This window comes from Mytilus californianus, unplaced genomic scaffold, assembly GCF_021869535.1.
Source record: "Mytilus californianus isolate M0D057914Y unplaced genomic scaffold, xbMytCali1.0.p SCAF_8, whole genome shotgun sequence".
In the NCBI taxonomy this organism is placed as follows: Eukaryota; Metazoa; Mollusca; class Bivalvia; order Mytilida; family Mytilidae; genus Mytilus; species Mytilus californianus.
Genome location: NW_026262734.1, coordinates 24,458,364 through 24,580,259, shown reverse-complemented (window position 1 = coordinate 24,580,259; position 121,896 = coordinate 24,458,364). Strand labels below are relative to the sequence as shown.

Here is a 121,896-nt window from a genome sequence, read left to right as displayed (position 1 = left end):
CGCGATCTTTACCTAAACCATATTCTCCTTTCTTAAACCATCTTTTGCTAAAATATTCGTCAAAGGTCTCTTCCGAACAATTTTTGTAAATAGTTTGGCATCTCCTTAGCGTTTCAATATTTTTTTTAGTTGTAAAAGATATGTGGTAGGATGTGATGGTGCTGGGTACGTAATCAGTCTTGCTTTGGTTTTTTGGATTGAATTGTTTGACATTTTGTCATGTCAGGACCGTTTATAGTTACTATATGGTATTGGTTATTATATTTGTTGAAGGTCATGTTGAAGGTCAATCGGTGAACTATAGCTGCTTACATCCACGTCATTTTTATCCGGTTGCTAACTGCATCATTGTCAATCATGTCACATCTTATTTATACATTGTCATAATTTGGTAGTTTTTCGTTTAATCTAGAGGAATCGGTTTCCATGGTTAAGTAAGGTCCCCGAAATTGAATCAAATCAACATTCTTCATCTCATAATATTGACAGCAGAACTCCATTCTGCAATGAAAATTTGTTACATAACTATATGTTATATCATAAGGATTTTGGTATTCCCCAAGTGAAAGCGATATAATTGAATCTGTTATCCTAGCCGCTGTATGTGTATTTTCAATAACGCGATAGATTTAACATACTAGTAAGTGGAATAATTTTATCACGTTGCGAGTCAACCTTTTCACTAATTATACATTCCATATGCATGATATACATGTATGAATTCACAATTGAACCATGTTGAACATGAACTTAACCATGACACTGATTTTTTTCAAATATTAAATAATTCGCAAAACTAGCGATTTTTTTTCGGGACATTTAATAGCAGTTGTGTACGTTATACCAAATAAAGATTTGCTACTGGGGCTTTTGTAGCTTACTTTATCATGTGGGACAATATTAAAACTTTCAATTTTTAAAATGGATAGATGTGGAAACAGATTTATTCCCTAATCAAAGAAATTTAAGACTACTATGTGTTATAGTAGTCTCAAAATAAATTGATAACACTGAAGTCAATTTGAACAAAAATTAGTTGAACCATATTGTTAATAATATGTGTATGAATACGAATGCGAATACTTTATCAAACCAATTATCGGCCCATAAAGGGCATGTTACATATATGGTTACAAATAGACATAAGAAAAAACTTTCAAAATAATGATAATGCTTATGATAATATGGATTTAACTATTGCAGTTGGTTTCTTATTGTAAAACATTTATAACACATTAAAGACACAGTGTTGCATATTTCTTCATGTTCACAAGAAAGAAGCCAACTTGATAAATCTGTATTTAGATTTTTAAAATTATTACATATTTTTATAGCAGAATTCAAAAATTACTTGTCGTTGCTGTTTGAATGCTTGACATTACATCAGAAAATGAATTTCTTCTTCAATTGAATTTAAAGAACAACATTTACAAATTCTTTTATCCTTGGTCAATCTTTCTATAATGACCCTGCACAATAGCTAATTTATGAGCACTAATTCTCATTCGTGTGAGGTACTTTCCAGTTTCAAAATTCTTTAAAAACATTTAGATAAGTCTTTCTTTTGAAAAAAAAGTTGAATTTGAAATAAGTTCGGAATTTACTCTTTACTACTGTCTGAGCATTCTGTAAAGATTATATTTCCAACATTGCACATGTCTTTTAATTGAAAAATCTTTAATATCATTAACATTGAGAGAAAAAAGTAAAATAACAAAAATACCGAACTCCAAGGAAAACGAAAAACGGAAAGTCCCTTAAAGTGGCAAAATTAAAAGCTCAAACACATCAAAAGAATGGAAAACAACAGTCATATTCCTGACTTGGTACAGGCATTTCCTTACGTAGAAAATGTTGGATTAAACCTGGTTTAATAGCTAGCTAAACCTCTCACTTGTATGACAGTCGCATAAAATTCCATTATATTGACAACACTGTGTGAGAAAAACAAGCAGTCAACATTGTGTTATAATCTTAATCACTATAAAAACAAACAACTATGTCAACAAAGAAAAACAAATTGGCATGTAGACATTCTATAGACAAAGCACATAAGCAAAAAGGAAAGACAAGAATACAAAAAAATGACCATACAAAATAACACAATTGCGGGATGTATAAGTACAGAGCCACGCCAAAAGGATATTACCAACAATGGACTAAACAGTAACGGTTAAAAATATACAAAGACAAATAAAAAGAACACTATACTGTGCATGTACTGAATTTGTGTCATGGATGGATACCCCATATATCCTTTGTTTTTCTATTGTTATAACACGTAACTAAGATGATAAACAACGTCAGTATCGTGTATTATTTGTGAAGTTGATACGGAATATTTATCAACAAGTTCTGGATGTCTTCCGATGATTTTTTTTAGAAAAAGGACGAGACGTTCTTTGACATAACCCTGGTTCATCAACTTTCTGCTCAGACATTGGTGACGTTTCACAAAGTATGAGTAGCAGCTGCAAACTCTTGAATATCGTATGAGTTGGGAAATGTATATCCCATATGTAGGTGAATTTGATACATTGCAGCTAAGGTGGGGAAAATTTATAAATTCAAAATTAAAATCGTCTCGTTTTCATAGATTCTGGTACTGAGATGACCGCTTATGTCAAATTCGAGGTATAAGTCTAAAATGAGGCGGAGGAAGCTGTGTCTGTTGTTTCTTTAATTTCTAGTTCTGGATGATATATTTAAGGAACCCAATCAGAAAAGTTATGGATTGTTAATGGAAAGAACATCATCAGTATATCTGAATGTGAAATTAAATGATCTGGCTTCTTTGATCTTCTTGTTTTTGACAAGTGTCTGAAGGAAAACCGACTCACAAGAAAATAAGAAAAGGTCGGCAAGGAGAGGCGCACAGTCAGTTCTCATAGGAATGCCTATAATTTGTTGAAAAAATTGATTAGTATTAATATCTACATTCAGCTGGTTTGCAATAAAATAATAGAAGAATATCATGTTTGTTTACCATTCTAGTGCATATAAATGCTATCTGTACGAATTTGACTTAACAAATGACACTCATTCATGTCTTTGAGTCTACAAACAAATTTAATTTGATAACTGAATAAATAATATCAATATGTCGTGTTCTACGACCAAGTTTTCCGTATACTACTGAATTTGTTGATTAACTATTAACTCCATGTGTGGTTTATTTTTGAAATCGGCCAGGGTAACATTTGGGGTTACTGAACTGAACTAGCGGTTTGAAGAAGACTGAAAGCAAGCCCGGTTTTAAAGTGGATATGGAATGTTTTGAAACAATCCAATTAAATTATAGATCTCTGATTTCGTTATCCTCATATGAAAAGGTTTTTGTTATGGGGAAATAAATGTTGTTACAGTAGATTTAAAAATTTGAACCAAAAGAAATTAATATGGAGTTATTATGTAATACTGATATCACTATTGATAAAATACAATTAAACAAATTGAAAATGATATTTTTTGTAGATATAGAGAGAGAGAGATGGTTCTCTGACTTAATGTGTAATGAACGTAGTAAACAACGAACATATACTAGATTATTTAAACAAGAATATCACAGAGGAAAATATTTATGTATAAATATGCCTGGTAAATATAAGAGTGCATATGCAATGTGTAGGTGTGGTGTTGCGCCTCTGAGAATAGAAACTGGTCGCTATGACGGTATTGTGATTGAAAATGTAAAGTGTTTTCATGATCATGAAAATAATATTAGTGAAGATGAGAAACATGTTCCACTGAACTGCCCAGTATATGCAGATTTACGTGCTATTTTATTTAGCCATGCTAACTCTTTTAATTTTAATTTTGTGAATATTTCCGATGATGATAAATTCAGGTTTTTATTCACTGATGAAAGTGTATGTTATTTTTTAGCCAAAATCTGATATGATGTGATATCAAAAAGAAAAAAGTATTTAATATAATTGTAGATAATTGTGTGTTTTGTAGAAATGGTTTTATAGTCTCATAACACCTTTTAGAGTGGCTCTCGTTGTTTTAAATGTTATTGTGACTTTATCAATATGTGTATGAATGTATGTCAATATTGAAGTGAGACTTTAATAAAACATTCGTTTTGTCTTGTCTTGTCTTTATATCTATGAGCACGCGCGTTAAGAAAGACTGAATTTTATTCGATTGGTTTTGACAGTGATTGTAAATTTGATCGAAAAAGTTGTCGCAAACTCAAAAGAAAAATTAAAATCAATAAATCAGACCAAAACCGCCAAATTATGAAATGTTCGGAGAAACACTGCATAAACATACTAGCTTCAGATAAAGTAATAAATGCACAAAAAAAGAAAATGACAAATAAAAAAAAAAAAAAAAACGATTTGACGGAGATCCGTAAACTCAAAAGAGTATTGGAAATTGAAGAACAGCAGAAAAAAAGAGCCCAACCCGACTGAAAATTTAAAAACGAGAATTTCTCAAGAAGAAATTGATAAACAGACAAAACTAGCACATACTTTATTAATCTGTGCTATCAAATGAATTTTTCATGGTTAAACAGAATAAAGACTATTCTAAATGAAAATGGCATAACTTTGTTAAGTGACAAAGAAATAGCACCGAGGAAAAAAGGTTGATTGTTTTTCCCCCACAATTCAACATTGTGCAGCTGATAAATCGACTTTATTTTGCAGTTAACTAGACCTGTACACCTACAGCAACAATCGCGGAAAACCTAAGAAAGAACAGATTGACTCGTTTTTGTTTTTTTTAGCCTTGTGCAAATATATATTATGACATTGTGTATGTGAGATTGATTAGAGTATTCAAAAGTAATATTTTCAAATCAGTGATTGCATTTGAATTTCCAAGAATGAAGTAAATGTAGAGCAAAATCTAAACACAATAATTATGATTGTCATTTGTAAATAAATAGTGTGCAAGGAGGTTGGCAATTTTAATAATTGAAAAACTATTACATTTAGATTGAATCAAATAGAGAATACCGCGATGATGTGCAGTCCAGTACATTATTTTTTGGAAAACATTTTAAACAATGACCTTCTTTTCCGTCAGGGCCATAAAGCTCTTTGATTATATATTATTCCTAGTCAATTACACATAATAAAAAAACCTTTCAAAATTCATAGTTCATATTCTTGACCAAATAACAAGTATTAAAATCGGGGCGAAACTACTCGGATATGCATCATCTTGGGACGAGTTGGTAACATTAGTGTTGCGAGTCGGCCCTGGTATTACAGGTAATTGTCCGTAAGTAGAAAATTCATTTAACAGTCAATATTTACCAAAATACTGTATTTACTAAATAAATGAAACTCTAAGTTAGTCCGCTGTTTTAATAATTATGATTAACAACTCATTTCTGTACTTATTTTTGCAATTGTTAGATCGGTTAGAATGAGTATAAATACACCATTGTGATTCAGAGATATTGATTAGTGTTTGATATCTCTACACAAGAACTAGTTCTCACGGTATGTTTCTATTATGTGTTATTGACAGACAGATCTTCGCCGCCACAAAACAAAGATTCACATAACTTGATAGGACATCTATCGATAAACTTTATAAATATGGTATAAAACGTTTGTGGCGAAAAATTTCAGTGGTGTATCTAAGTTTAGTATATTACAGTTAGTGTAAACAGATACATCGATACTCTGGAGTAAGGCAGACCACTACAAGGGCATTTCTGTCCTTAATTTGTTAAGAGATTAGAGAATACTCTAACCTTAAACAATATAGGTATGCATGTAAGTATCAATGGTCACTTTATTTTTGCGAACAGACACGAAAGAGGATGTGTTAGGTTTTATATGCAAACAAACAAAAACCAACAACAAACAAATCTGTTATAAAAAGGTTGGGGGGAAATCCTCATAAATGGGGTCTCACTAAATAGTGACAAGAGAATAATTTAGCAACAGGAAAACAATTTTAGTGTCAAGAAATCTAACAATAACTTATTTCAAACAGGAACATATATATACTGTTCCCAGTTTCAAATGAATAGATTAATTACAATAATCATATGACTAATTATAACGAAAACATTAAAATGTTTTTATGCCCCCGCCGTAGCGGTGGGGGCATTCAGTTTTACCCTTGTCAGTCTGTACGTACGTACGTACGTATGTCCGTCCGTACGTCCCAAAATTGGTTTCCGTTTTCTAACTTGATTTTGCCTCAACCAAATGTTATGAAACCTATACACAATGCTTATTACCACAAAACACAGATCAAGTTTGAATTTTGGTGGCGTCACTTTAACCGTTCTAGAGTTATGCCCCTTTATAAATAGAAAAATTGCTAAATTTTTATTTTCTTCTAAATATCAATTAATTTTTAAAATTGGAGTTATGCAGATATGCTTTGTAATCTTTTTATTGTGTTAGCCAATTTTGAAGAGGCTCAATTATTTGTAGAACTCTCAGCCATGCTTTACAATCTTTGTTATTTTAGCGTGTTTCCAGACTGCACAAGAAGGACGTGGTTCAACCTAGAGGTCAGTAGTTTGTTTTATTTTATTTTATTTTATTATTCTCCTATTGCATAGGGGACTTTAGGTTTGCACTCCGTCTGTCTGTCTGTCTGTACGTCTGTACGTCTGTCTGTCCGTCCGTCCGTTCATCAGTCCGGCAAATCAGTTTTCCACACTTTTTTTCTTCGTGCTTGACAATATTGATTTGAAATTTGATATATACTTTTATCATGACAAGTTACAGATCAAGTTCAAATTATGTTCTGGTCTGATGATTTTGTGCAGAGTTATTGGCCTTGGACTTAGAAAATTCACTCAAATAATCAGTTTTCCACACTTTTTTTCATCATGCTTGAAGATATTGACTTGATATTTGTTATATAGTTTACACCATGCAAAGTTATAGATCAAGTTAGCATTTTGTTTCAGTACAATGAATTCTTAACCGGTAGGGGACTATGTATTGCCATGCAATACTCTCAGAATGCTTGTTTATAATAGTGATATTTACATTAATATCTAACATAATCATTATACACTATGTGCATGGTAGTCTGCCAATTTTGACAAACTAGAGAACTAGTGTAAAAAATTACAAGATAAACATATAATTGTTCTTAAACGCCAGTAAAAAATAAAATCATAATATTTATGGGAACACCTAGTATTTAATAAAAAAAATTAACTATTATAACATGTGTAAGTAAATATCTTCAAGAACATAAAAAAATACTTATCATACCACATCTCCTTATTTTTATATTGTATAAATATTACCTTTGACTGACAGCTTGCACCATTTTTGTCTCGCCTGCGACGAAAGTCGCATTATGCAAGACATAGGTATTACTATTCAGTTGTGGCGGCGGCAGCGTAAACTATTTGTGTAAATTAAGCTTTATATTTCAGAAGGTAGAAGACCTGGATGCTTCATACCTTGTATGCAGATACCTTATGTTAGGAAGTTTCCGTCTGTCATATGTCCATTGTCCTTGACCTCATTTTCATGGTTTAGTGACTGCTTGAAAAACAGTTTTTTTGTAATATGAATTTCTCACTTATTATGAGTAGTAGGATAATTATATTTGGTATAATGGTTCCTTGCAACACCTACATGTCTGTCAGTCAGACAGGGTTCACCTGACCTCAACCTCATTTCATGGATCATTGATCAAGGTTAAAGTTACATGATTAGGTCCGTTTCTCAGATACTATAAGCAGTAGGTCAACTATATGTGGTGTATGGAATGATTGTAAGGGGTACATGTCAGTCTGGCAGGTTTCATCTAACCTTGACCTCATTTTTATGGTTCATTGGTCAATGTTAAGTTTTTGTGTTTTGGTCTGTTTTTCAAGTACTATAAGCAATAGGTCAACTATATTTGGTGTATGGAATGAATGTAAGGTGTATATGTCGGTCTAGCCAATATCATCTGACCTTGACCTCATTTTAATGGTTCATTGGTCAATGTTAGGTTTTTGTGTTTTGGTTGGTTTTTCAAATACTAATAGCAATAGGTCAGCTATGTTTGATGTATGGGATAATTGTAAGGTGTTCCTGTCTGTCTGACAGGTATTATATGACCTTGACCTCATTTTCATGGTTCATTGGTCCATCATCAGTTTTCGTAATTTTGTCAGTTTATCAGATACTATAAGTAACAGGTCAACTATATTTGGTGTATGGAATGATTGTAAGGTGTACATGTCTGTCTGGCCTGGTTCATCTGACCATGACCTCATTATCATAAAACATTGATAATGTTAAGTTTATGTGATACTTGTAGTAAAACCTTCATATTACAGACTTTCAACATAAATTCAATGATAAGTAAGACAGGCGTGTGCACTGTTTAATTTATTTATTTTTGTAGGACTATTATATATATTTCTGTTTGCTAAGTGCCAAAAAATCTGATTTTCAACTAAGTCTTCAATTTTAATTTGTTTCCATCTGTTAAAATGCCCAATCTTCATGATCTTACTACTGTACATTATGTTATTTCTCAAAATGGGAAGACAATATAATCATGAATATGACGATGTAATGAACAGCCATGATAAAGTACAAAAATGTACATGGACATCTGGAACCTTTAAAATTAATAAAGTAGAACATGTATGATTTTCAATCTTGCTTCTTACTAGCAGGTGGTATATATATAATTGCAATCACTTTGTTGTCCATCTAGTCATCAGTCTATTACCATGGTGACTTTTGTGGCATATTATTCAGCTTCTGTATTGAGGAATGATTTGAAAAGTAACCTTGAAATTTATAATGTTAAGTTGTTCTGTCTACATGATGTAAGCAACTAATTCTCAGATCTGTGAGACAGTCACTATCTGTTGACAAGACTGAGCTATTTTGATTGGCTAATCCACTGGGGATTGATTTTTGTCATTGGGGTAGATTGAGGGAATAATATTATGTTGTATGTAAATCATTACAAATATTTTTCACACTGCTGGTTAACATTACAGGTTTTTAAAAAGAAAAACAAAGACTCATATTGAGCTAGAGATCTCAAGGTCAATAAGGTCAAGGTCACATGTAGCAATAATTATACATGTACTTTACTTTGTGAAAATTATAGGTTTTCCAATGTTTGACAAAAGATATCAGCACAAACAAACAAAAAAACCTGACACAAAAAAATGTTTCATCTATAAATTCATAGATTTCAATTGGGTAATGTACCCATTGTGTTTCTGTAAGTTTATAGGCAATAAAAAATGAAAAATAACACTTTATAAATTAGTTGCGTCATATAAATTAACCATGAATATATTTTGTAGGTTACATAGTATAAAATGGATGAAGTGATCAGTGTTTTTGTACCTGGATATAAAGATCAAATATTTCACTCACTTCATCAGTTACAGCAAAGGGGAGTTAACTGTGATGTTACACTCCAGGCAAGTGATGGCACTGCAAATATACACAGCATTATCTTAGCAGCCAACAACGAAAAACATATCTACAGCAAGATATCACAAACAAATGAAAAACTCAAAATAGACTGTACAAAATTCAGAATTCATGTGATTGAAGCTGTGGTGATATTTTTATACTCTGGAGAATTAGTTATTGAGGAGAGATTTTATGATGATCTTGTGAAACTTTGTGAAGATTTAAATTTAAGCTCTGCATATGACACACTTAAACAGCAATGTCCTGTTACAGAACGACATGTAATTCCAAATAATAAATGTGATGGCAGTTTCAAAGAGGTAACACATATTAAAAAAGAGCCATGTTCTCCTTCTGATCTTAGTTATGGATCTTTTCAAAGCACCAATACAATTCCTGAGGTAGGAAATGCTGATGTTCCAACTACACAAACCAAAAAAGTTTGTGGAAAGGACAATCTTTATCCAAAGATGACCAACATTAAAAATGATCAGGGAACCAGTAGTGATGAAAATGACATGGAAACCAGTTCATTTGAAAACGACAGTATCAGTGCAATACCCAGGGGAAATGATACTATTCAAGCAGCACAAGTAAAAACAGTCAGTGAAGGGAACAATTTGTTTCTGAAGGTAACTGATATTGAAAATGATCAGGGAACCAGTAGTGATGAAAATGATATGGAAACCAGTTCATTTGAAAATGATAGTACTAGCAACTCAGGACCCTCTAGTTCTTCTCCTGGTGGACATTTTTTAAATCATATTGAAAAAATTGTTAGGCAATATGTTTACAATGAAGAAACAAATCAAAAAGAAGAGGTATGCACAAAAAAATCTGACAATGGTTCAAAAAAGAACTCTATAAAAGGCCAAAATAAAAAGACTTCAGTGAAGAATGGTACTAAGAGATCTTTAGGTTTAGTAAGTTCAGATATCGATGAAAAAACAACAGCGAAGAAGAAGAAAAGGACGTCGACAAGGAATTTGAGAAAGGAAAAGGATGTGATCAACAAAAACCAACGTGATGTAAATGATGACAGTAATGACAGGACTAAAGATCTGGAATCTGATATCACAGAAGATTCATTAACGCCTAAACCTTCATGGAGAAAGTGTGTCAAGTGTAACTTAGTTTATCCTACATTTGCAGAATGGGCAGATCATATGAGGAATCTTCACAAGCCCTATCCCTGTGAACTGTGTGATTATATTGGTGTAGAGCCATGTCTGTACGCTTCTCACATGTACAGTCAACATAGAGTTGTTATTGACCCAAAAAGATATCCATTGGTTCAATGTAATGTCCAGGTATGTAACATGTACAGTCAACATAGAATTGTTATTGACCCTAAAAGATATTCATTGGTTCAGTGTAATGTCCAGGTATGTAACATGCAGTCAACATAGAGTTGTTATTGAACCTAAAAGATATCCATTGGTTCAGTGTAATGTCCAGGTATGTAACATGTACAGTCAACATAGAGTTGTTATTGACCCCAAAAGATATCCATTGGTTCAATGTAATGTCCAGGTATGTAACATGTACAGTCAACATAGAGTTGTTATTGACCCTAAAATATATCCATTGGTTCAGTGTAATGTCCAGGTATTTAACATGTACAGTCAACATAGAGTTGTTATTGACCCTAAAAGATATCCATTGGTTCAGTGTAATGTCCAGGCATGTAACATGTACAGTCAACATAGAGTTGTTATTGACCCTAAAATATATCCATTGGTTCAGTGTAATGTCCAGGTATTTAACATGTACAGTCAACATAGAGTTGTTAATGACCCTAAAAGATATCCATTGGTTCAGTGTAATGTCCAAGCATGTAACATGTACAGTCAACATAGAGTTGTTATTGACCCTAAAATATATCCATTGGTTCAGTGTAATGTCCAGCTATGTAACATGTACAGTCAACATAGAGTTGTTATTGACCCTAAAAGATATCCATTGGTTCAGTGTAATGTCCAGGCATGTAACATGTACAGTCAACATAGAGTTGTTATTGACCCTAAAATATATCCATTGGTTCAGTGTAATGTCCAGCTATGTAACATGTACAGTCAACATAGAGTTGTTATTGACCCTAAAAGATATCCATTGGTTCAGTGTAATGTCCAGGCATGTAACATGTACAGTCAACATAAGAGTTGTTATTGACCCCAAAAGTATCCATTGGTTCAGTGAAATGTCAAGGTATGTAACATGTACAGTCAGCATAGAGTTGTTATTGACCCCAAAAGTATCCATTTGTTAAGTGTAATGTCCAGGTATGTAACATGTACATGTACAGTCAGCATAGAGTTGTTATTGACCCCAAAAGTATCCATTGGTTAAGTGTATTGTCCAGGTATGTCACATGTTCATGTTCATGTACAGTCAACATAGAGTCTTATTAACCTAGAAAGATATTCATTGGTTCAGTGTTATGTCCTGGTAAGTCACATATTATGTACAGTCAACATAGAGTACTCAGTTGTTAATGACCCCAAAAAATATTCATTGGTTTAGTGTACCATGGTGTACTACATTTGTATGTACAGTCAACATATTAGTTATTGGTCTAAAAAGATCAAAGTCCAGTTACATGTAACATTTCTATTGATATTTACTCAGAAGGATTTCACATTATTTCATGTGATTTCAAGTAAGCTCACACAAAATTTGTACAAAAAAGTGCAAAATTGTTTTTTACACTGAAAAATATCCCTCAAGGTTTCTGTGTGACATCCTGATGAAATGTAAGAAATAGACTCAATTAAATCAAGAGAAAATATTGTTTTTATAATTTTTTGCAGGGATGCACATATAAAAGTTTAAGTAGAAATATGAAGGATCATATGAGATGTCATAAGTATAAAAAAGAGAAGTTAGTATGTCATGTTTGTGGTATGGAGTTTACATCAGAAGGAGGCTTACGATCTCATTCCTCTTTTCATAAAGAAGAAGAAATGAAGTTTAAATGTAAAGAATGCGATAAAGTGTTTGGATGGAAACATGAACTTAGGGTGAGTGTAAACAGTAAAAGTCAAGTTGATGGACTTTTGTGTTGCCTGCAAAGCTTCTACAACGGGATATCCCTAGCTGTTCTGTCATCTAAGTGTCTTCTGCACTTGCATCATCTGCTGTCTTTCCTAGATCTTGCCTATAGTAATACATGGTCATAAAAATTTTGAGAACAATTAATGTACTCAGATTCAGAAATAAGCCAATAAAAATTCTGAATTAGGTGTTTCAAACACACATTTTGTACTCCTAGCACTGAGTAAAGTTTATGACAGAGATCCCTGCAACCCTTCTTTTAAAAACATTGCTAAACCACTTATATGTATATATAACTTTTCTTACACATTTTGGTACACAGACTCTTGTACGCAATTTTTTTCAATTTAATTGTCCCCCGTGCAAGGCGTTGCAGGGGGACATAGAAATGCTGGGCGTCTGTCTGTCCGTCCGTCCAGTCTTGTTAGCGCTCTCACATGTTCAATTTTTGGCAGATTTTTGTAAAACTTATATCATAGGTTTATATCAGCAATGTCTCGGACAAGTTCAAAAGTCAACATGGTCAATGCCGATCAATAATTCGTTAGTGCTCTCATGTGTACAATTCTTGCCAGATTTTTATGAAATTTATATTATAGGCTTATATCATCAATGTCTTGGGTGAGTTTGAATATCTTTGCCGATCAACAGTCAAGGATATAACTCTATAGGGTTATTATAGAAAAATAACATATGCTTGTTATTGTGGACAAAAAAATCAAAGAACTGTGATAACATATGTATGTTACATGTTTCAAAGGGACAATATACATCATTAGTTTTGTTAAAATGTATACAAGTTCTATTGATATTGCTACTGTCTTTATGTATACTTAACTATAGAAAGATATAACAGTTCATAGTTTGCCAATCATGCATATCACACCGTTGTTATTACAGAAAAAATATGCCTGTGATAACTAAAGGGTGTTATTATAGCTTCTCTACATCACTTCAAAGCATTTGCTCAGACATAGATCGATCATGCTCAATTACAATGTATTTTAATTTATTGTAAGAAGTAATGATCAGAGCATGTAATGAGGTTCTGCGGCAAGCTTCCCAGTAATTCCCAAGTGTCTCATTTAATAAGTTACATGCCTTTAATAACTAAGCCTTGTTATTACAGCTAAGTTAATCACTTAAAAGCCTGGTCTCATTGATTTACCATGGTTAATGAAAAATGTATTAATCTAAATTAATAGTTAGTTATCAAGGCTATGCATTTAGTTTCTGTGCAAAGTTTCAAGAGTTCCCTAGAGCCCACTAAAAATAAAAATACTTATGATTTATTTTACAAATAACAAACATATGTTATTACAGATTTAGTAAATTTAAGGATTAAAGAGTAGACAACTCATAAAAGTATCTGTAATAACACATGCAAGTTATTTTCTGTAATAACCCTATAGAGTTATATCCTTGACTGATCAATCATTTTTAAAAGAGATATGCCCCTTGGAAATATTAATTATATGGAAAATTGCGTCGTTAGCACTCTCATCATGCTCATGCATGTGTACAATTCTTGCCAGAATTTTATGAAATTTATATAATAGGTTTATATGATCTTATATCAGCAATGTCTTTGACACTTTCAAAAATAAGTGCTGATCAAATATTTTTAACAAGTTATGCCAGTGGAAATATTAATTATATTGGAAATTACATTGAATTTGCTCTGAAGCATTCATTTAATTCTCTAAGATATTAAATATGAGCAGTTTTAAAGAACAAAAAAAAAAGTGTATTTTTAAGTTATTGCCCTTGATCCTTGGATAAATAAAATATGTGAAATGCGGTGGACATTGGAATTCTGTTCTGTAATCTTTATGATGTTGATTTTTGAGGTTTCCTGTAGACTATAGTTTAAATGTAGTTCAGTAAGTCATGTAAGTATACTCACTTCTCTAGTGTAAACATATTTAATTTCTGAATTTGTCATTATGAAATTATAATACAAAGTATTAATAATAAAATAAGTAATAGACAAATGGATTTCAGAACAGCATCTTAGACAACTTTGTATATATATTTCTTTCTCTTCTCTAATAAGCAAGTAACGATTCTCAATCATTATCTTTCTGTCAAAGTATTTGGTTTAAGACAATGTTATATTACATCTTTTGCACATTTGTTTGGCATTTATATGTCTGTTTGTTGAGCCAAGAGATGAATGTCTTGATTTAAATCATTTCCATATTGCATCTTGGGAAAATCAAAATGCACATAAGACATGTAAGAACACAGACAGATCTACTTGGTAAATGTCTAGCTGACATAATGACCTTGTTGGTTCAAAGATGCAGGAATCAGGTTTGCCCATAAAACATTTTGATGATGTCAGAAATCAGAGTATAGTAGAAGAGTTTTTCTAGTAATGGAAATTAAATGAATCAACGGTATTCACTTACATTACTGATAGAACTCTGATATGACAAAAGTTACACAGACTTCAGATTCACTTTTTTCAGGACAAGATATTTTGTATGTTTAATTTTGGTTTGTATTATTCATCACTTCTTATACACGTACATGTAATGTCAATCACCTCAAGTGATATGCCTAACAGGTCCCTTTTCAATTTAGGAATTTTGTCGTAAGCAGATATTTCATTAATCTTCCAAACATTTTCTTAAAAGATTATAGACAAGAGCCAAAACATAATGGTATTTGTTTCTTTGTAAAATAGCTGTTCTTCAATTGATATGCGAGGGTGTGTAGTTTTGAAATTAAAATGCATAGTTTTAGTTTTTTCTATTTTCAGAAACACTTGGCTGCTGAACACAAGAATTTTAATCTTTGTCACTTGTGTTCATTCAAGTCAAAGAATAAAACATCACTGATTGTACACCTACATAATAGACATAAGGAACCAATTCCAGAGAATATGAAAACGTAAGTACACCATGTACAATTGAAGAGTTCTGAGATATTTCAAAGAGGAGCGGTACGAGGGGGTCTCATCCCAAATTCCTTAGAAAATAAGTAACAAGTCATGAATTCCAGTGAAAATAATATATCCGTTCCAGCATCATGATAAAATTAAATCCCAAATTCCTGACACTAATTAACTGACTTTTCTCTAATTCTGGTGAATTAAACAGCTCACTCCCAATTTCCTAAAAAAGGTCCACTCAATTGACAAAAACCTTCATATTGTGACTCGTTTCTGTCACAGTCTTTACAGTGTGACCAGATTGCTTCCCTTAGAAAATGTAGTAGATACTTAGCCAGCCGTAAGCGGTTGAGCTAGGGAAGTACTTCTTTAGCTCAGTCGGTTAAAGGGCTGCCTTGTAACACAGAGTTTTTTGTCTCGATAGAGACATTGTGAATTTCTCTTAAGAATCATGCTCTCCGGTTAAAACAGTATCAATATACATGATATACAGAAAACGTGATCATTGTTGATGATCTGTACATATATTGTCAATAAAAGGAGATATGGGGTTATACATTAATGAGACAGCCACGTCACAACATATGACAATAAGTATGAATATCTACTGCTACATATGTCATAGCAAGTGTGATTAGATTAGAGACAAAAATTAAACAATGCTCTCATAAATCTTTAAATTTTATTCCATTTCCTTCTACAGATACATGAGATAGTTAAATAGGCTTCCCCATTTCCATTCTCAATTTTATTTATTATACCGGTACACAAGGGAATAAGGAACAAATGGGAGTACTGTGGATACATTTATTTTTGTTGATTGAAAGAAAAATGTTTTTTTTGTGGATACTTGATTTTGTGGTTTTGAAAAGTCTGCATACAAAACTTTATATGATTTGTACTTCTTTGATAATCTTAGTTCGTGGTTTTACCAGTACCAGTGAAATCCATGAAATTTGGTACCCCACGAATATTCATCATATTGAAGGGACATTAGCTATGAGATATAAAAAAAATTAGAAATTAATTTTTTTTGTTCAATCAATAATGAAAGTGAAATAGTGAAATAATAATTAACTTTTAGCAGCTAATTTGGTTTAATTTTGTCAAAATAAGCTAAGAAACATTGCAGATGAATTATTCACTTTCAAGTGAATAATTCAACCTCATTAAATCCGTTTTCATGTGACCTTCAATTTAACCCCTTAACTGGACATGGGTCACACATGTATTCAGCAATTCAAAGGAAAAGAATGTCAACATTGAAAGTCAAACAATGATGAACCATTTGGTTGACTGATTCTATCCACAAAAAATCATTCTTATACAGGTAAAAACGATGATAAACATACTTTTTAACAATATGAAATCAAACAGACCTTGAAAAATCCAATTGCACATGTTCGTTATCTTTTTATATTTATGTTTATATCGGGTTATATGATAGTCCGAGGTCATCTCGATGGTTAATTAGGTGACGTCTAAACAAAAAAACACACGAAATGTTGATACATATTATCTAGTCCATGCATTGTTAATTGTTTATTTTAGACTTTTTGTAATTTGGATATACGAGGGAGTGGACAGGGGGGTACCCTTCTCCCACCTTCCGCCCCCTATCTCCCACCTCCCACTTTTAGAATCTTTTTTTCTCTCCCACCTATTTAAGGTCTCCCACCTCCCAACCCCCCTTCTCCCGTAAATCCACAGTATGAGTCAAAATATTTTATGAAAATTATGACAGATAATAAACTGTTATTACACTGCCTCTCATGCTTTGGTTTTTTTTTCAGATTTAAGTGTGACACATGTGATTTTTATTGTTTTTATCCAAGTTATTTAAAGACACACCAACAAGAAAATCATTCAGGTATTTATATAAAATAATCAAATGTGGTTTTAGATTGTTATATTTTTGCTGAAATAAAAATGTGATATTTCAGCATTAATTTCTAATGATTAATTTCTTGGATCTGGGAAAGAATGCCTTATTTTTAGGGAATTCAAGATTCAAATTTTATTATTCAGGGAACTGGGGATTACACCCTTCCTATTTTAACAAAGGCCAACTTTAAAACACAGTTAATTTATCTACTTATCTATCAACCTGATGTGAGCATGGTGTCAATAACTAAACTTAGAATATATTGGTTCCTCATAACGTCCAAAGGTATACACAGATGTGCCGCTGGAATGGGTCACTTTTTATCCTAATAGAAAGACATGTAAACTACTTATTCTTCAAAACAACTTTCACAGCAATGTCTTAGACATTTTCGAAAATAAGTGCTGATTAAATACTTTTAACGAGTTATGCCCCTTGGAAATATTTATTAGTCCCCTATCGACGAAGTCGAAGGGGACTTTAGGTTTGCACTCCGTCCGTCTGTCTGTCTGTCTGTCCAGCTGTCAGTCCGGCAAATCAGTTTTCCAGACTTTTTTTCTTCGTGCTTGAAGATATTGATTTGATATTTGGTTTATTGATTTATCATGACAAGTTACAGGTCAAGTTCAATTTTCACGATTTTAGCTTTTCTCTTTGTTCAGTTAAAGCCCTTTCCCTAGAAATAAATTTTTGATGAAATACTTATTAATTAGTAGATTTCTGTCAAAGGGAAATAACTAATTTTTTAAAAGACATTTTTACCAGATTTTTCTTTGGTAAATTGTTTGAAGAATTTAGTGGTAGGTTTGTTTGTCATTCTTGAAGATATTGATTTGATAATTAATATATAGTTTTATCATGACAAGTTACAGATCAAGTTGGAATTTTGTTCCAGTCTGATAATTTTTTGCAGAGTTATGGTCTTTGGACATAGAAAATTCACTTAGATAATCAGTTTTCAACAGTTTTTTTTGGTCATGCTTGAAGATTTTGACTTGATATTTTTATTTAGTTTACACCATGACAAGTTATAGATCAAGTTAGAATTTCGTTCCATTACAATGAATTTGTAACCGGTAGGGGACTTTGTATTGCCATGCAATACTAACAGAATGCTTGTTATAACGGAAATCACATTGCATTTGCTCTGAAGCCTTCATTTCTCTAAAAGGTATTTATAAAAAGTTTTTAAAGAACAATAAAAAAAGTCCTTTTTTAGTTATTGCCCTTGTATCTTGGATAAATAAGATATGTGCAACGCAGGGGACATTGGAACTCTGTTCTTTCATATTAAATGTAGTTTGTAATTTTGATAATCTGAATTCTAAGATGGCAGCCGCTGTAGAACTTATAGTTGGATAGGAAATACATATAACTGGTTTGTAGATTTGATTTTTTACTATGTTTTAATGATGATGTGATGTTTTACTAAAAAAAAATTAAAATTTTAGTGTCAAATTTTAAATTGTGTATGCCTACTTCATTTTGAACTATTTGGAATTTAATAGCTAAGTACAAAATATCATCCAAATTTCTGTATGCATTATTAAAGCTATTTTTCAGGTGTTGTTTAGATTTAGTTTTCTAAAATTTGGCTTTATACAATTTTTTCTATTTTTTTTGCAGATACCTTAGATTTCCAGTGCAATATTTGTCCTAAAAAGTTTAAAACCAAGAAAAGTTTAAGAGGTCACTATAACAATACCCATGGATGTAAGTATTACAAGTTTTGTCTCCCTTTATAATCACACTGGATAAAACCCCATCACTGTAAATGATGATAATTACATTACATGTATGTTTCATCAGAATGCTTAATAATGATTGGCTGACAATAATCGTGAGGCACTCCAAGATCAAATTTTATCTCTGTATAACATGCAACACCTATGACTACATGTGCTATCTGTGACAATGTTAAAACATTGCAAAGAAGAACAAACGAAAAGCTTGGTATAACTCTTAATTTCATGGTTGTAGCTTCAAAATGTAATTATAAAAAATTGAATGCTTCTTTTTATAAATTTATAAGGTTGTAAAAGCATTGATCATTTTTAGAATCTTCGCTCATCATACAAAAGGTGCTTTGGTCAACGCTTTTACACCCCAATAAAATTATAAAAGGAAGCATTCAATTCTTAAATAAAATATTTAAAAAACTGAATGAAGAGATTAACGCTTGGTCCAAAAGGCTTTGTTACCAATTGCCGTTGCAAATGTACTTGTAGTCTGTGGTTGTCCGTCATTAATAAGATTTTCACAATTTTATCTTCTTATCTGAAACTATCAAACCAATTTAAAAAGTTGATCATGTGTGGCAAATGTGATGACATGTTGGCAAATAGTTCCCATTGAAACCCTATAGAAAATGACACTTTTATCTTATTCTCTGAAGCTGCTTAGCCAACTTTAACCTGAAGTTGCAGGAAAAATGTATGGAAAAATCTACAAATTATCCTTATTTGTAAAGATAAGATCAAAAACATATCTGCCAGAGGCAATCTTTATTGACCAATTGTTAAAAATCTGCTCCCCTGAAATTATAAGGGAAATGTTTAAAAACTAAAGCTTATTGATGAAAAAAATGCTACCCAAAACTAAATCTGTCAGAAGTTATCTTCTCTTGAGCAAGTAAGTGATTCCAGCTCCTAGGTGTTTTAAGGAATTTAAATGCTAAAAGAAAAAAATAAAGGAACAATATTTGGACAAGCACAATTAATTCAAATGAAAGACCTAATTGTATATGCAATAATCAAGACAACCTAAACTTAATATTTAAAAAAAAAAATAGTTTCATCTTTTAAAAATAATATTTTTAATCAAATAGAGATATTTTTCCTTCATTTTTAACTGTTTTAACCTGAACAAATATGATATAACTTTAAATTGTTATATTCTGGCAGACACATCATTTTTTACATTGTATCATGTCACTCATGTGTAGATAATTTGTTTTTAATGAAGAATGACCTTGCAGTCAGAAGAGGGTGCATGCATGCTCTAAAATGCCCAACACAATTATGAATTTGATGAATACAATTTGGCTATCCCTTCTTGAATTCTCAATTTTTTGTTTCAGCAAACTTTTATAAATGTGACAAGTGTAGTTACACAACAAGATCACAGACGACACTACAAGTCCATCAACAGAGTACACATTCTGTAAGTATTCGTTTTATAAAGGTGACAATTATAGTTTCTCATAACAATTTAATAAGCTGAATTTTGTAGTTAATTGATTTGTTGCTAAGGTTTAACTAAAAAAATATTTTAATTTAGGTGTACATGCTTTTTACTTTTTGAGCATTGAAATTAGTAATCTGTTTCGACTAGGTCATGAAGGTAAGAAAAAAACAATTTGGTAAATTTGTAGTTGAAAAAAAAATTAAAATGTGTCCATCTGCTGGAATTTATTTTCCCAAACAAATTTATAAACTATATCCCCTTGAGGTTAAATGGTTGTTCCCTTAAAAGAGGAACAATTTGGAGCTCTTAACTATGCAGTCTGTTGCATGCTACCAGGGAAATATACACTGTTTACTTTTAAGACAGGAGACATCTGGGCATGGCAAGATTGCTCTTGCTTTTGTCAATGGCAAACAAATGAATAAATAGCTTGTTCTTGGCCTATAATGTGTTGGAATTTAAGTGTTGTTCCCGTCTAATTTCCCACTTTGATTAAATGAATAATTATGAACTTATCCTTTCCTGAATCACATATTGAGTCGAGACACAAAATAAATGGAAATTCCCAGAATCATGGCTTTTGCACTATGAAATGCATAGTCTCCTCATTGCTCAAGCTTATATACAAGGTAATGCAAGTAGAACTCTGAAATGTAATCAGGAATGTTGACATTTAATGAAATGACAGAACTTAACAATTTGTGCTGTTTTTATAGGGCAGAAGAACCAATGAAAATAGGTACATGCATAAATTTAATAATATTAATATTAATACATTTTAAGGATAATATTTGCCTTAAGAGGATTTTTAAAATGATGATTTGTATTTTCAGTGGAACAAACCACAAATTGAGGCAATGGGGATTGGCTAATTAATTAAAAGAGAAATTAGTTTACCTTGATTTTTATAATGACAATATGTATTTGTAAATGGAAAAAACTAAGTTTATGTGGTCTTTTGGATATGTTATATACCAGAAAATGTTCTCCAATTTATTGTACCTGGAAACACTTATCACATTTCAGTGTTGCAGATCCTAAAAACTGTGAACAAAAATGCTGTCTTACAAATTTTTTGTGAATTTAAACCGTGAACATGTAAATATATTTTTTAAAAGAAGTCAAACAGGATCTTCAAACTGTTAGTGAATTTTTCAGCTAAATGATAATTTTATCATACTTCATGTCTAGGCTAACAGAACATGTAATTACAGGTAATGAAAATTATTTGTTATATATATTACTCAGAGGATGAACATTGATTGATATACTCTATGTTTAAAAGGGGCCTCAGTAAGGTGGAGTGGTCTAAATAGTTGAACTACTGTTTCACTAGTCTGTCAACACTGAGGTTGTGAGTTCGAATCCTGCAAGTAGCAGGTGGGTTCAACTCAAATCTTAATTAGACTAGGATTGTCAGTTTTCCTACCAAAGGTTGTTGGATCTCTTGAGGCACTCTGGCTTCCTCCACCAATAAAAACTGACTGCTACAAAATAGCGCAATAGTGCTGAAAGTGGCATTAAACACCAATCAATCAATCTTTGTTAATATATTTGTTTTACAGGAGGCACGGCCATATGCTTGTCATCTGTGTGAGTACAGTTGTAAATTAAAAGGAAATTTGAACAGTCATTTGAAGAATATGCACAAATTAGAAATAGTCTCCATTAATAAACTACATGAAAAGGTTGTAAAATCAGGTACAGGCTTTGATGAATATATGGAGGCTAGAAGAAAACTTTATGAACCAGGTGTGAACCCAGCAGACTTGATAGTAACAAGACCAATAGAAGAGAGCTGTGGTGTTCCAGCCCCAGAGGATAATACAGAAGAAGAGTACCAAGATTTAACTGAATAGTTTTAGAAAATGTAATTTACATTTACCATAAACTCATAAATTTGAGGTTTACATGTTCTAGAAAGCAACAAAAGGAACTATTTTATGAGCTCACCTGGCTCTAAGTGCCAGGTGAGCTATTGTCATAACTTGGTGTCTGTCATTGTCGTTTGTCTTTGTCGCTGAAAAAAACCTTAAAAATTTTCTTTGAATCTACCAGACTAATTTCAATTAAACTTGGGCTGACTGATCCTTAGGGTACCTTGTTTAAAGTTTGTGTTCTTTATTCCTGTCTATTAACAAACATGGCTGCCATGGTTAAAAGTAGAACATGAGGGAAATGACCCAAACCATTCAATGAATCCTTATGGAGTAATTGCGCTTAAATGACCACTTAAAGAATCAGCAAAACAAGATCTAAAAAAAATCAAAATGACTCTGTGGAAGAGTTATTTCCCTTATAAGACAATTTATTGACTAAATTGCTTATTTTTAACTAAGATCTTAAAAACTGTTGTAGCTAAATAAAAACTGTAAACAGCAAAAATGATCAGCAGTACCAGATCTACAAAAATGGCAAATGACCAAAACCATTTTATAATTCCCTATACAAGTTATTGCCCTTAAATGAAGTTTTTTTTTATTAATTTTCTTGTTTTTGATTACACTAGATAGATAAAAACTGTAAACAGGAAAATTGATAAGTAATACAATATCTACAAAATTGCCAAAATGACTGAAACAATTGAATGACTCCTTAAGGAGTTATTGCACTTGACAAATTTTTGTGCTTTTGTTTATTACCTTTATAATTATAATATATACAGTGATATATATAGAAACTGGTATTCGTGATCTGAAATACAAGATCTACAAAATTGCTGATATGACCAACACCATTGGTTGACTCGTCAAGGAGTTATTGCCCTAACATCCTAATGTTTGACCAATTTATGTGTTTGTCAGTTATCTCGAAAACAGTAAAAGATGTGAAAAATTTGTAGATCTACAAAGATGACAATATGACTAGACCATTGGATGATTCCTTATAAGAGTTATTGCACTTAAATGACGATTTTTTTACTTATTTTCTTGTTTTGAAATACCATTAATAAATAGAAACTGTAAACAGGAAAAATGATCAGCAATACAAGATCTACAAAATTGCCAAAATGACCGTAACTATTGATTAACTTCTTAAGAAGTTATTGCACTTGACAAATTTTTGTCTTTTTGTTTATTACCTTTAAAATTATAATATATATATAGAAACTGGTATTCGTGATCTGAAATACAAGATCTACAAAATTGCTGATATGACCAACACCATTGGTTGACTCGTCAAAGAGTTATTGCCCTAACATCCTAATGTTTGACCAATTTATGTGTTTGTCAGTTATCTCGAAAACAGTAAAAGATGTGAAAAATTTGTAGATCTACAAAGATGACAATATGACTAGACCATTGGATGATTCCTTATAAGAGTTATTGCACTGAAATGACGATTTTTTAACTTATTTTCTTGTTTTGGAATACATTTAATAAATAGAAGCGGTAAACAGGAAAAGTGATCAGCAATACATGATCTACAAATATGTCAAAATGACCGAAATTATTGTATGACCCTTTAAGGAGTTATTGGACTAAATAGACAATTTTTTCCTAATTTTTGTGTTCTTGATAATTTTCTTGAAAACTACTAAGTATAATAGAAAAGTAGAACAAATAAATCATCAATACAAGATCTACACAAATGCTAATATTAAATAAGATCTACACAAATGCTAATATTAAATAAGATCTACACAAATGCTAATATTAAATAAGATCTACACAAATGCTAATATTAAATAAGATCTACACAAATGCTAATATTAAATAAGATCTACACAAATGCTAATATTAAATAAGATCTACACAAATGCTAATATTAAATAAGATCTAAATGCTAATATTAAATAAGATCTACACAAATGCTAATATTAAATAAGATCTACACAAATGCTAATATTAAATAAGATCTACACAAATGCTAATATTAAATAAGATCTACAAATAGCTAATCTTACCTGATTGCAATAAAGGTAGAAATCAATTTCAAAATAGCATATTTTTAATAGGTGATCCATTCAGTCTCTTAGGAGCCTCTTGTTTGTTAAATTATATAATGTTACCGAAAAACAGATTTGGATCAAGTTATTTGGCAATAAATCAGTAATCCAATTACAAAATAGGACAACTGAAGACATATGGACAAATTAATGCCAAATATCCAGCTCTAAATCATATCTTGTTGAAAGAAAGGAATGACATCAAATTTTTGTTGTTGTTGTTGTTGATAAGAATTGATCTGAAAAAAACTGTGCCAAACTAAAATGATCTTATCTTATGTCAGTTTTAGCCAGAACGTTGCCTCAGCTGAGGTACACATACTGCTTTTATAAAATCAGGAATGTTTTCAATCTGACATATTTTTGAAAAACTTTACTCTTTTTATTTGTCCTTTTATATGTGTTCTCCTTGTGAATATCTGTTTAACATGTCTCTTCAGCCTAGATGAGTATATTAAAGTATGCTGAATCAAGTTCTTAAGTTTTTTATTGTGCTATTTTTAGAAAATTTGATTAGATAAATATCAATCATATACTCTTTAGCATTATCTTTAAAATGCAAAAAAACATATTGTAACATTAGGCATTGATCACTTAAGTTTCACTTTGCATTCTACTTTTTACCTTATTCCAATAGTTGTGCATTTTGTCTCTCCAGACTTTTGGTGCCTAGTGTACTTATTGTAGGTTACTCCAAAAACACACCATGCACACATAAATAAGTTAGTACTAAATTTAGCCATTGCTTATATTTGTCCTGTTTTCCTGTGTTTTAATTCCCCAAAAGCTGTTTTACATCAATATGTATTAGTAAGGATGAGAGAATCTACATATTTTGATAGACTTGAGATATGTTAGTATTAGATAAGAGATATCCAAAAATCTGCTGTTGGCTTATCACAGATTTTGACTTGTTATTGGATTTTGACATTGGAATCAATACTGATCTTACCTCAGGAGCAGGAACTGTTTACCCTTCTGAAAGACAAAGGAATTTACGTCTGGTTTTGTGGACATTTTTGTATACTTTTTTTTGGCTAAGTTTTTGTCTTCCAATTGAGTAGATTTAAAATCACCATGAAAGTTTAACAAAGAATACCTCAACATTTATTTGTTAAATGATTTAAGTTCTCAAAAGTGACCGATCTTCTTAAATATATCAATCAGCAACCTCCATTTAGGGATGCAAAGAATATTAATTGTGAAAGGACATTTAAATTGAATCACCTGTAAAAAAGAGGCTGAAGTTATCAAATGGACATTCTAAACTCATGAGTTAAAGAAAAACCGACAACCCCATGACGAAAATGACCGACTAAAAGACAAGCAAGTCCACAAAACAACATAGAAAACAAAACAACACGGAGGAACACAAACCCCATCATAAACTTGACCTCAGGTGCTCTATAAAAGTAAGCAGATGCTGCTCCAGTAGTGGCACCCATATGCATTGTGTTGTCCATATCAGGAATTCTAATAATAGTTCTTGTGACATTTATATTTATCTTTGAATTGCTGTAATAGGTACTTTATGCAGGCAAGAAGGAGATGACCCCTGCCTTTTATTTATTTGGTTGATATTATTTGATAGTGGTAGCAAGAGTTACCTGGATGACCCAACAGAGAATCGAATTCAGTACATCATATAATCCACACACTTTTTTTTTGATAAAAATTATTGTAGACATTATTTTAAATATAAAACATGTTTTGTTCTATGATGAACACAAGATTAAAATGTCATGACATATACTTTGTTTAACATTTAACATCATCGTCATGAGGTACATTAAGGACATGTTCCATTTGCACCAGTTATGTTGAATATGCTTGGTATAACATCCAATCCAAATATTGGAATTCCCCATGTATTTATGGCCAGTGTCAACCCCAAGATAGCAATGACATTCATTGCTAAACCTGCAGAAGCCTGCAAAATAGAGTTATGAAATTAAAATATAAGCAATGATTAAAATACTTGAGACTACATAAGATGATATACAAATAGAATAAAGCCTGAGAAAAACCTGAAGTTGCAGATCTCTATCTTAAAAGTTACACATTACTTAAAAGTCAAAACTGCCTCCCTGAAGTTCCAACGAAAGAACACATAATCTCTATAGTTAACAGTTACATAGCGTTTCTTACTGCTAACAAACAAATGTGAGAGCAAGATGCAAGATTTCGGACACTAATATTATCTGGCATTTTGTAAACTGGAAAATGGATACTAAATTTTACAACACATCCATTGTTAAATAAAAACATTGTATGTTTTGGATTTTTTGTTCACTATGTTAGGTTTTGTTAGTATGGAAAATCCATGATTATTGTTCATATGCTAAAATGTAGAAGTTGACATTATTTCCTATATAAAACTTGATGCAAATAAATAATAGATCTTTTTTGTAGACTACAGTGATTGATCTCGCCATATATTTTCATAGCAGTTATTAGGGCCCCGCCTACTGGCGAGTCACCCTATAGTGGTCAGTCTGTCTGTCGGTAACAAATTGTATCTGCTCTATATCTAGAGAACCGTTATAATTTCATACTTTATAATTGACATGTGTATTAACCAACACCAGAGGGTGTGTCAAAATGTTTTTGCAACTTCTTAGGTCAAAGTTCAAGGTCAAAACTTAAAGTGCTTCATATAAGCTTATCCATACAAATTTTTTACCAAACGTTATTTACAGCGGGGCCCACAGAGATGGCTCCAATCTCAATGATGTCTAGTTTATTTTCTTCTAAAAATGCCTGTACCAAATCAGGAATATGGCAGTTGTTTTTACTTGTTCCATTGATTGATAGCATTTGATTTTGTCAGTTTTTATAAACTTCCCCTTTTTGAATTTGCCTTGGAGTTCAATATTTTTGTTATACTTTTTTACTAACCATATCGGGTATTCTTATAAATCCAGTAGAAAAGACAATGGCGTTTGGTGGTGTTGCCACTGGTAACATAAAGGCAAAGGAGCAAGCGATAGCTGTTGATATCATCAGGTAGAGAGGGTGTTGTCCAAGTGATATTGCCTGAAAACGAAAATGTAAATTAAACCTGTCCCAGCAATGTATGTTCCTTTATTAAACTTATATAATGACGAAGAAGAAAGAAATAGTGTTTACATCCTCGTTCTTGGTCTCTGTAGCATAATTGTATCATTGACAGTTTTACCACATGTTCTAATTTTAAAATTGTCACTGTATTTGCTTTATGCACCGAACAGCTCAGGGAGATTGAACTGCAATTTATATTTGCATCAGATTAAGAACAGGAAATTGTGAAGGTTTAGCACAGCCACAATTTCGTGGAAGCTTACTTGGCTTTTATACAAGGGAATGTTTTTAAATTTGGTCTGTAGCATCAATATCACTTACCAATTCTGCCATGATTGGCATAAGCAGTGTAGCTGTTGCACTGTTACTAGTTATTTCAGTAGCTGCTGCCACAATCAAACAAATAATGAGATTCATCACCCATAGATCCATGTAACTGAACACTGTTAACTTGCATCCTACTAATTTGGAAAGTCCAGAAATCTAAAAAGGAAAAAGTAAAAGGGAAAAAGAAGTAAAAACAGCAAGTTTTAAGACAGATTAACCCCGCCTTTTTCACACACTAGCAAACAATTGGAGAAAGATCTGTGCTAGTTTAGATAAATTTATTTAGTTGGCCTTTGATTTATTTCATTCGAGCGTCACTGGTGAGTCTTTTGTAAACCAAACGCGCATCTGTCATACAAAAGTTTAATCATGGTACCTATGAGGAGTTTATAAAGGTGACATATCTACAAATGTTTGGTTACCTTTCTTATACATTCACATATGTTAACCTCATAACATATATAAAACATCCCAAAAACATGGTGGTCTTAACTAAATAAAGAAATATCACCATCCACGTCTACTTGCGATGTTTTTCTAAGATGCACATTAAAAACAACTAAATTACAGACTTGTAACACATGGTCATAATTTTGTACCTATAATTGTAATATAAATTGCATGTTTTCTTTTGATGTTTTAATGAAATAATTTGCTTAAAAAGTGTGTTGAGAGAAGACCATGGTATATTATCTGCAATTTGATGTTATACCATACTTTGATATCTAAATATGAAACTCAACTTGAATCTAAAGGAAAGAAGGCGGAGCTTAGCTATGGTACAACATATTCATTTTCATGTTATTCCATGGCTGAAGCTCCACCCCATTTTTTGAAAGATATCCGCCTCTGAAATATTAAGGAAACAGAAAAAAAGTGAAAGGTCATGAACATTTATTTGTTTTCATTTTATAACAAAAAGCAATAAATCATTTGTAAACACAACACATCTCAAGAAACAGTAAATAGGATTTTTTTACGAGTTCCCGTAAGTTTGAAAAAAATACTAAAAGTTTCTTCGTTCAGTTTTGAAAAAATAAATAAAAAAATGTTCTAAACAAACTCATCCTTCGGATTCGTTTGTTTAAATATGTTAACTCGTACGAACCATGGTATATATAGTACATACCGAACTCCAAGGAAAATTCAAAACGGAAAGTCCCTTGTAAAATGGCAAAACCAAAAGCTCAAACACATCAAACGAATGGAAAACAACTGTCATATTCTTGACTTGGCACAGGCATTGCCGTATTAAATGTGATTGAAATCTTGATATTCTGCGCCATTACAAAAGATCAAAAAAGAGATCCTATGACACAGCAAAACATATGTTATGTTCATCATTCTTATTTCTGTATTTACTACTATCCTGTGATAATGAAGACTGCTTTCCAAGTTACTAAAAATGGATTTTACTTGGGTATAATGTTTGAAGTCATCCAGCTAATGATCATTCGATTTGGCAGTCGTAACTTAAATTTTATCAATGACATTAACGTCAGTGAAACAAAACAGAGGATACATTCTGCAAACAAAAAAGGCTAGAACCTAACGTCTGGGCAAACTTAACTTGCATAACTGATTTAAGTCTATCAGGTGCTCGGTACAGGGGAAGTTAGTCGATGATGAATCTAGTCAATTAAAAGTAAGAAACTTTTGCTTGTGCAGCTAAAAATCAGGGTCTGGTCGAAGGTCCTTAATTTCTGTATTCTTTAAGTTAGTAGAACATTTTACTTTATCTTTGGAAAAATAAAGCTTATTCTGTAAAACTCAAATGAAAATGATTGTACTATTAAATTTCATATTTTGGTAATATCTGTATTTTGTACATCATTCATCTCTGTAATCAGTATTATATTACATGATACTTTTATTTTCAACAGTTATTCTTTATCCTTTGAACCCTATTATTCTCTATTTTTTATATTTTTTGCTCATTTTTTTCTTTTAGTTATTTGTTTTAGGCCATTATTATCAATTTCTGTAAACCCCATCCAGACCCTCATATATGTCCTTAAGTTTTTTATCGGTATCATTTCCTTTGAAAATATAACTTTTTATAAGATTGTTATGTACATCTTAATGTTAATTAAGAAAAACATCGAAAACATGACTTACTTTACTGGCCTCGGCTAGTGCAAAACCACCTCCAAGAAGTATAATTATACCCCAGGGCACTTTATGTACAGCTGTCTCCCAAGTTAATATTGGTGTGTAATATGGTTTCTTGTCTGAAAAGAGCTACAGATCACCAAATATTCTCAACATTTTTCCAAAACTCTTTGGTGACAGTATTTATAATGTAAAATGGTTGAAAGACATTGTGTGAGAGGGGAGATTTTTCTTTTCACATTTTGGAACGTGTATTGAGATATATGTACTTTTGAATGGACTGATACAATTTGAATAAATTGGAAAGCAAATTATGCGTATTAAAAAACAATTTAAAGAGAAAAGTGCAACTTTTCATATGCATGCATGTATTTAACAGCTTTAATGATTTTTTTGTGTAAGTGTGTCATCGTCCAATACAGACTAGATGTACAATTATTCAGATTTCTACACGTGCAACCGATCTTATATGTTGACTTTTAACACAGTTTATTGCACTTGTTAATTGCAAATTGACCGCGGTCTTTAATGAAATAATTTTTTTCTCATTTAAGCATTTTATGACATTCGGTTTTGTAGGCAGATCTTCCGTATTCTTTGTTAAATCTACGCACGACTTTAGTTGACTTGAGATGATTTTCAGAGGGTATACACGGATATTGTATATACAGTTGACCATATTTTGAGACAGTAAATTGACCTCTTCTGTCGTTTATCCCACAACCTCTTTAAGCCATATTTATAGAGGTAAATGATGAATCAATGACGATACTATTAATTTGTGTCATACATTGTCATAATAACTTTCCGGGTTTGTACTAACATGAGCAACACAACGGGTGCCACATGTGGAACAGGATCTGCTTACCCTTCCGGAGCACCTGAGATCACCCCAAGTTTTTGATGGGGTTCGATTTGCTCAGTCTTTGGTTTTCTATGTTGTGTTTTGTGTACTATTGTTTGTTTGTCCTTTCTTTTTTAGCCATGGCGTTGTCAGTTTATTTCGACTTATGAGTTTGAATGTCCCTTTGGTACTTTCGCCCCTCTTTTTCTAGAACATTCTACCAGCAGAACTAAGACTTGTTGCATTTATATTTGTTTTACATGAACGTCTGATAAGGTGTATTTTTAAATGTACTCTTTAACGAAAATAAAGCTATACCAGATTCCTTATTCCAACAGAATATGTTAGGGAGTTTCCTTGGCAGAACAAACAATGCAATAGCTATTAACATAGCAGCTGTAGAATCTCTGGCATACGGACCTCCCCTTAAAAGAAGTGTTAATATTCAGTTTATTATGTTTCACGCTAAGACCATGTTTTCTTTAAACTGTTTAAGATATATATCGTTGTCTACATCTCATTTTAAAACAAAAACTGAATCATTAAATGTAACAATAGGAACATTGTTAACTCTATATAGCTAGATTAACTTTATAAAAACATCAATGTTATTTTTGACGAAAATAAGACAAAAAAACCTCATTTGCATGAAATATTTATTTTTTGATTTAATTTAATTGCATTTAAAGGTGGTCTAGGGATAAAGTATTTGCATTATAAGGTTATATATACATGCCTGCATTCAATTTTTTTTTCCGAAAATAAGAATCATTATTTATAAGATATGATCTTTTTTTTTATCTTAACCCCAACAAATAGCCCTAAACGGTATGATCAAACTGCTTAAGGTGAACTTGAAATAAAAGGAACTGAGTTGCCAACATAGTTTTCCTTTATGAACTAAAACATAAGTGTCAAAATTTAATGTTCTGAAATTATCAAGTTACGTGTGCAGTTTGAAAAAGGGTGATATTTACAAAAGAGCAACTCTTCCAACATAGTGAGTTCTCTCTATTTAAAAATGTTGAGAGGCATGTTTTTTTTCAGGTTTTCAGAATATATATATATATATATTATACCAATCCTTAACTTTATAAATACTCACTTCACATCAACTTGAAATAGATTTGCCCATCCCCCGAATCCAGGTATCCATCTAAATATCCATAGTAACGCCAAACTTATAAAACATATAAGTACTATAATTTCTCCAAATCTGAAAAAAAGAAGATACAGTCAAATCCGATAGGTTCTTGTAGAGCAGGACCTACTAACCCTTAGGGAGCACCTGAGATCTCCCCCGATTTTTTCTCGGGTTCGTGTTGCACGGTCTTTGGTTTTCTATGTTGTGTGTTGTATATTGTTGTTTGTCTTTTGATCGTTTTTTCGTTTATTGTCAGTTTGTTTTCGACTTATGAGTTTGAATTTCCCTTTGGTATCTTTCGCCTTTTATTTTTCATAAGTCTGTTCATTTCGTTGGAATAACGTTGACTGAATAACATATCGAATACTTTCCCAGTAGCCAACACTCTTGTGCTGACATGAGATACCCAATCGGCAATCCTCGGGTGAATCCGATACTCTCCTTAGATGAAGGTACGGAATCGGTCGAGTTGTGACGAATGATGAGATACCATTATATGTTTTCGTGAACCTAACTGTTCATAAAATATTAAAATCATTGGAAACACTTCAGGTTTTCTCTAAGGCAAAGATGCCCTTAGAAAAATTTGAGAAGTTTTGTTTTAATTGCTCTTCAACCACGTTTACTTATTGATTTGGCCTTCTAAGCTCCACTGATAAGTCTTGGACTGAACGCGCGTAGAAATATATTATTTAACTCTTGTATCTTTGATGATTTTGTACACGAAGAAAGCAGTACAGAAAACTTTACTGTAATGAATGGTGTCATGCGCAAAATAGTATTTGAGAACCATTAAAATATCCAAGGCGTCGCCATTTATAAAAAGCTCAATACATGACAGTTATGTTTGAAAATGTTTTTGTTAAGAAATAAACAAACTCTTTGAAAATGAAAATAACACCTTATATATTTGATGCCGCCAAAGGCCTTTTCTTTATTAATTATCATAAGGAGCTCTCAAACCCAAAAATTGAAAGCCAAATGTGTTTATATTCTTGATAACTTGAGGGTCAATTTGGCCAAAAGGGATTAAACAGAATATCAAAATGCATCTGTGAATTTGCAAGATTCTACGACTCGCATCAATTCCCGTGGAATAATGGGAAATAGTGTTTCTGACAGATTTTGTGCCTTTCAATAATGAAAAAGTTTCTTTTTAATTTTGTGTTTGAATATATATGGGTAGATATTATCTTGCTTTGTGTACACTATATATATATATGAGCTTTGCCGACATTCTTTGATAATCATTCCGTTGTTTTTCTTATTGAATCTTACTACATCACTACATCACGCCCATGTCCAGGATTTCAGGTAAAAGGGGGTGCGACTCTCATAATTTTGATTTGTTTACATGTTTATGCCAGAAATAAGATTTTTCTTCCATTTTAGAATGTGTATACACTAGGGGGAGGGCGCTTAAATCCTTTTGTATAAGGGGTGATCAGCTGAGACATCCAATCGATTCTAATCGCATCCATGAGAAAAAAAGTCGCGACATCTGATAAGTTTCAGAGTCTTTTGATTCAATCAGCAACCCTTTCATTATTAGTTTCAACTTAATTTTTCGGAAAGGGGATGGGGGGATGGGAGTGTGAGGCCGCTGTGTCCTCGTCTGAATTCGCTCCTCACATTACTTTCATAGCTGAGTTAATTATATGAACATATTTACAATTCAACATGTAGTAAATGTTTTTATACATTGAGAAGCAAGGACATTCTTAAAACTTTCTTTGAACAGGAATCTAACTTGCTGTTGTATACAATATAAGAAAACATATTTATAATGATAAACATAATTATGTTTTGTGTTTATGGATAATAATTACGTCATTCGTCCCAACTTCTTTTTCTCTAATTGAATAGCTTTTTGGATAGCCTCTTTCCTTGTTGCATCTGATTTCTTACAGCATCTGAAAGGAATGAAGAGAAGATATTATATTCTATACAAGATCTTCTAATTGTTTTAAATTTTAAAAGTAGGAACATATATTTGGGTTATCGCTTGATTTTGGTTTGACTATCCTTTACCATTTAAAAACGTCGATTGCATGTAAAATTCAATATTCGGTAAAGTGCCCTAAATGTATTCACGCTTAGTTCTCCCTTCTATACGCGATTTCCGTAGTGAAGTTCTAGAGTACCTATTATTTTAACATGCAATTGTAAAGTTAATTTGACTGCCCAAGCTTTATTTTACATATCTTTGTGTTGCTTTATAGTAAAGAAAGGAATTTCTTGAACATGTAGTGTTCTCTTTATTTTGAATGTTTTTTTTTTGTTCAATTTCAAATCGGTTATCTGTTAAGTCAATGAGTTTGAAAGATTTGATTAATTGATAAAGCTAAAACAATGAATAACATTGACATACTTATTTGGTGGATTTTAAACAGGATTTGATTTGTAAATGATTGTTTAAACTAGTGATTTAAAGATTTACAGCAAATGGCTGACCTGAATTAAGTTAGCAATGTTTAAAGTTACTAAGATAAAGAATATGAAAAAAACTTATATCAGAAACAAATTAAAACCTCGATGACCAATAGGATATACTTACAGAGATCGTAGAAAGAATAGCTGTAACCACAGCCAACACAATATCAATATTAAGACAGACAAAGGGAAGGCAAAACCCATCCAATTAGCAAACGTAATCCCACTATCAGCACCTGTTTCATATTTGTCGTAAATTCTGAAAATATAAATAAAGCACCAATGCATTCGTCAAAATCAAACAAAAGGAAACATATTATACATTTCATACATCTAAGTATCAAAGTCAAAATCACCACAAAAAGTAAAACAAAGACTATTCAGCCATACCAATATCTAAATATATTCTGAATGAATAGTTCATGGTAGCCGCTAGTAAGCAGGACATAAAATAGAGAATGGAAATGGGGAATGTGTCAAAGAGACAACAACCCGACCATAGAACAGACAACAGCAGAAGGTCACCAACAGGTCTTCAATGCAGCGAGAAATTCCCGCACCCGGAGGCGTCCTTCAGCTGGACCCTAAACAAATATATATACTAGTTCAGTGATAATGAACGCCATACTAAACTCCAAATTGTACACAAGAAACTAAAATTAAAAATAATACAAGACTAAAAAAGGCTAGAGGCTCCTGACTTGGGACAGGCGCAAAAATGCGGCGGGGTTAAACATGTTTATGAGATCTCAACCCTCCCCCTATACCTCTAGCCAATGTAGAAAAGTAAACGCATAACACTACGCACATTAAAATTCAGTTCAAGAGAAGTCCGAGTCTGATGTCAGAAGATGTAACCAAAGAAAATAAACAAAATGACAATAATACATAAATAACAACAGACTACTAGCAGTTAACTGACATGCCAGCTCCAGACTTCAATTAAACTGATTACTATTCACAGTCTTTGTGGCGTTCGTTTTGTTCAGTCTAGTTTTCTGCGTAGTTTTGATTTTCTTTTCCTCGTTTGTCTTCTGACCATTATAGTGTCCGTTGATTTTCGACTTATGAGTTGTGAGTATCCATTAGTATCTCCTGTCACTTTTGCAGAAAGTCTAATTCAATGTATTGCACATCAAGGCAACTTAATGTTATTGAATGAAGAGCACAGCTTTTATGATTTTTATCAATGTATTTTGCCCTTACACTCTTACAGACCATATACAATTTAATTTTTTGCCATGGGTTTGTCTGTTTCTCGTCGATTTTTGAGTTTTGATTCTAGCTTCCGAATTTTCCGCCTCTTTTTTTTAACAAGATTTGTTTTTATAAAATTTCCGTCATCTGTATGGAAAGAACACATTTATTTACTACAAAATCTGGTGGCAGTGTTTTACTAGTCTCAAAACAATCTGATAGGTAGATATATCAATGTCATAAATCTATTCATTGTCACCAATCAAAAGTAATCAACAGATACATAAGACTGCTAGATTTTACTGAAAATAAACATGTACCTGAAGTCGTTTTTACGACGGAGAAAGGATTTAATAAGCAGGAGAACTTCAATGAGTAATTATATATATATATATATATATATATATATATATAGTTGTTCGACCTGCTGGTCAAATGCGTTTTGTTAAAATATACTTTTTCACTCATTTGGTCTTATGGAAAATGTTGTTTGTGCTGTATTTAGACCCCTCTACCAAGACATTTGTTTTGCATGCACACGTATAAAAATTGCGGTTTTTATCCAACGCAATCATAGGTTTGAACGTTGTTTTCAATTTAGACTTGTTTATATATATTTATATATATATACAAGTCTAAATTGAAATATTTATATATATAGATAATAAAAAAAGACACAAAAACCAAAGGACATCAACATACAGTATTCATCAACAAGCAAACGTCTAATTAATTTAGGTTATCAAACTGAGAGTATTGATGCAAGTAACGTTGAAAATATCCTGTTTTGACACCTTATTAATTTTACTAAGTCGCAGTTGTTGTCCAAATCAAGGAAAAGAAAACTTAATTTGTCTCCACTACAAGCGGAAGATAACGGTCAAACGATATCATTACTACACCCGTAGAACTGTTGCAGTACTTACTTTAACCTAGCGATTAGAAAGTCATAGTTCAATAACTTCATAGTAATCAAGCAGCAACAACTTATCAAGAAAATTGTGATAGAAAACGCAAGCACAAATATCTTTCAAATAAGGCTATAACTCAAGTACATACTAGTATTTAATTTGCATGTAATTCTGCTCAACAAAGTAATTAATGATACCTTTGTGAGTTAACATTGTAATATTGTAGAATCATGATTACCATTCCTGAAGATTATATTATGATAAATAATGCACAGAAACATAATTAAAAAGAATTTAGAAAGTAGGGATCAAATAATCACAACTTCTCTGCAGTGTATTCCTTTAACTTTACTTAGCTTGAAGACTCGGTACCAGTTTTACTGGACCAAATTTGATGATAACAATTATAGAGTATGCGTTCGGAAAGGCTGGGTACCAGCCTACTTACTTGTCAGCCTGACCCTGCAAGATAAGATTAGGCGGTGTTCCTGTCAGCGTGGCAATACCACCAGCATTTGCTCCGTAGGCAACACTTAACGCCAGACCTTTACCAAATCTTTTCAACTCCTCTTCTCTTTCATGGTCAATTTCTCCTTCATTAATCTGTATATCATCAACAGACACTGGTACTCCATTAGCGCCAGGGCTTGTTTCCATGCTTTTCTTCTGTAATTCATATTGTTCTGTTACATATGCCAGATTATCTTTGCCTAAAACGATTGCAACAACCTTTGCTTATCGCATATACATTTATACAAATGATAATTTTGAGCATCTTACGTTACTTTGTTTAGTTTATGGTATAACAAATATTATTACATATACTAGGAAACATAAATTATGTTTCCAATTTTTTATGTCTTTCCCTTAGTTAACCTTAGATGAAGGAAGTGATCAATATGCAAGTTTTTTTCTATGATGAGTTTGAAATAAAGTAAACGTGCGTCTGTGATTGCATATTAAATGGAAGTTAACTGGACAGATGAATGATTATATCCATTTCAATATGAAAAAGGATATGCTGAAGAACTTAAAAGACGGTCGAAACAATTAGTTAAACGTTGTTTCATACAAATGAATGACAAACTTATACGTAGCTACACATATTTTGGTTTTAGAATGAACAATTAATATTTTCTACTTCTCTGATTCGAACAAAAGTTCTCTGAAACATATATCATCCAGTTGGTTGATTATTTGATTGACAATATATTTCTTACAATTGGTAGATGTGATTTTATATTAAAAGGTCGGCTAACAATATCTTCTCTTTTTCATTTGAAATAAAGAATACAATTTAAACAAAATCTCCTTCATGTCTAGTCTTACATATCATGCTCCCATTGTGAGTGCCTGCATTCATGGCATTATCGATCATGAATTCCTAGATAAAGAGTTGCACGTTGGTATTATCCGCCACCTTTTTCGAAAGTTCTCCTGAAGCACTCATGATTAATGGATAATCTACGAAACAGATGACTGCAGATATATTACAATAGTAGTTAACAAAATCCCGACGTTTTCCCTAGTTTATGACAACACTGAATAAAACTAGGGGATTTAAAGTGAATTTTTGTCGCTCACCTAAGTCTATGTGCACCTTCCTCAATGGACAAAAACAAAACAAAATGGGTACAAAGCGCCATTAAAGAGCAATAGCGCTAATAAAGAGTCGACTTGGATGTGTTTGTAAATTTATTCTTGCTGATCAATTTTACTATTTAAATTATCTATCTATAATAGTTTTTAATATAAGAGGCTAAAAAATGGTAGAAATCGTCATTTAAGGGCAATCTCACTCATTCGTAGATCTTGTCTTGGTGAACCTTTTCGATTTTTCAAGTTTCTCTCTATTATAGTTTTTTAAAAGAAGATAGACAAAAAAATTTTAAAAATGGTAAAAGTTTTCATTTAGGGACAATATCTTCTATAAGAGAACGTCTGACAGTTTTGATGTAACTTGACAGTAGGTAGATCATAACATTCTGAACATTTCTGAACTGTCAGATTTTCTTTAAACAAGCGGTTTTCATGATACAAGACAATACTTGCATTTTACGCTTTTATCTTTTTTTACCATGTCAGCAATGTTGGTTGGCAGGCGGGATCATCGAACACATATTTTACACTGGATACCTCAATAACTTTTGTGGCCAATTAGTTTCAGAGGAGAAGATGTTTGTAAAAACTAAAAGGACTACGGATGCCGACGGACGTCAAGAGATTAGAAAAGCTCACTTGGTTCTTTGAGTCAGTTGAACTTAAAAACGGAGATATGGTATGATTGCCAAAGAGACAACTATCTACCAGAGTCCAAATGACGTTGATGTAAGCTAATATTAATAGTCACCTGATATGAGAAACGCGATGAGAGTCACTAGCGAAGAAGGATATTCTTACTCTTTCTGATAATTTGCGTTCACTCCCTATCGTTGTTGCTAACTTTTAATTTTTTTTGTGTATTTTTTTTGTGTTCGTCTTTGTCCTTTTGTTTAGGGTGGGGTCTGTCTTTCTTCAATTATTGATATTTGTCAAATTGGTATTCTCTTTCCCCTATCATGAACATGTAGCATTCTGAATATTAACTAGGTAATTATAAATAAAACAAACACATCATCGGTAATCTCCATCATATAAAACATGTCCTAGAACTGGTCATCACATTTAAAAAAAATCATACATTGACCAATATGTTTTCTTTATCAAAGAATGATTCATGTCCCAAATGTTCCCATATGATATCTGATTATATATAAACTACCATCAGTGGTGTTTCCTTGAAGTTTTTCTGCTTCTCTAACCTGGTCCATAACAGCCACAATAATGGGAATCATCATAGATGTCGCTGCAGTGTTACTGATCCACATTGATAAAAACCACGTGGGTAACATTAGACCTAACATTAACCTGAAATAAAATCAGTAGTCTACTGATGTTTCTATGGCCATGCGTGTATCTGATGATAGTTATTCTATAAAATGGGAATTAAACGCATTCAAAATATATAAATATATCTAAAAGAAATGCATTTATAGTTATATATAATGAGTAAATTCATTACCTATCAATGATATTGCTACCGCTTCAAGTAGTCCAACTAAATCCAACAGAGACATTTAGAGGACAAATACCGTCATCATAAAGTATGCCTTTGTCATAAGTTTACTTTTAATCAGCCGTTTCAATACAATTCGAGTCAATAAAGTTTAATAAGTACTATTTTCAGTATTTTTGATTTATAACAAAAATTAAAACGGTATTTTTTCGTTGGATTTCCTATTAGATGCAAGACTGTATTAATGCATTAACAAATATAAATGAAATGAATGTTTAGGTATACGTCAGAGAGACAAGAATCCGAAGACTCAATAACTCAAAATGTAGAGGGCAAAAAGTAACATAACAAAAATACCGAACTCTAAGGAAAATTCAAGACGGAAAGTCCCTATCAAATGACAAAATCAAAAGCTCAAACACATCAAACGAATGGAAAACAACTGTCATATTCCTGACTTGGTACATACATTTCCTTATGTAGAAAATGATGGATTAAACCTGGTTTTATAGCTAGCTAAACCTCTAACTTGTATGACAGTTGCACAAAATTCCACTATATTGACAACAATGTGTGAACAAAACAAACAGACACAATAGGTAAAAATGTCAAAAATAGGGTTACACAGTCAACATTGAGTTATAATCCCAATTACTCTTTTTTCAATATACAGTCTTTACTACTAGATAATTTCTATTCAATTTGACAAGATGAAAAAAGCCAGCATTTAAATAAGTTGTGTATAAATTCGAATTTTTACTACAATGAATCTGCCATCAACATGATATTTCCTTAGGGTTTAAAACATTAAGTACACTATACAAGTGTTAAGGTAGATCGTGTGTCATTTTCTGAGCATCCCTTCTAGGCATGTGGCAAACATAATTTTTTGTTTTAAAAATATTATAACAAGTATCATTCAATATACAACAAAATACCTAAAACTTCAATCTATCAAAAATGAAAGTGTCGTATAGTATATTTTTTTCAAGAAAATAAGGCCCGTGACCCCTTTTTTATTTAATATTTCAGAAGTATTCATGAAAAGTAATTCCCTCATCGAAATTTAGCCAATTCTATCGTTTAATGTTTCCTCGATAAGAAAAAGTTAAGTTTCCCCATTATAAACAATATAAAATAACCCAAATTTCGTTAATTTCAATGTATTTTAACGAAAAAACAAGGTCCGTGACCCCCAGTTTTATATTGAAATTTAAAAGTGCATTGACCCAGAAGTCTTTTACAGAAATTTAAGAAAAATCTATCGTCGAACATTTAGACATCCCAGCTACAATAGATATATATTGAGTTGCATAAAGAATGATTGAAAAGATCTTTAAAGACTGTATCTGATATGTGAGCATACTACCATACGGGAAATTTCAGAACAAAAAGCCGACAGTTTTATCTAGACTTTGAATTATTTTATGTTCAGACATTTCAGATTTTGTTCAGTTCTAAATGAGTGCCTCAATCTAAAATGTATTTACTAGTACATTAAAAGCCTATTATTGTCTTATATTGGTATCGCTAGTAATGCACACACACTTAAGAAATATAGCTTGAAGTTATTTTGTAAACAGTCGTATTCACTTTTGTATCTGTCGTTAGAAAGAATGTCTAGTGTATATACTGTCGAATGTTGACGTGTTTAAATGCTCTTCTAATGCTATGCTTGTATATTATCGTGTTTAGTTTGCACTCTATTGTAAAACTTTACGACAGACATACGTTCAACGAAAATTGTGTCTTGGGTTTTTATTATCACTTAATGGTCGATACTGATGTTAGTGAATATAATTCCTCAACGGTTTCATCAGCAAAGTAAGTTACAAAGTTTGAAAGATATATCGCATTTGAAAGCTATCAAAGAACTTCTATCCAAATAAAAGTATCATTAGAAAATTTAGTAGGTTGAAATACTATATTTACATATTAGGATTAGATCCCAAGATAGAAACGATTCCCATGGCTATTCTGCTGTGTAATCCCACTTCCTCTACGGCTACAGCAACTATAAGGCCTCCTATAAATAACATGCTTGTGTCCTAATGGAATAAAATGTACGTCCTTTGAATTATAATTTCATGTAAAAGAACTATAAATTACAAAACATCAGTTGTGCAAGAGAGATTGTGTGTAAATTTGATAGTCGATTCGTATGTCCTTACAAAAAATTAAGAAAAGATATAACTTTGACCTAGAATATTATTAGTATATTTTTTGTGCTATTATACAAAATATTTTGTATATAACATAGAAGATAAGTGCAATTTGAAAATATTGTTTTCTGGAAATATTACTGCGGTTAATATTACATATTACACAGGCAGTCGGTGACCTAATATACATGATACAGTATAAACACGGTCAGTTTTACTGACCGTGTATATACCATGTTAGGTCACTGATGAACTGTGTATTATCTATATCCTACCGACTATCTGACACTTAAAAAACAACATGAGTGATTTATAATAACTTATCAGATGCCATATTTTATCGAGCAATGTCAAGAAACATAACTCTTGAAAACACCGTGTATCAGCAAGTTATGCGCGCAATCAATGTAATTCTCTGAAATCTATAGAAGATATGATATACTTTTATTTCTCAATCTAGCTAGTTATCATAAAAAGGACAAAAGAAAAAAACAAGAGTGCAGTTAATTCAATTCTTGTGTACACTTACCATTATCATAAATTTTGTCCACCAAACCAAACCATATAAGAATACACACGGAGTCTTTCGTATGACAAGATAACTTATTATAACTTTATTTTTTTTAATAACGAAAATTCATGTTTTTAACAATTCTATCAAAATCTAAATTTTAAAGTAATCAACAGACTTGGATCAGCAACGTATAGACCGTCATAAAGTTTTTACATTTTGTCGGCCGATTATTTAAGATCAGTATTATTTATCTGCTATATATTTAATAATAATGACTCGCGCAGATGTTTCTTTTTTCAAGCATAAACGATAAGAAGAGTGGAGTATTCAGTATAAGATGGCCTTCAGAAATATCGTGATGAGGTGTTTTCAACCAGCGGTGTCAATCAGATGTTGATCTTAAAAATTCTTAAGAAATATCCCAAGTCTTCAATCATAATCTTAACCATTTTGCAGTAATATCACAACTTTTGATTTCTCTACGCTTCAAACAGTTATTGGTAATGCTGAACGGAAAGATCGACTACATCGTAGCATTAAATAGAGATTTATACAAAATGGGAATCGTAGATACAAATTTCTTGTTTTCCTCGATATTGACACAGACTGACTATTTCAGAATAGAAGTTATGAAAAACATGAGTATTTCAACTTTTCAATTGTCAACTTCAATTTTCCAAGCAGCAACTAACCATCTCCCCTATCGTATTGCTTTTACACATCTCAAAGAGAGGCAAAATATACCAAAGGGACATTCAAACTCATAAGTCGAAAATAAACTGACAACGCCATGGCTATAAAAAAAGACTAACAGACAAACAACAGTACACAAAACACAACACAGAAAACTAAAGACTGAACAACACGAGCCCCACCAAAAACCGTGGGCGATCTCAGGTTCTCCGAAAAGGGTAAGCAGATCCTACTTCACATGTGGCACCCGTCGTGTTGCTTATGTATGTTCATACCAGATGATAAGTCTAATTCAAATAATACGTTACACTCGTTTACGTTTATGCTATGGGGTCTTCGTTAACAGAGATGTGCTCCTTGCACAACAACTACTCCAACGATTAAAAGAAAGACCGACTGAAATACACACTACATAAGTTTTACGATTAACATCGTCAATTTGTTTACCGATACAATGTGTCAATGTCTCAACTCACAAGTAACATGTGTTTGCGGTCTTATATCTTTAGATACCAGTATAGTCATGTGATCTGTTTAATTAACCGATTGTGTCCTATACCGATCGTGACATTTTGACAGAGTGTGAATAGGCATGGCGGGTTATAAATGAATATCAGGAAAAGATTACCGCTTCGACTCATCCTGTCTCTCTCCTTTTGGAGTATTTTGATTACTTCATTACTATGTTTTTGGTTTGATATGTATCTTTTAAATTGGTTTAATATATTTGAACATCGGTTAACAACTGTTGCCTCAAATTGATTTGGTTAATGTAGTTCTTCAGCATCAACCAGAACAGTGATGGGGCCTTTTGAACTGTTATGACATTATATCATAATATACACTGTTAACTAACTTATTGTAGGAGGAAAGTTCGTTGTCACATGATGTTTTATTGTTTGTTTTTGTTGTTCTAAAAACTCAAGTCTAAAAAGTATCTTTAATGTCATATGCAAAGATTTTATCAATAATAATGTTAAGGAAACAATTGAACCAAATCATGCAAATATACTTGAGTAAGTCATCTATGCTTTTTTTTTCTTTTACATTTATTACGAATCTATAACGTTTAATCGAAAGTAACATTTCATTAGGCGTCGAAAATTTTGTCAGCAAACTAACTTTTGGGTTTTGCTGTCGACGTTTACCAATCTTGACCTTGATATAATCAACATGGAATCGTTGAACACGTGTAGAATAAGTGAGAAGATACAGCGATGTTTATTTGTGTGTTTTATATTTTCCATGCGTTTCTATTTGTTAATAAAACTTTGTCATTACAGTTGTTTGATAATTTGTTGATTTACTTTGTTTCTTTTAGAATCTGCTTATGTTTTCTTTCTATCTCGTTTGTTAACTTTTCTTTCATAACGGATTTTCCAAACACACTTTCGCTGTGCGATTGCCGGTTTTCTCACGAGAGTTGTCGTAGTTAAGGTCACTGCATTCGAATAAGATGTCTACGAATTAGAATACGGGAAGACAATATTTTAATAGCAATACAATTCTGCAGATTTGGATAAAATAAAGAATTCAATTGAAAAGGAAGTATGTCTATGTTTACGATTTTTACATGAAACGTCTTTATTCAAGTATAAAAAAGAATTCTTTTTGTTAAATTTGATGGATCATATGAATTAAATGACGAAATAAGTTAAATATTGAAAGTATAATTAACTTCACCTACGTTGAGGAAAAACGTGCATATGGTCTTGCCTGGGACTACCCCTAACAATGGAAACAATATAACTGGCATGAGAGCTGTAACTGGTATTGGAAGAGCTTCTGTTAACCAGAGAACAGCCATTACTATCAGTCCATAGGCACATTTTGATTCCTAGAATTATAAATAAATGTCTATATAATTCATATTCAAGAACTAACTTTTAAGCTGTGATTTTGTATATATACAATATTTAATATAACTATTTCTATTGAAGATTCGTTCAACTGAAAACACAACTTTAATGCCGATTGTGTTTAAGAGTATCTGTATGGAACACTTAAATGCTTAAAATATCTAATATTTTCACCCTGCTGTTTTCGGTATAGCCCTTCTCTCTTATCTACATGTTTTTACACAACGTATATATCATGATTGTGTAATCCTATGACCAAAGGATATCAAAACGACCATTACTAGAGGTTGTATTTTGTCTATATCCAGTGGTTAGTGTTATTGTGCTGCTCAATCTTTTTTTAATTGTCTGGGGTTTTGTAGACAGGTAAGGTTTCAACTCCCTCAGGCAAAGTTGACCTAAGATGGATTTGGCTATTTCTTAAGCCCCTTTTTTTTTTTGTTATACAGGTCTTCTAGTGTTTCGGTTCTTATACATTTTTGGCTTTCAAATATTCGGCTTTGAACGTCGAACGCATGAAGTTTATAACATTTTTTATGTTAGTCTTTGTTATTTTCATGTGGCAAAGGTGTCGTCTCTGTTTCATGGGTTGATCTAGAAATTAAGATTTATGGTATGACAAGGAGAGGCATTTATATTAACAGTGAAAATCAACCATGTATGGGTTGTAAGAATTACAGTGACAAATATACACAAATTATTTTACCTGTAAATCCTGTCAATAAATGTATATGACTAATAAATAACCACAGTGCACTATGTATGCAGGATCTATTTTTCCCAAAAGAGGGAAATGTGGTTTATTGACGAAATGCAACGTAATAAAAATAAACCACTGTAAATGAGATTAATATTAGGTGCAGCTGTACGGTCTATGGTTCTTTTGAATCAAATACGGATGATTATACTGTAAAGATTGGTAATAATCCTTACATTCAAACTATTTTATAATTTGTAAAAGAAAACACTATTTATAAAATATGTTATTCAACTAAAATTGAATTGATTAAATGATAATTTATTTATTGTAATCTATGCAAACTCGATTTCGGCTTGGAGGAACTGCCAGATGAGAACTCTAAAATCGGTACTTTGTGTGTTGGTCTTTTTTGACATTTGTGTCCATCTTTTTTATTCGTATGTGCTACATAACACTTGTTACAGGAATGGTTGAGTGTTCATAAACGTACGGTTGCATATAATTGCTTACATCCACTTCATTTGAACTTGGGTGGATAGTTGTCTTATCGGCAATCATACCACATCTCCTTATTTTTACATTTGAAGGATCATAAGACTAAGTTAGGACTGAAACTAGAAGGTCTGCTTCATATCTGGAACTCTTTCTTGAAAAAGATACAGATGGACAACAGTTACTGTAAACTAGGATATATGACGGGATGATTTATGTTTCCCCATTGTCTACTTCCCTGTTTGGGTCTGCTTGCCCAATTTTGTCAATATTACGGGACTATGAACAATATGATATTTCATGTTAACATAAAAATTCTGACTACTGAGCAGATGATACCTAAGGCGCTCACCAGCAATGGAATTACCTCAGACAGTATAAAGGCTCATCAGAGATACTATGCTAAAAATTTGTTACGCCAGACGAGCATTTCGTCTATATAAGACGCATTAGTGGCGCTCAAATCAAAACAGTTGAAAAGCCTCATCGAATACGAAAAAAACAACATCGAAATCATAAATTTTGCAAGATCTAACTTAAAATATCTTTTCGTGACGCGACAAACTTAGCGCACCAAATAATTCAACAATAAATTCAACAATAAATTTACAGAAAAATGAACGTATCATACTCTCGTGTCATCGAATGATGTTTACACATTCTGAAATTGATATGTAACTTACGCACATGCTCACATTATACGACTGCATACCAAAAGCGTGCTCATAACGCAATAAACTGCAACAGCTGGGTTATGAGAAAGAACGATAGAAATTCATCATGAAGTGGTTGAACGATATGATTTGTATGTGTCTCCACTAACAAGATTACGTGGTCTCAAATTTAAGTATACTAGAGTAGTCATCTGGTCTGTAATTTCACCGTTTCGGATTGTGTCCTTTTCCATAACGTGATATTTGGAAGGAGTCTAAATTATCGGTAAAACAGGCGTTGCAGTAGATCCTGTCGACGTACACCCAGTCTCGCTTCATATATTATGGAATTCATGCAATTTCCTCAGTTTTTTTATACTTGATTTGAATAATCATAATTTAATTTCGAGATTCGAACATCGTTAAACTACTGTTGCCTCTGATTTACTATCAACCTTTATGAATAAGAGAAATAAGGCCTAAATTTGAAAAATAACATGCAATGCCATGTTCTTTAATTACCTTTAAACGACTGAGATAGATTGGGTTGAGAAAAGAATTGTCCTTTTTAGATATAAACATCATTGTCACAACAAATTATGAAGAAATTAATATATATTTTGTAAACTTATTTTCCTTGTTTTGTGCTAACTTTCAGTATTCTTCATTCTTTCTTGCTTTTTTGTTGTTGTCTATTTCTGAATTATAATTTAAAACTATAACATATTAAATATTCAGTCAGCAGTTTCAAGTGTTTTTGAAATTTTCCTTTTTTTTAAAGTTTGATTCAGATAAAAGACACTAATTTTTTGACAGATTAAAAACATCTAGACTGTATCAAATGACCCTTGCCTGAACCAATATGAATAATTATACCAAAATCAGTTAACGGTTAATAGCTCATGTCTGTCTTATAGAAATGTAATGGCCTGAAGATCCTTTAAAGCTAAAATGTATTTTATCAGCATTCATATATCTATGTAAATTTAATTATAACTAAGATGTGTAAGTTGTCTTTAATTTTAACATGATAACAGATTGTTTTTATGGTTCATACAAATCATATATATTTGAAAGCCAACATCTTTGGGATTGTCTTAGTGAAGTATAAAGTAAATTAAGAGTAAAAGCCTTTTGAAAGTGAAAAATATTTAAAATTTTCTTTATAAGGGGAAACAGTGTCCGGAAAAGAAAGTTGAAATCAATAATATATGATGTAAATATAGCTTTATTCGTTACGTTGTTATATTTGAAGATTAAAAAATTTTTTTTATGAAAACGCTTCAAACATGGTGTCAATTTCATTGCACATGTCACGTGTTTTTATATTAAACTTCAAATGCTGATGTCAAGCAGTGTAATCTTTCAATAAAATTCTTGTTGAGAAAAAGTGCCAGAAGAAAACAAAAGGTCGAGAAACAAAACTCAATTGAAATCAACTGTTCAACGACTCTCTTTATTTTTTCTCATCACTTTGTTAAGGGTACTTTGAGCCAAGAGTCAATACACTTTCAATGTAATGCAATATTTTCGTGTATATTGTTATTTTCCGATATTTTATGAGAAAAAAGAAAAATAACAAAAATACCGAACTCCAAGGAAAATTCAAAACGTAAAGTCCTTCATCAAATGACAAAATCAAAAGCTCAAACACATCAAACGAATGGAAAACAACTTTCATATTCCTGACTTGGTACAGGCATTTCCTTATGTAGAAAATGGTGGATTAAACCTGGATTTCCACAAACACACACCAAACATTACTTTTTTCATAAATAATTGTACAATAATTTCAAGGATAAATTTAGATTGTCAACATTGATTTGCAAATATCAATCATTGTTGTAATCTGGCATGCAGTGCTACATTTAGACAAATCACAAACCTAGGATTTATATTTTACAACATTTTTATTCTGACAAATAGTTATAAAAAAGCACATGTAAACTTTTACTGAAGGAGTTGTAAACATATAGTTAATCAAAACCTAAGGCAAGTAATAAGATGTTTTAAGAACTGTTTATCAAAGCTTTAACGCATCTTCAATTAATACGAAACTGACTTGTATTTTACACTTTTATGGAAACGTATATCAGATGTTATCGTAACTTTTAATAAATGCATTAGTGTAAATAGCTAAATATAATCGAGTATGATTAGTTTCAAATCCAATGTGAAATTTATCTTGTTTTTATTCATTAATGTATACTATTTACAATGTTATAAAAAGATGTACGATGTTGTGAAAATATACCTCTTCAAAGATACCAAGCTTATAATTGTGTACGCCTTACGCGCATTTCGTCTACAAAATACACATCAGTGACGCTCAAATCAAAAATATTAAAAGGCCAAATAATTTACAAAGTTGAAGAGAATTTCGGACCTAGCGTATTAAAGCTTATTCCTGGTATCTCATATCATAAATAAGCTGAGTATCCTGAGACATATTAAAAAAATGAAAAGACGAATATTCGTTTAATGATAACAATAGACATATAGAGGATGAACTTAAAAAAAAACCGAAAACCACTCCATCAGTTTGTTGCAATTTTTAGACCTTATACAAAATTAGACAATATTTGCAGCGAGACAAAAAAAAAGATTTTTTTTTTTCAATTTATTATTTGCTATTAAATATTCATATTGTAATTATCATCATAGTATCTCATTAGTATATGCTTATTTTTATATATGATTAAAAAATCAAAGTCCCCATAAATCAATATCTATGAATTGCCCGAGTGCAAACCTAATAATTTCTGCAAAGGACAATCTACAAACTCAGTTGTAAATCATCACCGTAGTGTTTCAAATTACAAATCAAACATTTCACGACAAGAAAAAAAATGTTTGTCCATACATCAAGATAAATTTAATACAATTTAATTATAATATAATTCATTATATGTCTCTCTTACATCTAAGTGTCTAAATTAGTGCTGCTAATCCTTCCTTCATAAAAGTACATGTACCGTTATTATGTGAGAAATTCATACAACCGACTCAATATTAAATGACGATTTATTTATGTGTAACATATGATCATATCAGTTTACTTTATTTCCTTTTCGTAAAGTATTAATATTATCATCGTCAAATTTTGTGTCAACTGAATACTTGTTTTGTTTAGGTATGTTTGTTTGTGAATATATGTATGCACTTATCAACAACAAGAATTTATGCTGATACCAAAGTAATTTTTACATATTGGTGACACTTTTCCTCCGATTTAGGACACTAAAAAACCTAAAAGTAGTCTGAATTCACAATCATCATTCTAACTAATGTATTTATAGCCATTCAAAACAAATAAATACTAATTGTCGACTTACGTTTTTGACTTTTTGAGACGTTACAATAAATATGTCTTTTATATCAACATATATCTTTTCGTATTCAACAGTTCTTAGTATATGCATAAAAATGTATGCAAAATACTTTTGTAGTTTAACTTTCAGGTAAGTGAAATTGGTGACATATGAATTTATCGAAGGTGCTATCAATTTGTCTCTCAACGTCGTATATCTATATTCAGGGATATTCAAAACATGATATGATATCATTAGTTACACAGTGTGTTAATGACTTAATACGATGTATACAGCATCAGTTAATTTCATATGGGGCGAGAGCGAGCGAAGTACTGACATCCATTTCAAAACTATAATGAGTTGACAATAGTATTCATAGAATGAGACAAGTAACAAGTAACAACTGGAAATGCCTAACAATAAAAGTATAACAGGCTTAAACCTACATATGAACACACAGTTGTCTGTGTTTTTTTTTTAAACTTTTGTATGGTTTGTAATATCAGTTGCAATTTAATTATAAGATTGACATCTAACTTTGCATTATCTTTATTTGTTGTTGAAAGGTCAACACTATACAAAATGAATAAATATACAACTGACATTGACATAGAATCTGAACGTATAAGCTACCAGAAGGGTAACAAAGTTTTTCAAAGGTGTTGTTTATGAAAAAACAGAGATGTCGGGTATACTTCAATTAGCTAGACGCTAACCGACACAAATACCAAAAATGTCACATTACGGTGATCAACAATAGAGGTTTTCATATATGTATGACATGAAAATACAGACAAAAGCTTAATTCAAGTAGCCATAATGTCCCCAGTCATGAGCCTATAATGCAGTGGTTGTCGAAAGTTGTTGTCCGTTATCTTTGTTTTAGATTAATTGTTTTGTCATAAATCCGGCCGTTGGTATTCTCGTTTGCATTGTTACACATTTTGTCATTTCGGGGCTTTTTATAGCTGACAATTAGGTATGGATTTTGCTCATTGTTGAAGGCCGTAAGATATTCTACAGTTGCTGACATCTAAGTAATTATTGCGGGAAGTTGTCTCATTGGCAATAATACCTCATTTCCTCATTTTCATCTTCGAGCTCAAAAGTTGTGTATTTTGCTTACCATACAGCTAAAGGATTTACTTTACATGTCACTATCAAAAAGTAGCATACATGGATAAAATATGACATACATAGCTGGTAAACTACCTTTCTCAAGTTAACATACGAATACGAATACGAAAGTTTTATTTTGATTCGCTTCACATATAACAATACAAACATAAGCGTTACCGAACATGTTGAAATGACTTACCGGTATATGGGTATTTCAATTATAAATCTTAGGATAAACTTTGTCAATTAAACTGATGATTATCTAAGACATATTTTAAAAAAGAAGACATTTAACACGAAAACGTTCAGTTTAAAAGTCTTAATTAGATCTGCCTAACTCAGTAAATAAATCAAGCCTCAGTTATCTGTTGAAAAAAAAATAACAATAACACAATAAAAATTACCAACCGACGAACAATAAACAGAATGACCAAAAGAAAAAAGCGGTAAAGATATACAAAAGAGGCAAAAGATACCAGAGGGACATTCAAATTCAACTCATAAGTCGAATATAAACTGACAACGCCATGGCTAAAAAAGAAAAAGACAAACAGACAAACAATAGTACACAAAACACAACATAGAAAACTAATGACTGAGCAACACGAACCCCACCAAAAACTGGTGGTGATCTCAGGTGCTTCGGAAGGGTAAGCAGATCCTGCTCCACATGTGGCACCCGTTGTGTTGCTCATGTTAGTACTAAACAGGTAATAAGTCTAATTCGGTAGGTCACATTCGGAAATGGTCAACAAATACCACACATACAAATCCAATAATTGAGGAAGATATACCCGAACACAAAACCATAAGCTAGACAGTTAGTTTTTGTTCCACAAGTGATACGTGTTGTGCTGTTCACTTCAAATGAAAATTAGATGGCCAGTGTGATTCAGTTATAAGTGATAATAAAGGAAGAAGGACTTATGTAAAGTATCAGTTCTTAAACAAGAAATGACAAAAAAAATCACATACATGAAGGATGAAAGGATATTTGTAAATAGACAAGAAATCCATCATTCAATTGAAAAGACAAAGATTTTCGTTAACAACCTCATTTTCTAAGATTCTAACCAGGAAATAATACAAGTCTTAAACACGACATTTTGTCTCATTATATTCTCTTTGTATATAATAGAAAAACAAAGACCATTGAAATATCCATCCATTACACAAAATTAGACATGCACAGCAGTTTTAAAAACGAAACGAAAGTTACCAAGAAGTAAGAGGTGTGTATAACGTATAGACGCTTATAATGGGATCTTTTGGATTCCCAACGTAACATCTTAATAATTTAAATAACATGCACTTGCAATCTTTATCTTATCTATAACAACTACAAATATCACACAGCAATAATGTATATTCATCAATGTCGTAACATCTTCATGTGTTTATACATGTAACAAAAGATAAATAGGACTTACCTTAGTGTCGTCACTGATAAGATTTATAGGGGCCAGAATAGCAATCAGTACGATGAGGATATTCCGTATGGCCCAGATATTTAAAAAGAACAGTTTCACTGCTTTTAAAGTCATAATGCTACCATTAACCAGAATAACGAATCATTCGAGTACGTATGTTGTACTTAAACAAGACAACTACTTTAACATTTTAATATCAAAATGTAAACATATTTTTCCTTTTACGGGACAGGTAAATTGATCAGATATGAACTGCATTAAACTGTTAAAAGGTGCGCTCTATAATAGATATTTACAGGTTAAAGTGTTTGTCTAGTTCCAGGCACAAATACTTTAAAATTATCATTAAAATTTGTCCTTGAATATTTTTGTGATAAGAGAAAGTTATTTTTTGTCAAATGAATGAAACGCATGAAAGGGTTATTCACCTCCAAAAAACAATTACAGGTGAATAAAAGTGTGTTTTACAATGCAAAACATCCAAAATTAGAACTATGATCATTCAAGAATGTCTTTAAGCAATAAGTGTAATATATATAAATATATAAAATTTAAATCAATGAATTAATAATACTAGTTATATAAAAAATTAATAATAAAAAAAAAATAATAATAATAAACCTTTGATGATGCGACAAAAGTTTCCGAACACCTTTTAAAAGAGAGACGAAAGATACAAAAGGGACATTCAAACTCATAAGTCGAAAATAAACTGACAACGCCATGTACGCTGGTAAGTTATCATGAAGTCATTTAAATAAAACGGTTAAGAGCATCAACACCTAAAGACCTAAAAGAGAACAGCAAAAATTGTATGAGTCTTAATTTAAAAACAAAGTCGATTGGGTTTTTAATTTCAGCTAAATGTAAGAAAAACATAAAACTTGGATATGGATTTAACCAGATAGACAAAATACGTAATGTATTGATGTCAAAAATATGCTTAACAACAGTACAATTGCATGATCATTAGGACCCAAAATGACTGCTCTGAACTAGAAATTAAAGAAACAACAGACAAGTCTTCCTCCGCCTCATTTTTAGACTTATACCTCGAATTTGACATAAGCGGTCCTCTCAGTACCAGAATCTATGACTATTTCAGACTTATAAGAAGATGTGGTATGATTGTCAATGAGACAACTCTCCACAAGAGACCAAATGGCACAGAAATTAACAACTATAGGTCACCGTACGACCTTCAACAATGAACAAAGCCCATACCGCATAGTAAGTGCAATGACTGCCAGGAATAGATTAAATAAGACAGATTTAGCTCTTTTTTTTGAATTTTTCATTTTCAATGCTCTTTAATTTCGAAATTGATATCTCCTTTCTATTTTGATTCGAGTGACAGTAATGTGTCATATGAAGACGAAAAGCACGTCTGACGAACTAAATTATAAGCCTGGTATCTTTGGGGAGTTTTTTTTTATATTGATACGCATTTCTGGGTCTATTTTCGGCAGTCACACTCAGAGACGACAGCTGGATCAAAATGGGTAAACAAAATAACATTTAACTTCCAAACTGAGTGACATTCAATCGATGGAGAGTTCCAAACATTGTATAATTATCTAACTTCCGTATGTGGTAGATTTATTCTATGTAGCATATCAGAAACATAACCAATGACCTTTAGTTGATTCATCAATTCTACTGTGGCATTTTAGTAGTAGTCCAACAAATTAACTCTAAAGAAGTCCGGTACAACTCTTTTTTATCTCTCAATCTAACCACTGCTAAATAAAACGACTAAAGCATTTATGTAATGAAAGCTATCAACTTTTCAGACACAACATGACGGGTGAAAATTGTAGAGCAAGATTTGTATATATGATAACACTTCGGTTATTGTGGAATTGACTTTGCGTTGATCAATCTTCAGTTTTCAGTGTAGTGTTCAATGTAGTGTCTTTTCTTCAATTTTCTTTGTCTGTTTTTCTTCTTTAATTTTAACTACAGATATAGAAAGAATGGACGTGTAGTTTAATTTTTGTATTACATCTTGCTATGATTTCTCCCAAGTTACGTTTTACTCTCAATGTGATGGAAATGGCTTAACGGGAAAACACTTTATTGTCATTTAATTTTCATATAGTTTTACAATGTAATTATTTGGTATAGATGTAGTTAGTTCGTTGGAAGTATTTTGTATAGATGTAGTCAGTTTGTTGGAATTATTTGATATAGGTGTAGTCAGTTCGTTGGGATTTTTGGTATGATGCAGTCAGCTTGTTCTGAACTATCCAAACTATACAAAGTCTTTCCATCTGCAATGGAAGAAGTCAATACAGCCTATTTAAAGTTCGTTCAAGACTCGTCCTTTATGTACTAACCAACATTTAAGGTACGAAAAAAATTGATTTACAAAATATACTTTTGGTCGTATTTTGAATAACATCAAACTACACAAATATGATATCTAACAGACTAAAAGGACGGAAATATTTTTTATACAACATTAATTATAAATATATTTAACTGTAAAATATGTACATGAGCAAACAGAAATTTTTGAATATCACAATGGAATGTTATTGAGATTAATCCAATATCAGGCATTTCCAATATGATATATTCACCGTAAAACATTGCTTTTACTTTATCTTGTAATCCTTTCTTCACATTTTCATCTCTTCTTGATTCATTTCTTTTCACATTCTTATCAAACTTGATACTAATGGCTTTCTTCTACGCGTATTTTTTCTTCATTTTGTTCCCGTGCATCTTGTCTTCTTAAATGGCTTTCCAGTAATTTACCAAACACAGCATTATAAGGATGAGCAAATGGGGTCCTTTTATTATTAACATCGACCATTGTCCTACCTTCATTTGCCCATTTGAATATACTTCCTTCTAAGTTATACATCTCCCATGGAGGTTTGGTACCTATGGTAATAAACAGATAGATTAAATTGTTTATTCCATTCATTGATTGACTACGGGAAAGGTAAGCTATATCTACGAAACAATAGCAAAAATATCGTACAGTTGAGCAGCACCCTCATACCCTTTATCTCACTTGCATCAACATCATTGATGAATCCATCAGGTATATAATAATCTATTTTGGTATTAAGGCTGTTGCTGATATCTAAAAGCAATGGTACGTTCACAAAATGATGCAATTTTGGCAATTTTTATGCGGTGTATTCTTTGCAAATGAAGCTTTACGACCAATGCATATATCAATACAAATAAAGGCAACAGTAGTATATCGGTGTTCAAAAGTCATAAATCGATTGTAATGAGAGAAAACAAATCCGGGTTACAAACTAAAACCGAGGGAAACACATCAACTATAAGAGGAAAACAAAGGAACAACAGGGACACTGAAGTGCAACATTAATAACTTTCATTTCAAATATCGGTTTTACGAGATTTATAACACTTCATTAATTCGAATTGAAAGCACAAAACAAATTATATCATCACGTTAGCTTTTTCAAATTTAGATTAAAAAGAGAATAACACCTTAATACAGTCTAAATTTGTAAAATGACATTTGGAGTGTAATTCATAGAAGTCAATATGGAGAAAATTATACACATACCCAACTTTTTGAAATGGTCCTGTATTTTTTCAACAACCAAACTTGATCTGTATCCAGCTGCGCAATAACATACTATACGGGCACTTTTATCAGTCTGTGCATCTGAAATAATCAGAATTATCCATAAAAGACATTGTGTGATTATCATCAGATACAAAAAATAAAGGTAAATGTGATATTGGAAGTTTGTTTTAGTTTCTATATTGAAGCTCAATAGCTATTTATGTTTTGAATGTTAGGTCGCATATTTTCATACTTGTCAGGCCTTCCAGAAATGTAGCAATGGGTTTAGTTAATAAAAGGTAAGTTCTTAGCTATCATTGCACGACGATTTCACGTAAAAAATTAGGTGCAGAATTTCAAATTTCGAGGAAATACCACTGAATTGGTACCACAAAGAAATCTGCCATGTATCCTTAACATCATACTATATGTTTCTACAATAATTATAATGTCATATACCTGGTATTTTCTCTAGAATACTTTCTGCTTCGTTCTCATAGTCAACTCGAACGGCTCCCGGTATACGACTGACGACATACTCTTCCTCTGGTCTACAGTCCTGAAGATAAACAAGTATAGTTATCAAAGGAGTTAAACCCTTTCTAACTGATTTTTTCAGTGTGTTCGTATTTCATGTTGTTGCACCACTGTCCCAGGTAAGGCAAGTGTTGATAGTTCAAACATATGATTCTTGGTGTGCCTTTCCGAAGTCAAGGGCGTGTAATTCAGTTGTTGTAGTTCTTTCCTTTCTGTCATATTTGTTTTTCGTGTAATTGTTTTAAACATAAATCAGGCCGCGTTGGTTTTCTCTTTTGACTTGATTTACATTTTGTCATGCTGGTTCCATTCATAGCTTACCTAACGTTATGGGTTTTGCTCATTGTTGAATGCCATACAGTAAACTGTAGTTACTAACATCTTGTTCTTTGGTCTCTGGTGGATTGTTATCTCATTGGAAATCATACCACGTCATTATTCTACTTGTATGAAGGACTAACGCAAACTTCAGGAAACCTGATTTTTGAAGATTCTAATTTTTGAAGATTCTGATTTCGAGTTTTGTGATTCATTATATTTGTTTCTCATTAACATCAGATGCATGTAGATGTTCAAGATTGGAATTTTTTCATTTTAGCATCGGGGGTCATAATGATCTCCTCATTTATATTATTCAGGTCAGGAATAACCATATACCTCAATTCATGTATAATCCACCATTTGTGGCATACTGAGATAGTTCATTTGAGACATAATGACAATTTCTTCACTAAATCTCTAAATGAACTTCGTGCATGTTATTGCATATACCATCGAATTGATGAGTCATTGGTGAGACATGTAATTGCTTCTGACTTCCTGTGCTGCATTTTGTGAAAATGTGGATTATATCATAATTGAGGTATAAACCACTACTTGTTGGATATTCATGACTAGCTACCTTAAGGCTGCATCAGTATCAAATTTAAGCTTTGTTTGTTGAAATGGACATTAAGAAACTATAGAACAAAAATAGGATTAAAGAGATTAAAACTCAGAAATTATAAGTAGGAAAATGAGGACCATATTAGTTCAAGTGTTTCTCTACCAAAATGCAGCATGAAGTGTCAGAATCAATTACATGTCATTTCTAAGTAGTCTTCAAAGTTTGGAATGGTATATACAAACAGATGCTCGAATATCTCTTAAAAACGTGTGCATTATACCTCAATTGGTCAATCTTAATATATTTCATTTTTTAAGAGTAGGGGGACCGGATCGTAACCCTTGGAGAGCGAAGGTGGCTAAAGTAGGGGACCGAATATAACCCTCTACGACCGAAGATGACTATATGTCAAATGGTGGATCATACGTGAAGTGTGGAGTACAATGCTATTCCACTGTTATTGTTAACTTTTACCTTATAATGCTGCATGCTTACTGAAAATATCTGCATGTATTTCGTCGATGTCGGAAATAAGTTAACATATATTACAATAATCGATTAAAAAACTATTCTGAGCATTTCTGCGTTGGTTTTAGGCGACTCAAATCTTACCAGTAAAATAAAGGCGCTTCTATGTGGGAATATCACCCTAATGACCTTTCATGTAACCTGGGGAATCTCATTCAAAATTTGTACGATCACGAAAAATAATTGAATTAAATTGGACTAAACAATTACAGACAGTCTATCCTCTCGGTCTTAACGACAATATCATGGGAATTGGTAATATATCTATAGATATAGGAAGATGTGGTATGAGTGCCAATGAGACAACTCTCCATCCAAGTAAAAATTTATAAAAGTAAACCATTATAGGTCAAGGTACGGCCTTCAACACGGAGCATTGGCTCACACCGAACAGCAACCTATAAAGGGCCCCAAAAATTACTAGTGTAAAACCATTCAAACGGGAAAACCAACGGTCTAATCTATATAAAAACGAGAAACGAGAAACACGTATGAACTACATAAACAGACGACAACTACTGTACATCAGATTCCTGACTTAGGACAGGTGCAAACATTTGCAGCGGGATTAAACGTTTTAATGGTACCAAACCTTCTCCCTTTTTCTGAAACAATAGTATAACATCACAACATAGAAAGACACACTATAAAATATCAATTGGAAGGCATAACTCAATCAAAAAACGTAAATTAACACACAATGAACGAATAACTTTGAACAGATTCTGTTAACATTTTGGATATAGTTTCTAAAACAGTACGTAATCAAAGCCTTAAAGGCTGTAAAAGCAATTACTGCCATGTTAATGTTTTTGGGACTTTTTCATCAACATATATATAAGAATTAAACCTGACAGGAGTGTTGTCTAGTGAGAAATAAGAAGGTTTTAACTTTATATCAATAAAAGACTTTAGCAGAAAGTCATTTTTGATATGTTTTATATTTCACACGGAGACAACACGTTTACCAGGCTAAAGTTTGGGTCAAATTTACATGTGCTGAAACATATAACTCAAAAAGAAATTATCCCCTGGTAGTGTTTGTAACTGGGCAATAATTTCCTTTATTGATTTAATTTTAACAATTATCATAATTAATTTAAATTTAACCATTCAATTAAAATATTTCAACTTTCCAGACACAAATGTTGAAAAAGGGGAAAGAAATAAAATATCTTACAAGACATAAACATGTAAAAAATAAATATATATTTTATATTTCAGCTTACTAAAAATATTTTCATAATGTTACTTTGTCTTCATTTCTTAAAACTAAGTCCCAAACATTATTGCTCAGTTGATATGTGTCATCCTCATGCGGTACGAGATAACTATAATTCTCATGCAATCCCGAAAAGGGGGGTCATCACAGACAAACATGACATTAAATTGTCATTATACGAACAAGAACAAACAGCTCTTCGTTGCTTTGATATTTATCAATTTTCAGGAAACATTGCGAAAAATGATCTTCAATATTTCGAAAACATGTGAAATAAAATTGCAAACACGGTGGACCGTCGAGTGTCAACACACGTAGAAGACTCGTCCACTGGAAAGACGAGGATAATGGTTTCATCATTTGTCATGCATACCCAGTTTTAATTATGATATCCAAAAGGACGTACTTTTTTCAATCTATGAAACTAGAAAATTCTAAATTGTAAATATCTCTTCCTCTGGACTTGGTATCTATCACGTTTTGACGGGTCTATTTCATTAGTAAGGTGATCGATAAATCTTACGGAGTTATGACAAAAAAGGAAAACGAACTTATTGTTATGGGTTTCGTTCCGCTAAATTATTTGCGCAAACAAATCAACAAAATAGGTCAGTTAAGTTTAGATTACATGTTATCATTTGACACTACGTATAACCTGTGTAGTGATTTTGATTTTACGATAAATTTATGAATGAACGATAATTTTATGAATGAACAAGAGCACCTGGCCTCTTTCTTAGAGAAACACCAATTAAACATATAAAACCGTATTTAATAAGAGATAATTCAGTAAAATTTTCAATACCAAATCAACAACTGAAATGATTCGATATTTTGTTGAAACATCGTACGAAAGGAGAACGGAATCGCAAGTATAAAAATGCACTTTTTTCACTCGGACTTCTATGTTTTTTGATAGTCAAACGGTTGTCCCCCTAAATACAAAAATGCATCTACAAGAACATATGCTGAAACCTCTTAAATCCACTAAGGTTTTTCAAAAGTTTCAAGCTATGTATTGCATTAGAAAACATACATAGGTGTTTAAGAATGACAGACCAGGAGCCTGTTTAACAAAATACTATGGCTTGATCTGGGCGGAGTCTCTGATTTGCGTCACAAAGATGGCCATACGCGATGGCATAAAAGCAATTGCTTTAAAAACCGTTCTCATGGGCGTAGAATAAATCGCAATCAAAGAAAATTTCGTAATGATAATACAAATATTTCGGACCTAATTTCTATTTCAAAAAACAACGGTAGACACTACCTATTAACCAAGCTCTGTTCTTTGCCTGTTAATAAATTACATCAAATTTAGGAGGAATGCAACACAATTCCATATTGCCTTCCTAAGTATGAATCGTCCAAATTATAATTGCATATTGTTATTCTAAATTGTTTCCTAAAATTGATCGCCCTGAAGATCACAAAAAACATTTTATTCAAATTAAATATGTCAATAAAGGTTTTGATTTTGTAAATATTGCCTGTATTTTTTAATGACCATTCTGTTAAAGAACAAATTCCTGGCTGTTTTGATAATACTGAACTCCCTCCTATTTGTTATGTTTACAAAAAATCTACACGGAAATATGTATTTAATTATAGCGAAGTGTGTAAAGATGTTAATATCAGTGACAATACACCTACCTCATGAAATTGCAGTAAATCCGAATACATTTATGGCCCCAGTTCCCATGTTATAACAGGAGACCTTAACATCGTTCGTGACCGAGAGTTGAAATCATTCCTCAGTAAAGGACCTAAATATCTTCCCCCGTCAATTATTAATTGGAATGAGTGTTGTAACATCATCCACGACTCACTCCGTACTTACTGCTCTAAATGGATAAAACGAGAAAAAGCTAACAAGAAATCATTAGATTCTTTTTTTAATTCGGTAATGAACATAGTTGATATACGTATTCAACATTTTAAAGATCATTTTACTCCTAACAACAACCATAATAGCCCAATTTCCCGTATCAAACATAAGCTAAAAGAACTCGCCAAGGAATATATTTTTGTCCCGGCTGATAAGGCTGCTAACAATATCATCATTGTTTGACGTAAATTTTACATTGATGTTCTACAAAAGGAAATCACGAATTCACCAACTTTCCAACTGACTCCATTTTCGGAAAATGACATCTGTAACAAACATAAACTTTTAGCTACCTCTTTACAAGAAGAACCAAATACAATGAAAGTTCCAATTATGTACTGGCTTCCGAAGCTGCACAAAACTCCTTACAATTATAGATGTATTTCGTCTTCAAGCCATTGTTCCACTACTAAACTATCTATTATACTTACTACTACACTTCGTACAATCAAAAACCTGGTAATAAATTGTTCAAATAAGGCCTTTGAAAATAGTGGAATTAATTACTTTTGGAGTGTCAAAAATTCGTTGGAAGTACTTGATAAATTTCATGCTTATATTGGTGATTTCGAATCTGTTAACAGTTTTGATTTTTCTACCCTATATACCTCATTGCCTCATAATCTTATTAAAACAAATTCACACACCTGATAAAATGGGCATTTAAAAAGTCGGAATGCGAATACATATGTTTAAACTCTTTTAGGTCATTTTTAGTAACAACAAACAAAAGAACTATGTCAATTGGACCTGCTTTGATACTATAACTGCCCTTGAATTTTTACTAGATAACATTTTTGTTCGCTATGGAGAATTCGTATATCGTCAGGTTATCGGAATTCCCATGGCGACTAACTGTGCACCACTTATTGCGGACCTGTTTCTGTATTGTTATGAGTTACTATTCATGACTAAATTCAGCAAAGACCCATCGAAACAACATCTGATTCAAAAATTTAATAACAATTTTAGATATTTAGATGATATATTGGCCCTCAATAATGACGACTTCAGTATGTACACAAAAGAGATTTATCCTGCCGAACTGACTTTAAATAAAGCTAATACTAACAATGAACACTGCCCTTTCCTGGATCTTGATATCTTTATCTTTAACGGGAAGCTTAATGCCAAAATTTATGATAAAAGAGATGATTCTTCATTTCCTTTGTTAATCATCCTTTTTAGATGGTGACGTTTCCTTGTCGCCATCTTATGGTGTTTATATATTTCAACTTGTTCGATTCGCTCGTGTATATAACAACGAATTTGATTTTAACGATAGAAATCTCTGTATTACTAAAAAATATTACACCAGGGTTTTCGATATCACAAACTAGTCAAAACATTTACTAAATTTTATCATCGGTACAAGGACATCATTCGTAAATATAAATCAACATGCAGACATCTTATACGTTCAGGTATTTCACATCCAATATTTTGTGGTAATATTCTTTACAATGCACAAAAATGTCGGCATTCACCTCAAAAGCTAACCAAACCTTTAAACAGACTTATTCGGAAAGGACATAGTTACGATACTGTTGTCAAGTCATTAAGGATTGCATATTTTGGTATTAATATTGATTCACTCATAGGGTCTTTGCATCGGAAATAAACACATTTATTCTAAAACCAGTTGTTGGCATGATACGGGTTATGTTCTTCTCATATATTTTATAATGGTTTGATACTAAACCCCTAACGGCAGGGATTGTACTTGATTTTCATATGATGAAGACATCATCTTTCAATCAGTTTGATTGAGGTCTGGAGCTGGCATGTCAGTAACTGCTAGTAGTCCTTTGTTCATTTATGTATCATTGTCATTTTGCTTAGTTTCTTTTGTTACCTATTCTGACATCGGACTCGGACTTCTTTTAACTGAGTTTTACTGTGCGTATTGCTATGTGTTTCTTTATTCTACATTGGCTAGAGGTATAGGGGGAGGGTTGAGATCTCACAAAACATGTTTAACCCCGCTGCATTTTTGCCCTGTCAGAGGTCAGGAGCCTGAGGCCTTTGTTAATCTTGTATGTTTTTTTTTAATTTTAGTTCATTTATATGTTTTGGAGTTTAGTGTGACGTCCATTTTCACTGAACTAGTACACAATTGTATTTAGGGGCCAGCTGAGGACCACCTCCGGGTGCGGGATTTTCTCGCTGCGTTGAAGACCCATTTTATTTATATAGTATATGAAAGGTCCTCTTCTATGTGGGAATACCACCCTAATGAACTTTCATGAAATATATGAAAGGTACTGACACTTAAAACCTGCTGAGAGACAGCATTTGGGATGTATACCAGTCGATTGATATATATAGAGCGTATACTTGAGAATATTTTGCAATAATAAAAGAGAAACTTAAAGATTTTGATGGAGTTAAGAGCAGCGGCATCGATTGTAATGTGAATAGCTTCTATCAAACTATTTGTCCATGTTACAGGTATGATGTTGTTCAATATAGCATTCTGATTCTAAAAATAACCGTATCGATGACAGATGTATATATGTTCGAATGAAGGGTAATGTTTTAACCAATAACGAGCAGGAACTTATTCTTGGTATACCTTTGTCAAAAATATAATTCATGAAAATAATATAGAAGTTATCAGAGATAGAAAATATTAACTGTATACAAGAAAAATACAAAAAAAAAATACTAGTAAACACATGAAGGAGATTTTTCAAGAAAACTATAAAAAGTTGTTCTTTAAGAAATTAAACTCTTTAATGGAAATAAATAAATTATATATTTATAGTAAAGTTAAAAAGATTTATGAAATCAAGCCATATTTACTTAAAGAACATAACTTTGAAACCAGGAAATGCTTTACTAAATTAAGGGTAAGTGACCATATTTTGGAAATTGAAAGGGGGAGGCACAGAAACATAAAAAGAGAAAAATGTTTATGTCAATATTGTTCTTTAAATAAAATAAATGATGAAGATCATTTCTTATTTAAATGTAAACAAAATGAAAACTTGAGACTTGAATTTTTAAGAAAAAGTAAAAATATCTATTCAAATATAGATGAGATGGATAAATTGGATTAATTAGTTTTATATCTTTCATGTCCGTCAGTTATGCGGTATGCGGCTCCGTTTGTTAAAAAGTCCTGGTCACTAAGGAGAGTGGATTCAACAACTGCAAGATATAAAAATAAAATTGAGAATGGAAATGGGGAATGTGTCAAAGAGACAACAACCCGACCATAGAACAGACAACAGCAGAAGGTCACCAACAGGTCTTCAATGCAGCGAGAAATTCCCGCACCCGGAGGCGTCCTTCAGCTGGCCCCTAAACAAATATATAATACTAGTTCAGTGATAATGAACGCCATACTAAACTCCAAATTGTACACAAGAAACTAAAATTTAAAATAATACAAGACTGACAAAGGCTAGAGGCTCCTGACTTGGGACAGGCGCAAAAATGCGGCGGGGTTATAAACATGTTTATGAGATCTCAACCCTCCCCCTATACCTCTAGCCAATGTAGAAAAGTAAACGCATAACAATACGCACATTAAAATTCAGTTTAAGAGAAGTCCGAGTCTGATGTCAGAAGATGTAACCAAAGAAAATAAACAAAATGACAATAATACATAAATAACAACAGACTACTAGCAGTTAACTGACATGCCAGCTCCAGACTTCAATTAAACTGATTGAAATGTACTACATATATGAATTCATGTCTTTATTTTAATTATTTTTGTGATGTATTATGTAATGTTTTAATTTATTTTGTTTTCATGTATGACATCAACACCATTGGGGTATAATACTGTATTATTTTCAATAAATGAATTGAATAATATTGCTGTATTTGCTAAAAAAATTTGGAATTTTTAGTCCTCAGTACTCGTACTTGGTTTGGCCTTTAAAAATATTATGATTCGAGCGTCACTTGTGAGTCTTTTTTAGACGAAGCGCGCGTGTGGCGTACACAATGTTAATACTAGTATCTATGACGAGTTTATTGCTTTTATATAGAACGCTGTATTCAAATTTATATGTGAACGTTTATATGACTGTAGTCACGTATTTACATTTTACGATATGCAAATATCAAAATAAATGTCTTTCATTCTAATATCTCGTCTAAAATCTTATTTATATCAAACGTATTTACTACAAGTAGGTTAAATCTAACATATCTAATATTCAAGGTTACATGCAAAAATTTATCATATTTTTAGCCGTCTTCCAGTCAAGTTATACGTGATGTTTTCGACCTGTTTACGTACCTGCTTTCACTCTCATGTTAGTGAGTAAAATGAGATAAAGGTAAACATTAATGAGACAGCAACTTAACACCAGAAAAGCCAAACCCATCTAGAGGTCAAAACACTGTCTTCGACAATAGACACATACATGTCTTTACAATAGACACATGCATGTCTTCGACAATAGACACATACATGTCTTTACAATAGAAACATACATGTCTTCGACAATAGACACATACATGTCTTAAAGTTTACAATACGTCATACTCTATATCGCCCTGAGTCTAAAACACTGTCTTCGACAATAGACACATGTCTTTACAATACGTCATACTCTAAATCGTCCCGAGTCTAAAACATTTGACATTTTACAGAAAGAGTCAGAGATGAAGTAATTTAATAGAGAAAATGAAAGAATTTGTCTGTACATACTTTGGCCTAGGCTATTTCTTCTAATTGTGGTATGCTACTGCTAACACTTAAATGTAAGGTGCAAAAGTGGAGCGGCAACTCGAGTGAAATAGTATTATGTTTATATTGAAGTCCAATTGCATCATATACAGAAATGTTACCAAAAAATCTCAAATATTGCTGCAATAGTTGAAGGGCATCGCATGTCAACAATGATAAAGTTTGTGTATTGTTGGCAAACAGGTCACTGGGACTAATAAATGATTTACACATTGGCCCCAGCTTGTCCGAATAGCATAATTCCGCACATCAACTGGAAAGAGAACTAACAATGGCTGTAGGATTCCGCTGAGGACTTTGATAGATGATGAGCGAAATGCAAGAACCAGACATGAATCAACTATTGCAAACACGAATCCATAACAAATTCGACGAGTTGTAAAGATTTCATCAATTCCCGTAGCTCGGGTGTTGTAAAATGTTAGATACTCCTGCCAGGTGATAAATTTGGTATTGTTACTGCTTAAAAATCCGATTACAGTATTGTTTTCATATGTAAAAAAAAAACTTGTGTAGATGCCCTGTTAAAAAAACGTTAAAGTTCTCCGAATAAGCAACACCTTTAACTATCCATAATTGTACACACATATAAATATATAAAGAACATTTCATGACGTGAAATAAAAGATGTTGTTTCAATTAACCTATTCCCAAGACTCAAACGACAATTCTTTCTTCATACCTAGAAAAATGTTTTTGCGAAATCATTTCTGAATAGGTATACACCATATGAGAGCCTCCTCATGGGGTTTTTGATTATGTGATTACTTGGCTGTTTGTAAAGTGATAATTTGATTACCAGACCAAATATTTCATGATTATTTGATTATTTGATAATCTAGGAATGTATTTTTGATTATTTGATTATCTTGCTTAATAATATGATTAATGATTATGTAATTATATTGATATATTGGCAAAAAATGTGATTATGTTATTACTTGGACACCCCCATGAGGGGCCTCATTTGATCTCAAGCAGAATGATGTGGACTCTGATGAATTCAAAAGATCTTTGATCAAATACACAATTAAATGCAATATAATCTAACATTTCGACTTTTCTTAAATGTTTTCATTCATGCCTTTGTGATCTTTTTCCTTATGAATTTCTGGATATGGAATATTTATTTGTCTTATATATTTAGTTATATCTAAATTTATCTTTGGATTGACAATATAACAATTATTATCAGGGACCTTGAATAAAAAATAAATTCCGACATGGGATGTATGCAAGTACTATACCTACAAGTAAAACTAGTTTCTGAGCCTCCTCTTCCTTCCTCATCCAATCAGACAGAGTATTTGTACTGATGTTTGCTGCTTTAGAAAACTTTTTACTGATCATAGAAATAGTCATTCTCATTCCTATCCCTGGTGTACTCTTGTTTTCTGTGTTTTCTTCTGCCATCTTTTCCTGAATATACACGTATATGTCATGTGGCTGATATTATTTTAAAATACCTAGACAGTTTGTATCACATAATCAGCAAAGTCAAAACTTCGATTGATTAATGTTCAAATTTAACGCCACTTGCAACACTTTTGGCTATTTCGTGGCGGTCAGTTTTTATTGGTGGAAGACCCGGAGTGCCCCGAGAGAACTACCGACATTCGGCAGGAAAACTGACAATCCAATTAAGATTGGATTCGAGCACACCTGCAACGTGCGGGTTTCGAACTCACAACCTCAGTGTTGATAGGTTAGTGATACAGTACTTAGACCACTCGGCCACCGAGGCCCCTCAAAATTTCGAGATTATTATATTGTTCATCTGTTCGTGTTACAATTTGGTGGGAATTAGGTATTCAACGTGACAATAAACGGTAACTTGAAAAAATGACAGTTTTAAGGCGTTTAAAAGTGGTTGATGCTCTCTGTTGCTCAAAAATACGATGCGGCGAATGGTGTTTTCAGTAAGGCTCATTGGTAACATTGACGATAACAAAAAGTGGAAGTTGATGCTTGACGATAAATGCCATTATTTCCAAAGAGACTCGGGTTGGCAGATTAAAATTTTGTTAATCAATGATTTTTATTTTTTTCCTTAGTTCCTGTCTATTTGTATCGTTCTTAACGTGTTTAACGTTGGCATCAATATTTCTTTGTTTTCCAGCAATGTGCAGTTTACTATCCATATCCGTATGCTGAAAAATCCATTGAATAAAAAAAAATTAATCTGTTTACCGAGTCCTCCTACCCTTTGAATACTTTATCTCCGAATGTATTGCTTAAGCTTGAAATCCCCTTCGTTTATTCATATGTAGATCATTGAGGTTACGTAAAGTTCCAATCTTAATTATCCGAAAATTAAATAAGGTATAGCATTCATGGTCACAATTGTCGGAAATAAAAACTTTAAATAATAAAGCATAAAGCTAAAAAAAGATTTATATAAAGTCGGGTATACCTACAACTATACATCATAAGCCCTGTAGAGCTTCCAACCAACATCCACATGATAACTATCAAAGCGTAGTAATTATAGCAAATAATAAGCAAAGCAAAGCATTCGCTAAAAGCAGACATAGAATCCGATTTACCGTCACGGTTGGGAAAGCATCTAATTAAAGGATTCTTGTCACAAATCTTCAAGAAAAAATATAGGTGACCTATGGATGATAGGAAGATGTCGGCGCCTACCTAGCAAACACTTTTTTGTTCCATTTTCTCCTAGTCTTCTACTTCTACTTCCATAGGCGGATCCAGGGGGGGGCCTGGGGGGCCCGCCCCCCCCCTTTTGTTGGAAAAATTTGGTTGATTATATAGGGATTCACTGAAGCATGACTGGATTATTTTGCCACTTTTTGGATGCGCATTTAAAATTTAGACAAATAAATATTGAATTGATTTGAATTGTGCTATACATCATATATACAGTGAATTTAAAAACATCTTGGCGTTGATCTATAGTTCATCTCATGCAGGTAAGTCTTGAAGCATTCAAGACTACCTGCATTGGTGGCAGTATGTGGTAGGGCATTCCAGTCTCGTATCGTCCTTGGGTAAAAAGATTCCTTCCGCACTTCGGTCCTACAAGATGGTACTTGGTATCCATTAGTGTTGATGTTTCTGGATAGCCTATCTGGTGGAATGAGAGTATTACTGGTGTCAACTTTCACCATCCCGTTGGCAAGTTTATACATCATTGTAAGCCTTGATGTTCTCCTACGGTCTTCGAGGGTTTTCCATTCTTGTTGGTTAAGCATGTCACTAACAGATAATGTGTTATGGTATCTGTAAGTGACATATCTGGCTGCTCTCCTCTGTACCATTTCCAGTCGGTTTTTGTTGTTTTGTTGATAAGGATCCCAGAATGCATATTCTAGAGTCGGTCTTACAAGTGATTTGTATGCAGTTTCTTTTATTGTGTTGTTATTGATGTTCAAGTTACGTTTGAGGAAGCCTATGGTCTTGTTTGCCTTGACACATATGTTTTTGGTGTGTTCATTCCATTTTAAATCGGAGCTGATGGTGCAGCCAATGTACTTTGCAGAATTTAGAGATTCGAGGGTGTGGCCATGCAGTACATATTCTTTTATAATAGGCTTACGTTTTCTTGTTATGGTCAGAACATTACATTTATCTGGATGAAATGCCATTTTCCATTTGTTTTCCCAAATTGCCAGCTTATTCAGATCTTCCTGAAGGTGGTCGCTGTCTGTGTCCGATGATATTGTGAGATATATGATTGTGTCATCAGCAAAGAGTCTTACCCTTGATTGGATTCCCTCTGGCATGTCGTTTATGTAGAAAAGGAACAAACTGGGTCCAAGAACTGATCCTTGTAGGACGCCCGAATCAACGTTGATTGTATCAGATTTTTTTTAGTCGATACTTTGTGCAGAAACTAGTTAAATTTTTGAGTCGGTTGTTAAGGGGACCGGGTATGTGCACTGACAAACGGGAAATAAAATAGCCTTTCACAATGAACGAAAAAAAAATTAGCTGGCACATTGTTTTTTTCACCAATTTGCACGAATCAAGGTGAATAAAACTTTAAGCACTAAAACAAGTGAAATAAAAATTGTAAGCTAGAAAACACGTAAAATAACACGTTGAACTGTTGAACGAAATTACTCCTTACAGTTTTTAGTGTTAATTTGTTTTCGTCCTTAATATTAGTGAAACATTCGATTGTTTACATAAAAAAAATATATCCATAATACACCCAGCTGAACACCTACCTTTCAATATTCCTCTGTTGATTTCAATTCATGGTTTGTTTACTTTTTTACAACTTTCACTTTCTACTTTCACTTTAACCGGAAGTGTCTCTTTATTTCCTGCCACTAGTAACATCATTAGAAAAGACACCCATTGTAACGAAATCATGGTTATTGAAGTTAACGTTGAAGGCTTGGAAGAATATAAGAAAAAATCAGAGGAATACAAAGGAAAAGTTATTTTTGCCCAGTTTTCAGGATCAACTGACTCGGAAGGAAAAAATTGGTGTCCAGATTGTGTCGCAGGTTAGCATCTGAACTATAAAGGGAGGTTATCACATTATTCAATTAACATTTTCTGTTTCTTATAGGATCTGTTTTTTTGTTTGTTTATTTGTGCATCTCTTCTAACTCACAATGTTGAGGGGTGGACAGGGGGTACCCTTCTCCCACCTCCCCCCCCCCCCCCCCCCTCCTCCGGCCCCCTCCCCACCCCCCTTTTCTCCCACCTCCTACCCCCTATCTCCCACGAATGTAGGACAGAAAGTCACAGGACAAAAAGTCACGGACAAAAAGTCACGGACGAAAAGTCACGGACGAAAAGTCACAATTCAGTTTTGAGATTATTTTTCTCTGAACAAGAAAACACTAAATTTAAAAATAAATTTTTGATTTTTTCTTGAACTATTATATATGAAGCAACTTTGTAATTAAAATTTATTCAATAAGTATCAATGATGATCAAATAATTGTTATGATAACAAAATGTCAAAGTGGTTTGGCACTTAAATGGCTTCATGGTGCCAAGAAATATATCATTTGCATGATTAAAATTTAATCATTTTTCACTTATCAAGTCTTATGAACAATTTCCTAAACTTAAAAATGAATAAATGTAAAAAAAGAAATTATTTGAAGATCTGTCTCTTATATATTCAAACAATTGTCAACAAATTATTTGTGACTTTTTGTCCTGTGACTTTTTGTCCTATCCAATTTGTGACTTTATGTCCTGTGACTTTTTGTCCTGTGACTTTCTGTCCGTTTACCATCTCCCACCTCCCACTTTTAGAATCTTTTTTTCTCTCCCACCTCCCGCCCCCCACCTCCCATCTCCCTCAAAAGCTGTCCACCCCCTCCATGTTCATTGCATATACGGTGCTGTAAAATATCTATTCCTGGTAGTAGTTGGTGATATTAGGTGTCCTGATCCTGGTCCATGTTTTCCCTTATTTATCTGTTCTAATGATGTCTGTGAAATTGGCATTTTTTAAAAACTGTACAGAATTTATCTTTGTTTCAAATAAAGAAATACTTTGCATTAATAAAGTTTTATCCTGTCCAGTGAGTACTACAGTGAAATTTCACATACATTTCATTGCATATATAAGAAAACTAGACAAAGTGATGGCCTGCACTCCACTCTGAAGTAACTGTATTATAAAAAAGTCAATGGAGTACTTTCTTTGAGATATTATTGTGTCTCCCATGATGCCCCCGCAGATGCGAAGTGTTATTTTAAAATACACAAAGTTGAGCGTGGGATCACATAGGTCTATGCATGGTTCACTGTTGGAGGAGTTATCCGGAAACGCTATGCACTTCGTATGCAAGTATATACTTCAAAAATGACAAAGTTCAACTATCTCCCAAAAGAGCAAATATTATTAAAAATCAAAACCCTGACCACATGCACACCTTCAATATATGTACAAACAGCCAGCAAATTGAAAACTTCCTAGCATTCAAACTGTAGGAGGAGTTATCTGGAATAACTATATACCCATAATGGGAGGGACGGACAGAAGGACGGACGGAAGGACGGACAGATGGACTGACAGACAGGGGTAACACAATATGTCCCCCAACTTTTAGTTGCGGGGGCATAATAACCATCACCTGAAATAAAACCAAACAACTTTTCACCTTTTTTTCTCTGTTTTATACAAGCTTTAGTAACCAGTCCAAAATGTTTTATTGGAACATCAAAGAAAAAATATAGTGCATTAAAACACCCAAGATATATATGTTTATGACTCAGAACAAAATTTTCTGCAATTAAATGCAGGGTTAATTTCCTACAACTGTCAAATTCAACGAAGGAATTTTTTCTACCATTTTTTACATGAAACCGGATGTGATGTACTATGTTTTGGTGTTATTACACCTATAAAGTGTGAAACGAAACAGAAAAGAAACAAATTCAACAACAAAAAAACAAAAACAAAAAGAAATAAAAGGAAATTGTTAAAAAGGGGCAAAAAGATATCAAAATTTATCAAAATATTATACAATGATAATATATAAAGTATTTGTACAAATGTTTGCTCTTTTCCGTTTAATTTTTTAAATTTGTTGATCATTTGATGTCTCCCTAATATTAAAGTTATTTTATATATCAAACATTACATGCATGTACATGTTAAACAAAGAAATGTTTATAAGTGTTTCTTTGATTATTCATTTTAGCTGACCCAGTTATAAAGAAATGTTTATCAAGTGCACCTGATGATGCAGTGTTTATCCATTGTGGTGTTGGTGACAGAGCTTAGTAAGTAATAACTAGTATCTGATATTTTGTTAGAGATAAATGGATTGTAATTTTATATTGGTTAAATTGGTCACACCATTTTGGAAAAATTTTGGAACAATTTAATCTTAACAAGTTTTTGAACAGATGACAGATCATGATGAAATGGTAGACAGAAAAAACAGAACAAGAAAGACAAAAAGTTTTAGAAGCTGATTAAATGTAACTTTAAACCTTAAGGATGTTCGCTACTCTGTTTCAAAATAATAAGCTTTTTAAAAGACTCTTATAAATTGATAGTATATAAATAAAGGAACTAGAAAAGCAGATAAAAATGAAGGGTCAGTGTGCTTGTTTTCGAGATGTAAGCCATTGAAAATTTGGTGGGAAATAATTCTCTCTAGATTTTTCATACATTTAACATTACCACCTGTTTTCTTTCAAAAACGATGAAAAAATAACAAGGATTTTATAAGATTTTCAAAGATGACATTTTAAACTATATGTAATCCTATTATGGAGAGAAAAGTAGGGGTTAGTGGGCAAACATTGTTAATGGCACTTCATGGATAAAACCAGAGGATTCCAAATATTTGGCAAAAATTCAAAAACAAGAGGAGCGAACATCCTTAAGATTCCTAAACAAAGTACCATTCTATTAAAGTTTTTTTTTCTCAAATATGAAAAGATAAGATATAGTTTGGGCATTGCTTGTTCAATAAATGTCAAAGGAAAACAAATGATGTAGGTTTACTCAAATTGATTCATGCACATAACTTGATTCTTTAACTGTTTAAAACAAATTATTAATGATGCCACTGTTTACTTTTAGCTGGAAGAACCAATCAAATGGGTTTAGAACAGATCCTGAACTCAAATTAAAAAGTGTTCCTACATTAATGGTTGTTGGCAAGGTAAACAATGTTTCTATAGTCAATAACATTGTACATTAATTTGTAAACAGAAATATAAGGAGATGTGGTATTATAGATAGGCTTCGATAGGACATAATTTGAGTTTGAAATATTTCCCTTGGCGGCCATTTTGGAGAGGTAAATGGTTGATTTTCCTATTTGACTAACCAACTTGAAAATACGGTACAGTCAAGTCTGATAAAAAAAGAACTTACTAGATCGTAGTTTTGAATCATCCTTTACAAAATTTGAATTGTTCAGAAAACAACTTTTTCTAAAATCTAATGGTCATTATAACAAGTTGAATTTGGCTGATTCGTGAAGGAATTTGTGCATTTAGACCTCCACAATGGCAACGTAGGGAAGTAACTATTGCTCAGATTGTGTCAATCAAAACCTTTCTATTTTCAATTAGAAAAGTATCCACCATAGAAAAAAGACTATGAAATAACAACAGTGAACAGTACAGCCTTCAATGATGAGTAAAAGTTATGAAGTACAGTAAGTTTAAACATGTATATAAAAGGCCCCTGAATAGCAAAAATTGAAACAATTCAAAAGGGAAACCTGATTTAAGAAAATAACATTCAGGAAAAATGATCATGGCAGACAGCAACAAATGACACACTGCGGGAGTTTAAATTCCTACTAAAAATATACTGTATATCAGGTTCTTTTTCATTGGTTTTTTTTTACTATTTTGGACTAAGCTGTTTTCATTAATTGTGTTTCATGGTCTTGAACAATGCATTGAAATGAACAGGACGCTTAATACAACAACAAAAGTGCTGATAATTTATCTCAATTCCAACTTATGTTTTTTTTACAGCCACAGAGACTACAGGAAGAACAGTGTGCCAATGAAGAACTGGTAAAGATGATGTTAACCGATGAATAACAGACATTCCTGGGATGATTTGTCTCCAGCTGTGCACATTCTATTCAGAGTGTTAGGTGCTATCATGTGACCATGTTTTAATTTATTCAGTGTAATAAAATTACAACAGATCTGGCTGTATTTTCTGTTTATGATATGAGAGTTAAAAATCCCTAACCTTAAGTATTCACTATTGTTGACCTACATGTTCCTTTGTTTATTTTGTCTCGCCTGAGACAGAAATCACAGAATCCCAGACATACCTTATGTTAAGAAGTTTCTGTCTGCCATATGTCCATTGTCCTTGACCTTATTTTCATGGTTCACTGACTGTTAGAAATAAAGGAATAGTTTGTAAGGTGTTTATGTATGACTGGTAAGTTTCTTCTGACCATGGCCTCAATTTCATTGTTCATTGGTCAGTGTAATATTTTGGTGCTTTGGTCTGTTTCTCTGGTACTATAAGCAGTAGATGAGCTGTATATGATGTATGACATGATTTTAAGGTGTTCATGTCTGTCTGGCAGGTTTCATTTGACCATGACCTTATTTCATAGATCATATGACAATATCAAGATTTTGTTGTTTGGTCTATTTTTCAGATACTTTAAGCAATAGGTACACTAAATTTGGTGTATGGAATGATTACAAGGTTCACATGTCTGTCTGGCAGGCTTCATATGACCTTGACATCATTTTCATGGTTCATTGTTCAATGTAAAGTTTTCATGGTTTTGTCAGTTTATCAGAAACTATAAGCAATAGATCACCTATATTTGGTGTATGGAATGATTGTATGGTTAACATGCTGTCTGGAAGGGTTCATCAGACCTTGACCTCATTTTCATGGTTTTATTGGTGAATGTCAAGTTTTTATGTTCTGTCCGTTTCTCTGATACTATAAGCAATATATCAACTTTTATTTGGTGTATGGAATGATTGCATTGAGTACATGGTGTCTGCCAGGATTCATATGACCTTGACCTCATTTTAATGGTTCATTGGTCAATGTTTATTTTTTTCAATAAGGTCTGTTTCTCTGATGCTTTAAGCAAAAGTAAACTATATTTTGTGTATGGTATGATAGAAAAATTTACATGTCTGTCTGGTAGGGTTCATCTGAACATGACCTCATTCACATGGAGAATTGATAATGATTAGTTTTCAATACTTGTGAAAGCTCTATATTACATACTTTCAATATAAGTTCAATCATGATAAGTATAGCAGGCGAGACATTTCAGGGTGTGCACCCTTGTTATACTTCATTGTTGATGCATCTGTGCTGGATTTTTTGGACAGTATATTCTGTCTTATATTGTCAGATTAGATATTCTACTGTTACAATGTCTGAAGTTATTTTGGTATTCTGTTATATTTATTTTTTCCATTTAGGAATAGTATCAGATGTTAACTTATCTTTGATGAATTCATTCACCGTTTGGCTTAACTCATGATCAGTTAGAGCTTTTTATGTGATTCATATTGGTTAGTAAGAGTTTGTCATGTGGTGAATGAAATCTTGAAATGTGGTAAGTAAGAACCTGTTATGTGGTTAGTTAGAACCTGTCATAACCTGTCATGTGGTTGGTTAGAACCTGTCATACCTGCTATGTGGTTATTTAGAACCTGTCATAACCTGCTATGTGGTTAGAACATGTCATAACCTGTTATGTGGTTAGATAAAACCTGTTATGTGGTAAGTAAGAACCTTTTATATATGTGGTTAGTTATAACCTGTCAAGTGGTAAGTTAAAACCTGTTATGTGGTCAGTTAGAACCTGTTATATGGTTAGTGAGAACCTCTTATGTGGTTTTTTATAACCTGTCAAGTGGTAAGTTAAAACCTGTTATGTGGTCAGTTATAACCTGTTATGTGGTTAGTTTGAACCCACTATGTGGTTAGATAAAACCTGTTATGTGGTTAGATAGATCTTTTAATGTGGTCAGTGAGGGCTTGTCATGTAGCAAGTAAGAACTTTGCATGTGATAAGTTTTAGCTTGTTATGTGGTCAGTTAGAACCTGTTCTGTGGTTGGTTAGATCCTGTCATGCTGGTAGGAAAAACCCGCTATGTGGTAAGTTGACACCTGTAATGTGATTAGTTAAAACCTGTAATGAAGTTAATTAGAACCCGTCATTTTGTTAGTAAAAGCTCGTTATGTGGTAAGTTAAAACCTGTTATGTGATTAATTAAAACCTGTTATATTGTTAGTTTGAACCTGTCATGTGGTAAGTTGAAACCTGGTTTGTTGTTTGTTAGAACCCGCTATGTGGTTAGATAAAACCTGTTGTGGTAAGTAAGAACATGTTATGTTGTTAGTTAGAACCCGCTATATGTGTTTCGATAAAACCTGCTATGTGGTAAGTTAGATCTTTTAATGTGGTCAGTTAGGGCTTGTCATTTAGCAAGTAAGAACTTTTCATGTGATAAGTTTTTATTAGCTTGTTATGTGGTTAGTTAGAATATGTCATGTTGTTAGGAAAAACCCGCTATGTGGTAAGTTTAAACCTGTGATGTGGTTAGTTAAAACCTGTTATGTGGTAAGTAAGTACCTGTTATGTAGTTAGTTAAAACCTGTTATGTGGTTAGTAATAACCTGCCAAGTGGTAAGTTAAAACCTGTTATGTGGTAAGTTATAACCTGTTATGTGGTAAGTTAGAACCCGCTATGTGGTTAGATAAAACCTGGTATTTGGTTAGATAGATCTTTTAATGTGGTCGGTGAGGGCTTGTCATGTAGCAAGTAAGAAATTTTCATGTGAAAAGTTAAAGCCTGTTATGTGGTCACTTATAACATGTTATGTGGTTAGTTCGAATCTGTCATGTGGTTAGTTAGACCATGTAATGTGGTCAGTTAAAACCTGTTATGTGGTTAGTTAGAAAATGTCATGTTGCCAGTAAGAACCTTCTATGTGGTTAGTTAGAACCTGTCATGTGATTAGTTAAAACCTGTTATATTGTTTGTTTGAACCTGTCATGTGGTAAGTTAAAACCTGGTTTGTTGTTAGTTAGAACCCGCTATGTGGTTAGATAAAACCTGTCATGTGGTTAGATAGATCTGTTAATGCGGTCAGTTTGGGCTTATCGTGTGGCAAGTAAGAACTTTCCATGTGATAAGTTTTAGCTTGTCGTGTGGCAAGTAAGAACTTTTCATGTTATAGCTTATCATATAGTTAGTTCGAGCTTGGCATGTTGTTTAGTAAGAGCTTGTCATGTGGTTAGTTAGAGATTGTCATGTAGTTAGAGATTGTCACGTGGTTAGGAGTTTAACTTTGGGTTAGAGCTTAGAATGTGTAGACCAGAGCACCCTACTAGGAATCAAGTTGGATCGTTACTATCTGAGAATATCAACAACATATTGTTTCTGTAATTGTGATTTATAACAGACTTTTTTATTATGTATTTTTTCTTATTAAAAATAGGTTCCAAATGTTTAGTACCTTAACAAGATTAGCTATTCGTTTTAAGTCATATTGGTTATAGCCCCCGATGTCTTTACAAATCTTTGTTTTTTTTTTTAGTTTTTAGCTCCGAGTGTAACACTAGATGAGCACAAATTAAGAAAATTCGAGACGTTTCGTTTTACCAACCCTATCCAAACAAGGAAAGAAATTGTTTAACACACAGAAATACATTTTATCAAATGGTGTTTATAAAAAGAGAGAAAAAATTATAATTCATAGACCATGCAGTTAAACTTAACCTTTCACTTTAGACGTCAATTTTCTGAGTCAGTCAGCCCGTGAGAGGACTAGAAGTATGAATTAAAGGAGATGAGAGTTTTTACAGTGGTCAAATGACACATATAACCAAAATATATCAAAGGAATTAAACCTTAATAAGAAAATTGATTACAAAGTATTAAAATGGAATGTAATTTAATAAAAATTAAATTATTTATGCATACAAAAATGAAACATTGAAAATGAGATATAGTATCTTTAATTTTATATAGCAATACTGAAAGGACGATATAAAAGCTCAATAGAGGTTATTTTTTCTGTATACTAGTATTCGTCTATAAATAAAGCTTTTGAACTTAAAAAAATACTAGAATGACACTGAACGTAGTGAGGCATTCCTTGTGAAATACAGTCAGCTCCAGCAGAGAGATGTCTCTGGCTCCAGGTATAGGTACTAGTATTCTATTTTCCTGAGAAAATGTCTACTTGTAATAATGCTATCATGAAGTTGTCACGTACTATTCATCCAGCTTGATAAAGATCTCTTGTTTACCTTTACACATGTTACATGCTTCCAGTGTCAGCTGCTGTTATAAGATGGTTGTGATAACAATATTAGTCTCTATAGAAACGTTCCCTCAAGAATGACCAGGTACAAGTTGTACAATATATAATTATTTCAATCTAAAATCAGATATTAATTATGTACAATCAATAATTAAAACTTTCGAACTCATTCTCTATATACATGTCATAATTAAATACCATTCCTACATATCTTAATGATTTCTGTTTATTTTTAATATTCTAAACGTGCCGTTAGAGTTGCATTTAATGGATATTGTTAAAGTGTACAAACTATGAGCATTGTCTGCGTAATTAATGACTACTAGTCGATGAACAAACATATGGGATGGCTGTTGACAATTTCCGGAAATGTTTACAAGAGTTCTAATGGATGTTTGTTATACTTTAACTGTTATATTGAAAGTGTACAGTTTGTTTCAGCCTCGTCATCAGAAAAGGTTAAGCATATAGAAAACATATTAAACAACAACAATCTTAGAGAAATTGAGTGTATGACAAGAATATTGTACTATGATCATTTGTATACAAAACGCACAAGCTTAAATGAAAAAGAGTTAGACATTTTTTCAACTGTGAAATTTATCCGTTAGTGTTTTCATGAAAGTAGGATTTTATGGTGTGACTGTACAGGAAAATTTTACATGTATCTTGTATGGTATGTAATATAATGTCTATACAGTTAAGGGTTTGCATTTATCCCATTGCGAGTTACTTAGAAAGGGTGAATTTACCAGACAGACAGGCAGACAATGAAGTATCAATCCGAAACGTTTAATGTAATGGAGTAAACACTAGGAGAAACAAGTCCTGATTAGTTTTTGTAAGTTTAAAATTCAGACATATTCATTCACTTAAAATAATGATGTATACTTTAATAAGTAAAACTTGTTTCTAAGCAGAACTAAGTAACAATATATATGAATGTTAAAAATACCAGCTGGAGAACCATTGTATTTTAATGTCAGAACTGCCTTTACCAGATCACAATATTTTTATGTATAAAAATAAGGAGATGTTGTATGGTAGCCAATTAGACAGCTATCCACCAACGACCAAAGGACGAGGATAAAAACAAGTATACCAATACGTAAACCATAAAATGCTCCGTGACAACAGAATGCGAAACAATTCAATAGTAAAAACTATAAAGACCTGATTTAAGCTTATAACATCAAATGACGGACGGCAACTATCGACAACCACCGGAAAACATTCTCGGAGGCTTGGTTGTAAATTGCACTCACTTTTAGTCTTGTTTTAAATAGGTTTAAGTAAACCTCTCAGTTACCAAAAAGGTGTTGTGTGACTTACAGTAAGCCAATGACGCACACACACATTAGCTGCAAGATCGTCGCCAATCCTTTGTTACTACAGATAACTCTTAGCAATGTAAACTATAAGACAACACTATTGACTAAATTGTGAATATTTCCGATTCTAAAGTTTTGTATAGGAAAACTGAGAATATAGAAAGCGCAAAACCAACAGCTCAAACTATTGTTTGGATTTTTCTTTTTATTGATGCAACACAATTAATTGATTTCATTTGCAACATTTTCAATTGGGTAACAAAAATTACGAACACCAATCTGTATCTATGAATTTTGCCATTATATAAATATGATACAATGAAAATGACACTTTTATATAATTTTTTGCGTCCAAAGCTCTTTTCGTGATTCATTTATCAGGGACACAACTCAAACAGCGAAAATCAAATATAGCAATATGGAAAATAACTATAAAAATTAAAAAGTTACTACTTTTGTAAGCAAGTATTATTTTGTCCATGTTTACTTATTATAAACTAGTAATGTAAATTGTATATTTATATTTTTAGATCTCTGTCAAGGATAGAGCACATACAATGTTGTGTTCGGATGTCTCTATACCAGTTTTAGCACAAGTTATCCGTTATATTATGTTTTCGATAGTGGTGCTACTTTTTGACACCGTCGTGCTGTATATATGGATAAAACCTTCAAACCGTTCAGCGGTGACCATGTGTCTTTCTCTGTTGGCTATTTGCGATGTACTGTCCATTGTCTGTGCGACAACACACGCTTTGACAGGATTTACCAGCGACGAATGGAATGATATTTGGTTTTGTCCAGTTTACCAGCTGAGTCATGTACTATCCGTCTTATTTCATTCGATTTCAGTACTGGTGACCATGTGTTTGGCATTGCAGCGTTTTATAGTTTGTGCATTCCCTTTTAAAGGCCGGCAAATATGTAACAAGAAACTACAGATTGGGCTGGTTACTATCAGCTTTTTACTTCCAATAGGATTTATGAGTCCAAATCTGTATGGACTGCATACTTTACGTAAAGTTACATTTCAAAATATGGATTCGTTGGGAAACGATACTAAATGGTATAATAGAAATTTCTCTGACTTTAATATTGAAGAAGGGAGTTGCTTAGCATTGAATAATAAAACGTTATCAGAGGAAACGTTCACTGCCGTCGGAGATTATACAGCTAAATGCATTTCTTCAATAATGCTGTCAGAAGAAATATTACGGGGTTTTCTCCTGTGGCGAATAATTTTTCTGCATGTTCTCCCAAGTATTACAATTACATTTTGTATGGGATTCTGCCTTCTTACTGTACGTAAGACAAACATACGGAAGTTACGAACTCGTAGAGTTGAAACAGTGTTGGCTTCTCATAGAAAGAAAACATTACTATTAGCTTTAGTTATGTTTAGTATTTTGACAGGAGAAATTCCAAACTGTATATATCTAATTTTTGAAATGGTTTATGGCAAGCCGCGTGAGGATATTTGGCTACTGTCACGAACGGGACAGACATTCTGTGAGCTTTTCACAGCTAGCTCTTATTTACACAATGTTGTTATTTATATAGCCATGAGTAGACAATTCAGACGGGCAATATGTGAACAGTTTCCATGTAAAAGAAAATAAAAATGATGTGTTTTTTTTAAATTTATTTTGTTAAATTATCTAAGCATGAACATAAATGAGTTGAGCTATTGGCGTATTGACCTTAGATAGATTCCAAAATTTCGAAAAACAGTTGTATGTTTTTTTTTTGTATATCGATAGGTTGCTGTCCCATAGACATATAATTTTATTCATATCCAATTAAGCGTTACTACTCTTATTTCAAATATATCATTATTGTCTCGACTGTGACAAAACTAATTAACTAATTTTATAAAGCTTTGTATATCAGAGGTAGAAGACCTTGTGTTGAGAGGGTTTATGTCCGTCATGTGTCCATTGTCCCTGACCTCATTTTAAGGTTCTGTACAGTTTTTTGTTATGTGAGTTTCTCACTAATTATGAGTAATATGATAACTATATTAGGTGTATGGGGTCCCTGCAAGGTCTGTGTGTCCATCATACAGTGCTAACCTGAACTCGGCCTCAGTTCATGTTCTCCCCCCCCCCCGAAAAAAATCCCACTCACATTTTATTGTGTGTTTATATGCTGAAAAAAGACGCTAATGCTCTATGCTGGTGATGTTGTTCAGAATTTCGATTTCCGTTCGCGTGTCCTTGTAAAGTTAAATTAGTTAATCCAATTAGTTACGTCCAAAACAATGCCGTTTCTATAGAGCAAATCCATAATTGCTGAATAGGTTCTTTTATCAAAATGTTTCTCAAACGAAACTGTTTTAAAATAAATAAATTCCAGCAAATCTCTTTAAAGAAATGAGTCTTCATGCGTCATAAAGCCACAATGAATATCATATTTTGTAATTTAAAAGTATTTTGTAAATACAGTATTGCATGTTCATTACTGTTTTTACTTTAATTGTGTTTTTGTATTTTTAATGATTTTCCTGTACTCATTTTTATTGTATATTCGAGTATATACCTTTTGTTATTCCACCGATCGATATTTAAACTAAAGGCAATAACGAGTCTGTGTCGCTCACCTGGACTTTTTCAACAATGGCCACTCTCTAACATAACAGACTAGAATGTCATTCATGACTAATATCTCTTTTTATTGTTAAAATTGTATTGCAGAGCATTTCTTTCTTCAGTTTTCGGATTCTCATTATCTATCATAGTTTGGTAAAAATCATCATTAAAGGGCAATAACTCATATAAAGAGTTGTTTGTAATTTCAGCCGTGTTGATATATTTGCAGATCTCGTCTTGCTGAAAATTGTTTGCTGTTTACAATTTTTCTTTATCTACTAAAGTTTTGGCCACATACGCAAAAAATGAATGGGTAAACATCATCATTTAAAAAATGAAAACAACACTTTTATAAATTTTACGCGTTCGAAGCGCTTTTCTGGATCTACCTTTTATCTGAAAACCTATGATGTATAAGAACCGAAACAGCCGACGAGCGACATGACCACAAACTGAAAAGGACCTACAAAAATAGTCAAATCCATCTACGGTCAACTTTTCCCGAGGGACTTGAAACCTTAGTTTCTTTAATATTTTTTATAAACGGATAATTTTGGAAAGGTCCTTAGTACTGACCACTGAGCTGATGTTACCCTCGAGGACTGAAAGTCCACCAGCAGCGGTATCGATCCAATGCTGTAAAAAATATAAAACAACACTTTCATAAATTTTACGCGTCCGAAGCGTTTTTCTGGATTTACCTTCACCGGGAACGCTTAAAGCCAAATATCTGAAAGCCAATGATGTATAAGAACCAAAACATCCGAAGAGAAAACAAAAAGGGCAATGATAACTCCTCAATCCTCAATCTTAAGGCCTGTTGGCACGAATTTTCCCAATGTGCAGGTTTTCTCTTTGGTGCGTTTTTCTCGGCGTATTTTCTTCTCTGTGCTTTAATTTAGTATGCGCTGGTTAAGATTGGGATTGAGGAACAGCAGTATCAAATCTGCCTATCGGGAATCAACCGGCGATTTTATCAACGATTTTGGCCATGTTTGACTTATTCGTAGATCTTGTCTTGCTGATTATTTTTGCCATTTAAAATTTTACTCTATCTCTTATAGTTTTCAAGATAATAGGCAAACATAATAGAAATTGAAAAAAAATCGTCATTTAAGGGTAAAAACTCATGTAAGGACAATTCTGTGTAAATGAACAGTAGGTAGATCTTACCCCCTTTGTTCTATTTTCTGGACTCGAGACGATTAAAAGCTTGACATTTTGTGTAGACACATGTTTATTGTTGGATATCGTATGTTGATATCCAAATGTCCTTTGCTTTTTGTGTCGTTGGGTGTCTGTCTCATTGACGTATACCGGCCAACACACCCTTTTATTTATGGTTGTACAAAATTTAATGTTATCATATTTTTTAATATGTTCTTTTTATTTTGACATAAGGGGTATGATCCCGAAATTCCAGTATGACCCCCAAAGTGATGCTGATGGCTTATATTTATGTCTCGTTTAAGGTGAGTCCATATACAGCTGATACATGATTATAATTCATAAACATTTTGGTCTTCTTCAGCTATTTTCACAAATTACCAGGACTGAAGTCATACATGACTTATATTTTTACAGAAAACTGACTTTGAAGATACCAAAGGGAAAATCAAAACTCATAAGTCGAAGAGAGACCAACAAAACAATGACAAACTACCACAAAAAAAAACAAAAACGCTAAGACAGATAACAGTCTACAAAATTCTACATAGAACACTAAAGATTGAGCAAAACGAACCCTACCAAAACAGTGTGTGATCCCATATGCGCTTCGGAAGGAAAAGCAGACCCTGGTCTTCATGTGCACCCGTCGTGCTTGCTCATGGTTATTACCAATGCGGTGATAGGTCTCATTCTGCAGTTGAATATATCAGCAATCAATTGTGACACAGATATTCCACAGTCAACCAAAGCATGATGTCGTTCGTAACACGTTCGAAGGGATAACCTCAACTTTACCACACGAAACCATTGGTTCAATAGCTTCATTGTAAGCAGCAAACCTCCTCGATCTATCAAGCAAATCATGATAGGTAACACAAGCTCTGGAATATCTTTTAAAAAAAGAGATATTTACTCCATATACAGGCGCTGTTGGAAATGAAAAGTTAACTATTGGAAAGCTAGAATCATCTTTTTGGTCGTAAAGTTTTGTAAAGTGAAGTCAACTGATCTAGTTGTCAATTTCTAGATGTAAGTGAAGATATGAGCCAACCTTTAACTGTATATGTCATCTTTTATTTCAAGTCTGATGGGATAGATACACCAAACTTATCATTATTTAGTGAGATGGCATCATCTATATTGCAGAACTGTCTTGATATGATACCTTTTTAAATTTAGATAATCAGTTTTCTCAAAACAGTTCAAATTTATAGAATTACATTATTAACTACATCTATTCACCTGAACCTAATATAAGTGACTCCAATTTATATAAACAGTCACAACTGGTATGTTCAGCTCTTTTGTCTTGGCTTTCATATTCAAATTTTCCAATGAAGTCATCACACACATCATGTGACAGTTTTTCCTAATTGTTTATTTTCCTTTCCGGTGATGTTTCGTAGGCTCTTTACATTTCTTACCTGCGTTAACAAATCACTTGTTTTATATTTGAATGCATGATAACTTATATTACTAATACTCAAAACAATTTATTCAAGGATATCAATATAAATAAGATATAATAAATTTTAATAAAAAATATACCGGTTTACTATGGAAATATGATTATATTGTGGGGATGATTAAAGACAAGAGGCTCAAAATAGCCTGTAATGTTCACTTGGCATTATTGCAAAAACATAGGAAACACTACAATAAAAATAAGTCTGTTCAAAGGAAACTGTGTGGGACAAGATTTTTCTAGCTGATCATTTTGCTGGACCACGTTTCTGTATATCCATAATACTATAGTTTTAAAGATAACAAGAAATGATTGTAACAGGATGCTGTTACGAAGTCTCCCAAACGAAGCTCCCATAATTCGTAATTCCCAGGGTCGCCTGACATTGGGCAAAGTCCAGTGAAAATTGGTTTGGTCCAGTAAAGTTAAATGCATTAGTGATGTCTGGGGACTAACCCTGTATATCATTCAAATCATCTTGGCATGACAAACCAGAATATATATGGTTTAAGGGTGGGGATCTCGACCATTTACAAGATATTAGAACTTTCTCAAATGGCAGGGGGTCGGGATGACCAGCGGGACTAACCCTGTATATCATTCAAACCATCTTAGCATGACAAACCAGAATATATATGGTTTAGGGGTGGGGATCTTGACCACTTACAAGATATTAGAACTTTCTCAAATGGCATGGGGTGGGGGTGACCCCTGGGGACTAACCCTGTATTTCATTTCATGTGCTTTATCATGACAAATCAGAATATATATGGTTTAGGGGTGGGGATCTCGACCATTTACAAGATATAAGAACTTTCTCAAATGGCAGGGGGTCGGGATGACCCCTGGGGATTAACCCTGTATATCATTCAAACCATCTTAGCATGACAAACCAGAATATATATGGTTTAGGGGTGGGGATCTTGACCACTTACAAGATATTAGAACTTTCTTAAATGGTATAGGGTGGGGGTGACCCCTGGGGACTAACCCTTTATTTCATTTGATTTGCTTTATCATGACAAACCAGAATATATATGGTTTAGGGGTGGGGATCTCGACCATTGACAAGATATTAGAACTTTCTAAAATGGCAGGGGGTCAGGATGACCCCTGGGGACTAACCCTGTATATCATTCAAACCATCTTAGCATGACAAACCAGAATATATATGGTTTAGGGGTGGGGATCTTGACCACTTACAAGATATTAGAACTTTCTTAAATGGCATGGGGTGGGGATGACCCCTGGGGACTAACCCTGTATTTCATTTCATGTGCCTTATCATGACAAACCAGAATATATATGGTTTAGGGGTGGGGATCTCGACCATTTACAAGATATTAGAACTTTCTCATATGGCAGGGGGTCGGGATGACCCCTGGGGACTAACCCTGTATATCATTCAAACCATCTTAGCATGACAAACCAGAATATATATGGTTTAGGGGTGGGGATCTTGACCACTTACAAGATATTAGAACTTTCTCAAATGGCATGGGGTGGGGGTGACCCCTGGGGACTAACCCTGTATATCATTCAAACCATCTTAGCATGACAAACCAGAATATATATGGTTTAGGGGTGGGGATCTTGACCACTTACAAGTTATTAGAACTTTCTTAAATGGCAGGGGGTGGGGATGACCCATGGGGACTAACCCTGTATTTCATTTAATGGGTTTTATCATTTAGAACATTTTCAATTAAAAAGATTGTGTCTATCACAAACGGTTTTCAATTTATAATCATTTGAAAATTTAAAAAAATAAAATCCCATAGGGTTCTATAGTAAAACCCTCTTTTCTTTTTGCCCCTCAAAGTACCCCTTTATAAACCCCATTGCACAAACAAAACCCTGATTGCACCACTAGACATGTTAGTCTAACATATTGTGAAACCCTAAGTTAATCTGACAAGCGGTTTTGGAGAACAGGTGCGGACAAGTTCAAATTTAAAAGCGGCGGAAGAGGAAGAGGAAGAGGAAGAAGAATAATAATAATAATAAGAACTGAGCAAAAACAATAAGTCTTCCCAAACTTCGTTTGGGAGACTTAATAAGCAGAAATGAAGAAAAAAAAATGTTTAAATTGTGATTAATAGATAAAAAAACCTGTAAGGAGATGATTGCATATTTTACTTCTATTGATTGATTTGTAGATCTTGTGTTACTGATCATTTTTGCTATTAAAAGTTTTAGTCTATCTATTATATCTTTGAAGGTGTTATGTAAAAACAATTAAATTGGTTCAGAATCATCGTTTAGGACAATAATTACTTAAATTATTTGTAGATCTTATTTTGCTGATCATTTCAGCTATGACAGTTTTTTGTCGGTCTTCTATAGATTCTGTAAAAAATGCAACACACTGGGTAAAAAAAACAAGTCTACTGATAATTTTGGCTGTTTGACTTATTTGTAGATCTTGTCTAGTTGATCATATTGGCTGTTTAAAGTATCTCTTTATGTATTATAGTTTTCAAGATTATAGCTCAAAACACTAAAATGAGTAAAAGTTGTCATTCAAGTGCAATTACTCATGGAGGAACACCACTAATTCATTGCCCCATTTTATGTGACTTGTACTGAAAAAAATCAACATACCTTAATTGCATATCAGAGAGTACTGGTTCCCGGAACTTGGGAAAACCGGTACTTCAGATCTGAGAAACAGGGAAAATGTACCCTCCTATTTAAATTTCATACACATTTTTTATTATCAAAATTATAAAGTCTAAAAGTGTTCTACAATGATCACCAGTCATTCAGGTTTCATTTGATATCAAAATTATCAAAATATTCTACATATTTTGAAAGTTACACCCAAGCACAGAAACTATTTTGTTTTAAATATGTACTAATTTCTGGTATGTTCTTTCAGACTGGGCCCAAATTAGTGGTGTTACACCTTATATAAGGAGTTGACTGAGGATTTCAGCATTTTGAAATATTTGTAGATCTTATTATGCTGATCATTTTGCCAATTTAGACTTGTATCTATTATTTTCATAAAAAAAATACAAAAATGGCTAAATATTGTCTTTCAAGGACAATTACTCCTGTAATGAGTTGGTAACAATTTTGCTATTTATAGATCCTATCAAAATAAATTTTGCAGAAAACTGAACATTAAAATTTGCTTATTAATTGAAAGTTGCTAGACTATAACCTAGGGGTCAGGGCATGGTCTTCAAACTGATATGTACTGATAGTAATGCTACTTTATCGAAATATCATTCATCTATTACAAGGAGTTCCTATCAAACTGACTTGAGCATAAAACTGATTAATTGTTAAATGCATCCTCTGCCATCATTGCCAACACCGCTGGAAAAGCAACACCTATGTCTAGCTTTCCACAACTTTTGTGGTGAGACAAAAACCAGAAAATAAAATCTGATATTGAATTGAAACTTTTTATTTCCCAATATTCACATAAGATTGCACTGCCCAAGTCAAGTCATTGTTCTTACACTTTATGAATCTTCACAGGATCCATTATAGATATTCGTTGATCACATTTCAAACCATTCTGATTCATCCTGGATCTACACACCCTTTTTCACAGATAATAAAATTAGCAGTCTGGCCAGTTCTCTGAAATTAAAAACAAATCAACTGCTTTAAACCAGTGCAGTGAAGTGCATTATTCAATAATAATAACAAGTGCTCTGCTCACTGATGATACCCCCGCCCAAATATTACAGTAAACAGGAAGTTGTTGAGTGATGAATCTGAAAACACATCACATGGTATAGCTGACTCATATAAATCCTGAAACCAAATTTCAGAAATCCTTGTAATGTAGTTCCTGAGATAAATGTGACGAAATTTTCAGCTACTTGGAAGTCATGTGTAAAATGGTGTAAGTGTTCGGTAAACAGGAAGTTGTTGAGTGATGAATCTGAAAACGCATCACACAGTATAGCTCACTCATATAAACCCTGAAACCAAATTTCAGAAATCCTTGTACTGTAGTTCCTGAGAAAAATGTGACAAAAAATATTCATGGGACGGACGGACGCCCGCCCACCCGCCTTTTTAAAGCAGGGGTATAAAAATGTTTGAAGTTACAGTACCCTAGACTGTCACACTCTATAATGCATTACAGTCAACATTTGATTATAGTGAAACTTTCATTAAAACAAGAGACTTCAGAGATGAACTATTTTATGCTTCACATTTAGTGAACAAATACTTCAGCATATTCAAGACAAGTATATCACGAACATAATAATAGAGGGGGCCCTAGGATTTTATATAAAGCCAGATTTTTTTTTACCATGCAAACCAAGCAAGATGATTTTTTTTCATTAAATCCAAAGCAAGAATTTTGTTTTCAGCATTTGTAAAGACAAAGGAATATGATTTCTATAAACTTTTATTTTAATGTTATTTTTGAATATGAAATACGGTTCTGTCCATAGCCAGGTAATGAGTTTGGTCCATCTGCTATATCAGAATATATAGACATGTAAGAGGAATCAGATACTTGATTTCCATGTATATCTTTGCGTAACAAACCATTTACTTAAAAACGAGTATAAAATATAGATATAAAGCTACTTGCTGTGGTACAAAACTATGAAGGTTTTTATACCCCCACATGTTTGGGGGGTATATACGAATCCCCCTGTATGTGTCTGTTTGTCTGTCTGTTCATACATCTTGTAAGGGCAACTCCTCTTAAATGCCTGGATGGAATTCAATGACACTTTACACAAGAACATCATGTGGCGATGTGCATGAAGAAATTTAGTTGTTACAAGGGGAGACAATTGGACTTTTTTAACACTTTTTCATTGGTATAGATAGTGGTACTTCTCATGAGGGCAACTCCTCCCAAATGCCTGAATGGATTTCAATTAAACTTCACACAAGTGAAACACATAATATATAAAGATGTGCATGAAGAAATTTGGTTGCAGTCAAATTGTTACAAGGGGAGATAAGTGGACTCTGATTTTTCAAGAGTTGGAATGCAGGGGGGGGGGGGGTTGGGTATCACCTTTGTTAGCCTGCTCAATGTACCTCTAGTTTCACTCTTTTGTGGCTTAGTTAGATTCTAATGGAGGAACCTTGGCAATAATTTGAAAAATAACTTGCAACTAACTGACTGATGAGGTTTTTATCTCAATTGAAATAAACCATTATGTTCTCAAAATGTTTTAATATTTTAATATGTCTGTTCCTCTGTTCAAAAAACATTGAAAAGCAAAACACAGGGAAGATGTCGAGGAGACCTCAACACCTCAAATCACAAAACAATATTTTGTACTCTTGGTATGCATTATTATTGTATTGAAAGACAAGTGCATGTACAGTGTATCTATGATCTAATTAGAGAGTGAAGAGATACTTCAAACATGTTATACTTGTTAAAGATGAAGCCAGAATATTTTTTTTAGCAACTAAATAGGCCAGATTATTTTTTACTTCAAAAAAACCCTGTACATAGGAAATAAGTGAAGTTGTGTGGGACAGAATGCCAAAATTTGGCCCAAAACACTGAAAAAAGAGGGTATGCTGGTTAATGCAGAAATGTTGCCTTGTAATAGACCACCTTACAACCATGTTAAGATTTATGCAAAGGGTCTTTAATTCAAAAATTTAACAAACATTGGGTTAGTACCTCATATTCGTCTGAAGAAACTAAAATGCTAAGAAAACCAAATATCAATGGTCCATCATAAATTCTTTTTCAAAACTGATTCACCACTTTGAGTTTTTTGTACTTGATTTTGTTGTTTTGTAAAAGTTTGCATACAACCCAATGACAAATTTTAATACTTGACGATTTCAATTCGTGGTTCATCTATACCAATGAAATCCACGAAAATTAGTACCCAAACAAATAATAATGAATTCACAGTAATAATATTAGATAATTGAATGTATACATACTGATCTAGAACTTTTGGCTAATATGAGTTGCCTCTGTTGGTCTCCCATACTTGACAACAGTACCCTTGTATGTGGTACATGTGACCACACTTTTCCCAAGCTTGCTTTCTTTTCTCCGTCACTAACTACAACATTATTGCTTACCTATAATTAAAAATTTTAAGCACTAAAGCAAATAATATTTTAAATAAACAGCATTAGAAACTCAGAACTGAAAAATAGCATGTAAACATGTAATTAATATAACTGGCTCAAAGAATGTAATCATATCAAGGCTCCCAACAGTGGGTAATTAGTAGACAAAAGTTGCTTCCTTGTGTGTCCCTTCATGTTGAACATTTCAAGTCAGATTCCACAAAATTAGTTTTGTCAATCACCAATTGGAAAATCTTACTTAGCATCAGGGCAGACTGCCAATTACAGGAACCTGCGCTGGTGATAATAAATGCATACCAAACTCAGCTGTGAGAAGATGATACAACAATACTTAAAATAAGTAGGTCTTGCAATAGGGGTTGACCCAAATGAAGGGTAGGAAATTTTGACAGCCACTATAGAATGAAGGTAAAAAGGATAGGGACAGATATTTAGCCTTGCAACAAGCCACCTATTGACCCCTCAAAGAGTTGTTGCAAGGGTTTTTAACGTGCAGAGTGTGTGGCTCTGTCTCAAAAGAGGCATAAAATTCAATGTCCCCATTCTGTCCGGACATGGGTTATATTAAGTATACATCCCGCACAGCAAATGGACACTCCTCTTTGGCAAGGGTTTTACAGCTGGTCTGCAGAAGACCAAAGCAACCATAGATACATATTTAGACATTTTGTTAGAATCCCTCGGTTAACAGTGTATATATATGAGTGCAAATGTAGTGTTTCAATTAATAGCTAACATATTATATAGAGCTACGTATACATGACAGAAATATCACATCTGTACTGTAATAGCTAACATATTATATAGAGCTTCATGACAGGAATATCACATCTGTACTGTAATAGCTAACATATTATATAGAGCTTCATGACAGGAATATCACATCTGTACTGTAATAGCTAACATATTATAAAGAGCTACATGACAGGAATATCACATCTGTACTGTAACAGCTCTTTCAGCTGAAGAATCATTATTTAGTCCAAAATATACAACCCTTATTGAAAAGGCACACTTGGTCACTAAATCCCATTGATATAATTACATTCCAAATATTAATTAAATATCTTAATGGCATGATAAAATGTTGCTTACTTCAATTTTCTAAAAAATATAGTTTTATCTTAGGGCAAAAGGGAAAAAAATCAGGAGAGAAATATGCCCAAGTACTTTTTAGTGTGGACATCGAACTTTGGCAATAATTAAACAACAAACTTTACTCTGTTTCATAATAATGTTAACAGTACTTACCAATACAGACAATGAATAATCAACAGCCAAGAGTTTCAGGAGCTGTGACAACTGTACAATTAATCCATGACCTGTAAAAATTGATTACGTATTTGTATATTTTTTTAATATAAGGGGAATGCTTGATATTCTAGAGGGGCTCAGGAGGATTTTTTTTGGATGGACATCATTTTCATCTGTTGCAATGCATGCTTATTTTTTTTCCAAGCCTTTGCCGCTTGAAAATTTATTTGCACTTTAGTACACGATTGATTCCTGCATTTTGTGTTGCAGAATATTCATTTTCATCCTGTCTTATGCAATGTTATTCATTTTCAGCTCTTACCAGGCCAGGATATTAATCTGTTAATTTTCATACACACACACATTGTTTTAAAAAATTGACACATTTTTCCTATCACACTCTGTGCAGTACTAGTGTGATACAAGAAATTTGTCTTCGTGCAAGATTTGAACCCAGCAAGATTTTTCAGATTTATATATGCAGCAAAAAAAATTGGTTCTTTCATTGCATTGGGTATATCATATAAAATAATTTGTGGTATTATTGCCTATTGTTTACCTGAGGCACCTATTATTTGACTCTCCAAATTTTGGATATATTGATGAGTACCATCTACCTACCATCTGACTGGTCCCAACCAAGTATTAGAAACTACATATTTACTAGGTACCTTCTATATGACTGGTTACAATTTACCTACCATCTAACTGGTTCCCACTAAGTTTTGGGTAAATCAACAAATATACCACCTAAAAGGTTCCCATCTATGAGTACTATTAACCAACTATCTAACTGGTTCCCTCCAAGTTTTGGGTAAATCATTGAGTACTATTTACCTACCATTTAACTTGTTTCCACCAAGTATTGGGTAAATCAATGAATACCATATAACTGGTTTTTACCAAGTATTGGGTAAATCAATGAATACCACTTAACTGGTTCCCACCAAGTATTGGGTAAATCAATGAATATACCATCTAACTGGTTCCCACCAAGAACTGGGTAAATCAATTGATATGCCATCTAATGGGTTCCCACAAACTTTTTGGTAAACCAATGAATACCACATCATTGGTTTCCACCAAGTATTGGGTAAATCAATGAATATCACTTAACTGGTTCCCACCAAGTATTGGGTAAATCAATGAATATACCATCTAACTGGTTCCCACCAAGAACTGGGTAAATCAATTGATATACCATCTAATGGGTTCCCACAAACTTTTTGGTAAACCAATGAATACCACATCATTGGTTTCCACCAAGTATTGGGTAAATCAATGAATATACCATCTAACTGGTTCCCACCAAGTATTGGGTAAATCAATGAATATACCACTTAACTGGTTCCCATCAAGTATTGGGTAAATCGATGAATACCACCTAACTGGTTCTCACCAAATATTGGGTAAATCAATGAATATACTACCTAACTGTTTCCCCAGTACCAATGATAACTATTTATAATTACCTACCATCTAACTGGTTTCCACCAAGTCTTCTGTCAATCAATGATTATACCTACCACCTTAAAGGTTCCCATCAAGTATTCAGTAAATCAATGAATATTATTTAATTACCATCTAACTGGTTTCCACCAAGTATTGGGTAAATCACTGATGCAACATTGTCAATTATAATCAGCTTCAAGCCAGAATAAAAGGGATCAGACTGAAAAATAAACATGAAATTTAAACTTTTATCAAAATAAAAGTATTTCATCTTAACATGACCTTTGCCTAAATTTGAATTGAAATTGATCGACGGCAGCTATTAAGAATCCAGTGCAACTTGACATTGGTTTTGATGACCAAACAAATGAAGTCAAAAATAATTAGTGTAAGCCCTGTTCTTAATCTAGATTTTGAGAGATTTAAGAAAATGTCATTTCATGAATGAAATTGTTTCCCTTATATTATCATTGGCAATGTTACTGTCCCCTATTCCTTAAATTTTTTGCAACCTGTGCCCTTTAAACTCTAGGACAACCAGTTTTTATTGATATCATAAAAACTTAAAATTAACATATTAGACTTAATTTTTAAGCTACAGGTTAAATTAATTTAGCACCCTGAGGTCACCAGGTCTCTTTTATTTAAAGCAAACTATACAGTTCTGAACTGATCTGATTCTTGGTTTTGAACATAAGTCATATGTCCTTTAAATTGAGACAACAGGTCGCAAGGTCGCCTGCCAAACACCCAAGGAAAGATTTTGGCCATGTTTAAGCCACAACCTTAAATAGAATTCACAAGTTATATTTACATTTTGCTTTGTCAAGGTCAATTTAAAACACTCTTGAATGAAAGAGGTTAGTATAGATCACCTGTTGTGTAATGTTTACTGTGTATGGATTACCTGTTTTGTAATGTTTACTGTGTATGGATTACCTGTTGTGTAATGTTTACTGTGTATGGATTACCTGTTGTGTACTGTTTACTGTGTATGGATTACCTGTTGTGTAATGTTACTTTGTATAGATTACCTGTTGTGTTCTGTTTACTGTGTATGGATTACCTGTTGTGTAATGTTTACTGTGTATGGATTACCTGTTTTGTAATGTTTACTTTGTATAGATTACCTGTTGTGTAATGTTTACTGTGTATGGATTACCTGTTGTGTAATTGGGTGTATTGCGTTTCTGCTAATTTTTCAAAGTTCCAATACTACGTTTCCGGAAACTTAAAGTATACATTTCCAGCTGGAATTTGTATTTATTACTTTTCTGGAAATTTACCTGGTAGTAAATTATAAATATTTGAATATATGTTAGATAAATTATTTATTTTATATTTTTATACAAAGAAGGTTCTGATCTTATATCTACACTATACTAGATATAACCAGTTGTAGAATTTATAGCAGATGCCCCATCTGACGATAAATGCACGAAGTTTGCAGATTACATATTGGAATTTTATAAAGATGGAAATTGCAGATTTGTGTATTACCTCCTGACCCCGAGGAAAAGAGAACAACGAAAGGTGGCGAGTCTTTGCATGCCCACTTGAACGAGCAGTTTTACGCTAGCCATCCTAACATTTTTGTATTTGTCGATGTGCTATTAAAACTGCAAACAACATCATACATAAAGATGAGAACTTTATCTATTGACGTCCTTATCACGCTTTGTAAACAAAGCCGTGTTCTAATTAGCACAAAATATGTTTGACACATGCGCACAAATTTAGTGTTTATATTCTCGTTATTTTCATTGTTATTCTAATAAAGTATATGCATTTTAGCAGTTACATAAACTTTCATTAAATATTGTTTATTAAACAACATATATTTACCCTACTTTCAGTTTTTAAACTTATCAAATATGAAAATGTAATGTACAGACTCAATGGGGAGGAAACAAGAACAGCCAAACATTTGTAAGGTATTTTCGTAGCTTTGACCTATAAAAAATACTGTATTTGTCCTATTAGAATCAAAATAATTCCTTCATGTCATGCTCTATGCTCATTTTAACATGGGTAGGCATTATATTTGACCATATTTTACACCTCGCTACATTCAGTGTAAAATATCGACAAATATAATGCCTTCCCATGTTAAAATGAGCATAGAGCATGAAATGAAGGAATTATTTCTTAATTAAAGCACCTGTTCGAAAATATGAAAAGGAGAAGATGGACTTCCTTGTTGAACAAAACACAAAACTTGTAAACGGTGAATGTACTACTATGGAATTTGTACAACGTGTTGGCTACAAATATTCTGCCAGAACTGATTTATGAATTCAGGTCAAGATATATCTGATTAGTGCTGACTTTTAAACATACGTTTTAATTCATTTTAATGATGAATTTTACTTGCAAGTTATGATGACCTATATTAACTTAATAAATATTTAATTCATTTTTATTATGACTTTGCTTTCTTTCAACAGGTATTCCTTAATTATTTTCCCGGGAAAGTATTAATATATTTTTTTCGGAATCGTTACTATTCTCCCAGAAAAGTAAGGTATTTATTTCCGGTAACGTAGACTTTTTCCCTGGAAATGTCATCTTTTTTTCCCCAGAAAAGTAATGCCAATTTACAGAAACGTAAAACGCCAGTGTAATGTTTACTGTGAATGTATTACCTGTTGTGTAATGTTTACTGTGTATGGATTAGCTGTTGTGAAATGTTTACTGTGTATGGACTTGCTGTTGTGTAATGTTTACTGTGTATGGACTTGCTGTTGTGTGATGTTTACTGTGAATGTATTACCTGTTGTGTGATGTTAACTGTGTATGGATTAGCTGTTGTGAAATGTTTACTGTGAATGTATTACCTGTTGTGTAATGTTTAATGTGTATGGATTAGCTGTTGTGAAATGTTTACTGTGTATGGACTATCTGTTGTGAAATGTTTACTGTGTATGGATTACCTGTTGTGTAATGTTTACTGTGAATGTATTACCTGTTGTGTAATGTTTACTTTTATCTGATGAAGCTCTGATAACAGGCTGTATATATCATAGGTTTGTATGCATCTGATATGGCTAAACACATCAGAATTGTCCTATAAAAAACAAATGTTTATATATATAAATATATAAAAAAAAAGAAACGTTTGTAAGTATTTGATATGGCTTAACACCTCAAAAGTTATCAAATGGTTTTATGTATTAAACTTGTTCAAGCACATCAAAATTTATTTATTGTTTAAAAGCGATGATTAATATGAAAAGAAACCACAGGTTCCAAATGGTAAAGTTGAAGAGTCATTCCACTAAAGTTTTACAGATTCCATCATGATTTGGGTTATCTTTGTGGAAAGTCTGTGTCACAGATGACAACTGATATGATCCACTTGTTGAAGCTATAATCCAGTCCTCTTTTCATAAATTGTGAAACTTACATATATACCAAATTGGCAATGTGACTTATCAAATTTTTACTTAAAACAAGTTACATGACGGGTGTCACTAGTGTAGCAGGTACTGCTTATTCTTCTGCAGCACCCAATTCTTTCCAGGTTTTGGGTGAGAATCATGTAGCTCAATCTTTAGTTTTTTTTTTATCTTTTCAACATTTTTCTTTTTTGGCAATGGCATTGTCATTTTCTCTATTAACTTATGAGTTTTGAATGTCCCCTTCTTATCTTTTATTCACCACATATATTTTTTATTGCCTCAATGTTATCTTCTCTCTCCCCTTGCATGTCTGGTAAGGCTTTACACATCAAAGTTATCATAGAAAGTAAATATCTGTTTGCATATAATATGAGTAAGTATATCAGGCTTAACATGAAAGCAAATGTTCATATGTACTGTGGATTAATTTTTTTCTCATGGGTATCAATTTTCGTGGATTGAGGAAAACTTGCATTTTCATGGATATTTGATTTCGTGGTTTTGGTAATCTCTGCATACAAAGCCTATAGAAATTTGTAATTCGTTGTTCACTTGTACCCACGAAACCCACGAAAATTGGTATCCAACAAAGAATAATGAATCCGCAATATCTTAAATAAGCTAATAACAAATATCTATAAACAATAGTGGTTAAAATCAATAAGAAAGTTATCCAATAACACAAACATATATAGCAACATATTTAAATTCAGACTTGTAAAAGTGTTTCATATGACTGATAATGTTTAAACCAACATAATTTAGCATGCAATCATTGTGTATTTTACAATAAAGCGTCTATTAAATCTTGTACTTGTTACAATAAAATGCTTCGCTGGGCGCAGCTTGATACGACTGCAGAGGTCGAACCCTGAACAGTTGGGGCAAGTATGGACACAACATTCAAGCTTGATACAGCACTGAATTTGGATTGTAATTAAATATTTGACACAGCATAGGTTTCTGACACAGAATGAATGTGGTCTAAGAACTTAAAAAAATTTAATTTACCATTTCAAAACATATCATTATTATTTGCTTTTATATATAAATCAGAAATAACCAATTTAAATGGAAAATTTTAAAGAAAAAAAAAAGGAAAAAAAAATCCCCCCCCCCCCCAATTTTTTGAACCCCCTTATGATTCATCACCCCCAAACTCAATCCCAGCCTTCCCTTTGTGGTATGGTACCTTGCAGTACAATTTCAGAGAGATCCATACACTTGAACAAAAGTTATTGTCTGGAAACTAGAAAATGTGCTTGTTTTTTGGCCCCTTATTTCTAAACATTTAGGGCAATTACCCCCAAACTCAAACCCAGCTTTCCCTTTGTGACATGGAACTTTGTAATACAATTTCATAAAGATCCATACACTTACACACAAGTTATTGTCCTGAAACTAGAAAAATGCTTGTTTTTTGCCCCTTTTTGGCCCCTAATTCCAAAAATTTTGAGGCAATTACCCCCAAAATCAATCCCAGCATTCCCTTTGTGATATGGAACCTTGTGGTACAATGTCAGAGAGATTCATACACTAACTCACAAGTTATGTCTGGAAGTAACAAAAATGCTTATTTTTTGGCCCCTAATTCCTTAACTGTTGGTACCATAACCCCCAAAATCAATCCTAACCTTCCTTTTGTGGTATTGAACCTTATGGTAAAATTTCATAGAGATCCATTTACTTAAACTAAAGTTATTGTGCGAATACCAATGTGTCTTCAGATGACAACGACGACGACGCCAACGTCATACCAATATACGACCGCAAAATTTTTTTGCGGTCGTATAAAAAGGTTTCACTTACACCCATGTGTTTTGTTAAGTTATTTTAACAAATGCTGTCAAAATGACAGCTATGGGGTGTTTATTACATTAATAAGTGTCATTGTTAATGTAATTAAGGGCCATAACTTGGGAATATTAAATTTGACCTCCATTTTGTCATCAGGAACAACTTGAAAATCATTGGTTGAAAGGTTCTCATTTTATTGCACAGAAATTAATCAAAATGTCATATTCCAATCAATCAAGGACCATTAAGCCTGAACAACAAAAGGGAAAGTCATTAATTATTGAATTTGAATTCATATTTTAAAATTTGAAAAGCATTGGTTCATCAGTTTTCAAGTAATTGAATGGAAACAACATTAAGTGCAATTTCCAAATCGATCAAGGACCATACCTCCTGAAAGGTAAAAGGTAAAATTGTCAATATGAAGCTTGACCTCCGTTTAGTCATCAGGGTGGTGAGTGAAGCCACCTACACTCACCACCCTGCCTGCTGCCTTACAAACTTAAATCAATAACTGGATTTTCTGTTAAAAAAAAATCTTTTCTTAACAAATTGAATAATACATTTTAATTTTCAAATCTAAATTTGCTGAAAAGTTATTAGATAATAAAGTAAATCATAATATATTCTCCTGTCTAATGTTCATACAGGGAAAGTGATTTGGGATCATTAGTCTGATATCCTTGACAGAACTTTTACTCACCCCTTGTTGATATTTAGTGTGTAAGATTTCCTCCAGTCTTTCTGCACAGAATCCACCTGATGTATCAACATACATAACATTCTGTTTAGAATGACATATAACTGAAGCTGTCATACTTAAACATATCTAGAACAAAGGAATATACAATAAATTCTTGTAATTCTTCAGCTGTTTTATAATATTTTTGAACAAAATCTTTTCAGAGGTACAGCAGGAAATGTTTGTTCAGGAGGGCAGTTTCATTGAAAAAAAAATTGCTTTTAATTACAATGAGTATTTAAACTGAAAATGATTTTTACCCACTTTTTTTTTTACTGTATTGCTTTTTTCACACTTGAAGATTACAAGGAAGGAGTAATTACTTACATGTCCAGTTTACTAGTCGTATAGTATATTTTAAGTTTAGAAATATCATCAGTAATACTGTTGTTGTGTATGTATGTTTTTTGTCAATATACACAAACTAAGCTTCATGTAAAATTTCATGTTGAATTTATTCACAACTCATCAGCACAATGGGCAATTAAATCTGTATTTCATAGATTGAAATTATTAATGCCTTGTGTGCAGATCCCTGTAGGTGATATGATTAGGTTTCTATTTCATTTATATTTATCTAACAACTCATTTTCTTCATATCTTATTTGAAAACATGTCGGCATAATGTTATACACTTTAGGTTGAAATGTGTTTAATGTTCTGAATGTATCTATCTAATAAATGTACCAAACAAACCTGAGTTTTTCCAGAAGCTATTTCTCCTGCTATTTCTGTTACTTCTCCTGTATACATTCCACCATCCAATATTTGATCAAACCTACATCAAATTATGTCAAGCTTTAAAATCAAATGAAATAAATATACCACAGGCATCTGTCAGCCTGCAATGCTAAGGGTTGTACCATAAAACATACATGGGACTAGAGGAGGCAATTTTAATTTGCTACAATGGATGGGTGTGACATATTAAGTTGTACAAATCTCAAATATGCTTATATTAGTGGCTACTCTATTTACTAAGTGCATTCCTTGGGTACAATGTATGTTTTAATGGAACATAACCAGGTTAAGGGTGAGGGGTTGAGTACTCACTAACATGTTTGCCCCCCTTCCCTTCATTCTTTAAGTGCATGTCTAAAAGTCAGAAGCCTGCAACTCAGTGATTTCTGTTGGTTGCAGTCTGCTTTATTTGTTAACCATTTGTTATTTCATAATAAATCATGCTGCTTGTTTTCTCCTTGAACTGCTTTATAATGCTGGGGCCTTTATAGCTTACTATACTGTTATACTGTATCAGTTTTGCTCATTGCCTAATATTTGTTCACATCACTGTCCTTTGATCTTTTGTGGATAGCTGTCTCATTGGCAATAGACTATTTTCATATTACCAACTTTTGACTCCAGAGTTTATATTTTTCGAAAGATTACCTTATCAGTTGCAGGACATCCTTGTACTCGGTCAAGTAAGAGCAACAAAAAGAAGTAAAATCGAGCTAACAGTCGGTACAGGGAAAAATTTACTGTTTCATATTTTCTTTAGTCAACAAAATCATCAGAAATCAGCAAACTTTACCCCTAAATTGCATAGATTATATGTTTGACTTTACTTCTTTTAGTTGCTCTTACTTGACTGAGTACCAGGATGTCATAGCTATAGGTAACGCTGGTAACCAGTCGAAAAATTATACAATCCAGAGTCAAAAGTCGGTGATATGAAAATAGTCATTATACCACATCTCCTTATTTTTCTACAATATAAATGGTTTGTTCGGAAATAATTTTTTTCTAATTGTGTACTTTACATGTGAATTATATACATGATATAGTTTCCGTTTTCACTAAATTTGTGGTTTGCTGTGCCTCTTTTCATTGGTTTTGTATTATGAATAATTAATACAAGATGAGGGCATTGTGGGGTATATCGGTAAATGAGAGATTGCAATCTTAAGATACATTAATTCAAAGGACAACTTGAGGTCACCATACAACCTTCAATGATACTTATAGACAGGTTTCTTAAAAATCTTTTTAAGTTTTAAACTGTCTTTAGATTTTGATTTTTATGCTAATGCATAGATTGCTTTTGACATTAACTTACCCTTGACAAGCTGTAGGTAAAATGGAGGTTGATGTTAGTATAGTGTTGTACAATGCCTCGCCAGTTACAGGGAATGTGGAATACTGTGCTAACAATACATTAACAATGGCTACCAAATCCTGTAAAAATAATTAATTCATCTGAATCTATAATATATTGTTAAGCATATACTCAAATGCAGGAGGGTAGTATTTGGGGTACTTTCATGAGGAACAACGGTAAAAAATCTTGTCAAATGACGTTAACGGTAATTTTTGGTGCACGACAATAAAATGTACATTTTCTTTATGACCATAAAAAAATCGACTGATTTTGACAAATCACAATAAATTCTTTCCAAAAATAATGGTAACGGATAATTTTTTAAAACCAGTGACTAATCCCAATAAGGATATTTTGATGATTCAAGATAAAATTTTAACCAATTTGACGTTAAAGAAAATGACTGTTTGACACCTGACAGTAAAGGGCATTCCTAGTCTCATGCTGATAAGTTATATTAAAACTGATTTTAACTTTTACTTTAGAATGTATTTTATCCACCTACAATGTATCTTTCCCATGACCTACACATACCTACTGAAGCTTGACAGTATCTTTCCCATGACCTAAACATACCTACTGAAGCTTGACAGTTTCTTTCCCAAGACCTACACATACCTACTGAAGCTTGACAGTATCTTTCCCACGACCTACACATACCTACTGAAGCTTGAGAGTATCTTTCCCATGACCTACACATACCTACTGAAGCTTCAATGACAGTATCTAGATGTAGATAAGAGTAATTTTAAAAAAATAACTTATAAAGCAGTCTACAGCTGCACAAGAAGCTCTCGATTCTTTTTTAAATAGCACCCTTAACATCTGTCTTTAAGTGACATTTTTTGGGCTGTGACCCTTTTAAAATCAATAAAAATATCATTTATTTGGTATAAACTATGAAAAATTCTGCTCCCTGCTATTCACCAATTGTTTAAGTTTTACTTCTCAGAAATCTCCATGGATGAAAATTTAACAATGGAGGAACTCTCACCAGGACAAAACCGTGTGTGTTGTGTCGTGATCAAAAATATTTCATTCCTTCATTTCATTGTATGGAATAGTGAATAGACTGATATATTGTTTATTATATTCGGTTCATTATAGAATAACCAATATTTTCATTAATTGTCATTTGTAACAATTCCAATGTCAAGCTGCATGGCTCCTCTTAGTGATCCTTAGTCAAGAACATGAAGAATAATCACAATTCAACTGTCCTGTTAACATAGTTAATGTCAAAGTTTTTCCCTGGCCGAAGGTTTCCAGAGTCGTTTTCTCGCTATTTTCTCACTGTCAATCACCCCAGTAGCAAAAGTCAAAAGTCACAAACCAGGTTCGATGCAAACAAGAAGTTTCGTACCCATTTTTGTGAAAAATTGAATACTGTCTTGTGGAGGGCAAAAGTGTGAAACTGAAATGGTTTTAATGACATAAAATTGCAAATTCCACAGTTATAAAATTGAGAATGGAAATGGGGAATATGTCAAAGAGACAACAACCCGACCAAAGAGTAGACAACAGCCAAAGGCCACCAATGGGTCTTCAACGCAGCGAGAAAATCCCGCACCCAGAGGTGTTCCTCAGCTAGCCCCTAAATAAAATTGTGTACTAGGTCAGTGAAAATGGACGTCACACTAAACTCCAAAATATATAAATGAACTAAAATTAAAAAAACATACAAGACTAACAAAGGCCAGAGGCTCCTGACTTGGGACAGGCGCAAAAATGTGGCGGGGTTATACATGTTTTGTGAGATCTCAACCCTCCCCCTATAACTCTATCCAATGTAGAATAAAGAAACACATAGCAATACGCACAGTAAAACTCTGTTCAAAAGAAGTCCAAGTCCGATGTCATAATAGGTAACAAAAGAAACTAAGCAAAATGACAATGATACATAAATGAACAAAGGACTACTAGCAGTTACTGACATGCCAGCTCCAGACCTCAATTTAACTGATTGAAAGATTATGTCTTAGTCATATGAAAATCCCTCCCGTAAGGGGTTTAGTATCATACCATCATAAAATATATGAGAACATAACCCGTATCATGCCAATAACTGGTTTTAGAATAAATGTGTTTATTTCCGATGCAAAGACCCTATGAGTGAATCAATATTAATACCAAAATATGCAATCCTTAATGACTTGACAACAGTATCTTAACTATATCCTTTCAGAATAAGTAACTTAAGTCTGTTTAAAGGTTTGGTTAGCTTTTGAGGTGAATGCCGACATTTTTGTGCTTTGTAAAGAATATTACCATAAAATATTGGATGTGAAATACCTGAACGTATAAGATGTCTGCATGTTTATTTATCATGTTTATACTTACGAATGATATGTCCTTGTACCAATGATAATATTTAGTAAATGTTTTGACTAGTTTGTGATATCGAAAACCCTGGTGTAATAATTTTTCAGTAATACAGAGATTTCTTTCGTTGAAATCAAATACGTTGTTACATACACAAGCGAATCGAACAAGCTGAGATATATAAACACCATACGATCATGACGATGGTGACAAACGAACGTCACCATCTAAAAATGGAAATTCCACAGTAATAATTCATGTAACATGCATCTTTCGATTCTGAATGTAAACCGGATGGTATTAATTTGATTGAAAACTATGAAATGAATTCGGAATTACGAGACGACATTTCTTCAGATTATCAAGTTGCAGTTGATATTCCAGTTATTACTTTTAAACTACCTAAATGATTCATTATGGATCATTATGATGGATAATTGTTGTTATTTGGGTTGAAATTATGTTCAGTTTTACGATTAAGAGTCTAACCTTGTACTCGTTTAAAAGGGGGGGGGGGGGGTGCTGATTGCGTAAGTCAATAAAAGCATGTGTTCGACTTATTAACTTATTAAAAAAATTTCTTCGTAATTGATTTTTTAAATATAAATTTTCATTAGCATTTGCTGAAAAGTAATTAAATAAATGTAATTAATCGTCTCTAGATCAAGGGTTCTCTCAGGTGTGTCGACCTACCTGTACAAGTGATTAGTGATCAATAACCGGATTTTTCATCTGGGCTATAAAACAGTAATCAGGAGGACTCTTTGGATTATAATACAATAGGGGTTATGCAATCCCTTGCAATTGATTATTATAATTTCTTACAAAAATTGTGGCGGCTAGCGAAACAAAAGCTAATTTTGACTATACCATTGGTGCAGTTATTAACAATGGCTGGACCATTAGATGATGGCGGTGATCATTTGACGAGGCCGGAAGATGATTAAACAATGGCGGTGCACCATCATAAAACAGGCCATGGAGATCCTTGCTTCTATCAAAATATTTTTATCAGAAGTTCATTAAACTAGCTACTTTTATAAAGCTAAGAACACCAATGGCCGGGGGAAAACAATTCAAAATGTATCGATTGATTGGAGATCACATATCGTTTAAATTTCACAAGCCTAACAAGCCCATCAGTCCGAAGGCCTGCAGTCAGTAGCTCTTAACCTTGTATGACAGTTTTGTTTTCTGCGACAAGTCTTCTAGATTTTGAGTGATTAGATCTATAACAGATCGGATTCCATTGTCTTTTAATGTTGCTACAACATCATCTGTTAAAGCTGAACAAATACCACATCGCAAAACTGACATTTCTTCACACACCGGAAATCAATTTTCTAAACTTTAAGTCCGTCACGGTTTGTTTTCCGGAGAGCTTTCTGTTTATTTCACTGCCTTTAGCTGGTCTTTAGTTAGTAAGTGCACAGATATAGATATAGTATTATGCGCCTTTGGTGGACAGATTGGATAATTTAATCATTATGTTTTTTTCCTAAACAAATATTCTGATCCCCAATTTGATGAAAAAAAATATTGTGGTCAAGCAGATGACAAAAAAAAATATTCTGAATCCAGATTTTCCCCATACCTTATAGTGTTAAAATTTGAAAAAAAATCAATTTGATTGAAAGCGTCGAAAAACTAAAAAAAAAAAACCTAGACAAATAACAATACCCCCCCCCCCCCCCTTTTACCTCTTATAAACCTTTTCTCTCTTCTTAAAACAAAATCCCGGCTTCATATATATTATTGTCAGCACTAGTTATTTCATTTGAAACTGAGACATATAATACAATTATTGAATTCCAATGCGTGAATGGCGCCATTTTTTATCAACTAGTTCTTCGTTTAATTTTTTTTACAGACCGCCTTCTTGTAAGACCAACTGGTTCCAATTTTACTCTTAACACACCATTTCATTGTAATTTTGCATATTAAATAGAACCAAAATAACGAGTATGATTTATTAAACTCGGAACTTCGGCTAGATTTTTCAACAGCAAGGGTAACGTACTTACTAATTCCATTTTCCAAAAGTCTTACAATCGTAATTATAATTCATAATAAAGTGTCTCCTTTGAGGTTCTTCAAATATTATAGCTGATTTCGAATTCTGAACAGATAACCGAATTCGACAAAAGCATGAAAATACCTTGACATTTTTTTTAATCATACGGATTAAGATCTGTTGTAAAACCATTTTGTCAATTGAATAAATTTCTTTTTGATAAGATTATGTGACAATGTATAACACAGAGTAGACAAACTATTAACGGGGATACACTGGCACTGAAAGAAACATAGCTTCACGCTATTTTAATTAAAAGACTGAAAAGATCTTTGTACACACATAGATGGTTCTTACCTTATAATTTCTAACAATATCTGACGAAGTGTTCCTAAAAGATTACAAGAGCTTATGTCAGAAGAACAAACTTAAACATAAGTTTAACCGTTGCTAAGTGCAGAAATAAATTATAATTTGTATTTTAAAGGTTTCTTGTCTAGTTAAGGAGGCCAATGCAAAATTCAATATTTGCATAGACTGAGTGTTCGGAAGCAGTTTTCAGTTCAGCCGTGGTAAAACGTGTTCTCCTGTGGTTTAAGTATGGTATAGAGGGGAACAACTGGCTCTCTTTGATTGGCCAAGTTTGAGGAAATACCTTCAACGATTAATGCTTCGAAATATATTTTATACATAACTGTCATGTACATGCAACATTTACAATATAATTACATAACTGTCATGTACATGCAACATTTACAATATAATTACATAACTGTCATGTACATACAACATTTACAATATAATTACATAACTGTCATGTACATACAACATTTACAATATAATTACATAACTGTCATGTACATACAACATTTACAATATAATTACATAACTGTCATGTACATACAACATTTACAATATAATTACATAACTGTCATGTACATACAACATTTACAATATAATTACATAACTGTCATGTACATACAACATTTACAATATAATTACAGAGCATGCAGATCATAAACTTGTGTAATGTTCAGAGTAAATTCTATAGAATATCAACACAACATTTTTTAAACGACAAATTAGCAACTTGAATTAGAATAGAATTGATAATTGAAACGAGGACAACAACCCGACCAAAAAACAGAAAACAGCCCAAGGCCACCAATGGTATTAATAATAAAATATTTTTCTACATATAACAGCTGGCTTTAAAAATTTTATTTTTTATAATTTTTTATTTTTATTTATTATTTCTTTGTTTTGCTTATGTATTACCTGTGCTGTAGCTGCTTGCAGTCTTTTGCTTGTGCTTTATAGTGTTTAATTTTGCATGTGCTACTTGGATCTAGATACTGTGTGCTCTTTTGTGCTGATATTTGACATTTGTTTTAATATATATCTTGCTTAGCTTTTATTTTGCATGTGCTATCTATGTACATGATTTGATACATGTATGTGCTGTCTGTATGTTGTGTTGTATATGTATCAGATGTTAATACATGTGTGTTTTGTTATTTAATATCAGTCGGTTAAGGAGCTCTTAAGAGCTCATGTTCCTTGTTATTATGTATATATGCAACCCGACTTTAAATAAAGATTACTTACTTACTTATTTACTTTTACACTAACTTGGAGTCATTACAGTGAGAGAGAAAAAACAAATTGACCCAGTGAGAACCAACACACTAGAATTATTTCCTGGTGTGCTTTATCTCCAAAATGAACATAACTATTATAAAAACAACAAAATAAAACTACCGCTTAAATCAATAATTCCAATTGGCGCATTTTCTGCATGTTGCGTTACTAAACAAGAAATTGTAACGACACTTATAGTCACATTAAGACAATTTTTTGAAATTGATTTTTTTTAATTAGATTATATGGTAGTATAGTCCACAAACGGTAGAGAATTCGCAACTGTTAACGAGGTTTATTCCCGATTGTTCCATTTTTTTTACAGAGGATGACCTTGAGGTCATTCCGATGTACTGCTATCGCCTAAATTTCCATTATGCAAATTAGTTTTGGGATTTCAACCGATCTATAAAAATTATAGATCCGCGGTCATTACAAGGGAAAAAAGTGCATTTTTATACCTGCGATTTCGTTCTCCGTTCGTACGATGTTTCATCAAAAAATGGAATCATTTCAGTTGTTGATTTAGTACTGAAAATTTGACTGAATTATCTCCTTATTAAATACGGTTTTATATGTTTAATAGGTGTTTAAGAAAGAGGTCAGGTGCTCATGTTCATTCATAAAATTATCGTTCATTAATGAATTTATCGTAAAATCAAAATCACTACACAGGTCAAACAGGTTGTATACGTAGTGTCAAATGATTACCTGTATAGTATCTAAAAATAGACAAACTTAACTGACTCCCCTTACTGTAGTGTGTGATAACATTTTGTGAGGGAATTCGATGTTTGCTATACCACTGTTCATTTCAACGCACTTTATGACGATACCACTTTATCAATATGAATGAAATTTTTTGCAGTGTTTTAAGAAATAATTTTACTTTAAAATCGCGTATCATTTGTGAACTATTAAATGTGTTACAAGGACGAATTTTCTGTATAAAGTCAATAATTGTGTGAACTTTTGAAGCCCAAACTTTTTATAGCCTTAAATACGCTAATGAAAGATCCGAAAACTATACCCATACAGAACGACATGTTTTTGAAATTGTAGCAAAACTTTTGTTTGACAAATTTTAATTCGTTATTGCATAAATATTAACTTGAAATATCTGTCATTTTCTCCCTACCCAGTTTACCTCTATTACTAGTCTCGTTGCACCAGAGTTATCGTTCTTACTGCGAACAATAACATATGCATATGGAGCGTCTGGATAATCGAGACTACTCTATTACTCATTATGATGTGGACTTGACATTGTTATTGAATCTTATGCAATTTGATTGGATTAAGTTATTATTAGATTACCTTCAAACTGTTCATGCTTTTTCGTACGAGTATATTGATTAAATCAGAGCGTGCATGAATGTGTACAGAAAATTAAATGACCTGCAAACTGGACACTGGACCAGTCCATATTATGTTTTATCAATCATTTATTTTATGAATAGATTTTTTTTTTATTTCCCAAATTACAGGGCCCATAAAGGGCATAAAATCAGATACAATTGATTTACATTATTGGTAACAACAACAATAATAGCGGCATATAAATAGATATTTAGTATATAAGCATTGGTCAGAATCAGATGAATGAAACTTAAGGTATGAAAGGTAACAATTGCCACTTTTTATCTTTTCACATAATTTTCCACATACACATTAGATAAATTATTTTTGATAGCCTATTGCGGAGAAAAAAGAGAAAGTTTACTGTATTAACGTTCTATTCCATTAAATACGCCATTTTTCGAAGATAAATGCAGAATAACATTTATGCACGGCTACGCCAGGTAAAATTGTTGTTTATCCTAAAAAAAAAATACAATTTTCAGTTTCATTAGAATATTATAATAATAATAAATCCCAAATTTATGTAGTCATTAGATAAAGTCCTTATATGTCCGATCTGCCTATTTTTGGACATCAAAAGACAATACGATCGTTTTAAGGTCAATTTCGTCTACCTCACACAATCTTGTTAGGCACTATAATGAAATGGACCTGAAATTTATTTCACATGTTTCCTGAAAATTGATAAATATCAAAGCAACATAGAGCTGTTTGTTCTAGTTCGTATAATGACAATTTAATGTCATGTTTGTTTGTGATGACCCCCCTTTTCGGGATTGCATCAGAATTATAGTTATCTCGTATCGCATGAGGATGACACATGTCAACTGAGCAATTATGTTTGGGACTTAGTTTTAAGAAATGACGTCAAAGTAACATTATGAAAATATTTTTAGTAAGCTGAAATATATATTTATTTTTTACATGTTTATGTCTTGTAAGATATTTTATTTCTGTCCCGTTTTTCAACATTTGCGTCTGGAAAGTTGAAATGTTTTAACTGAATGGTTAATTTAAATTAATTATGAAAATGGTTAAAATTAAATCAATAAAGGAAATTATTGCCCAGTTACAAACACTACCAGGGGATAATCCATAATGATTTTTTTTAGTTATATGTTTCAGCACATGTATAATTAACCCCAACTTTAGCCTGGTAAACTTGTTGTCTCCTTGTGAAATATAAAACATATTTAAAATGATTTCCTGCTAAAGTCTTATATTGATATAAAGTTAAAACCGTCTTGCTTCTCACTAGTCAACACTCCTGTCCTGTCAGGTTTAATTCTTATATATATGGATGAAAAATAAAAGTCCACAAAACATTAACATGGCAGCAATTGCTTTTACAGCCTTTAAGACTTTGATTTTTTTTTACAGAAGAGTGTCCACCATGCACTTGCATTACACTATAATAATAGTAGAATAGTATGATATACAAATAGATGAAAATTATATATACATGCAACCGTAATATTAATATAATATATAACAACAAACCAGTGTATTCTCTGGAACTATTATTATATTAGTATAATAGTCTAAGGTATACTGATTTGTATCACTACAATATAATAGTTATTACGGTGAGGTTGAATTTCCTGTCATTTATTCATCATCCAAGCACGAACTTGTATAAGAAAAAAAAATCTCTGTAAATTAACCTCAGTTTCAGGTATAGAGATGTGATCTGTTTCTGTGACATGTGCTTTTGACCATCCACAAGAACCTGCGGTCATCCGATGTTCGATTTAAATTTGAGAGTTCTGATTGTCCCACATGAAAAATTCTGATTGTCCCACATTATTTTATGAAGTAATATGTTTTTAAATAAACAAGAACCTGTTGTTTATTTTGCTAAATAAACAAGAATTAACTATTGCATGTTCAAACTATTATTTAATATTAATTTTGTAAATGTATAAATTATAATTGTTTTTAAATCATCAGATTAATGCACTTTTGATTAAATAATATAACATTTCTGAGTTATGAAATATATCTATAATGTTACGTTTATGTATAAAACAAATACCAATACCGTAATTTTAATAACATATTTTTCTAAAAAAATTAAATAAATTTAGAAATAATGCATGCAATAAAAAGTATAAACTCATTTACGCTCTACACACTACACGCACTTGTTGATGGAGAAATGGATCCACTAGTCTTTGCACTTTTACCAGGGAAGTCAGAGGACATTTACACAAGATTCTTTCCACTACTGAAGACTGCTTGCACCCATGTAATGTCAGATAAACCTGAACCCAACAACTTTCTTCATTGATTACGAAGCTGCTGTCCAGACTTCTGCCAGATCATCCTTTCCAGGAATCACTATTTAAGGTTGAAATGTTTTTTCCACAATATTCAGTGTATTTGGCGTAAAGTGCAGTCAACAGGACTTGTCACCAAATATAAAAGAGAACCAGACATTATACGCAGGGCAGCAGTTCTTCCTCTTGTACAAATGTACCGCATGCAGAAGAAGTCTGGTTCCATGCACTTGCAGACCTGGAAAATCCGGATTCAACAGCAAATACCACTCTGTTTACAGAGACACACTGGCCATCAAAGAAAAGACTTCTAATGAATTTTTAACTCTTCAGAAAAAAGTGAATACCGCCATCAATATAAACTTTCTAACTATATTTGACAATTAATGTTTATTTCTTGACTTGACGATTGCAAGAGCGTTTGTCAGAAGAATATAATATTGGTAGTTTAATATTTGCTTAATGCAGATGTGAATGGGAGTTCATATTTTTAAGGTTTATCGTCCATTGTAGGAAGCTAATACAATATTTGGACCTTAAGATTTTGGTTGTATCTTTCAGTTCAGTCGTTTTTTTAAATGTGTTTTCTTTCCGTTTTTTTTTATAAGAAGAAGTAGGCACTTCAAACTGTAATCTCATTTTTTAATTCAGTTTTTCCGTTTTCATAATAATTTAGTATAGAAATTTTGTATAAAAGTATTTTCAATGGGAAGACATTATCGACAAACTTACCTTCGATGACCGATGTTTCACACAGTTTTCATCAGTTATGCATACATGAAAAATAAGGGGGAATATACTATTTATTCTAAAACCAGTTGTTGGCATGATATGGGTTATGTTCTTCTCATATATTTTATGATGGTATGATACTAAATCCCTAACGGTAGGGATTGTGCTTGATTTTCATATGATGAAGACATAATCTTTCAATCAGTTTAATTGAGGCCTGGAGCTGGCATGTCAGTAACTGCTAGTAGTCCTTTGTTAATTTATGTATCATTGTCAATTTGCTTAGTTTCGTCTGTTACCTATTTTGACATCGGACTCGGGCTTCTTTTAAACTGTGAATTTTACTGTATTGTTGTGTGTTTGTTTATTCTACATTGGCTAGAGGTATAGGGGGAGGGTTGAGATCTCACAAAACATGTTTAACCCCGCCGCATTTTTGCGCCTGTCCCAAGCCAGGAGCCTCTGGCCTTTGTTAGTCTTGTATGTTTTTTAATTTTAGTTCATTTGTATGTTTCGGAGTTAAGTGTGGCGTCCATTTTCACTGAACTAGTACACATTTTTGTTTAAGGGCCAGCTGAAGCCCGCCTCCGGTTGCGGGATTTTCTTGCTGTGTTGAAGACCCATTGGTGGCCTTGGGCTGTTTTCTGCTCTTTGGTCGGGTTTTTGTCTCTTTGACACATTCCCCATTTCCATTCTCAATTTTAAGTGGCAATGAAAACAAGATGTCGAAAAAAAACAGCAAAAAAGAAATCAGACAACAAAAGTCCATTAAACACTTCACAGAAAACTAACGTAACGCCACCAGTAATCGGGAATGAACTCTTGGTTCTCAGTTCTCAGTTCCTGCTTTACTAGGGGCACCCGTCGCGTTGCTTATGACAAAGATAATACGGCGATATGTCGCATTTATTGATGTACCAATCGAGGAAAAGAGGACAGATTTGAGGCTGCGGCAAGAGGAAGATATCCGTTGTCATCTGTGATACATATATTCCATAATGGTCAACTAAATTATGACCTTCGAAGAGATAACTTCAAGTTTACCATTGACCATTAAGAGGTCTTGATTCAATTTCTCCCCTGTTAACAACAATTCCAAAATCAAGGAAATCACAATATCTGAATTGCCTGGCAGATATTTATTCCATATGCAGGTGCTCCTTGAATGACGATACATAAGAACTATGGCAAGCCGTTCTCGTCAAAACTATGTTTAAACCATTTTTCGAAAAAAATATACACTGAGAATTAAAAAAAAAAACACACCGAGATTAAAAAACCTAAAAACACACACTGAGAATTAAAAATTACACACTAAGATTTCATAAAAACGCACTGAGATTACAAAAAAAAAACACACACACTGAGAATTGAAAATTACACACCGAGAATTGAAAATTACACAATGAGATTTCAAAAAGACACACTGAAATGAAATAAACTGAAAAACACATACTGAGAATTTGAAAATACACTCTGAGAATTTAAAATTACACACTGAGATTTGTGCGCACTTTTTATGCGCACATATCTAATTAGTATACTTAATCTGAATCAATTACAAGCTTACCTTAAACAACTAGAGGACAGAACTCGTTAGTCCTTCAATTTGGCGCTAAATGTTTTATAAAAAACATTAAAAATACAACGTATAGAAAAACTACGTTATTAAAGACCAATAGAACAAGAAAAATACCCACTTACTCTCATTACAAAATATAACCAAATGGTGAAAATCTTTATTAGAATTATAAGAAAACATTGGAAATATCTGCAAAAATACAAACAATGCAGTGATTTTTTTTGCCTAAGTGCCTATTATAGCATATATACGTAACAAAAATATAAAAGATTACCATGCGAAATCAGGGTAACAGTTGAAAGACTTTTTAAAAGGGACCATGCTTTAACAGTTTTAAGCAAAAAATCCCGATATACTTTAAGAAATAATCTGAATTATAGGCAACAAACTTGTGAATATGAGTTAGCAAAAAAAGTTGTTAAGTCTTGAAATTTATTACGAATGTTGGTTGTAGGCCGCATTTCATTATAATGACAAGAGTTCGGGAGACCAAGATATTAATCTGTTGAATTATTCGTCTCATGAATATTCATTAGTAATATGCATATTAATCTCAGTGTGTATTTTTGAAATCTCATTGTGTAATCAACAATTTTCAGTGTGTGTTTTTTAATTTATTTTATCTCAGTGTGTCTTTTTAAAATCCCAGTGTGTAATTTTAGATTCTCAATGTGTGTTTTTCATTTTTTTTAAATCTCAGTGTGTAATTTCGATTTCTCAGTGTGTTATTTTAGGTTCTTACATCTCAGTGTGATTATTTTAATTCTCAGTGTGTAATTTTTTAATTCTCAGTGTGTAATTTTTTTCGAAAACATGGTTTAAACATAGTTTTGAAGAGAACGGCTTGCCATAGTGAACTTCACAAAGGGAACACAAAATTCATATTTTTTTTGTCACAAAGTGTAGTTCTCTCCTGGCTCAATCTATATAGCGGTATATGAAGTTGAATGATAATGAATGTGTTTTATTCTTTTTTAGAAGCTCCTGTATGAATTTGAAAATAAGTAGACGTAGTATGATTGTTAATGAGACGACTTTTCACCAAAGACAGAAGGACAAGGATTTTCTTATGTCAAACCGTTACACCATTGTCCCACGTTAAGGGAGGATTTTACACTAGCAAATATGTTTAAACCCGCCACATTCTGTATGTGCCTGTGTAACGGTTTATTTCTTCCTCTGTGATATTTTATCCTGGGGATAATTTGTCACAGTAATTTTTTTCCAGACATGGTATTTCACAGGTAGATTTTTTCCAGAGGAGTGAAAATCTATCAGTGTTATGCAGATAGTATGTACCGGGATATATTTTCCGTATCATATTTCACAGAACCTTGTGAAATAGAGTCCCATTAACTACTATGGAAGTTACTCACAATCAATATATACCTGACTATAATCATAAAATGTTTCACAAAGGTAGAACAAATTTGCATAATTTATCAATCAAAGGGAGGTAATTATGAGCAATTTATATTTTAAAGATATTAATATAATATATTCCTGAATCTGTTTCATAGTGAAATTTTTCCTTGAATCTTATTTTTAATATATTCATTTATATAAAAAGATGACTTACAACATGATTTAATAAGAAAGATAACATTTCACAGATAAAAACTATCCAGCTGTTGAAATTGCTTTTGTTCCAATATATTGTTATGCTATGATTTATCTGATTTCCATATAATCAACAACTACATCTTTGTCCCCAGACAAAACTATTTATATAGTTAAAAATATCATCATACTCAAATTCTTCCATTACTGTTAACAGTAGTAATGCAACTATATTTCGACCTTTACTTTTTAATTTTTGTACGACTTTGCCCCCAGCAGAGCTATAGAAAAACAGTATATTAACGGGTGTTACACGGACACTTTTTAGATGTTACACGGACACTTTTTAGTTGTTACACGGACACTTTTTATGAATAGAATCACTCGTGCATGATCAGTGAGTTCATGGGCACTTTAAATTTCAATTAGATTTGAACTTTTTGTTTCACCGACATATTTCCTGTCTTTTTAATTAAAAATATTTACGTTAGCATCAATAACTATATTTTTTTTTCAAACAATTCCAGTAACTCTTCATATTAGTACACTAAGGGGTTGACCATTTAACTTCAAAAGGCCGGTTATGGTTTTTTCCTAAAAAAAAACACACATTTTGATCCCCAATTTTATGAGAAAAAATATATAATGGTCAAGAAGATGACACTGAAAATAATGTTCTGACTCCTGGTTTTCCGAATACCTTATATAATAGTGCTGATTTCGAGAAAAAAATATTTGGGCGATAGCGTTGAAAAACTAAATAATTTTCTTACTCAGAAAAGAACACACCCCCTTTTGAAGCTAAATGGACGGTCCGTAAATGTATTTTTTTTTCAATATATGGACATGAATAGTATTCTGGACAATGCTGAAAGAAATGCTGTTACCAACGTTTATATTTCAATAAAAATACAGGAAATATATATATATAAATCAAATCTAATCAAAAGATAAAATCCCTATCAACTCACCAATGCACGATTGATCCTATAAATAAAAAGTGTCCGTGTAATACATGTTCAAATATGCAGCAAATCGTGAAGAAAATCATTCAACTTATGTCATCAATTTTGGACGGTAAGCTCTGATTGGATCATATAGTGACACGTGTTTAATCCTGATCAACACTATCAGAGACATATAAAAACCTATAAGCATGAACATTTTTTTTTTAATCCAAAACATATGCCTATATATATATATAATAACAAGACATGGACATGGCACATCCTGCATTTTTTCAACAAAAAAAAAGGATGAAGCCTGTTTATTTTAAATTTATTTTACCCCCCCCCCCCCACTAAAATCAAATGGTAGCTTGCTTACCTCTGAAATCTTTTTTATACATTACTTACTTGCGAAGTTGCATTTTAAAAAGTCTCAAATGTGTATAACATTCACCTTTAACTTGAAATGGTTCTTTTTATAAAGTTATTAGATTCTTGAATTTTTTGAGAAAAAACTCTCGGCTTCATGAATGGAAGTGAGAAAAAAAATTGAGTTTAAACTGTAACTTACATTAACTGGTATATGGCCTTATAAGTTTCTAATATCTTTAGTTTTGCTACCGCTTCTAAATGCAAAGTGTACTTCTTCCTTCTTGAAACGTCGTACAAGTCAGATACAAAACAAAGGTAACAAAAAACAGGCCGGAAACAACCTGCCGTATAGTTTGTCTGCACTTGTAGTCAGGTCAAGGTCCTCGGCTATCGCCTCGGACCTTGACCTGACTACTCGTGCAGAAAAACTATCCGACAACGGTTGTTACCGGCCTGTTTCTTTGTTACCTTTGTATTGTATCTAATACATATTTGTATTGAGATCTGAAAACAACTCACTTTTACATGTATTTCACTTACCTTATTTAATCATGATATTATTTCACAATTACGATATTTGAAATTACTTCTGGTTTTCTTTCTTATGTTTCATGATTATTTTCTTTTTAAAAGAATGATATTTACTTGAATATTTCAGGAAATTTTTTCAATGATAATTTGTAAAATTATTTTCCAATTTTTTAACAATCTAGCTTTAATTCAAATACACTATTATTATTTCATAGTATTTGTAAAGGTTAAGTTTTTTTCTAATAACTATTCAATAAGTTAACTACCCAGATAGAATTTTACAGCAAAGGAAAAAATATCCCAGGGGAATATTTTCCTCCGAATAAAAAAACAACAACAACTACTGTGACATTTTTTCCTCCGGATCAAATTTCACCCGGATATAATTTTGCTTTACACCTGTCCCAAGTCAGGAGCCTGTAATTCAGTGGTTGTCGTTTGTAGTTGTATATCATATTTGCTTTTCGTTTATTGTTTTGTACTTAAATCAGACTGTTAGTTTTTCTCGTTTGAATTGTTTTACATTTGTCATTTCGGGGCCTCTCATAGCTTTCTATGCGGTATGGGTTTTGCTCAATGTTGAAGGCAGTATAGTTGTCAACTTCTACTACGTCATTTGGTCTGTGGTGGAGAGTTGTCTCATTGGTAATCATACCACCTCTTCTTATTTTCATATTATATTAAGATTGTGAGAAAGTTTCAATAAATTGTAATAAGAAGTTCAGGAGGAGTTGCGGATACAGAATTGATACCCCTCCCCAATAAAGCAATGGCAAAGTAGATGCTTTCAATTGGTGAGGAAACCCTAGAATATGATTCGGATAAAAAGAATTAGCTCAAACATTCATATTGCATTTTCAAAGTAGAAGGCGTAATCAGTTTCTAGTAAGTTATTTGTTGTAAATATCAATGACAAAATTCTGATTATAAAAAACCCCAGCTAGTAGTCTGCTTTCTATAAAATCAACATAATATGAGAGTCTAGAAGGGGTTTACAGAATGCAGAACAATGGGCAAAATCTACAGAAAAATGGAACAAAAATCTAAATAGAGAAAAATAAAGCCGGAATAGATTAAAATGGGATGTTAAGATATAAAGCCGGAATAGATTATAATGGGGTGTTAAGATATAAAGCCGGAATAGATTATAATTGGGTGTTTAGATATAAAGAAAAGAGAATAATGGGCTACAATTACTATGAAGAATAGAGAAAAATGGCATATACAATTAAAGAATACAGAAATGGAGAACCCCATCCAGACCTTCATTTCATTGGTATAGAACTCCGTGAATTTCTTTTTATTATTTCCAATATGCTTACAATAATAATAAAAACATTAAAAAATATATATTAACAAGAATGTGTCCATAGTACACGGTTGCCCCACTCGCACCATCATTTTTTATATTCAGTGGACCGTGAAATTGGGGTAAAAACTCTAATTTGGCATTAAAATTAGAAAGATGATATCATAGGGAACATGTTTACTAAGTTTCAATTTGATTGGACTTCAACTTCATCAAAAACTACCTTGAACAAAAACTTTAACAAAAAAACTTTAACCTAAAGCGGGACAGACGGACGGACGGACGAACGAACGAACGGACGCACAGACCGAAAAACATAATGCCCCTAAAACACCAATCTTGTCAAAACTACACAATCACATTAGCTTGGCCCATCATTATTGTGCTCATTGCATTATTTACAATGTATTAAAACTTTTTTGGACGACTGTAATATAAATTCATCCTAAACTTGTGCATTGAATAATACTGACTAAATCGTTCTTCTAAATGTTAGATATTTATAATATGATGGTAATGACCATGTGCAAACTAGTTATGTAAAGTCATTCTCATGATTTCTTGTTCGCCAATGGGGTATCCATATCTATTTTTACTTCATTTTTGTCTTTAAGTTCCAAGTAATTTTCTGGGCTGAAGGATTTATTGTCAACAGATGTAGCTTTGTTTTGAATCTCTGTCGGAAAACAAAATTTTTTGTTCACAAAAATTCTTAAAAGGTACAGAAGAAATAAGATGATATGACAAACTGGAATTGCTACTAGTACAGTTATCAGTGACAACCCGGAAGTGAATCCAGTATTGCTCCAGTCAAAGGTTGAATAAATATAGGATTTGTTCTGAGCATTGGTACCTCCTGATACCTCGTATATAATAGAAAATACAATATAGGTTGTACCAAATACCATTGGATGAAAGAGATGATAGAAACGCACAGGGATTCCAGTCAGGAATAAATTGACTAAAACGTACACCATATTTAATCCGTGAGTTTCTATGTTTACTGCTGTTATTGTGCTTGAACCTGAAAATAGAAATAAAACAATGGGAAAATACGATACTAATATCAAAAGTGTACTTCAGTTCATCTGAAAACCTGATTGGTCCACATTATATTTTTAGTTACAACCAAATGAATTAATACCCCCTCATCCTTGTTTTGTTGATATTGATAAGCTTGCTGAAATAAAAAAAAATGGTACCCCTTAAAGTATAACTTATTAATTCATATAGGTATTTTGTACTTGTTAATGAATGATATATAAGTTAAATCGTGACTCTGAATTGGAAAAGGGATACCGGATAACACAAAAGTCCACTGAAATACCTGAACAAACTATTTATGACATTAATTAAAGCAACAATAAGTCAGTTTATTGCTGCTCGGCATCTCGACATTTCCTGTAGTGCGTTCATAAACGATGAATTTATGCTCACATATCGAACAAGCTACATTTAATTAATGGCTAATTAGATATATTTGAACTGGAGAAAAATATGTAAAAGTAATAAAAGAATGTTTACTTGTGAAATTTTACTACATATTCTTCCACTGAAGTTGCTGGAAAATTCACATGATAGTAGATAATAAAAAAAGCTAACAAGATAGTGGTTATACAAATCTATGCATCGAAAGAAAGACAATACTATGGCATAAAGATAAATAAAAAAAAGAAAGACAATAGACTGAACACAAAAAAAGACTACAGAGAAAACTGAAGATGGGACAGCAACAAGCGTATGAAAATACCAGGGCTGACAACATGGACTCCACAGGTTTATATCAAGAATCTTGTAGGAAAACTTCTCGACAGAGATCGATATAAACAATCGAAATTTTAAAACTGACTCAAAAAGTTGAGACTGTTGAAAATCAACTATAGAACTACTTACTTGAATAAATCAATCCCCAGTACATCATAGCTACTAAAATACTGACTGAATTTGAAACGTTAAAAAACACCCAATCAACTTTCAGATACCATGGCATATCAGAACATGCACCTGAAAAAGAATATGGAGAATTACAGAACTTCATTTTATGATTAATAATGTTCTATCCTGAATTCTTTCTGTTGTCCCTTTGAGGATTTTGGCGGATCCAAGATTTTTTAAAATGGGGCGTATACTGAAACAATGAAAATAAAGCGAAAAAAATTGACTGATTATTTACCAAATGAATTCTGAAGTAATTACAATTAATGAGGGTCTGGATGGGGGTCCTTCATTTCTGTATTCTTTAATTTTTTATGTAATTTTTCTCAATTCTCTATTCTTTATATTTTAGCACCCCATTATTCTCTATTCTGTATGTTTTAGCACCCCATTATTCTCTATTCTGTATGTTTTGCCCATTATTCTCTATTCTGTATGTTTTGCCCATTATTCTCTATTCTGTATTTTTTTGCCCTTTATTCTGCATGTTTTGCCCATTATTCTCTATTCTGTAAACCCCATCCACACCCTCATTAATAAGACAATACAAGATTGAAAATGAATCTGATAGTCAAATTGAAAGTAGAAATAGGAATTAAAACACCCACAACAATCTATCAGCAAACTTACCTTGAAGTATGTCATCTCTTTTGACAGCTATGTATACAACACATACAGCGCCAATGGTGGTAGAAAAGGTAAGTACAAAGTATGCCCAGTTTGTTAAATAAATAAACCATTTCACCTGTTGTGCAGGGTCATCTCCAGCCCATTGGTAACTATAAACTCCAGTCAAAATAATCCAAACTAAATGGTACAACGCCCAAAATATACGCCAAACTATGTATAGCTTGTGGTAACCGCACTGTAATAATAATAATAATAATAATAATAATAATAATAATAATAATAATAATAATTATGATAATAATAATAATAATAATAATAATAATAATAATAATAATAATAATAATAATAGTAGTAGTAGGATGCGTTCAGTTTTATACAAGGTAAACTCATAAGGAGGACAGGAGGGACCCATATGAGGCATTCCCCGCCCACTGATGACGTCACCGGAAGTCCATACCGGATATTGCCCGATGACGCAGCCTAGAAGTAACGTCGTCTTGCTTATAAGGGTACCACACAATGTATGAGTCATAGATATCATTTACCCTTATTAGGTGACCACATCCCTCAAACAGGATGGAAAACCGTCATCCCCCCTAAATTGACATCATGTTTTAGTAACACACGACTCACATCGTCGGCATTGTAGTAACGTTCATAATACAAGAGCATGTTTCCCTATTTGGAAAATTTAAATTCAGCAGCAGCAGTTCTTTCCTCTGAAAGAGGAATACGAATTTTCTGGGTGGCAGCAGCAGCAGCAGCATAACCGTCCTCTGAAAGAGGAGCAAGAATTTTCTCAGCACCGACATTTTGTTTTTAATCACCCTTTTACCATGATTGTATCTGGACCGACCTCGTGCGAAAAGAC

At 32.6% G+C, this 121,896-nt stretch overlaps 6 protein-coding genes across 9 annotated transcripts in view; 2 read left to right on the top strand and 4 right to left on the bottom strand.

Moving 5' to 3' along the window:
- The first annotated feature begins 5,196 nt into the window (after positions 1-5,196).
- LOC127712544 (zinc finger protein 37-like) lies at positions 5,197-24,830 on the top strand. Of its 3 annotated transcripts, none has more exons than XM_052219036.1 (9): positions 5,197-5,238; positions 6,451-6,493; positions 9,269-10,693; positions 12,194-12,403; positions 15,205-15,335; positions 17,130-17,206; positions 18,848-18,934; positions 20,301-20,383; positions 21,973-24,830. In XM_052219036.1, the coding sequence occupies exons 3-9, from the start codon at positions 9,284-9,286 to the stop codon at positions 22,264-22,266; spliced, it is 2,292 nt and encodes a 763-aa protein (XP_052074996.1). In that variant the 5' UTR covers positions 5,197-5,238; positions 6,451-6,493; positions 9,269-9,283; the 3' UTR covers positions 22,267-24,830. The 3 variants fall into 3 exon arrangements, with proteins under 3 accessions (XP_052074996.1, XP_052074998.1, XP_052074997.1); XM_052219037.1 differs by lacking the exon at positions 5,197-5,238 and adding an exon at positions 5,433-5,462; XM_052219038.1 differs by lacking the exon at positions 6,451-6,493.
- A 1,170-nt stretch (positions 24,831-26,000) lies between these two features.
- On the bottom strand, positions 26,001-52,539 carry LOC127712549 (solute carrier family 13 member 2-like). The gene is made up of 13 exons (XM_052219048.1): positions 52,376-52,539; positions 44,496-44,645; positions 41,372-41,487; positions 39,146-39,291; positions 36,833-37,094; positions 34,401-34,535; positions 33,673-33,756; positions 31,805-31,915; positions 31,018-31,124; positions 29,862-29,974; positions 27,738-27,899; positions 27,255-27,392; positions 26,001-26,286 (listed from the first exon to the last, which is right to left on the bottom strand). Exons 1-13 carry the CDS (start codon positions 52,487-52,489, stop codon positions 26,146-26,148), a joined length of 1,779 nt encoding a protein of 592 aa, XP_052075008.1. The 5' UTR covers positions 52,490-52,539; the 3' UTR covers positions 26,001-26,145.
- A 13-nt stretch (positions 52,540-52,552) lies between these two features.
- Positions 52,553-69,970, bottom strand: LOC127712560 (uncharacterized). Its single transcript, XM_052219069.1, has 5 exons — positions 69,897-69,970; positions 66,958-67,125; positions 56,394-56,493; positions 55,932-56,033; positions 52,553-55,267 (listed from the first exon to the last, which is right to left on the bottom strand). Exons 2-5 carry the CDS (start codon positions 67,117-67,119, stop codon positions 55,056-55,058), a joined length of 576 nt encoding a protein of 191 aa, XP_052075029.1. The 5' UTR covers positions 67,120-67,125; positions 69,897-69,970; the 3' UTR covers positions 52,553-55,055.
- Positions 69,971-70,022: 52 nt separating this feature from the next.
- Positions 70,023-74,328, top strand: LOC127712564 (thioredoxin domain-containing protein 17-like). Its single transcript, XM_052219073.1, has 4 exons — positions 70,023-70,181; positions 72,345-72,426; positions 73,238-73,319; positions 74,149-74,328. The coding sequence occupies exons 1-4, from the start codon at positions 70,043-70,045 to the stop codon at positions 74,215-74,217; spliced, it is 372 nt and encodes a 123-aa protein (XP_052075033.1). The 5' UTR covers positions 70,023-70,042; the 3' UTR covers positions 74,218-74,328.
- A 14,071-nt stretch (positions 74,329-88,399) lies between these two features.
- LOC127712557 (DNA repair protein RAD51 homolog 4-like) lies at positions 88,400-105,465 on the bottom strand. Of its 2 annotated transcripts, XM_052219063.1 has the most exons (9): positions 105,305-105,465; positions 101,768-101,886; positions 100,405-100,486; positions 99,670-99,795; positions 96,734-96,835; positions 93,898-93,988; positions 92,314-92,384; positions 90,907-91,050; positions 88,400-88,599 (listed from the first exon to the last, which is right to left on the bottom strand). In XM_052219063.1, the coding sequence occupies exons 1-9, from the start codon at positions 105,446-105,448 to the stop codon at positions 88,540-88,542; spliced, it is 939 nt and encodes a 312-aa protein (XP_052075023.1). In that variant the 5' UTR covers positions 105,449-105,465; the 3' UTR covers positions 88,400-88,539. The 2 variants fall into 2 exon arrangements, with proteins under 2 accessions (XP_052075023.1, XP_052075024.1); XM_052219064.1 differs by lacking the exon at positions 96,734-96,835.
- A 13,513-nt stretch (positions 105,466-118,978) lies between these two features.
- Positions 118,979-121,896, bottom strand: part of LOC127712566 (protein rolling stone-like) — a 7,147-nt gene continuing 4,229 nt past the window's right edge. Inside the window, exons 2-4 of the mRNA XM_052219074.1 lie at positions 121,026-121,260; positions 120,354-120,464; positions 118,979-119,484 (exon numbers count right to left, since the gene is read on the bottom strand). Of these exons, the coding sequence (XP_052075034.1) occupies positions 119,012-119,484; positions 120,354-120,464; positions 121,026-121,260 (819 nt within the window). The 3' untranslated portion in view covers positions 118,979-119,011. The remainder of the gene's footprint in view (positions 119,485-120,353; positions 120,465-121,025; positions 121,261-121,896) is intronic.

What these genes read in the sequence shown, in the direction of transcription:
- LOC127712564 (XM_052219073.1), top strand. Translation starts at nt 70,043, where the DNA reads ATGGTTATTGAAGTTAACGTTGAAGGCTTGGAAGAATATAAGAAAAAA. An exon ending in GTGTCCAGATTGTGTCGCAG is followed by an intron (nt 70,182 to 72,344) that starts GTTAGCATCTGA and finishes TATTCATTTTAG; the next exon opens with CTGACCCAGTTATAAAGAAA. An exon ending in CATTAATGGTTGTTGGCAAG is followed by an intron (nt 73,320 to 74,148) that starts GTAAACAATGTT and finishes TTTTTTTTACAG; the next exon opens with CCACAGAGACTACAGGAAGA.
- LOC127712560 (XM_052219069.1), bottom strand. Translation starts at nt 67,119, where the DNA reads ATGGCAGAAGAAAACACAGAAAACAAGAGTACACCAGGGATAGGAATG. An exon ending in CTCAGAAACTAGTTTTACTT is followed by an intron (nt 56,494 to 66,957) that starts GTAGGTATAGTA and finishes GTTTATCTTCAG; the next exon opens with GACTGTAGACCAGAGGAAGA. An exon ending in TATTCTAGAGAAAATACCAG is followed by an intron (nt 56,034 to 56,393) that starts GTATATGACATT and finishes TGATTATTTCAG; the next exon opens with ATGCACAGACTGATAAAAGT.
- LOC127712544 (XM_052219038.1), top strand. Translation starts at nt 9,284, where the DNA reads ATGGATGAAGTGATCAGTGTTTTTGTACCTGGATATAAAGATCAAATA. An exon ending in CTATAACAATACCCATGGAT is followed by an intron (nt 18,935 to 20,300) that starts GTAAGTATTACA and finishes TTTTTGTTTCAG; the next exon opens with CAAACTTTTATAAATGTGAC. An exon ending in ATCAACAGAGTACACATTCT is followed by an intron (nt 20,384 to 21,972) that starts GTAAGTATTCGT and finishes TTTGTTTTACAG; the next exon opens with GAGGCACGGCCATATGCTTG.
- LOC127712557 (XM_052219063.1), bottom strand. Translation starts at nt 105,448, where the DNA reads ATGTCAGTTTTGCGATGTGGTATTTGTTCAGCTTTAACAGATGATGTT. An exon ending in TAGCTTCTGGAAAAACTCAG is followed by an intron (nt 99,796 to 100,404) that starts GTTTGTTTGGTA and finishes CCTTTGTTCTAG; the next exon opens with ATATGTTTAAGTATGACAGC. An exon ending in ATTATTCATTGTCTGTATTG is followed by an intron (nt 91,051 to 92,313) that starts GTAAGTACTGTT and finishes TTTTAATTATAG; the next exon opens with GTAAGCAATAATGTTGTAGT.
- LOC127712549 (XM_052219048.1), bottom strand. Translation starts at nt 52,489, where the DNA reads ATGACTTTAAAAGCAGTGAAACTGTTCTTTTTAAATATCTGGGCCATA. An exon ending in TCAAGGAAACACCACTGATG is followed by an intron (nt 37,095 to 39,145) that starts GTAGTTTATATA and finishes CAATCGTTTTAG; the next exon opens with GCAAAGATAATCTGGCATAT. An exon ending in CTATTCTTTCTACGATCTCT is followed by an intron (nt 33,757 to 34,400) that starts GTAAGTATATCC and finishes CATTCCTTTCAG; the next exon opens with ATGCTGTAAGAAATCAGATG.